Raw genomic sequence first — 144,179 nt, forward strand, 5'->3', positions numbered from 1 at the left:
CTGGTCATTCAGTCGTTCTGGTTGTTCCAGTCATTCCATCATTCCGGTCGCTTGGCTTTTATATACACTGAGTGGCCAGATTATTACGATTTCTGAATGCATAATAATCTGGCCACTCAGTGTATATCCTATATAATAAAAGGCTAATATGCAAATTGTCCCCTTGACCAGGAGTTCAACCAGCAGGCAGGCTGGCCAACTGCCCATGTCCCCTCCCCCTGCCCAGGCTGGCCAGATGCCACCCATACACGAATTCATGCACCGGGCCTCTTTACACACACACACACACACACACACACACACACACTGAGTGGCCAGATTATGTGTTCAGAGATCATAATAATCTGGCCAGTCAGTGTATATAGATAAGTGTTTCAAGCCCCTAAGTACAGTATTCTTTAAAAATTAGTGGAGAAGGCAAATAGCTATATAACAAAGACATAAGTTAAACAGAAATAAGATGATCCAGGGAAATTTCCAGGCAAATGCAACTTGGTCCTACATAAGGGCCACAATTGTTTTCACTAAGGTAGTTTAAAGAACAGCTGAAAAGGGCAGAAAGATTTAATGCTTTGGTATTTGCCACGAAGTCTGTGTCCATGCATGATGCAAAAGAAGTTGGTTATGTTGAGACTGAGTAATGGATATGTCATCCAATGTGTATTCCTTTTCTCTTCTGTGAAATGAGATCCTCAAAGCTGATATCCTAATTATTTTGTTGTGTTACTGCGATTAGTTAACAAATGGTTGCTACACATTTCAAGTTATGTTAATAATAACAACCAAAGAAGAGGACCTATGTTTTAAAGGGCATATTTCTTTAAATGTATAATTATAAACGCAAGTTAGCTGTTTTGAAAACCTTTTCCAATGCCTGTTAAAAGAAATGTTTTTGAATGAGCAAGGTGTTAGATTAAAGAAACAGAGTGTTCTCTCTGTCCCTGTGCTGAGCACACTGACAGCTTGATAACGATATGCTGGAACGGAATGCTGCTGCTGAGGACTTGACCAGCCGCCTATGAGGAGTATGTGGAAATGGACCATCAGAATGGTCATTTTCACTTTGTAAATTTTACTTGGGTTCAGAACTAAGGTTATTACTGGAATGGCATAAAGTTGGGTTAAATTGAGTTTAATTTTTTGAGCTACAGAAAAACATGGGGAATAATCTGGACCAAATACTTTTTCTCTCCTCAGAAATTAGTTTTGGGCACAGTACTGTCTCATAACTTCCCAATCAGCATTTCTGGGATAATGTCAGATTTTTGACAATTACAAAAAACCAGACACAAATATGTAAAGCAGATTTCGATTTCTTCTCCACTGACGTGAGATTTAAAACAGTAACAGGAACATTTCTAAGTCAGTGTCATTATGTAGTCGCAAATTACCAAAGTAAGGAACAAATTGGAGTGCATGGGTGTGCAATTTTGTGTTTTGGCACAGGAGAGACACTGAAATATCCACAATGCACAAGCCAAATCATAAAAATAAAAAGGGGCTATGATTCCATCATTCTGAAAGTGTAGGATTTAGTTCTGACATCTTGGAGATTTGTGATATCCTGACTTTTTTGCTTCAACAGTCCTAAATAATACAAACTTTAGGACACAAGTACAACTTTTTTTTTCTTTTCACAATGTTTGTAAGTGAAGCAATCCTGAGGAAAACTTAGTTTCAACAAGAGAAAAACCATCTTAGACGTATTTATAAACATGGAAAAACTAAAATTAAATGGGACAGACAGACAGACACACACACACACACACACACACACACACACACACACACACAAAATCGGCTCTTACGTTATTTATCAGGAATTAGACATTATGACCAATAGCTAATTCCAAATCATACATTTCTTTCTGCCTTAGTCTAAGTTAAACACACTTTACTAAGAACAAAGTTTACTAAGGGAAAAGAATATCATTACACCATTTAAAGAATTGTACACAGTAGTGTTTAACAACAAAGCCGAAACTGGAAAATGGTTGCAATATCCTATATGTAAGACTTTTTTTTTTAAAATATATTTTATTGATTTTTTACAGAGAGGAAGAGAGAGGGACAGAGAGCTAGAAACATCGATGAGAGAGGGACATCTATCAGCTGCCTCCTGCACGCCCCCTACTGGGGATGTGCCCGCAACCCAGGTACATGCCCTTGACCGGAATCGAACCTGGGACCCTTCAGTCCGCAGGCCGACGCTCTATCCACTGAGCCAAACCGGTTAGGGCAGACTTTTTTTCTTCTTTAAAAAAAAGGTTACAGTTCTGTCCTTAGTAGGTAAAATGTATACCACTTCTGGAAACTGGCGGTAAAGGCATTCCTCTCATTTCTCACAGCACCATATTAATTTACAAATGGAACACTGCCTGCCTCTCTTTGACATAACTGTATTTACACGACCACTATGACTTATCTTTCCCCTAGCAATGAGTAGTCCTAACTGGAAATTTCATCAGACAATGTTTATATTTGGGTAAGCCTTATTCTGAAGAATCCATATCCCAGACACCAGGCCCAACATACTCACTCACCTCTCTAATCTCCATCCCTAAACATAACCCACTCAATTTCTAAGTCACCTTTTCTAAGTATAAGACAATTTTCAACTACACTGGCCCCATTTATTATTTCAGGATGTATTCCTTATTTTTGTTTAATATTCTGAAATGACAAATTCTTACAAAATTTTTGGCCTATCCTGATGCTTTTAAGTCTCTCGGTCCCATCACAGAGACTGTTAATGGGAATCATGTTAAATTCACTGCCATTTTTCTTTGTAAGTTCAAAAGTTGCTCATAAGGGACAAAGAAAACTATATCTATTATTTGGTAGTAATATTTTACTGTATTAAATAACTGACATGGAAATTGATATGCTATGTAATTTTTCATCTGTACTTTAAAGCATGTAACAGTTCATATAAAACATCTTTATGATTACAAAACTGTATTGAAAATTTTAAAATACCTGTAACATTTCCCTATCCTATCTAATAAAAGAGTAATATGCAAATTAACGATCACTTCGTTACACCGACCAGTCACGCCCACCAGCCAATCAGGAACGAGTATGCAAATTAACCCAACCAAGATGGCTGCGGCCACAGAGAGAGCAGGAGGGAGGCTTGGATTTCCCCTGCGATAGAGGAAGTCAAGCTTTCCGCACACTCTGGCCGGCCCAGGCCTCCACTCCAGGGTACAAAGTTTCAATTATAGAAGATAAATAAATCCCAACAAAAATGGTGGCAGCTACGGAGCTGGAGAGAGCAGGAGGCTAGGGTTGCCCCCGGCAATGGAGGAAGCCAAGCTTCCGCAGCCCTGGCCTGCCTTGGCCTCCACTCAAGGCTACAAAGTTTCAATTATAGAAGATAAATAAATCCCAACAAAAATGGCTGCCGCCATGGAGTGAGCAGAAGGCTTCGCTCCGCTCCAGGCTACAAAGTTTCAATTATAGAAGATAAATAAATCCCAGATACCAGGGCCTCTGCTTGGGTCGCCGGCCTGCAAACCACCACAGGCCCCTCGACCAGGCCTCCCCATGCCCCAAGGAAACCCCCACCCTGATCCGGGACACCCTTCAGGGCAAACCAGCTGGCCCCCCCACCCGTGCACCAGGCCTCTATGCTATCTAATAAAAGAGTAATATGCAGATTGACCATCACTCCAACACACAAGATGGCTGCCCCCATGTGGTCAAAGATCCTGCCCCCATGTGGACACAGATGGCCACCACAAGATGGCCAGCAGGGGAGGGCAGTTGGGAGGGACTAGGCCTGCAAGGGAGGGCAGTTGTGGGCGATTAGGCCAGCAGGGGAGGGCAGTTGGGGGTGATCAAGCCTGCAGGGGAGGGCAGTTAGGGGTGACCAGGCCAGCAGAGGAGGGAAGTTGGGGGTGACCAGGCCTGCAGGGAAGGGCCGTTAGGGGGGACCCAGGCCTGCAGGGGAGAGCAGTTAGGGGTGACCAGGCCTGCAAGGGAGGGCAGTTGGGGGTGATCAAGCCTGCAGGGGAGGGCAGTTAGGGGTGACCAGGCCGGCAGAGGAGGGAAGTTGGGGGTGACCAGGCCTGCAGGGAAGGGCCATTAGGGAGGACCCAGGCCTGCAGGGGAGAGCAGTTGGGGGGGGACCAGGCCTGCAGGGGAGGGCAGTTAGGGGAAAACAGGCTGGCAGGGGAGCAGTTAGGCATCAATCAGGCTGGCAGGGGAGTGGTTAGGGGGTGATCAGGCTGGCAGGCAGAAGCGGTTAGGGGCAATTAGGAAGGCAGGCAGGCGAGCAGTTGGGAGCCAGCAGTCCTGGATTGTGAGAGGGATGTCCCAGTGGGATCGGGCCTAAATGGGCAGTCGGACATCCTTCAAGGGGTCCCAGATTGGAGAAGGTGCAGGCTGGGCTGAGGGACACCCCACCCCCACGCACGAATTTCATGCACCAGGCCTCTAGTCAAAAGATAATTATCATGATTCCATAAGATACTTACTATAAGAAATCATATAAATAGAGAACTTGAGTAAAAATATTTATTAGCATTATTAATTAAAATAAACTTAATTCCTCAAAAATGAGAACTATACATCTCTGAAATTAATTATTATCTGTTAAGTATTTTTATTCACCTTTACTCAATCCTCACAGTAACTTCATGAGATACTGATTCCTGTCTCTATTTTATAGGATGAAATGTATCTTCAACTTACAGGTATGCAGAGTTTGTAAGAATTTGTTTAATTCATTATGACGGAAGGCCAAACCCCAAGCTTACACTCTTCTGATTACATCATAGTAGGTCACAAAAACATGGTGACTGCCTTACATAATACTGACTTCAATGAATTTTGATCTTTTGCCACTAGATGTCATCTCTAAAACATTTAAAAAAACTATAAGAATGGTGAAAATTCATAAAAGGCAAAAGCTGTTAAAAATGATGTTATTTTTCAAGGTAAGCTTTATCCTATATACCAGATGTTCTAAGAATGTGGAGATGTATAGTCAAAAGCAATTTGCATATACTAAACAGTTAAGTAACACAATTGGTCACATTTTTAAGAAATTAATCATCTTTTTAATATTAAATTAAATAATAACCTTTAATAATTCCTGAAAAAGTCCTAAGATCCCTACATATAACAAATTGCTAAGCAAATAAGCGTGCTCACGCACGCACACAGACACACACACACACACACACACACACTCTCTCTCTCTCTCTCTCTCTCTCTCTCAACAGCTTCTAGAGTAACACTGAAAGGAGATCCTTTTATAAATATTTGTCCCTGAGAATTAGAAAAGTAGCATATATTTAAAGTATAGAGGATAGGATATACTTTGGATAATCCTGTGATAAAATCAAAAGCATTATGTTTCCCTAGTCATTTCTTTTCTGGAACTTCTGAATCAATTATATTCTTAAGATTTGATTAAAACACATACAAAGACACACACAAACACACACACAGAACAAAGTAGAAAAAATTTTTTTCAAACCATTAACATTTTATTTAACAAAACAACTGGGATATTACTAGAGCGTACAGTATATTTAATATAAAAATAAGGAATTCTCTAAAAATGCAAAACTTATGGATCCAAGCTAGACAAAAATTTATTTCACATTTCAGTTACCCAAAACAACAGCTTGTGGTCGCCTCCAACTGCACATAGTGGAAGAGTTCTATGCCAGGAAAGGCCAGATCCAATGACTACTGAACCAAGGAGGATGGGCTATAAAATAAGTGAAGAATTAAAGAAGCTTCCTAAATCATCAAAGTAAGTAAAAACTACCCTTCAGAAATAAAAAATACATTAATATATTGCCTTTATTTATAGCAAAATTAAAAAAGATGCTTCCTCACAGGTGAAATATGAATTATTTGCTTGCAACTGGCTGGAAGGAAGGATACAAATAATCTATGAATTACTGGTGCAACCCAGAGACAAATATTTTTGCAGCCTAAACAAACCATCAAGCACAATTATTATATTTAAATGAAGGACAGCCATGGCCAGTGTGACTCAGTACTTAAGAGTGTCAGGTTCAATTCCCAGTCAAGGGTACACACCTGGGTTGCAGGTTCGATCCTCAGCCCCATTTGGGGCATGTACAGGAAGCAACGGATCAATATGTCTCTCTCACATCGACAGATTGACGTTTCTCTCTCTCTCTTTCTCTCTCCCCCCCCATCACCTTCTCTCCCTTCCACTCTCTCTAAAAATCAATGAAAAAAGTATCCTCAGGTGAGGATTAAAAAAATAAATCAAGGATAAAATATAACAGAAGAAATAAAATGCTTCTTATATGCATATAGACAAAACATTTATTACCACTAGTGATTTATACATCAAAAAATGCCTTCTCTTTCCAATTTAAGCAGATGACATTCATAAATATCTTTAGATACACATTACAATTTTGGGGGCTATAAATGGAAAAGTAAAAAACAAATTAAAAACCCATATGCCACAAAACATCTCCACATTACCTGAGGGTGTCCTAAATGATGAATTTGAAACTGGCTTGCCATTTTGCCAGGATAACCAGTGGTTGCAAACAAATTTTCATTAATTGTGGACCACCTAAGGAAAGAAAGGGTACAAATAATTTCAGTATTTTTCAGATAACCATAAACTTTTCTAAAACAGGTTATTTTTGTTGTTGCACAAAACAATAATTTTATAACCCTGAATTTGTTAGTGGGGCTTTAAAATTAGACTAGAAATTACAAGGAAGTTACCTATATGTTCTCATTCTGTAAATATTTATTAAGTGCTTACTGTGTTCCACTTCGTTACATTCCAAAGTTACACAAGGTTAGCAGTTCCTTTTTTATAACCAAAGGGCTAACAGTATGGTAGGGGATATCAACAAGGTATCAGACAGATATAAAATATAAAATATTTCACAAAAACACATTTAATGTTCTTATTGATAATTGTTATGAAATAGTGATAAACTCACAAGTTTAAATTCCCGGGGATGATACAAACGCCTAGAATATTTAGATATTTAAATATTTAAGATTTAAGACATCCTACACATTGGAATATAATGAATCAATGAATCAACAAATGTTAATGGAGCTCCAGCAACATGCCCAATACTTTAATAAGTAAAGAAGATATGAGAAAAAAAGAAAAGATTCTCTGACCAAAAAAACAAACAAAAATTTGTGGCAGACACTGGCTGCTTGTCCAACAGCCCTTCTGACCTTTTTCCAGGCTAACTGAATTCCAACTATCTTCTGGCAGTGTGTCCAACCCCAAGGGATGAGACACAACTGGTTTCAGGCAAAGATAGCTATTCCCAATGAAAAGGGAGTGCTCTTCCTCTCCCCTTACTTTGGCCAATGATGAGGCTATGATGCCTGGAATAATGGAGGTCATCTTGTGACTGTGAAGCACAAGTCCAAAGCCTCCAACTGCACATAGTGGAAGAGTTCTATGAAGAGTGGCAGAGGGAAAGGTCTGAACTCTTGATGACATTGCTGAGCTACTAAACCAATCCTGACACTGCCTTCTTCAGACTTCTTGTTAAGTACTATATACTATTTGCTTACATCTCTGAACTCAGGATGCATCTCACAATCTATGACATTCTTACATTTAGTTGACTATCATCTTAGATTTGATGTCATATACATAAAATACATGTTCTATTGGTTTTAGTCTCAGTAAATTTTCCTATTACTTGAAAATGAAAGAGCCATAAAGACTGTACTATACAATGGAATATTACGCAAAAAGGAATGAAAAACAAGGTAGACGTGAATGTTAATTTAAGCAAAAAAAAAAAAAAAAAAAAAAAAAGAGAGAGAGAGCAAGTTGCAGATGTCTAGCATTTTCTCATTTAGCACCAAAAATAAGTTTATATGCAAAAATATGGTTCCACCTACATTTTATAGCTTGATCAGTACAAAAAATAAGGAAGCATATGCTCCAGATTGTGGGGGTGGTATTCATACAGTGGAAATGTGTCTTATAAAATTAAAAAACAACAACATTGAAAAATCACTCCCTCGCCTAACCCAAAAGACAAGAGCAAAAATTTAGTTAAGAAAGCAAAATAGCCATTTATAAAATTATCAGAGAAAAGAAGACAACCCCCAAACAAGGAAACATAAACCCAGAGCAAAGAAGAGGATTGGGAAAGTATTCCAGATGGTGACACTGCATGAACAAAGTAACCAGACTCAAAAAATAAAATTGTAAACTTTAACAAAAGTGGTATACTACCTAAATATGCAGGCTCGATCCATGTGGACAGGTCTCTTCACTTGAGGGTAACTAAAAGACAGTATTTTGGATTTTATGAATTATGTACTGGTCTTAAGTAGAACTTAAATTACAGTTTAAAAGGTATTTTCTTTAAAAAATATATTTCTATTGATTTCAGAGAAGTAGGGAGAGGAAGAAATAGAAACATCAATGATGAGAGAGATTCATAGATCGGTTGCCTCCTGCAGGCCCCCCACTGGGGTTTCAGCCCACAACATAGGCAGGTGTGCTGATCCGGAATCAAACCATGACCTCCTGGTTCATAGGTCAATGCTCAACCATTGAGCCACACTGGCCAGGAGGTATATTCTTTTTTACAAAACACAATGGCCAAGCCCTAGCTGGTGGCCAAGCCCTAGCTGGTTTGGCTAAGTGGTTAGAGCATAGGTCTGTGGACTGAAGGGTCCCGGGTTTGATTCTGGTCAAGGGCACATACCTTGGTTGCAAGCTCCTCCCTGGCCAGGCCCTGGTCGGGACTCATGCAGGAGGCAACCAATCGATGTGTTTCTCTCACATTGATGTTTCTCTCTGTCTTTCTGTCTCTCTTCCACTCTCCCTAAAAATCAATGGAAAAATATCCTCAGTTAAGGATTAACAACAACAAAAATAATAATAATAAAAGGTAACTTGTTTAAAAACAAAACAAAATACCACAATGGCCAATATACTTAAACTGTGACAAAATTCCAAATAAACATCGGATTGAAATAGATGAAATATGATAAAGACATAAGCATGATGCAGAACCATTATAAAACACGATCATTCAACAGGGTCAATGTTTGTTTTTTCAACATAAGTAAACAATGCTCAAAGATTTCCTCCTTCACATTGATCTTTCTGGGTTGTGCTCAAAGTGAATCTGCAAAGCACCGATGCCCATCTTTGTTATCTAAACCCATAGCTCTGGCCCTTTCAAAATAGACTTGCCTTAGCTCAACAGTGAGGGCCAGCAATATAAAAATGGCTCAGTGGATCATTAACAACAGTGACTGACTTTTTAGTAAGCAATATATGTACTAAGAAAGTACCTGGATCGAGTAATATCCCAAATTAACCAATCATTCCCTGCAACAGCTCCAACTTTGAAGGTGTTTTTTAAACACCAGTGTGCTGACATTAATGGTATCTGTTCTGATTCAAGAGATAAAATAGCCTGTTGGGACATAAGATCATAAAATCGGATTGTTCCATTCTTCTCTGCAACCATCAGCTGTAAGACAGAAAAATAAAGAAAATTCAACAACTTCATTCACCAAATTTGAGAAGTAGGCAGAGATTCAATTCATATAGTGAAATTTAAATATTTGCATATACGTATTATAAATGGAAGATCAAATGCAAAGGATGCTTAAGGAACTGTCATCGGCTCTAAACATCTGAAGGATTAATTTTAAGAAGATGAATGTTGTAGCTTCTTAGATTCTAGGGAACAATAAAACAGAGTAATGCCCAAGAGAAGATACTGGCAAATGAGAGAACTCTTGTTGAATGGCTCCCATTTTCTCAATGAAGAGTTAAGGCCAAATGATACCTTTAGGATTTTAGAAAGCTCTATTTTGAATAGGTATTGATTATCACTGCAGTTAGATCAGATACTTTCTGTTTATACACTATGGCTCACAAGCATGGATTTAACTTTTGTTTTTAAACAAATATTGCTACTAGGCAACCTGGGCATCGGTTTTTAGACTGTAATTTGCCAAAGATTAGGAAAAGTGTCTTCTGAATGAATGCCATTTAGAGATGATGGCTGTCAAATAAAAACTTAATTATACAGAACTTTTAAGGTATAGCTTTGTAGAGTAAATGTATTTGTGACAAACACATTTGTGACAAATACATTTGTCTCAGAGGTGGAAAAAAGTCATTGATTTTTCTCCTCTATGTGTGCAAGTATTACACATGTATATGTCTTTTCACCTTGATAAAAGAAAACTAAGTTATAAATAACAACCTTAAAAGATTCCTCAGGATGCCAGCACACACTCATTCCAGGGGAATTAAGAGCAAAATGAGATGTCTGTATTCCCTCCAAGTTCCAAATCCTAAGAAAAGAAAAAGAGTATAACTTTAAATATTTTTGATACATCACTACTAAAAAAATACAATTTCCATGAATTTATTCAAAGCCATTAACTAAAGATTACAAGGTAGACATTTGTACTTAAAGTATATCTTTCAAGGAAAATGATATTTTAGAAATTTGTGGAAGCAGTATGAAGAATTTAACTTTTACCATACTGAATCATAGAAAAACAGTCACATACATTTTCTCATTAATTAATTTAACACCATAACACCTGTAACCAAATTATTCGTATACTCCTTATTTTGTGGACAAAATCTTAAACTAATCAGGTTGCATTCCTGCATCAGTAGGCATTTCTCAAAGGTGGCCTTGATTGATAGCTACATTAAAGGTGAGTTGAAGGAAAAAACACCTGGTTCCTCCCACTCTCTAATTTTTCCAAATCCATACTAACAAGAACCAAACTAATCACTGACATGGCTTTCTATTTCAATTTCTTTCCTATCCTGAGTGGAGATCAAAACTCAGAAATCTCACTTTGTTGTGAGAAGTGCTATCCCCAACCCAGACTGATAAGTTTTCCTGCTCATTCTTCACACTCAGCCACTATTATGTCTCACTGGTACAGAGTGTGGCATAGAGTTTGCATGGCAGGAGACAGAAATTGGTGGGTGGTTGGCAAAGTGCCCACAGAATTCTGGTCCTTAAGAATTGAACTCACTCATTAGAATGTCTTGGACTTTTCCTTCTAGGTTTTAGAGTTCATACTTCATTAGGAACCATAAATAATTTCAACAAATTTAAAGAATGTATCTTTAAAGTCTAGGCAAAAGTGTATTTCAATGAAAGAAGACATATTTATTAAACAATGTAAATATTCTGTACCAAACCACTTTTCTTCCTCGGAGAAATTATAGGGTCTCCAATCTTGAAATATTATAGTAACATATAAACTAATATAAATATTTTTCAAAATGATTATTTACTTGATTAGATAATTTAGAAGCATACTCTTTTCTCTTGCCAAATCAACACTTTATATCTGTATGTACTATATAAGGGAGAGAATTATAATTTAATTAAAGAGGTGAATCACATTTACTAAGGGTTTCTGCAATTGTGTTTCACTCCCCTCAATGAAGAAGATAATTAATATGGCAACTGAATATTTTTTCTCCTCCATTGCCTTTTGTATAATAAAGTACTGGGCTGGCATGTATTTTTATCATGATTGAAATAGTAGGAGTCTGTCTTGCAAATTCAGTGAGTCCCATGAGAAAATGATTTAAAGTCTCCATTCCTTTGATCTTATTCTAATATGTATTTGATTCTTGTTTGCAATTATATAAATTGAATACATAGCAGAATATTTTCATGATTTTTTCCCTTTCAAATGAAGGAAACCAAAGAGACAGAAAATATGGATAAAGATATTTGATAAAAACAGGTCAATTAATGAAGTGTATTCTTGTACTAGAAATCAAATATTTTCACAGTACTTTGTCCTGAACAGAACCTGACACTTTTTAAATAAAAACTGACTTAAAAATGAGGAGGATGATCCAGATTACTTTATAGGACTAGGATAAAATGATTTATGGTTTATAATTATATGCCTATTAAATAATTGTCAGTGTTTGGATACTCCAAGTACCAAATATGCACAATACAACGAATTGGGATGAAATGAGTTATCATAACCAAATTAGCTGCAGATGGTACACTTTAGGTTGTTAAGTCTTGTTTCCCTTTTTGATAGATTCCATAATTAAGTTCTTCTCCAATTCTTTTGTGGAGCTCAACACATTTTTCAGTGTATTTACTACATGGCTCATCTAGTTAGTAACAGTTCCATCATATAAAGTCAATTTCCTTTGTTTAAAATATTTTTACAGTACAGCATCCTATCTAATAAAAGAGTAATATGCAAATTAACCTTCACCCTGCTACACCCACAAGCCATGCCCACCAGCCAATCAGGAGCGAGTATGCAAATTAACCCAACCAAGATGGCTGTAGCCACAGAGCAAGCAGGAGGCTTGGGTTTCCCTGGCAATGGAGGAAGCCAAGCTTTCCGCACACTCTGGCCAGCCTAGGGCTCCACTTGAGGCTACAAGGTTTCAATTATAGAAGATAAACAAATCCCAACAAAAATGGCGGTAGCCACGGAGCTGGAGAGAGCAGGAGGCTTGAGTTGCCCCTGGCGATGGAGGAAGCCAAACTTCCACAGCCCTGGCCTGCCTTGGCCTCCACTCAAGGCTACAAAGTTTCAATTATAGAAGATAAATAAATCCCAACAAAAATGGCTATGGCCACAGAGCAAGCAGGAGGCTTGGCTCTGCTCAAGGCTACAAAGTTTCAATTATAGAAGATAAATAAATCCCAGATACCAGGGCCTCCACTTGGGTCGCTGGGGGGCGTGGCTGAGCTGCAAACCACCACAGGCCCCTTGCCCAGGCCGCCCCACGCCTCAAGGGAACCCCCACCCTGATCCAGGACATCCTTCAGGGCAAACCAGCCGGCACCCCCACCAGTGCACCAGGCCTCTATCCTATCTAATAAAAGAATAATATGCAAATTGACCATCACTCCAACACACAAGATGGCTGCCCCCATGTGGACACAAGATGGCCACCACAAGATGGCCAGCAGGGGAGGGCAGTTGGGAGGGACCAGGCCTGCAAGGGAGGGCAGTTATGGGCGATCAGGCCTGCAGGGGAGGGCAGTTGGGGGGGACCAGGTCTGCGGGGGAGAGCAGTTGGGGGGGACCAGGCCTGCAGGGGAGGGCAGTTAGGGGCAAACAGGCTGGCAGGGGAGCAGTTAGGCATCAATCAGGCTGGCAGGGGAGTGGTTAGGGGGTGATCAGGCTGGCAGGCAGAAGCGGTTAGGGGCAATCAGGAAGGCAGGCAGGCGAGCAGTTGGGAGACAGCAGTCCTGGATTGTGAGAGGGATGTCCGACTGCCCATTTAGGCCCGATCTCATTGGGGTCCCAGATTGGAGAGGGTGCAAGCTGGGCTGAGGGACACACACCCCCGTGCACGAATTTCGTGTACTGGGCCTCTAGTACATAATAAAAATACACAAATCTTAAGCATAAAATTCAAAGAACACACTCAAAGAAAACAGTACCCAACTTAAGAAACCGAGTATCTTCAGAACTCCAAGTCATCTTGCGCTTCCTTCCAGTCATATTTTCTTGCCCTCACCGAGGTATCACTATCCCGACTTTTAACACTATAGCTTACTTTTGCCTCTTTCGAAGATCATAAAAATGGAATCCTATGGTATGGATTTTCTTGGTCTGATATCTTTCTTTCAACATTAGATTTTGTGATATTTACCCACAGTGCTGCAGGTTGTACTTTGTTCATTCTCAGTGCTGTATGTACTACTTCATTAACTAAATAATCTGCAATGTACTTATTCATACTACTATTGATAAACATTTGTTCCCAATTTGGCTCATTATCAATAATGCTGCTATAAACCTTCTTGTACATCTTTTAGTGAAGACAGACACCTCTCTCCCCCTTTACAAACAAAACACACACACCAACCCACTTTCTGGGTACATGCTCAGGCATGGAATTGCTGGGTAATAGCTTACAAATATGTTCAACTTTAGCAGGTATTGTCAAATAGGTTTCCAAACTGTCTTACCTTTTTTTCCTCTTTCACATTTCTTTATTAATGACCAACTGAAAAGGTCTACATTTTCTCTAACATATTTTCTGACAAAAATAACCTGAAAACAATCATTTGTTGAATGACAAAAGGCACAACTTTTTAGTTGGTCTTATTTGTAAGGTACATTTCTCAAAACACCCCTTTTTTCTTGCATTTTATGTTATTTTCATATATCTATGTATGGATAGATTTGCATCCATTTAAAAATGTAGTGAACACAATTTATACTGTAGGAGCTCTCTTAATTGAGCTCCTTCTGATACTCTTCCTTTGTCCCTCTGTAGAACTGAAGAGGAAAAGAGGCAATTTTCTTCTAATATTCTTGCACATGCATTTTGTAGGCTGACCAAGAGGGACTATGGGTGCATTGCTAGCAAACCAGTTTGTAAGTGATGTGAACCCATGTTTATTAATGTGATTAAGTAATATTATATAAGCTGACAGAATATGAATGTGAAAGAGCTATTTCAATGAAACTAAGTTGATGACAACTAATGGTATCTAAATTTAAAAAGCATTCATAAATTAGGCATGTATGACAGTCACAGAAGATTAAGCAATAAATATTATAAAAATCTAGATATATTTGAATTAAGACTGCTTAGCAAGTGTTTTCATTGTAGGCACTGTATCATGGGTGTGGATTATGTAAAAAAAGGTCGCTAACACTAGTCAATGGTCTCATAACTTAAGGAAAGAGAAAGCCTTGCCCTCCTGTCAAAAGGTTGGCAAAGTTGACAAATTTTCATATGTATGTTGTATAAGAAAATAAGGTAGGTAGACAGTCCTTTAAAATGATTTCCTGAAAAAAAGGAGGACCTATGTAATACCTTCAACAATAAAGATTAAAAAGAAAAAAAAAGATTTCCTGAGTTTACTGACTCTTTTTATCTAAGGAACAACAGATTTAGACCATGTCAGATAAGAGTTTCTAGTGTAATGGGGAAAAAAAATCCGTAACTTTGGAAATTAATATTTTAATATTTCCAAACATATTGTGAACACATACTATCTAATAAAAGAGTAATGTGCAAATTAACCATCACTCCATCACAAAGATGGTGGCACCTATAGCCACAAGATGGCAGCGCCCAGTCCTCTCAGCCCTGCCGGAGTCCCCAATCCTGGGGGCGGTGGCGGCTGCTGAGAGCGGGTTGTGTGAGCAGCCTGGCGAATGCTTGCTTCATTGCCGCGCCTGGCCCCCTGGAGCCGGAGTGGACATGGACAGGGACTAGCCCGCAGCCTCCATGGCCGAAAGCAGACCCGGAGAGGAGATGGTGGGCCCACCTCTCACGGAATCGGCGCGGCTCCCTCCTGCCTCCTGAGGAATTGGAGCGGCTCCCTCCCGGCTCCGAGGAAGCGGCTCGGCTCCCGCGGAAGCAGCGCGGCTCCCGGCGGTGCACTGCGGTTTCCGCCAGCTCCTGCGGAAGCGGCGGGCGGCCTACTGCACGTGATATAGTTTATGTATAATAAATAACATTACCTAAAAGTTAATTATCACCACAGAAACGTAATTTTAAGAAAAGTGGTACATTACAGAAGGAGAAAAGCTTTAAGGGTTCATAGCCTTAATACACACAATCAAATGCATGGAAAGACAACAGATCATTTATAAAAGTATAAAAATATAACATTACCAAGTTAAACTACCTTGATAAAAAAATCAGGAGCAATATGAAGGATATATATGTACCTACTTAAATGTGTGCAAGGGCAATTTCAAAGTAAAAGCTTTCAAGATAAAGTTAATCTGCTGACATATTGATAAGCCAATAATATAAACGGAATCAAAGGGCATCACTCTTCAAGTAAAATAAAATGACACTTTTGAACCAATTTGACTATAACAAACATTTCCAACCCCTCACCACTCTGTAGTCCTAAGTAGAACTCTTAGATTTAGCTGTAAAATGTATGGATAAAGAGCTAAGATTATGAATTATAATTACTTTACTTTTTGGTAGTTGATTGTTAAAATTATTTGGTAGTTTATTATTAAATCATTTCAGGTTAAGCACTTTTCAGCAGAACATTACATATTCCTACCATATATTATTTAAATGTAGTTGTCCCATTTAATTAATAAAAAGATCCCAAAAATTGGCTGTTGCCATATTGAGGATATCCTAGATATTCTCCAGGGCCTTTTAAATTGAAAATTAGTAGAGGGAGATGTTCCCTCTGAGCATTCAAAGGGAAACTTCCTGGGTAATACTCTGTTCTTTTTATTTGTTCTCTATTTTTAATTGGCAGCTCATTGCCTGTTAGGAAATTCATTGTATAAGGAAATTTCTGCTACCAAATGTGTATGACTAAGAACATAGACAAAAAAGGAAGGGATGACATTAAATGACACATCTGTATCCATTTGGCCTTCTGTAACTGATAAAACAAAAAATACAAACCACAATCTAAAAGACATGGCTGGATCACATGAACCTCTGCATTAATTAAATATGAAAGTAAGAACAAAAGTAATACCGAGATGTAATTATAAGGATGAGAAGGCACTTTACAATGTTAATGGGTGTAGGAAAAGAATCTCCGATACTGATAGACAAAAAACATTTTTTACTAAATTTGTGGTAGCAAAATGAAGATTTCCCCCTCTCATTTCCAAGTAATTAATCTCTAAGTTACTCATCATGCTATGGATGATTCAAAAAAGGAAAAGATATGGTGTGCTTTCTTAATCAGTGAACATACAATTAGAAAAATATACAAATTACAAAATAATTTGGTGTTAAAATATCTGGCTTTAAGTGCAAAAGGAATTCAGAGGTGGGGGACCATATAATTGAAAGCAAAAATCTAGACTAAATAAATGTCATTCTGTGGCTTAGACTATGGAAAACTTTGGTATCTAGGCAAAAAGCTTTACCACTGGAGGCAACAAAATGGCACAACTGTATGAAATAAGAATTTTGTAAAGAGTGCTTCAGTATGTCAGTGTTTGAAATATATTCAGAAATAAGAGTAGACTACCAGTAATTCTGCTTTTTTTTTTAATACTCCAGACTACTAACCAAGTAGTATTAATGTACTAGTAGTATTCATGATAAAGAAAATGGATTACCAGAAATTTTACTGATTTAAGATTAAGAAGATTTGTAAGGGAGAAAATGAGAAATAACTGTATATATATTACCCTTCAATAATTAAAAATGAGTCAATGATAGAGTCCATAATCAAAGGCTGTTTATGTTCTGGAGGGGAGAGGAAGTGCCCTGATTCAAACATATGCTAATAAACAAACTTTACTATACAAAAAATAATTGACTACTGTATATCTTCTTGAAGCCTTGGAGAGCTTAAAAAAAACTTATAGCTTAAATGTTGTTGCTTCATTTGTTTTCTTGAAATTGTAAAAAAATTCAGCAGCAACTATTACAAGCTTATCACAGAGGTGAGAAACTACCTGAGGCCACCCCAGAGGAGAATTAACATCTTATTTAACTTACAGATAAACAGATTTTTAAAAATTTTATTTTTTAATTATGGTTTACATTTAATATTATTCTGTGTATAGCACAGTAGCTAACGATATACTTTACAAAGTGCTGATATTTCTAGTACCCACCTGGCACCATACATACTTATAATATTGACTATATTTCCTAAGCTGTACTTTACATCCTGTGACTATTTTGTAAATACCAATCTGTACTTCTTGATCTCTTCACCTTTTTCACCTGGTCTCCCAGCTCCCCTCCCCTCTGGCAACCATTAGACCTCTGTATCTATGAGTTGAAAAGATTTTTGAAGGATAGGAATTGTGGAAAATTTTGTCACATTTAAAAATAAACCTCAACATTACACTCTCAACTGCAAAAAATACCATATGGTAGTTTTCAAACAGATATTATGTAATGATTTCATCTTCAAGAAATTCAGAGTAAAAGGACTTTTAACTAACATAAACTTTAATACAAATACCAGTAATACTATCCAGGAAAATTAGCATTTCATTATTTCTAAGAAAAATTTTGATATATTTTACAACTTAAAATGTGACTTATCAGTCACATAAATGGATTTTCAAAATAACCCTAAAAAATGTTTATGGATATTATTCTCATGTATATGAGTCACTTACTGCAACCACATGAGGGCCCCATAAAGCAGGCTTAAATTACTGCAATCACTGATATGGTAATACTCTAAGAAGTACTGGTTTCGTATTTCATCTACACAGGCACATGAGGGAGAACAAAGAGTTGAATACAAGAGAATGGTGTTTCAAGTACACCATTAGATAACATTTCAGAAAATTCTTTCATCACTTTATTACTTTTACTGTAGTATAATCTTTCACTAACATATGATTTCACTTCATAGAATTAATATGTCTGCAAATGTGATCAACAGGTTTTAGTATAAATTTTGGATAGTTCTTATAAAGACATGGAATCCTTATGTTCCATTCACTGGAGGTAAATAATTACCAAACTCAACACAAACTATTTGATCTCATTCTTAAAGTTCTTAGAACTATGCAATAATTTTTAAAATGTTACAAAAATTAGAGGGAATTTTAGAAGACAGGCAGAGAACTTTATTTCTGGAATTATTTAACCATAACATTTAATGAATAATATAAATTCTCCTGATTTCACTTTGTACCTAGAATTATTTAGGCACGGTTCACTTGCTTCTAAATGGGGATTAACCTCCAAAGGTATGCTTCATTGGCCTATCTTCAGAAGGCTTTCAATCTCCCTCATTCTGTTTCCCACAAGTACTATTTTTAAGTAAATCACATATTTTGTGATCCCAACTGGGGTGAGGGTGGGGAAAGAACATTCCATCTTAATTATGGATCTTGAAGACTCTTCAAATATACATGAACAGAGGTAATGTGTAAAGCATTAGGTGCACAGAGACAGTTGATAAACATTTTTTCCTCTTATAAAATTTTCAAAACCTGTTACTATTGGCTTAGTGAATATCTTAGGTAACTAAGCATTCCCTTATCTAGTGACTTGGTTATAGTCCTAAAAAATAATCTTACTCTTTAATTTTTATATCCCACTCCGCCCATTCTTTTTAAAAACGATGACAGCTAGAATATGACAACTACTAATATCCCATGTTTCATAGTCAAAGTGAATGGCACATTACCTGCCTCTATTATTTTCATCTTAAACTAAGAATTCCTTAGTTTCTACTAGCCAATTTTCCTTCACCATAAATTTTATGTAATATTTTAAAAGATTATTGGTGGGGAGGAGTAGGAAAGGATTTACTTCTGACATTCTTTGTAGTTACAGTCAGTACTGGGTCTTCTATTTCTTTTGTATACCCAGAGTACTAAATGTTGGCTATTAAACATGTTTAATAATTACTTGTTGATCTGAATTGCTCTTACAGAATGGTACTGTTTTTAACATACAAAAACATCTGCTATTTGGCACTGACTGGGAATGAGATGTTCTCTATTAGTGAGTTTTTAAAATAATAAGTTTAACCCAATAAGTACTTAAAGCACCATTTTTACCTTCTTTGTAGGTAAGGGATAAATTTTTCTACATGAATATGCATATATTTGCTTTTCAAATATCATAACAACTTTAACTTTCTTTTTTATGATGCTAGGTCTTAATTATAAACACTAGTAGTTACATTTTCCTGTGCATATGCATACACATAAACAAATATTTATGTAGATATCTGTACACATATGAATGCATATATTCGTATTTGCATATGGTGGACATGATAAGGAACCATAAAAGAAATGGTGTAGAACCTGTGGTTGAATCGCTAGCAACTCCAACCTGTGACTTACTTGGAATTTTTTTCCAAACACACCTCCTGTCAGGTGCTTTGTTTGGTAACAGCATCCTTTTCCTAAAGACCTGGTAACAGACACAGAGCTGTATTCATTCCTTCACCCACTCACCGGTTCCTACAAGAGCACTCTTCTAGGTGCTGTGATGACCCTAAGGTAGTAGAGCATGCCAACTACCTTCTTCTTAGTGAAAAGACTAGAGCAGTCTACTCTAGAAAAACTTTCCTCATCCTCGAGAAAAGTTTGTTTCTCTTTACTCTTCTTCCTCACCTGAGAACTGAATTAATGAAGTATGAAGAAGGAACATGATGCCTTCATTTCAAGAATTGGTACTAGAGTGTTTCAAAAATTATAAATTCTTCACAAGTAGAAGGTCATACTTTGTAGACATGACTCTAAGGACAATTCTATCAATCTTATTAAGCCCTACATGACGTTTGATTTTGATTAGAACACACAGGTAATATGAACATCTGCTTTTTCAGTAAAAGAAAAAGACTAAAGCTTCTTAAAGAACCTTCAAGGAGAAATAGTATAGTATGATATTTCAGAACCAGACTGCCCGGGATCTTCATCTGTAAAAATAACGAGAACCTACCATATAAGGTTTTTGAGGATTAATTTAATTCATATAAAACACTTGGAATAGTGCTTGGTCACTACTACTATCTAAATCAATGATTCTCAACAGATGGTGGTTACAACATGTACAGGGCATTTATTATTGTTCTAATAATTGGGATGCTACAGGCATTTAGTGGAGAAACAGGGATGCTAGACATGCTACATGACTTTTGAATGTCCCAGTGAAATTTAGAAATAGCTCAAAAGGTGGGCAAATTTCAAGATAGGAGGTATGTTTTTTGCAATCTTTGTTAGTACTCCATCCTATGGCATAATGGTGAATTTTGATAATATCTACTAGTATATGAACACTGGCTGATTTGTAGAGTACTATCCTTCCTATAATTTGTTTTGTCATGTCATCTCTATTTTGATTAACATTATTTCCCTTTTTCACTTACCACATTTAGGTTTTTTTAAATGTTTTTATTAATTTTTAGAGAGAAAGGGAGAAGGGGAGACAGAAACACTGATGAGAGGAACATCATTGATTGGCTGCCTCCTGCACGTTCCGCATTGGGGATCGAGCCTGCAACCTGGGCATGTGCCCCGACTGGGAATTGAACCAGTGACCTACTGGTTTCTGGGTCCACGCTCAACTGCTGAGCCACACCGGCTGGGCACCAAATTTAGTTTTTTTTTTTGTTACTATGGACATGACTTTTTATCTTAATAACAAGGTCTACTCAGGGCTATGACACTGCAGAACTCCAGATGGCACTATTTACATTGTGCTCTATGCAAACCATAGCCCTGGAATTAATGCGACTTGGCAGCCTTGCTTCTGCCTTACATTTTTCTGTTATCTTATTTTTAGGATATTCAAATTTATTCATTGTAAAACAGGACAAAGACTGTCTCACTATGCCTTATGTCTTCTTAGATATTTGAGTGTATATACACTGAGTGGCCAGATTATTTTGATCTCTGAATGCATAATAATCTGGCCACTCAGTGTACTTATGTATAAGGGAAAGCTTGCAAATCTTGATATGTCAAGGGACCAGGAGATAGTGGCCCGCAACCTCTGGCTAGTAAGTCCTCTGCTTCTTTCTAATTACCCACAATGCAGTTCTTATACATGGAAAAACCTTATTTTAAAATCCCAACTCTGTGGTCAGTCTATACTGAGTGGCCAGATTATTATGCGTTCAGAGATCATAATAATCTGGCCACTCAGTGTATAATATAGCTTAGTATTTAAGAAATTTTATTCACTTATTTTACTCATTTATCTTACCATTTAAGCCATTTTAAAATATGTAATTTAGGGACTCTTAACTTAGTTCCAGAACATCTTTATTATCCCCAAAGAAAACACCGTACCCACTTGGCAGTCACGCCTATTTTCTCCTCCCCCCTGTTCCTGGCACCATTATCTGTTTTGTCGCTATGGATTTGCTTATTCTGCAAATTTTATATAAATGGAATCATAGAATATTTTATGTCTAGCTTCTTTAATGTTTTTAAGTTTTACCCATGTTGTAATAGATATGCATATATATATATATATATATGCACTCTTTAATCATTTTTATAGCTGAATAATATTTCAATGACATACCACATTTTGTTTATCCAGTTATTCACTGATGGACATTTGGGTATTTCTACCTTTTGGCTATTGTGAATAGTACTGCTAAAAACATTCCTTTACAAGCTTTTGTTTGAACATCTGTTTTTAATTCTTTTGGGTATGTACCTAGACCTAGGAGTGGAATTGGTGGGCCACATGCTTAGGTTTTTGAGGAACTGCCAAACTGTTTACCACAGTGGCTACTTCCTGACCTTCAGTCTAGTTATTCTATTTAGCATGTCTTTTTTAAGCATTGTATCACCTGCATATAGAACTACTTCCAAGATGACACAGGTTCTGACTATGATTGGGTAAGGTTTTCTCCACTAACATGCAGACTGAGACTGTAGGAGACATTACTTTTATTTTGTTGTTGTTTTTGTTAATCCTCACCAGAGGATTTTTCCATTGATTTTTAGGGGGAGAGACAGAGAAACATCAATGTGAGAGAGACACATTGATTGGTTGCCTCCTACATGTGCCCGATTGGGGCCAGGGATCAAGCCTGCAACCCTGGTATGTGCTCTTGACCGGACCAAACCCGGGACCCTGCACTCTGCAGGCTGACACACCAACCACTGAGTCAAACCAGCTAGGGCAGGAGGCTTTACTTTAGTGCAGTGATAGGAATGATTCCTGGGATGAAAATGGCTATTTCCTCTGCCCAAATTGCATAGTTGCCATTTGGCTGGTGTTCTTTACTTGTAACTTGGCAATTCTATACTTTGAGTTAATGTAGATATTTGTACTGAAAATATTTTCTATTGTAGTTTGTCCCGTCAGAATACTTTCTTTCCTTTGTTACTGTCAGAGTATATGATACTTCTCTTCCTTACTTTAAACTTCTTGACTTACTTGTATCTTCTATTTCTTTTAAAAATCTTAACTATATTGCTTACCTTTTGGCCCAAGAAGTTTGACTTTAATAGCCAATCAGGACTGTCCTTTACTTCTAGTTGGCAAACTAAGTTAATGAATTCTAAATTTAGCTCCCTGGCTACTGATAAAATGATGTTATCAACCACCAAATCTTAGTGGCTTACAAAAACAAGCATACATTTCTTGCTCCTGGATCTGTGAAAAACTTTATTTCATAATACCAGAGGGGTCCATATCTGCTCCATGTGTTTCTCTTCTAGGGCCAGTAGCTACCTAGGACATACTCATCTTATAGCAAAGAGAGAGGACAGAAGGTCAAGACAAACCAAATAAAACATCTCAAGTGTCTGCTTGTGTCAGACCTGCCAATATTACATTGGCCTAAACAAGTCACGTGGGTAAACCCAATAGAATGGGAAAAATCTCCTTCCATGGAGGCGGGGAAAAGGAGAGCAAGTATTTGCTGAACAATTACACCATAAACCACAGCCCAGCAAAATAAGACAATTAGGGGCAACATAGTGAGTTTTCAAAAAGTTAAATTTATTAAGTTTAACTTCACTTTGAAGTAAAGCCCTTTGTCCTTTTTAAAGTAATAATGTTCTTTCTTTCATAAAATTATGGTAATTGAAGGCAGTAAAACTTTAAAAATTCTTATCACTTAACAAAATAAAACGTTGGAAACCCTGTGTCAGTCCCCCAAAATTTTAGGACAATTTTACTAGTCCAAAAAAAATCTCAAAGTCTGCAAGAAAAAAAAAAATTCACAGACCACTGAATGTAATCCCAGGTCTGTCTGGCTCTTATTCACTACTCAGAGGCTACTCCTTGGCCTGCAAAGACACTCATTTTCTCTCTTCTCAGGTATCATTACTCCAAATGCTTGTGATTAGGAAAGTCTAGTTTTAGAGAACTAAAATGTCACTACTTATTTCTAGTGATCTTTTATCTTAAAAATAGTTCTATTTACTCTTCAGGTCTATATATAAACTTGGTTTTGTAATACTTGGGGTCATGTACTAGTAAATCTTCCATTATCTCTGACGTGAAAATTTTAACAGGCAGAACATAAAGAATAATGGCCTATGACTCTAATTTCAAAAAGTTAAGCTATTACAAAGATTAAAATTTAAAAAGTAGATAGTGGCTTTACTTGCAATGTGAAAGGACACATATTTAATAGTTTTGCCTGTGTACAGGTATTTATAAATACTATTGATTTTGTCACTGCCTGATCAAATATTAAAACTATGCAAAACTGCAGTGCAGTGTGTTTTTCTTTTTCTCACAGCGCTGTTGAAAGAATGAAGCAATTGGCACTCCTGTAATGACTGATTCACTCATTTCACTCCTGCCTCCACAGCCTGTTTCCACCTCCTACTCTGGCTCTTGGTCTTGTTTTTTAACTTGTGGTATTCTCCAGCTTTAGGCATTATTAAAATGCTATAGCTACCTCATCTGTTCCAAACTGGAGTGGGATGGGAAGAATGTGAAGCTGAAATGTGCTATATATACAGAAAAGCTTATAGAGAGACTTTCAAATTTGCCAAACACTAATTTCCAATGAGTCTTGCTTTAGTGAATGAAATTCGCATTAAACAATGACTTACCAGACAGGATCTATGAAATAATGTCCCAATATGACAACTGCCTTTTATTATCCTATTGATCTTGTCCATAATTGGAGAATTTGATACTATATATTTAGATTTCATAAATGGTCAGATATAAAATAAGAGGGAGAGAGGCACCCATGAATCAGTAAGGGAAGTTTCCAAAACTGGGATGAGAACTTAACTCACCAGTTTTGAAACTCACATTTGTGTTATACTTACAATTTATTTAAATGAAGTATCTGTTTCTGGAGTATCTATAGAAGTTATATTTTCTCTAATTTTTAAAATGTAATTCTTATTAAAGTAAAAATTTTAAAATGTGCTTGTATCATATGCAACATACCTGCAGGTATGATCATCACTCACACTTGCAATTCCGTGGCCTTCTTTGGGGTCAAACACCAAACCATTAATGAAATCTGAATGGCCCTCTAAAACCTGACATAAGGGGAAAAATTAATAAGAACACAGGAAAAAAATCTACACTATTCCTACCTAATATTTTTACTGCACTGCCTTAAAAAGCTTTCACTGCATGCTTCTCTTTTCCATAAATATTTCTTAGCAATCTGCTATTTTTAAAGCATGATTTATACACCCACTTTTCTGAAGGTTTTTCTTGGAAAGAAGCTGATTATTCAACACACTGCTATTAGCTTAATCTTTCTTTTCTAGTATGCATTTCTTACAAAAACACCACTTTTTTTTTAACTGTACCTGTCCTCATATCACCTCCTTTTTCACTTATTACATAAAGTTTAAATAGAAATTAAAGCTGGAACTTTCTAAGGGCACTGAGTTAAGAGACCCCCTCAACTATTTACTTCATACCTACTCCTCTGCACACCTGCTGCTGCCTAATAAACACATAGTATGAACTTCACCTTCTAAGGTCTTTATTCACTTGTTCAATGTGACTGCCAGCACTGGAGATAGCCATATTACCAGCCCACAATCACAACAACCCACAAATTTGTTTCTGGCTACAGAAAGAACAAAGGGGAAGGTGCAAGGTGTAGGACTATGTGAGCCAATAAGTTTCAGTATTTTAATGACTATTGTTCTTCCTCCATTCATTTCAAAAGCTCAAATTTGATCTTAGTTGGAAGATTAATAGAGTGCTTCTATTTTGAACTGCTATTTAGAAATATATCATGAAGAAAAAATTTTGATTTAAATATTCTTGTGTAACTTTAACAAACTCAAATCCTCTAAACATTCTTCAAAGCTTATGCCACAGTGTACAAAACAAATTAAATTAATATTAAATTTTAATGTCTATTAATCCTAGTACATTAACTTTTTTTTAATCCTCACCTCACCTGATGTTTTTATTGATTTTTGAGAGAGGCAGAGAGAGAGAAAGAGAGCCAGAGAGAGAGAGAAACATCTATGCGAGAGAGAAACATCGATCGGTTGCCTCCCATATGTACCCTGACAGGGATCGATCCCAAAAGCCAGGAAGCTCCAATCAACTGGGCCATACCGGCCAGGGCCCACTTTTGTTTCGTGGTGAGAACATTTAAGGTCTACCCTTAACAACTTTCAAGTATATAATACAGAATTGTTAACTATACTCACCATGATATACACTAGTCCCCAGAACTTATTCATCTTATGATTTTCTAGTCCCCAGAAGTTATTCAGCTTACAATTTGAAGTTTGTACCTTTTTGCCATCATGTCCACATTTCCCCTACTCCCCAGCCTGACCTTTACTGCCATTCTATCCTCTGTTTCTATGAGTTAAGTTTTTTAAAATTCCACATTTATGTGAGATCATGCAGTACAGTTGACCCCTGAACAAGGTGGAGGTTAGGAGTGCTAACCCCCTGAGCAGTCAAAAATCTTGACTCGCCCAAAACTTAACTACCCTCAGTATCTGTTGGGGGTTGGTTCCAGGACCTGCTGTGGATACAAAACCTGAAATGCTTAAGTCCTCTATATAAAATGGTATAGGTCAATGCAAATAGTTGGCCCTCCACATCAGTGCACCCCCAACTGTGGATTGAAAATAATACAGGTATTTATTGAAAAAAAGCCACATATAAGTGGATCTGTGAAGTTCAAACCTCTATGGTTCAAGAGTCAACTGTATTTGTCTTTCTCTGTCTGACTTATTTTAGAGAACTATTTCTTATAACAATAGAAAACACACATATAGGGCTTACAGTGTACAAAGCAGTGTTCTAAGTGTTTTATACGAATTAGCCCATAATTCTATGAAGCAGATGCTATGATTATCCCTATTTTACAGATAAGGAAATAAGCACAGAGGCTGGGAAGGTGACCAAAGTCATACTGTTATTAAAGTGGTAGAGTTGGGCTTCAAACTCAGGCGGTTTGGCCCTGTGTCTGTGCTCTTAACAAATTTGTAACCCTGCCTTGCACTATGCTGTAATGACTGTTTCTTTAAAGTTTGACTGGTACTCTATGTGTGTTCATGTCCATTATACTCCTACTATATACCAACTGTGAATTTTGAATTCTCCCTCATTTGCTGTGCCAACCTAATATTTTAATTTAATAAGTGATATCAGATTAATATATTCTGCAGTCCTTACTAAGAACCTAGAACTTAGCCTAAAATAGAGTAAACGAGACCCTAAATCACATACTTTAAAGATGACCATAAAAAGTCATCTTAAATTAGGATAAATCCAATTTAAAAAAGCAAGAAATGTTTTAAAATAAGCTATAAATTTAGAAATTATACTTGTCAAGCATACCTTGTATTCGTTTTTATCTTGAAGATCTGACGTAAACAATCTAATTTTCATATCAGCAGCTGAAGTACAAAATCTGGAAGCAAAAGAAAAAACCAACAAACCCACTTTTAGCCTCTGTAAATGCAAGTTCTCATCTGTACTTTCCAAATTCCCTCCAGTCACCAAAGCTATTTTCATGCTTTCTTTTGGGCAGAAGGGGTATGTTGTGACTTTGTTATAAAAAATGTTATACAGCCATTACTGAAAGCAGAAGGTACTTAAATTTAAGAAAACACAAAGTTTAGTATATTCTTGATTTGTCTTTTCAAAAACAAAAGTGTACAATTTTATTATAAATCAACATATCAATTTAACTTTTAACTTTTTCTTAAGAGAATAAAAAGATGTGATTTAAAAAGTATCCTCATTTTAGCTAGGTCACAATTAGACATTAAAAACATCAGTCTTTAACTTCTTCAGTTATCGATAAGCCTTCTTACTTTTTCTAGTCCTCTAAATAAATTAAATCAGATAAAAGAAGATAAAAGCTGGAGTATTATTTATACTGATGCTACACTAAGATTTTTTTTAGTAGTTCATCAATGCACAGTACACTAAAAAACAAAATCTAAGCAATAACTATTTTTTAAACTAGTTTGCCTTTAACCCTAAAATATTAGATTCTCAGCATGTCAGATTATGGCTGGGGGAAAAATAAAAATTTTACTTATATATTTAAAAAAAGTTCATTTCTAATTGTTTTAGATGAATGAGTATCAAACAGACCTAAATTTCTTTAGTTCTGACTACATTAGAGTTAAGCATTTTTTTTCTCAGCTAATAAACTTATTCAACAACATTTAAATAAAATAAAAGCAAGGCTCCTAATGTGTTGATACATCTGTGACCATCTCTTCTCAGTGATTGGGGAGGGGCATATAGAGGACCTCAGTTATATGCAGGGTGGAACAAAAGTAAGTTTACAGTTGTGAGTATAAGAAACACAATTTATTCTTGTGTTTTTATTTATTAATTATTGTATTGTTTTCCATCCAAAGAACTATAAACCTACTTTTGCCCCACCCTGCATATATCTCTTTTTGGCATGGATGCTATATTTCATATATAAAATAGAAGGTAAGAAAAACTAAAAAACAAAACTTAATCTACCTAATTGTCCTTTTTTGAATTTGTCCCATTATTATTTCAGGTATTCCTTATTTCCCACAAAGAGAAAACTCTAGAACTAATGTGCTATAACATTACTAATGTGAGGGTCTCTCCTAAAGCAGGTTTTTTCATAGTTATGGCATAAAGAAATCACTGAAAAGTCTGTTCAAAATCTCATCTCTAAAACAGATAAAGGCTATTTCAGAAGGTTTTAAAAAGAAATATCTCAAGCAAAACTGTTTGTAAAAAAGGTATGCATATGAGGCCAACCTCAGTAAAAACATGAGAAAAAGAAGTTATAGGAGTCAAAGTATCTTTACTTAATCCTATCTAATAAAAGGATAATATGCAAATTAACCATCACTCTGTCACAAAGATGGCAGCGCTCATAACCACAAGATGGTGGCGCCAAGTCCTCTCAGCCCTGCCGGAGTCCCCCAGTCCCGGGGGGGCAGCCGCTGAGAGCGGGATGCATGAGCGGCCTGGCGGAATGCTTGCTTCATCGCCATGACAACGAGGCAAGTGTTCCGCGCCCAGCTGCGGATGAACCTCTGGCCAGGCCGGGGCGCAGATGGGCCTCTGTACAGCGGGTGAAGAGTGGCCAGGCCCCGCAGAGAGCTATTGGCGCATGGATTCGTGCACAGGGCTACTAGTAAAAAATAAAGAAATAAAATAAACAAATCACAAAACTTTATGGTCAACTTTGTGTTGTTCCACTTTCCTCTAAATCTTTGCTGCTTTACTTTAAACATGTTAGGGCAATTATATTATTCTTTAAACCAGAAAACCTCAGAGAACTGAAGATGAACAGTTTACTATCCATCAAGCGGGTATGGAAAAAGAGAAAACGGAGGGATGGAGGGAGAGAACAGAATTTAAGGCAACTAAATGCTAAAGTTAAATATAAAATATTATGAAGAGATTCTAACAGTAGAATAAAAGTTAATGATGATAAGAGAAATATAAGTTATACCTCAGTCATCTTGATAGACTACTATTCAGTCAGGAAAAAAGACTACATATTGTGAAATGCCATGAAACAAATGTAAAGGAAAATAAGAAGTATAAAAACTTATATATACAGTTTAATCAGAATTGTATAAATTTACCAACAAAAATGGCAAGAGTATTAAGGTGTGTAGCTGGCATCTAAAAAATTTTTTATATGTTCTAAACTTGATATAGTATGTATTATTTTTATAATAAAAATACATAATTTATTTGAAAACAACAAAACTGTACTGTCAGCTTGCTCTAACAATATTGTTTTTAAAATTAATAGCTGGTTAATATTTTGAATTTATAATTTATATTGGTACATTTCCAAAGTAGCTTTGAGGCAGCTAATAAAAAAGCAACAACAACAAAAAAGATGAAACAATACAGCAAATCCATTAAAAAAAGTACAGGAGAGCAGGTACCAAATAAAACCACCATGAGAAGAAGACGGTTTCTATAGCTTTCAAAATCTCCTACCGAATGCAAAGAGACTGCAGACTTTTTTTTAGCTCCAGGCTCTGAACAATGAACAGCACACTGGCTATTAACAATGACATATGTATGTTGACAAGAACTGTTATGTAGATTATTCAAAATTCAGGCAGCTAACACCTGTAAAAGCTTCTCGAACAAATCATAGAACATGTTTACAATTCTGTTGTAGGTGAAGATTCTGAAGGCAGGAAATAGAATGCACACTAAAAAGTGCTCAACATCATTAGTCATCAGGAAATGTCATTGTGGTACCAACCAGAATGTTAAAATTAAAGATTGCCAACAATAAATGCTGGAGAGTAGGTAGAGCAATTGAACATCCTTAGATTACTGGTGGGAACATAAAATGATAGAACCATTATGGAAACTGGTACTTTCTTAAAATGTTAAATACACATCTCCCCTCTGAGTCAATAATTCTACCCCTTAGAGAAATGAAGCCATTTATACAATAAAATCTGTATACGGAGATACTCATAGCAGTTCTTGTCATAATAGCTAAAACTGAAAACTGTCTGATTTCCACTTATAGGAGAATTCATATAAATTGCAGAATATTTATATAATGTAAATGGAATACTCCTCAAAAATAAAAAAGAAATGAACCATTGGTATACACACTATGGACGAATCTCAAAAAAATTAAGCCAGACACAAAAAATATATTCTGAATGATTTCATTTATATGAAGTTCTAGAACAGACAGAACTAATCTCTGTTAATAGAAATTGGATCAATGGTTGCGTTGGCAGGGAATGGGGTGCAGAATTGACTGGGAAGGAGCACAAAGAATCTTTTGGGGTGGCAGAAATGCTAAGTCAGTGGGTTATATAAGTGTCTGCATTTGTCAACACTGAAGAAACTGTATCCTTAAGAGTTGAGTTGTATGTACATTATCCCTTAATTTTAAAAAATTAGGTTAGCTCAGTAAACGTTAACTTGTGGATGGCTAAATACTGTTTACTAAAAGAAGGCATATCTTTTAGACGTGGTATTTGTGGAAGCAAGATTAGTGTTTTGTATCAAATCTTAAATGCTTTTGACATATTATGGCCCTTATGAAGAAGGTCTTAGTAGGCAGTGTTATGGTTTTTCTCAAAAAGCAATCTTTTTTTTTCAAATGCCTTCACAAAAACTGAAGTGCAAAGATTAGATTAATTTTATGTATCGTTAAACATAAAAATGTGACCTTGGGCTATGTATAGGGCAGTAAGGTTGATTAATGACTCAATTAAATTTAGTTCTTTTAACGGACTTATACTTTCAATAAGTGGTAAACTTTGTGAAGAAGCTGTGAAGACAAAATGATTCAGATGAATCTCAAGTAGAGAGTTTTATTGTAGGCCCAGCCATGTACTCAAGCCATCATTGCCACGACTACATATTTAAACCACAAATTCAGACAATAAGCCTAAATTATGAAATAACAGCAAATGTTAAAATAGCTACTATCTAGAGCTGGAGAAAATGGAAATAGAGGAAAAAAGTCCTCAATGATCAAAGGCTTCAGATCACTTAACACAAAGGACATTAGTAAATATTGCATTTAATAATAATTTTAAACTTACTTGATTACTGGAGGAAGTGAATCAAGTCTAGTCTCTGGGCTCCAAGCTATGCCACCAACCCTGATTCCATGGTGAATCGTTTGTAGTGTTTTATACTGAAGGCCTTCAATGTCTGCTTCTTCCTCCTAAGCAAACACAGTCCATGTTATAATAAGTTATGAGAACAAACATTATAATACTCCATTTTGTGATAATAAAGAATTTACCAGGAGACTATGTACAGTGAGTCCTCACTTAATGTAATGGATAGGTTCTTGACTTTGGGCAAAATGATGTATAACAAAACCAGGTTTTTTTTAGAGGCTAGTTAATATAAACAAGAGTTAAGTTTCTATGGCATATTTCTGGTCACAAAAACATCACCAAACTTCTAAATAAAGAACCAAACAACTTCTAATATTAAACACTGAACTGTGAACTATACCTAATTGTAAGAGCCTAAAGTATTTACTATCTGGTTCTTTACAAAAAGTTTATTAATAAACTCTTTCCTGTAGTAAAATATGTGCTTTAGAGTGAAGAAAAATGACCCCAGAAGGAAGGCCTCAGATGTAAGGAACAGTGAGTAAAAAAAAATAAAAAGCAAACAGGTAAGTAAATTAAATAAATGTTAGCCACATAAAACAACATCAAATTTGTGGGTTAAATAAAAATAAAAATGATAGAGAGCTCAAATATGACAACAGTAGAAGTCTGGAGGGGGTGATAACAGTTCATGTGTCAAAGGTCCTTGTTTTGTTTTTTTTTAAATATATTTTTATTGATTTCAGAGAGGAAGGAGAGGGAAAGAGAGATAGAAACATCAATAATGAGAGAGAATCACTGATTGGCTGTCTCCTGCATGCCCCCCACTGGGGATCAGAATTGGGCCCACAACCCAGGCATGTGCCCCCAACCGGAATCGAACCTAGAACCCGTCAGTCTGCAGGCCGATGCCCTATCCACTGAGCCAAACCAGCCAGGGCAAAGGTCCTTGTTTTGTTCATAAAGTTAAAGATATTAATTTTGACTTTGTTTAATTAAGTATGCATGTTAAAGTGTCTTTGGTAACCATTAAAAGAAGAAAAATGGCATGTAAAACATGAAGTATTAAGGAGAAAAAAATGAAAGGAGAGGGGAACAAAACAGACAGAAGACAAAAACCCCCCACACATTCCAATGTTTTCAATAGTAAAAAACCAAATATCCAATAGAGAATAGATAACTGTAGTATATTCATATTATAAAACACCATACAACAGTGAAAATAAATGAAGTAAAAAATGGAGGAATCTAACAAATATATCAATAGCAACAAACTGGAGAACATAATACAGAATAATTTCATTGATATAGTTTAAAACATGAAAAAAATATTGATTTGCAACACCTATGGTAACTCTACAGAGAAAAATTCTGACATGGTTCTTAGGGGTGAGAAGGGCAATAAGGGCAGAATACCCAAGGGGCTTCAAAAGAATTGCTAATATTCCATTTCCTAAGCTAGATATATAGGAATCTATTTTATTATTATTCTCTATACCATATATTGATATTATATATTTAAAAACACATTTTATAAGCTTAAAACATTGTGATTTTAAAAATAAATAAACCATGGTTTTATTATTTAAATCAATACCCTAACTGTGTCTGAAGACAAAAGCAGAATGTTTCTTTTTTTTCCTTTTCCTTTTTATATATATTTTTCTATTGGTTTTTAGAGAGGGAAAGAGAGAAACACTAATGTGAGACTGAAACATGGATCGACTATCTCCTTCACACCCCCTACCAGGGATCAAGCCCACAACCCAGGCATGTTCCCTGACCAGAAATTAAACCAGCAACCTTCTGATGCACGGGACAATGCCAAACCGAGCCACAATGGCCAGGGCAAAAGCAAAAATTTTCATGACAAAATTTTCCAAAGGAATCTTCTATGTTAAGTGACTAGTTATTTTTTTATAAAAATTTATAGGATTATAAAATAGCAGGAAAAAATCTAGAACAGGTGAAACTTGATATTTAATGGAATACATGTATCTATACGGAAGGGAATTATCTGAAGGCTTGTTCTAAGAATTCTATTCATCCTGAATTTAAATGCAAAGTTTTATAATGTGTACTTTAATTGAATCCCAGTGGATGTGTTGATTTTCCCAGGATAGCCTTTGAGATCTTAACAAAGTCATTTCACAAATACATTACACATCTCTTTCTCTACATAATTCAGATGTCCCTTGAAAATAAATTTAAATTTCAGATGAACTTAAGAGTTAACAGCAAAATGTTCTTCCATAAATGAAAAAAAAGGGATTAAAATGTATTTATCAAGGAAAGAAAAACACTGTCAAATTTTATTACTTTGTAATTTGTGTATATAACTGTATGGCTAACAGCCAGATATATCAAGGCAGCAACCACTAAGCAATTTTAAAATAAAGTTAGCAGCCTAATCATAGCTGACTTCATAGTTTGGGTTACATCTATTTTTCTACACTCGACAAATCAATCTTCTAAAAATGAAGTTTTTACCATCAAAACAGACATTATTCTGCTACTGTAACAATAGTGCTGACAATTAGGTCTTGTAATTTGTTATCCAAAGTATATATGGAATTATTTGGTGGTCATAGGGATAAAGAAATCCCAGGAACTGTACAGTCTGAGCTTTATGTATTACCAGTGAAACCTTTTTTTCCTGGCAGCAATGTCTGCCATTGAGCCAACTAAAAGGCCAGAGTGTACGTGTGGTATAGGCAGAGACAAATGCTATTTTGGGTGTAGGCAGTATTGTATAGGCAGGAAATTAAGATACTTTGTGGAAAACTTGCCATAATACATATCATTATACAAGGCTCCAGCATATTTGAGGTTGGAGCCAAGCCAGGTTGAGGAAAGGGCTATTCTAAGGATTTGAAATGGGCAGGCTTTCCTATCACACCCATTTAAGGCCAAGTATAGAATTTTAGTTAGAGGAGACTGTAAAGTTTACCTACTCTGCTTCTTTCATTGAATGCTTGACTCTCTAGTACATCATCTGAAAACATGAGTTTGCACAACCCTTTTCTGAACACTTTCAGTGAGAGGGAACTAGCTACTTCTTGGGGGGAGATTATTCCATTTAGGATAAATATAATTATTAGAAGAGTTTTCTTTAACATGAAACCAAAATCTTTTTACATGTAAATTCTACTCATGACTCCAAATTCTGCTTTCTGGAACTACACAGAGTAATAAATCTAATTCAGTGATGGCAAATATTTGGCCATAGCTGATTTTCCCTAAGAGGTACAGACTCAGAGAAGTCTTGGCATCACTCTTAAATAGAATTGACAAATAACACAAAATACATTTACCATTCAGAGTCTAATCCCTCTTTTATGCAGTTTTAAATATTTGAATACCACTCTGAAATTTGTCTTTAAGTACATTATCTCCTTTAAATCTCAACACACTGCTGAGAACTGAAATAAACATTACTGCCACTTTATAGAGAATATAGAGATATGCATCCAATATAGTAGCTATTAGCCACATGGGGCTTTTAAGCACTTGATATATGTATAGTTCAAGCTGAGACGTGTACACTTTATAGAGTGCAAAATCCACACCAGACTTCAGAGTTAGTATAGAATATAAAATATCTCAATAATATTTCATATTGGTTGTACATAAAATATTTTGGATATGCTAGGTAAAAAATTAATTTCATCTGCTTTTCACTTTCCATAATGTGGTTATTACATTTAAATTTATGTTTGTGGCTCACATTATATTTCTATTGGACAGCACTGAATTAGCTCTCTTTGGCAGTTTAACCATTGCACTGATTCATGGTGAACATCCAGGTGATTAAAAACTGGAAGTCATAATTCTCCCTTTTAGCTCTAGTAATCTATCATATTAAGATTTTATATTCATCTTTATTAAATTTTAGCTTGTTCAACTTGACCCATTAAGTACATATATTATATAATATTTGGATTCTGAGCAGAGTCTGACATACAGTATGTGCACAGACAGTATGTTAAATGAACTCTGCCATCCAAAACATTAGCTTCATGTTCTTGCCTGAGTCAAGTGTTCTTATCCAAGTCCCAGTAGAGGCCTTAATTCATTATTGATGACCCTTTGAATAGACTTAGAACCTTTCATGCTCCCTCTTCTGTCTACAAATAGGACTTTTATAGTTTTCTTATTACACTGGTTTACATTTAAACATCTCGTTGAGGGCAGGGTCCTTGCTTTTTTAAACATGTATCACCAGTTTCCATAACAGATCTGCACTTCATAAATATCTGACATCAATCAATACTATCTTCAGCTTAAATTTCCATCTTTCAAAAGAACACTTTCAGATTCTGAAAAATGCTTTGCTGAAATTCAAATTCACGATATTGATAGTGTTTTTTTTCACCATTGTTAGAATAAGACTGCCTTTCTGATAGGAATGAGGAAATCTTTCAGTTTGATTTACCTTAGTTTTCTCTCAAGACAAGAAGGAGGCATGAAATTAGGTAGTATGGAACTTGAAGCTTCTAACATGAGAGCTAAGAACAATGTTTAATAGTGTTTAACTACATAAAAAAACATAACTTCAAAGGGAAGCAATATACTTTCAAAGTTTAGCAAAAGTTTACCAACATTTGCATAAGCTTTGTTATCAGTGAAATATCTTCAGTGTCATTCACTGTAGTTTCACACACTAACCTGAAATGTACATGTGCCAATGACCACGTAATTATTGCCGCCATATGCAATTAGGTTTCCCGAATCCCCACTGTCAAAGGGATTAAATTCTACCACATGCACATAATCTTCACAATCCACGGTGTAGGCCGCATTCCTTGTGGCATCTTGCTTCATCTTGTATGTCAAAGCTTGAGCAGTTGTAACAATAAAGTAGCCTTCTACTGGACAAGGTCATGAAACTGTGAACTATAGCATAGACACAGTTAGACAGAAATGGTCAAAAATATTAATCACTTTCAGCAAATGATCAAAATAAGAATGGAGTATTGCAAATGCCACAGACAGCAAAAAAAATAAAAATGTTAAAGTACTTATTTAAATACTTTGTGAATGATACCAAGCAGCATGGGTCACCATAATTTTGTTTACCTTATCTAAAAAATATAATATTTGAAGAGGAAATCACCTTAGTAAATATATTTATAACAAATTAAAAATAGTTAACATTTACCCAGCACCTTTTTGCAGGTGCCATGTTAACCATTTTACTGACAATATAGCATCAAATATTCCTATAAACCTTAGAGGGAGGTACTGCCCATGGTTCCCATTTTACTGATGAGGAAATCAAGACTTTAGGACTTTATAATTAGCTTGCCAAGGTCATAAGTTGAGCCAGAATTTGAAAACATTACTACGTGTTGGACACCAGTGCTAGAGAAGAAAAACACAGTTCTGGGCCTCGAAGGAGCTCACAAGCTGGGACAGTTATGGTTCAGTGTGAAAAGTGCTGCACTATAAACAGATACAAAATACAGGATATGGAGGGAGTGACAAAATGTGTGTTATAAAAATAATATTCACAGAACCTGCACAAAAACTTCAGCTAAGCTGTCGTGGTCTGGTATGCACTCTGGATGTAGCATTCCCAAAAGAGACATGGATTCTGTAGGATTTTTGTGGGTTTTTTTTTGTTTGTTTGTTTGTTTTTATTGGACGCAGGAGTTGCCCTGAAAACAGTTGGGCTCGATTACAAGCATATGAAATACCCGATGAGGACTTACTGAGAATCAGATGAGTCCCACCTCAGAAAGCCAATAAACTAGTAACCTTACAAGTGGGCATCTGGGGTTGGGCATTTAGCTTAAGGTGAGGCACAGAGGTGTGGGGAGGCAAAAGACTCGCGGTTAGGACACTCGGTCTAATGCAGTGTCCGGTCTCACTACATTATCGGGGTCTCACAGTGCACGGGGGAGGGGGGGCTGGACATGTGCCTGTAAAACTAGCACTCCGGGGAGGGAATAAGATGCCTCCCCCTGTCCCAGACAGATCGCTCAAGACCCCGCTACCGCCCCCCCGAGCCCGAGGTCTGAGGGAAGAGGGGTGGAGAACCGCCTGGGGACAGCAGGGCGGTCGGTAGCAAAGCAGCGCGGCCCCCTGGGCACCGTGGTACGCACCGGAGGGAACTGGGAATCGCCAGAGAAGAGTAGGTATTCGCGGCGGGCAGGAGAGACTCGCGTCGATTCTGCTTCCGGGTCAGAGGGCGGCAGCGGCGATTGGCTCTCAGACCCTCCCGCGAGATTTAAAAAAGTAACCCGCGACGACTCAAACAGCAGAGAGACTTTGCCTCTGGGAAGGTCCTTACTGCAGCTGGACCTGCACCTCCTGAGTCTCCCCTGAGCCAGGTGAGTCTGACCTCTTCTCCATCCACATGTCACATGTTAAGTGGTGATTCAAGCCGCGGGTTTTTCGGTGACAGAAAAGCTCCGTGTGATCGTTTAAGTTATTTGTGCGGTGGCTTCGTTCTGGAGCCAGGTTGGGTCTGGATGTATTGAACAGAGTTCACAGGATCTAGTAGTGGGTGGGGCTGGAAGTCTGAGGCCCTTTGAGGGCTACTTAGGTTCGGCGAGAAACCAGGGTTCTAGTCCCCAAACGTACGCAGACTCCAGTTCTGCTGCGTTCGCCCTGTCCCTGTTATATCCACCCGAGGAACTTTTTGGACCTGCATTCTGACAGTGATTGCAGCAACGACTGCCATTTTTTATTGAGCACCTACTAAGTGCCGGGCACCAGGTGGAGTATTTACTTGTCTCTCTAATGTCTCATAATCTTACGGGATAAGAGATATCCTCCCCCTTTTACAGATGAAGAAATATATGCTCATCAGATATTTTAAATACCGAAGGGCATACAGCTAATAAATGGGAGAGTCTGGATGTGGACCCTGATCTCTCTGACTCAAAAGTAGAGTTTTTTTAATCATCTCACATTGCTTCCCAGTAACAGTTTCCTGTCTCACAGTGTTTGCTTCAGTGCGGCTTGGAATCCAGTTTTGTTTTTTTAAAACAAATGTTTATGATCTCTGCCACCTTCTACTACTGGTTTTGTGTAGTGCAGACTGACATTCAGAGTGCTTGCATATTTGTTGTCTCACTGACTCCTCATAACTGGCTGGAAAACATTATTCCTGTTATCTATTTGATATACCTCTACCTAGGCAGTCAGGTTAAAAGCCTTCTAGGCTCACACAGCCAGTTAGCTCCTGGGAGAGTTGAGACTAGATCAGGGTTGGCAAACGCATGGCACTGCCTGTTTTAGTGCATCCAGTTCCCAAGCAAAGAATGGATTTTACGTGTTTAAATGGTTGCGGCGGGGGAGAGAGGGAGGAATCATTAGAAGAATGTGTGAAAATTATATGAAATTCAAATTTCAGTTTTTATTAAGTTTTATATTTTCGCATGGCAAGGTCAGGTTGAGTAGTTGTGACAGAGACTGTATGGCTTGCACTCCTCAAATATTTGCTATTTGGCCCTTTCCATAAAGTATGCTGACCCCTAGATAAGATTGTTGGCTCTTATATGTGCCAGGCACTGTTCTAAAAGCTTCATTTATATTTATCATTTACTTTTTACAAAACTTTATGAGATAATAACTGTTATTATTTTCATTTTTCAGTGCTACAAAGCTGAGGCTGGGAGAAGTGACATAACTTGGCAAAGATCTCACAGCTAGCAAGTGGTGAAGCCAGGATTCAGAACAGTGTAATTCCAGATTCATCTTCATTCTAGCAATCTGAACTCAGTACCTTTAAATAACACTAGTAAGTAATTTACTATTAAAGATTTCTTTCAGGCAAACTGATCATTACAGAAGCGTTACTTCTTCACTTTATTTTTTATTTCTTACTAGAGGCCCGGTGCACGAATTCGTGCACAGGTGGGGTCCCTCGGCCTGGCTGATGATCGGGGTCCAATTTGGGCGGGGCTGGCTGGCCTGGCGGAGGGACCATGGGAGGTTGGTCGGCCACAGGAGGTTGGCTGTGAGAGTGCACCGACCACCAGGGGGCAGCTCCTGCGTTGAGCATCTGCCCCCTGGTGGTCAGGGTGCATCATAGCAACTGGTCGGTTGTTAGGTCATTTAGGCTTTTATATATATAGATAAGACATGAGGGTGATATTTTTAAGAGAAATATAATTCTTAGCTATTTACTAGGATTTGTATTTAAGTAGATACTTTACAGTCGTATACCTGTAAATTTAAGTTGCGCCACTGATTTTGTCTTTAAGTTATTATTTTGCAAATGGCATATGCCCATTTTCTTGATCATAGAAACCCAAGATACATAGTAAACATCTGAGATTTTGTCCCAAAATTCTAAACTCAGAAGGAACCTAGTGTTCAGCATAAACTATACTGTTGTACAAACAGTTTAAGCACAGTGAACCACTCTTACTAGAAACCCTCCTGAAATCTATGTTCCCAGATGCCAGTCAAGGGCCAACCTTGTAAGCAGGGCTTCCAAAGGATAGTAATCAGGCCTGCTGTATTAACTCTTTTACTGTACTGGCCTTTTGAGGTCTAGTCTTGGAACTCCCACAGTGCCATTCTTGCTACATTCTATTGGTTAAATCAAGTCACAAGGCCAACCGAGATTCAAACGGGTGGAAAAATAGACCATCTCTTTTGGGATAATATAATGATGGGAAGAAATTGGCTACCTTCCTCCCCAATCTACCACAGATATTACCATCTATCTTAAAACAAAATTTTTAAACAGTTTTAATTAGCTAGGTGTCTGTAATTATAAGTTTGCAGAATTGGTGTATCTATTTTGTATGAATTTTCAAATTGAAGGTTGTATTTTGTTATTTCAAACGATTTGGCTTAAGAAAGCTAAAGGAGAGGAAAATACGATTGGGGAGAAATGGTTTTATTCTGTTTTCCTAAATTTAATGAAAAGCAATCTTTGTAAACATGAGATGACATCTTGTTCATTCCTTATTTTTCTCTAACTCTTGCTTGCCTTATACATGTTAAATATTAATTTCCAATTAAAATAAAGCTTTTTAATATTGAGAGAACTACAATATAAAAGTCCTACTTTAGGAGGATGGCTGTGCTTCATCAGAAGTCTGTCTTGGATATGATTAAAGAGTTCAGAAGGAATTGGCACACTCTTTGTGACTCTGAGAGAACTACTGTATGTGGTGCAGACTCCATGATCTTGGCATTGCAGCTTTCCATGGCAGAGAACAACAAACAGGTTAGTAGGCTATATTTAGGTACGCTTTTTTTTTAACAGTGAATTTTGGTTGCTGCTATTTGAATAAACTTCATTACATTAATTTCTTTGCAATAGATGACCTCCTATGATAATATCAATATACTGTTTCCACAAATGCCTCTGCATACCTATGTCAGAAATTACTATTGGATTTTAAATTACTCGTTTCAAAATTAAGGCCTTCATATGTATAATTCAACATAGGATATGCACATTTGATGTTTAATTTGAAGTTTTAAGTTAAACATGCAACTGTTAGGATTATTATGGTTAAAATTATTTTAATTTTATAAGACTTTCTTCCCTAAAAAGATCTGGAAGGCACACATAGATAATGTTTATTTAAATATAACCAAAGTATTTTATGACTAATTTAAGATTTTATAGTATAGATTAATTTTTCCTAGACCACTCTATGGATCAGAATCATTTGGGAGGACTTTTGAAATATATTGACTCCTGGGCCCCAATCTTGAAATTCTACTCTCTCAATCTGCACTGAGACCCTGAAAATTGTTGTTGTTTTTTTTAAATCACCCTGAAGTGATTACTACATAGTTGGCTTGGGCCAAACTACTGTTTAACATGAGCTCTACCTAGAGGGCTAGAGGTGCTCAGATGAGAGGTGAATGAATGTAGGCTGGAGTGGTAAAGCATTTTAGATAATATACTTAAAGCAGAGGAAATCTTTGGATGGGAAGGTTTTAAAGAAGGGATGAAGTAAGGGGAAAGTTCAGAAGAAGCATCCACGGGGAATCAAAATCATGAAAATGGTAAGGAGACTGTCTTGACTAGAGAAGAAGGTTTTTGAAGGATAAAGCTGATTTCCATTGGTCTGTTGGGCTATCAGCCGTGGGCAGACTACGGCCCGTGGGCCGGATCCGGCCCGTTCGGCTGTTCTATCCGGCCCGCGGAGCCGAAAGAGCGGAGGGTTCTCTTGCTCTCCCCTCCGCTCCTTTACTTTGAATTTATATTAGTTCACACAAACACTCCATCCATGCTTTTGTTCCGGCCCTCCGGTCCAGTTTAAGAACCCATTGTGGCCCTCAAGTCAAAAAGTTTGCCCACCCCTGGCTAGATAGTGGAATGACGTTCTGATGAATTATTTTAATCCTGTATGGCCGTAGATCCCAGAATTTTAGATTTCATAAACCAGCAAAATTTCTAAAAGAATTAGACATTGACAGATTTGAACATTTCTCATGTTGGCAAATAAGGCCAGTAAGGAAAAATAATTAATAGAGCTATCATTTTGAAAAAGGAAGACTATTTTAACACCTAAAAATTAGAAATTGTATGATCTTAAAATAAGAGGTAGTCTTTCCTCTGCTTGAATAGTTGGCAGTTTTGCATGTTTAAAGCAATGCACTTTAAGATAAATTTTGAACAAAATATTTTTAAATATTTTTTATTGATTTCGGAGAGGAAGGGAGAGGGAGAGAGAGATAGAAACATCAATGATGAGAGAGAATCATTGATCGGCTGCCTCCTGCACACCACTCACTGGGGACCGAGCCTGCAACCCAGGCATGTGCCCTTTACTGGAATAGAACCTGGGACCCTTCAGTCCTCAGGCTAACACTGTATCCACTGAGCTAAACCTGGGGCTTAATCACAAGGAACAACAACAGCCTGTAATTATTGGAATCGAGAGTTTAGGTCAGTGGTCAGCAAACTCATTAGTCAACAGAGCCGCAAACCGTGGCTCGTGAGCCGCAGTTTGCCGACCACTGCGCTAGGGCGAACATAAAATATTTTTGACAAAATTCTATCTTATGTAGATATTCTTTCAACAAATACTGAGTTTTTGCTATGTGCTAGACCAGTGGTCGGCAAACTGCGGCGAACCGTAGCTCGTGAGCCGCAGTTTGCTGCTCTGTTGACTAATGAGTTTGCCGACCACTGTGCTAGACATTATTCTGAGCATTAGGAATATAATATTGAAGGAAATCCCTGCGCTTATAGAAATAATTTTCTAGTCAGGAGAGATAACATTTTAATAAATAAGATATTTAGTGCTTTAAGTCATAATAAATGCTACAGAAAAGAACAAAACAGAGTTCCACATAAAGAGTGTATAGAGTTTGTGGTGGAGGAGTTCTTGCAATCTGAATTAGAGTGGTCCAAGGAGGCCTCATTCAGAAGTTGCCATTTGAGCCAAGATTTGAATGAGTGAAAGGAGGAGTTATGTCATGGGATTTAGGTGGGGTGGGACTACCAGACAGAGGGAACAGCTGATGCAAGGGCCCTGAGGTAGGAATATGTTTGGCGTGTTCAAGGAACCACAGGGAGGCCGATTGCAGCTGTTTATATAAATGTTCATTTCTTCCCTCTCTTCCTCCCTTCCACAGATTCCCTCCTTCTTCCCTCCCTCCCTCCTTCCCTTCCTTTAAAATGCTTTAACCATTTAGATGTTCTTTTCTTAAACTGTGTTTATATCCTTAGCTTATTTTACTGTTGAGTTGCTTTGATCACTTTCTTACTCTTTGAAAGAGTTCTGCATATATTTTAGATACACTTTGTTGCTATCTTCCAATGTGCTCGATTTTACCCACTTTAGTTGTTTCAGCAGTATTCTTATGCCAGACCTCTCTACTAAGTCGTGCTTTGGTATGGTCAATACTCATTGGACATTTTACCTTGATGTCCCATTACTGTCTCCACATCAGTTTTTTAAAAAGAAACCACATTGTTTGCTCCCTCAGCTTACCTTAATATTCATATTCTTAGTCTCAGTGTTTGTATTATTACTCACTCAGTCACTGAAACTAGATGCCTAAGGGTCATCATAGAGTCTCTTTGCTTCCCATTGCAGTCCATATTAAGTCTTGCTTGAGCATTTAAAAAAAAAAGTCCTTTATAAAATTTCTTTATTGTTTAAAGTATTACATAGGTCTCCTTTTTCCCCGATTGACCTCTCCCCGGCCACCCCCACCCCCCAACACATGCCCTCACCCCCTTAGTGTCTTGTGTCCATTGGTTATGCTCATATGCATGCATACAAGTCCTTTGGCTGATCTCTTACCTCCTCACCCCCTGGCCTTCCCTCTGAAGTTTGGCAGTCTGTTCGATGCTTCTCTGTCTCTGGATCTATTTTTGTTCATCAGGTTATGTTGTTGATTATATTCCACAAATGAGTGAGATCATTGATATTTATCTTTCTCCAACTGGCTTATTTTGCTTAGCATAATGCTCTCCATGTCCCTCCATGCTGTTGCAAATGGTAAGAGTTCTTTCCTTTTTACAGCAGCGTAGTATTCCATTGTGTAGATGTACCACAGTTTTTTAATCCACTCATCTGCTGATTGGCACTTAGGCTGTTTCCAAATCTTAGCTATTATAAATTGTGCTGCTCTGAACATAGGGCCGCATATGTTCTCTCTGATTGGTGTTTCTAATTTCTTGGGATATATTCCTAGAAGTGGGATTACTGGGTCAAATGGAAGTTCCATTTTTAATTTTTTGAGGAAACTCCAAACTTTCCACAGTGGCTGCATTCCCACCAGCAGGGCACGAGGGTTCCTTTTTCTCTGCATCTTCGACAGCACTTGTCATTTGTTGATTTGTTGATGATAGCCATTCTCACAGGTGTGAGATGGTACCGCATTGTCGTTTTGATTTGCATTGTCCTTCTTTTATAATCTGAAGAAGTTATTTTAAGATGGATAATAGATTCTGAGGATATTGTATACATGGAATGGGCTAGCTGATGGTTAAACCTTGGTGACCATACACTGGGAAATGAAGCGAGAGAGAAATTGAGACAATTATTAGGAATAGCTGTTTAGTGATTGAGAGTTGTTGTTCTGGAATCAAACAGAGTATACAGAGCATGTTCAAATCACCTCCTATTGTTTGTTTGCTTGTGTATAAATAATTGAGAAATAGATATATCAACAAGTTAAATAAAATGTAGCCTGAAAAAATTTTAGTTCTCATTGTAAAAATTTTGACATATTAAAATATTCAATCCAAGACACTTTTTCTTCAGGACTTGTCTGTGTAGCATTCACTGGGTTTTTTTTCCTACTTGCTAATGTCCTACCTGCTAATTCACTTTATTACCTGTGAAAGTTCAGACTCTGGGTGGGAAAAGGGGGAGTGGTGAATTGCAACTGAGCTTTTCACAGTTTGTGTAGATATGCATACATGTGGAGATGGTGGTTGCAGTTCTGTTTTACTTTAACTCTCTATGTGGAGACTTAGCTTAGGCATTCCTCACTGTGCTCAGACTTCCAAGGCACCCATTATGAAACAACACACACACATGCCTGCAGGTGCATTGGTAAGTAGCTTACAGTAATAAAAGGGTGGAGTTGGTTGTATATATCCTTCAACTCTTTTTCACCCGGTGGTTGTGGTCTACTTATGGTTTTTAATTCTCTGAAGTTTGAGTCCCTGAAGTATAATCCTTATAACTGAATTTGACTGCAGTAGAACTTTTGAATACCTAGCAGAATTGTTAGTCTGCCGATGGCCATGTTTGTTTTCTTAACTGCTTTAGTGGGGAAAAAGAAAAGGTATATTAAAATAATCTTTGAGTGTTAGGTTTTTGGCATGTTTTTAGAGGAGCAAGATTTTTTTTAGCTTAAATCATGTAATACCTCTCTAGTAGTTTTATACTGCTAATGATTTACCTGTTTTAGATTCATTCACTATTGACTTCATTATGTGACAAATATATGACTTCATTAGGTTGCAAATAATATTTTAGCCTTTACTGTCTTTGGAATTGGCCTCATAGTTTGATTCTGTCATGCAATTACATTATAAAGGCTCTTTTTCACCTTAAAAAGCTTTCAGAACATTACAAATGTTCTATTGGATGAAACAGACAAAGATATTAATTTATAACCTCGTGGAAAGCCACCACAGCACCTGTGGTTGACTGACAGATTTGAAAATGACCTAACAGAGACATAACAAGGAGAAACAGAATTTAAAATCCTATATAATAAGTGTCCGGTCATCCAGTCGTCTGTTCAACCAATCAATAGCATAATAATATGCTAATGATATGTTAAGGCTGCTCAACCACTCGCTATGACCTGCATTGACCACCAAGGGGCAGATAGTCGACTGGTTGACCAGTTGCAATGACGTGCACTGACCACTAAGGGGCAGACACTCAACGCAGGAGCTGCCTCCTGGTGGTCAGTGCACTCCCACAGGGGGAGCGCTGTTCAGCCAGAAGCCAGGCTCACACCTGGCAAGCTCAATAGCAGTGGCGGGAGCCTCTCCCGCCTCCGCAGCAACGCTAAGGATGTCCGACTGCTGGCATAGGCCCACTCCCTGAGGGCTCCCAGGCTGTGAGAGGGCGCAGGCCGGGCTGAGGGAAACCCCCACCCCAGTGCATGAATTTTGTGCACTGGACCTCTAGTTGAATTATAATTATCTTCTACTCCTCCCCCAGCAAACAAACTGACAATTATTTTACCTGATAAAAAGAGAAGGGCAACTGCCATTTTTGATTACCTACCATTTATAAAGTGTTATTTAATCTGTACAATCTCATTTTATAACCAAGGAAATTGACTCAGTATCTTACCCAAGTTCACACAGCAAAGAAGGGAGAGAAGGGAGAGATAAAAACATCAATGATGAGAGAGAATCATTGATCGGCTGCCTACTGCGAGCCCCCAACTGGGGATCAAGCCCCCAACTGCACATGTGCCCTGACCGCGAATCGAACCATGACCTCCTCTTTCATAGGTCGAAGCTCAACCACTGAGCCACCATGCCGGCTGGGCACCAATTAATGCTCTTAAGTAGACCTGCTATCTTTACTCTTTTGATAATAAGAATTCCAGCTAGTTAAAAATGTGAAGTTTATTTAAAATTTTGAATAATAAATAACTTTGATAAAATATACAAAGTACAAGGTCTCTGAAAAAGTGTAACTCTTGCTTTTTCTCATTTTATTCTTGTGAAATATAATCCTTCAGCTGTCCATCAAAGCATTGAACATTTTGAACTTCCTTCAAATAGTAGCCAGTTGGCATGTTTTCCTAGCAAAACATTTTCTGATTTGACCACAGACTCTCTCTCAATCAGTTGTTACTTGTTTGAAAAATAGAATATCCTGTCATGGTGGGCACCTGATCCTGAAAACTGATATCTGGAGTGCAATTTTATTTGGATTTAAAATGTTTTTACAATCTCAGTATAAACACTTAATCTAGTCAGAGCCTTTTCTCAGAAGATCAAGAGTTTGCATAGTTTTCCTTTAGTTACAGTCAACAGAATGAGAATAAATTACATATTTACATTAAAGCAAACACTTAATTTATTTTTACCGTGAAGGACGTTATGCCAAAATAGTTTTAAGAATTTTTAAGATAAAACAATTTAGTTTTAAACTAAATAAATGGATTTATTTAATTTAAATACCATTTGGAGATTTAATAATATATAACTTTTGTAGGGTTTGGGAGTAAAGTATACAATTTTTTATTCAATGTTTGGATTATGGATCTATGGTTTGAGAAAAATGATCTTTTTGTTTGTTCATTGAACTGATTTCATGAGATATAATTAATTTTCATAACTATGATATAACAGGTCCCTACTCTAAGGACAATTAGGATAAATTTCTTAATTGCTTTCATATGGATGAGTAGAGCGTTAATTATTTTAAGGGAGGTTGTACACTTTGTCTTAAATTTGGATAGTAATTGGAAAATGTGATGGATTTTTATAAAACATATAAAGATAGATATTTGAAAGAGTCAGATATTTAGAAATAGTACTACATCATATGATTCTGTTTGATTTCTTTCTGTTATTCTTCATTGGCTAAATATGATGTTACAATTTAGTTCCAGTAAATTTTAAGTTCTATTTAAATATCCATCCATCTTAAAATGCAATTAATGGAAAAATCTAGTTGTTAGCAGAAACTGCTAATATATTAATGGAGCTAAACTGTAGAAGACAGCAACATTGATACGTTTCACAAAACCACATAGGGATGCTTATAAATATTTCTTATTCATGAAGCATTGAAAAGGAGCAGTTAGAATTTTTTACTGAATTGGAGTTGGCATTTTGTGGAGGACACCATTATTAATATTGGAGGTATAAAGTGGGAGCAGAACGCAATCAATTGAAAAAAACACACCTTCAATATGCCCAAATTTGAACAATTTTGTTTGATAAGTAACATCTGACAGCTTAGAGAAAGAAACCTGACTGACTTTTTAGCACTCATTTGCCTACAGTTTAGTGTGTCCCTATGTAGGGAAGAATAAAAACCTTCTTTGACCCAAAGTTTTAGCACTGGTGTTTTGTTTTCTCTACAAGAATAATGAAATGAAACATAGTTTTAAAAAATTTAACTTTTCTGATCATATTTTAAGATTAACACTTGGAATAATGTGTGTGGTATATGGGAATTCACTATGACATTGACAGTTTTTAAATAAGAGATTAAAAATATATTAACTAAAAGAATGAATAGGAACCAAATATTAACAGAATCGAATATTTCCCCAATCAGTAGTACTTAGCTACAGCTCACTGCCCTCCTATCGCCCCACTTTGAGTAGAAATTTAGTGAAGCTCAGGTAATAGACAATGTCTTTATACTGTATTTGCCAGTTTTGTCACGTGAGAACTTGCCATAGTTGTTCATATTTTATAAAATCATAAAAATCTTTTAATATCTGGTTTTAAAATGATTTCATAGGTCAACTTAGATGTTCTCTTCAATTTCACAAGAATTTAATACAAAATTCAACCAACTTTATCTTCATTTTTGGCATTATCTTTTTCAGCGCAGTGGAGAATTTACAGTTTCTCTCAGTGATGTCTTATTGACCTGGAAACACTTACTACAGGAGAAATTGAACTTACCAGTTGAAAATATGGAAGTGATTGGCCATTATGAGGACATTAGGAGGACTTACGATAATTTCTTAAAGAATAGTAATATGTTAGATCTGATCGATGTTTATAAAAAATGTAGTGCTTTGACTTCTGACGGTGAAAATAATGCCAACATATCCCCCGTAAGTATTTTTCAAAGCAGTTCTAGCCTAATCAAATTAAAATTTGACTAGGTTTATTTTTAATTCTGGTATTAGCATTTATAGAAACTTGATAATGCTTTTGCTTTTTGGGTCATATTAAAAATGGAGAATTTAGCTACCTGAAACCTAGCTAGTCACTACTTGGAAGAAAGGTTTTGGTGGTAAACTTTGTTGAACTTGGGTTATTATTATTTGGTTTAAATGTAAGAATAGCTTCTTATTAGAGAAGGAAAATTTTAATAAAGAAATCAGTCCCAAATGCATGATTTCTTTTTTATTGATTGATTGATTAATTTGAGAGAGAGAAAGAAAGGGAAAGAGAGAAACAAGGCTTTTCTTTCTTTTAAATTTTCTTCCATAAAAAATAAAATAGTAAGATTAAATTTCCAAGGTCATCTTTTAACTCTGAACTGGAAAGTAATGGAAGCATTTTCTTTGAAAGAGTAATTCCATGTCTGCATATTGTTGACTGCCAACAAAGGTTAGGTAAAATGCTGTATGCTAGAACATCAGTGACGCTGGGTAGACCTAGGTGTGAAATTTTTTTTATAGTTGGCATATCATTTTATTAGTAATGTCTTGTATTTCCTACAGAGTCAACTACGGGATTTTCTGTCTGGCAGACAGTCCGCAGTAGATGATGAAACTGGTCTTTCTGTACCGACATCACCAATGAGTAAAGACAACCAGGATAATGAAAAGGTACTGATAAATTGTGAGTAAATTAAAGCAGGATATGATCCCCTTCAAATCACTATGAATTTGATTATATGTACAGTTACTATTTTTTTTAAAGTTTTATTTTAAGTAATACTGTTTGCAAAGAGTAATACATTGAAGACTGGTGAAAGCATAACAATCAGTTATTTCATGGTTTTGGGCCAACGTAACAGGCACTGTACAAAAATAGGTATCACTCTTAAGTATCAGAAAAATGGTTGAAGATCCAGATTGCTAGATTTCATTGAATCTTTATATAGTGTCTCTTGGTCACTGTGGGGGATTGGTTCCGGGACTCCCCTTGGACACCAAAATCCACGGATGCTTAATCTCTTATATAGAATAATGTATGTAGTATTTGCAAATAACCTACACACATCCTCCTATATACCTTAAGTCATCTCTAGATTACTTTAATCCCCAATACAATGTAAATGCTATGTAAATAGTTGTTATAATGTGTTGTTTAGGGAAGAAAGACAAGAAAAAAATCCATATACATTCAGTCAGATGCAGTCATCATAGGCCTCATAGCAACAATATTTTTTTTTTTTTTAAATTTCAACTATTTTCCATCTGTAGTTGGTTGAATCCACAGATGTGGAACCTGTGGCTACCTAGAGCTGACTGTATTTGGTAAACGCCACATTACTGTTTTGTTCGGAAACAGTATTGTTGCTTCTTGGGAAGAAACGTAAAACGGGGAAATCTGTTCTGCACCCTTTGCAGTAGAATAACTGCTGCATCATGAGTTCTGATAGGAGGGTTTGTTATGCAAACACTTCACAGGAAAGTAGTGCAAAGTACAGGTTTGGTTTAATATAATTAAACCTGTTACCTTGGCCTAACTTAACTATATGAAAGGTAAGTTGCTGATATCATGACACGTAATCCCTAAATATCTTCAGCATATTATTTCCTGAAAATAAGGGGTTAACCACAATATTATTACCATATGTAAGAAAACTTAAGTATTCCCTGATATCATTTGGTATCTTCTCTATTCTCATTTCTCTATTTGTCCCCTAAATGGGTTTTATGTTTCTTTAGATTCTTAACCTAGAAGAATTCCCCCCAGTCTTTTTTTTTTTTACTTCTCATTTAACTGATTAACTCCTACTGGTATTATTTTACTTGTTTCTCTATTTCCAATAAACTGGAAGTTACGCCTGAAAGCTTACTTAGATTGAGGTTTAACATTTCTTAACAAATACTTTATAACTGATGCTGAATATTTCATTTTGTATCATATCAGGAGACACAAACTCATGTTGTCTTGAAATGTCCAGTCTGTCCAGTATAAATAAGTGGTTTTCCCTTTGCTGTCAGCAAAGATCTGTGGGGTGATACTTAGACACTGTGTAATATTCTATTTCCCAATAAGCTTTCACCTGAATGGTTTTACGTATGCATTGATCGTGCTTGTCTAAGTCAATTATTTCTTTAGAGTTTGTAGAATGGTGGGTTTCTTAGTCTAGCATGTCTTTACATTAATTAGCTGCCATTTCTCAATAAAGAAGAACTTTATCTTACCAACTGGGTTGAAGTTCAGTTCCCTAAAAATGGCAGGGTCACTATTTCTTTCTTTCTCTTTAATTTCAAGTTTAGGAGTTGGTGTAATAATTACATGTAATATAGGAGGCAAATTAGATATTTTTTCTATGTATCTTTCTCCTGTTTTATTTGTGTATATATTCTAAGGATTCATGGAGTTTTATTTATTTGGAGTTAAAAATTAATTACAGCCCTTAATCTTTGATGCAAAAGTAGAGAGATCCCCTTCAAGCTGCCTTCTGTACTTTTTTACATGCTCTTTTAAACTCTTGAGCACTTACCCTTTTTGGTACAAGAAAATATCCCAAGTCCACCTTTGAATGTTTTCTGCTAAGATTTGTGATTTTTTTTAAAAGGGGATTTTTAATTTTTATTATTTATTTATTTATTTATTTTTATTTACTTTTTTTTTTTTATTGTCTAAAGTTTTACATATGTCTCCTTTTTCCCCAATTGATTCCCACCCCCCACCCCAAGCCATTCCCACCCCAGGCAAGTCCCCACCGCCCCAGTGTCTGTGTCCATTGCTTATGCTAATATGCATGTATACAAGTCCTTTGGTTGCTTTCTAACCCCCCCTCGCCTACCATTTCTCTCTAGATCTATTCTAGTTCATCAAATTATGTTGATCATTATATCCCACATATGAGTGAGATCATGTGATATTTATCTTTGTCCCACTGGATTATTTCGCTTAGCATAATGCTCTCCAGTTCCATCTATGCTGTTGCAAATGGTAAAAGTTCCTTCTTTTTTATAGCGACATAGTATTTCATTGTGTAGATGTACCACAGTTTTTTAATCCACTCATCTGCTCATGGGCACTTAGGCTGTTTCCAAATCTTAGCTATTGTAAATTGTGCTGCTATGAACATAGGGGTGCATATATCCTTTCTGATTGGTGTTTCTGGTTTCTTGGGATACATTCCTAGAAGTGGGATTACTGGTTCAAATGGGGGTTCTTTTTTAACTTTTTGAGGAAACTCCATACTGTCTTCTACAGTGGCTGCACCAGTCTGCATTCCCACCAGCAGTGCAGGAGAGTTCTTTTTTCTCCACATCCTCACCAGCACTTGTCATTTGTTGATTTGTTGATGATAGCCATTCTGACAGGTGTGAGATGGCATCTCATTGTTTTGATTTGCATCTCTTGGATGATTAGTTACTTTGAGCATGTTTTTATATATCTCTTGGTCTTCTGTATGTTCTCTTTCGAAAAGTGTCTATTTAGGTCCTTTGCCCATTTTTTGATTGGATCATTTATCTTCCTTTTGTTAAGTTGAATGAGTTCTCTGTAAATTTTGGAGATTAAACCCTTATCAGAAATATCATTGGCAAATATGTTCTCCCATGCAGTGGGCTTTCTTGTTTTGTTGATGATTTCTTTTGCTGTGCAGAAGCTTTTTATTTTGATGTAGTCCCATTTGTTTACTTTCTCCTTAGTCTCCATTGCCCTACGTCAATGGTCGGCAAACTCATAAATCAACAGAGTGGCAAACCACGGCTCACGAGCCGCATGTGGCTCGCGAGCCACGGTTTGCCGACCACTGCCCTAGGTGCTGTGTCTGTAAAGATATTGCTACGACATATGTCTGCTATTTTGCTGCCTATGGAGTCTTGTAGGATTTTTATGGTTTCCTGTCTTACATTCAAGTCCTTTAGCCATTTTGATTTTGTTTTTGTGTATGGTGTAAGTTGGTGATCTAGTTTCATTTTTTTGCATGTATCTGACCAAATTTGCCAGCACCATTTATTGAAGAGACTGTCTTGAATCCATTGTATGCTCTTTCCTCCTTTGTCAAATATTAATTGAGTGTAATGGCTTGGGTCGATTTCTGGGTTCTCTGTTCATTCTGTTTCATTGGTCTATATGTCTCTTCTTGTGCCAGTACCAGCAGTTTTGAGAACCATGGCTTGGTAATACAGCTTGATAGCTGGTAATGTGATACCTCCAACTTTGTTCTTCTTTCTCAGGATTGCTGTGGCTATTCGGGGTCTTTTTTATTTCAGATGAATTTTTGGAGAGTTTGTTCTAAATCTTTGAAATATGCCGTTGGTATTTTAATGGGGATTGCATTGAATCTGTAGATTGCTTTGGGTAGTATGGACATTTTAATGATGTTCAGTCTACCAATCCATGAACATGGTATGTTCTTCCATTTGTTTGTCTTCCTCTATCTCTTTTGTCAATGTTCTGTAGTTTTCAGAGTACAAATCTTAGTTAAGATATCTTAATTTCCTAGGTATCTTAATTTTTTTGGTTCAATGGAAAATGGGATTTTTTTCCTGATTCCCCTTCTGTGAGTTCATTATTGGTGTATAAAAAGGCCATAGATTTCTGGGTGTTAATATTGTATCTTGCTACATTGCCAAATTCATTTATTAGGTCTTGTAGTTTTTTGACGGAGTCATTGGAGTTTTCTATGTATAGTATCATGTCATCTGCGAATAAGGACAGTTTTACTTCTTCTTTTCCAATTTGGATGCCTTTTGTTTCTTCTTCTTGTCTGATCGCTATGGCTAGCACTTCCAGAACTATATTGAGCAGGACTGGTGAAAGTAGGCATCCCTGTCTTGTTCCTGTTCTTAGGGAAAATGCGTTTCGTTTTGTCCATTGAGTATGATGTTGGCTGTAGGTTTGTCATATATGGCTTTTATTATGTTGAGGTATGATCCCTCTATTCCCACTTTGCTGAGAGTTTTTATCAAGAAAGGGTGTTGGATTTTGTCAAATGCTTTTTCTGCATCGATTAATATGATTATGTGATTTTTGTCTCTCAGTTTGTTTATGTGATATATCACATTTATTGATTTGCGGATATTGTACCATCCTTGCATCCCCATAATAAATCCCACTTGGTCATGGTGTATGATCTTTCTAATGTTATGCTGAATCTGATTTGCTAGAATTTTGTTGAGGATTTTAGTATCTATGTTCATCAAGAATATTGGCCTGTAGTTCTCTTTTTATGTGGTTTCTTTATCTGGTTTTGGGATTAGGGTGATGCTGACTTCATAGAAAGAGCTTGGAAGTGTGCCTCTCTCTTGAATTTTTTGGAATAGTCTGAGGTGGATAGGATTTAGTTCTTCTTTGAATGCTTGGTAGAACTCCCCTGCAAAACCGTCTGGACCAGGGCTTTTCTTTGCTGGAAGATTTTTGATTGCTGCTTCAATTTCTTCGGTAGTTATCAGTGTATTCGTGTTTTTTTATTCTTCATGATTGAGTTTTAGAAGCCTGTATTTTTCTAAGAATATGTCCATTTCATCTAGGTCACTGGTTGGCAAACTCATTAGTCAACAGAGTGGCAAACCGTGGATCGCGAGCTGCATGTAGCTCGTGAGCCGCAGTTTGCTGACCACTGATCTAGGTTGTCCATTTTGTTGGAATAGACTTGTTCATAGTATTTTTTTTCATAATCGATTGTATTTCTGTGGATTGGTTGTTACTTCACCTCTTTCATTTCTGATTTTGTTTATTTGGGTCCTCCTCTCTCTTTGCTTCTTGGTGAGCCTGGCTAGAGGTTTATCAATCTTGTTTATCCTTTCAAAGAACCAGCTCTTGGTTTTGTTGATCTTTTGTATGCTTTTTTTTTTCTTGTCTCTATGTCGTTTATATCCGCTCTGATCTTTATTATTTCCTTCCTTCTGCTTATGCTAGGCTTTTCTTGTTGCTCTCTTTCTAACTCTTTGAATTGTAGGGTTAGATAATTTATTACCATTTTTTCTTGTTTTTTGAGATAGGCCTGTAGAGCTATGAACTTCCCTCTCAAGACTGCTTTTACTGTGTCCCATAGATTTTGGATTGTTGGTTTTCATTGTCATTTGTTGCCATTATGCTTTTTATTTCTTCTTTGATCTGTTTGGTAACCCAATCATTGTTTAACAGCATGCTATTTAGTCTCCAGGTGTTTGGTTTTTTTATTGTTTTTATTTTAGTTGATTTCCAGTTTTATGCCGTTGTGATCTGAGAAGATGCTTGATATGATTTCTATCTTTTTGAATTTGAAGAGACTTTGCCTGTGTCCCAATATGTGGTCTATCTTTGAAAATGACCCATGTGCACTTGAGAAGAATATATATTCTGTGGCTTTGGGGTGAAATGTTCTGAAGATGTCAATTAATTCCATCTGGTCTAGTGAGTCATTTAGGATCGATGTTTCTTTGCTGATTTTTTGGTTAGAGGATTTGTCCAGTGGTGTTAGTGGGGTATTAAAGTCCCCTACTATGACTGCATTGCTGTCAATCTCTCCCTTGATATCCTCCAGAAGTTTTTTTTTTTTTTTTTTTTTTTTGTATTTAGGTGCTCCTGTATTTGGTGCATATATGTTTACCAGAGTTATATCTTCTTGTTGAATTGCTCCGTTTAGTATTATGAAGTGGCCTTCCTTATCTCTTATTATGGCCTTCACTTTGAGTTCTAATTTATCAGATATAAGTATTGCTACCCCAGCTTTTTTTCATTTCCATTCGCCTGAAAAACCTTATTCCATCCCTTCACCATCAGGCTGTGTGAGTCCTTTGTTTGAGGTGGGTTTTCTGTAGACAGTAGATATATGGGTCATGTTTTCTTATCCACTCAGCTACCCTATGTCTTTTGATTTGGGCATTTAATCCATTTACATTTAAAGTTTTTATTGATAGGTACTTGTTTGTAGTCATTTTTATTCTTAATACCTGAGTTCCTTCTTCCCTTTCTATTTATTCTTTTTACAACAGACCCTTAGCATATCTTGCATTGCTGATTTGTTGGTCATAAACTCCCTTAGTCCTTTTTTGTCTGTGAAGCTCCTGATTTCACCCTCAATTTTGATTGATAACCTTTCTGGGTACAGTATTCTTGGATTCAGACCCTTCCTTTGCATGACTTTGTATATTTCATTCCATTCCCTTCTGGCCTGATGTGTTTCTGTTGAGAAATCAGTTGCTAGTCTGATGGGGGATCCTCTGTAGGTAACTTTTCATGTCTCTTTGACAGCCTTTAAAATTCTTACTTTGTCGTTGGTGTTTGCCAATTTAATTATAATTAAATTGGCGTTGGTCTTGTTTGGGACTCTGTGAGCTTCTTGGACTTGTGTGAGCTGTTTCTTCCCTATATTAGGAAGTTTTCTGTCATATTTGTTGAAACAGGTTTTCTATTCCTTGCTCAGTTCCCTCTACTTCTGGCACCCCTGTTATTCCAATGTTGTTTCATTTTGTTTTATTCCAAAGTTCCCTTAGGCTCTCCTGTTTTTTAAGTTTTTTTTCTAGATGCTGCTCTGCTTGGGTATTTTTTCCTACCTTGTCTTCTAGCTCACTGTTGCGGTCCTCCACTTCTTCTAGTCTACTGTTGATGCTTTCTATTGAGTTCTTTATTGCAGCAATGTCATTTTTCATTTCCTCTTGGTTCTTACACATATTGTTGACTTAGTCTTCCATCCTTTTCAGCGACCTTATGACCATTACTCTGAATTCTTTCTCTGACATATTGCTTGCCTCCATTTCATTTACTTCCTTTTATGATGATTCCTCTTTTCCTTTCTTATGCAAGCTGTTTCTTTGACGCCCCCATGATCACTCCTCTCTGGGTGTCTGCTTATGTAGCTCTCTCCTGCATTGACTTAAAGGCACAAAATACAACCCAACAAGACACAACACACAAGGCACCAAACAGAAATGTATTCACAATATTAATAACCCCAAATAAAGGTGACCACCAGAACCAAGAGAATTAGGGGATAGAAAAGAGTGGAAAAATGACATTGAGAAAATGAAAAAATATGAGAGAAAAGAAAGAGAAGGAAAAAGAAAGGGGGAAATAATATATGTATATGTGGAGAAAACTCCAATAAAACAACAACTAATCCAAAAAATGCAAACAACATACACCCAGAGATGAATGCAAACTACAAACAACAACAAATCCAAAATATGTAAACTACAAACCCCCAAACAACAAGCACACAGATGGATCTGAGGAAGTAGAGCTTATTTCCAGAAGGTAAGGTCAAGGAATTGAATGAACGGGGAAATAGCTACAATTCAGTATAGAGGAGATAGAAAAAAAAATGAGTAAATAAGAAGAAAAGTAAAAAACAAAATACAAAAATAGAAAAAAATCTATATATTAAAGTATATTAAAAAAATTATATATATATATATATATATATATATATATATATATATATATATATATAATTCTTTCCCTTCTTTGTCTGTATATTTGCTTACTATTGGAAAAGGAGAATAGAGAATAAATCGGCTTGAGTTGGTGATTGGGATTAGTTAAGCTATTAGTAGAAAAAGAGAACAAGCGAAGTGAGGAAAAACAGAAGCAAAAAAAAGAAAACAAAACAAAAAGAAACAAAAACATAAATAAAAAAACAAATTAACAATCAAACAAATAACAACAACAAGACAGAAAGAAAGCAAAAGGCTAAAAAAAAGAAAAAGAAAATTTGGATAGTGAAGAAAGAGAAGAGAGAAATGTGTATGGACTTGGAGCAGGGTAGCAGAAATTAGATATATGAGTAAGAAATTTTTAACAGGGAGTAAAAAGAAAGGGTAGAGAAAAACTAAAGCAGGAACAGGGTAAAAGAAACAGAACAAGGAAAGAGGGAAAGTGAGGAAGAGAGTATTGGCATAAAGGAAAAATTGAGATAGAGTAAAATAGTGCTAAAGGAAAAATAAAAATAGAATGTAGAACACTAATCCCAAAATAAAATAAAGAAAAAAAATAAAATAAAACTTTTAAAAAAGGTAAAATAATAGTAGTAATAATAATTAAAAAATAAAAATATAATAAAAAAGGTAAAATCAGCCCTTGCCGGTTTGGCTCAGTGGATAGAGCGTCGGCCTGCGGACTGAAGGGTCCGAGGTTCGATTCTGGCTGGGGCCACATGGCTAGATTGCAGGCTCGATCCCCAGTGGGGGCTGTGCAGGAGGCAGCCGATCGGTGGTTCTCTCTTATCGTTGATGTTTCCATCTCTCTAGCCCTCTCCTTTCCTCTCTGAAGTCAATAAAAATGTGTTGTTGTTTTTTTAAAAAAAGGTAAATCAAGTGAGAAAAAAATTAGTTTCTTAAGTAAAAGATAAAAAAATAAAAATGTGAAATAGTGAAGGTTATTCACTTCCTCTACTGTTCTGCTTGGCAGGTCTGTTTCCTGTCAGGTAATCAGCACAGTATTGAAGTTCCCTGCCATCCACTGCTCCTCTGTGTCATAAGCCACAACCCTGTTTTCAAGCAGGCAGGATGTCTTTGTTTCTCAGCCTGCCTTTAGTTGTAGTTACACAAGAGTCAATTTCTGATACAACCCCTGGGTGGAAGTGTTTCTGTATTAATATCCAGGGCTAAAAGGCCCCTCTACCCAGTGTTTAGATTGCTTACCCTGCAGCACTTAATACTGGGTTGGAGGGACAGATTGCCCCAGAGCTGTTTTTCTGTTCGTCTCTCCCCTACTCTGATCCCCAGATTCCACAAAAACAACATTCCCCTGCAGTCTCAGTGAGTGATTTTAATTGGAACATCCTATGTACTGGACTTTGCAATGAAAAGCAAGGATTTAAAAGAAAATAAAGAGCCAGAGGAAACGTGCAGACTTGCATCTTTTTTTTCTCTGGCACTGCGCAGCCAGTATACTGATAGAAGTTCAGGCTGCCTTTCTGGGCCCAACCCTGCTGTGGGTTAATTTCTAGAGTCCCCTTCTGCCATCAGCCCTGTGAACCCCCTTCCACATTCGAGGGCTACACTGACCCCAACAGCCACAGATTTTGTGGGGCGCAGTTTTCCTCTGAGCCTTGAATTCCCGCTGCACACGTTTCGCGTGCATTTCTCCCTCTAGCCTGGATCCCAGATCTCACCTTTCTCTAGGCGATATCTGACCTTTCTGTCCACAGATTGCCTCACCAGCTGTGTTTAATTATTTGCCAATTCTGGGTGGATGTTATTCGATTCAGCTGTTCCTTCTATCTGCTCTGTGAGGAGGTGCAGGGCTTGTCCACATATTCGTGCCACTTTGTCTCCCCTTGGACAGACTTTTTAGGCTCCCACAGTTGGGGAGGCTGGAGTCCTGGTGTTCCTGGGTTCACAGCTGAGGCAGCTGGTCCCTGGGTGTTGTGGTTGTAGGGTGCCGGGAGGTATCCGAGGTCTCCCTGGTTGAAGGTAAGGCTGGGCTTCAGATAACAGCCACTCTCTCCTTCAAGATGGCATGGTCTCTGTGGCAGAGCTGTCTGCTCCAGGAGAGATTTCAGCAGCAGTAATGGCTGCCCGAACATGGGAGCCCAGTCCGCCAGTCCCCAACAGTCCCTTGGAATATAGTTGTCCCTTACTCACAAACTGACACTCCCCGAAGGTTGCCGCACTCTCATTTCATTCTCTCACTCACACGCTATCTTGCAGCCTGCTGTCCCGTCGGCTGCCATCTTGGATCCAATTTGTGATTCCTTTTAGTGATTTGTAACTATTTTCTCTTGCTTGAAATTAATGTTTAACTTATATCCTGCTTGGTTTTTTTTTTTTTTCTCTTGCTCTAAATCGTGACAAAACACTTACTAAATTACCTGGTTTTTTTCTCAGTGGTACTTATGGAGTACATTCATACATCAAGAGGGTAAATTGATTACAGATGTGTTCTTTTTGATCTATCTTACAAGTTCTACAGGGCGGAAACAATAATTGTTATTGTGCCTTTTAATTAAAAGGAATGAACTAATTTGTACATGTAAAATGACCTAAGATAGGAGTTTTGGCTTACAGATATAAAACATTATCTTAAAGGTATACCTATGAAAAAGGCTCTTAGTTTATAGAAATCAGTGGATCTTTGTTATAAGTATATAGTTTTCTCATTTAAAGAGCAATGATAGTTACACTGTGTTAATCCTCTACTTTTTATTTTTTGTCTCCTTGGCTTGTATTTTCCAGGAGAATTTTATCTACTCGTTAGCTGATGGATTAGATTTTATGAAGACTATTAAAGTAGCAGCCATCCTCTAAGCCATTTTTCTGTTCCTTGCAAACTTCTAATTTTTCTTTTTTACCAAGTATTTTTGGAAGGCAATATATTTCTTTTAAAATTCCAAAGTAACTTTTCGGGCTGCAGTCTTGCAAAGATTTATTTTTATCACCAAATATGCTTACTAATACCACACAAGAGTCCTCGAATAGATGAATGAAACGAATTTGAGAAACAATGTTTTTGTTTCATTATTTTATTTTACTTCATTTTATTTTTTTAAGATACTAAGCTATTGCTTTAGAAATTATAAAGTAATGAGGGAAAAATACAATAAAGGCCCCAAAAGAAATAATCAATTAAATAAAAATTTTTACCAGTATATTAGCTTAAGTCCACTTTTTGTGTGTGTGTGTTTCATTATATGTGATTGATATTTGGCGAAGAAAGCAAAAAACAAACAAACAAACAAACAAACCCCTGTATAAATTGTTAATCTTAATTTAGAAGAACTGACTTCAAATTGAGATTCAATATCTGCACTTCAGTAATAATTAAGGGATGGGAAAAGGAACTTGGAATTTTTAGAAAGCTTAAAATTGTTCAACTTCTAAACAAACATTGCAAAATACTTTGTGGTATGGATAGAATCAGTTTATTAAACAAATAAACTGAACAGTATCTTTATTTTCAGTGTCTTGGTAAAAGCTTCAATCTTGTGGATTTTTTCAATTTAGGCCCTTGCTTCTGGACATCATAACTGCATTTATGTGGAATGCTTTTTCAGACAGCCTCTTTAAAACACACTTGCAAATACAAGAGTAGGGAAACCATAACTGCCATGTTATCTGACCATAATGATAGGGACAGATTTCTAATTACATCCGTGAGTTAAAAGAAACACTCTAACTGTGAGGATGCCAAGATGTTTTCTCCTGATGTTTGCCTAGCATCAGAAGGACAAAATTTGCTAGACTTAAAGAGCAAGCTGTAGATGTGACAATTTAAGACCTGGTTTTGTACCCACTGAGGAATAGATATATACATACTGGTAAGTCCCCATTATTTTAGCACAGTAGAAGCACAGTAGAATTGAATTGAAGTTTTACAAAATTAAAAGTGGGAAAAGTAAAAAAGTTTCTGACTACAATGTGAATATCACTGTTTTCTCTGCCTTGATTTTTGCCAAATGTGTTCCTCTTCCCAATGTCAAATGGATAAAGAAGATATACTGTATATTTTAGACATACTGTTGCACTGTGAAGTTAAATAGAAATTTTTGTATTATAGATTCACATGAAGTAATGTGATTTTCTATGAAAGTAAAGATGTCCTTTGAAATATAAGCAGAAAACTTTTATGCCTTAGTTTATAAAACTTTATGACAGATCTTAAAGATTATCTTAATTTAATTGTGCTTACAAAGAACTTTTCTTTTTAAGGCAATGCAATAAAAACATATGAGCACTTATTTGATTCCACAGAAGTTTTTATCCATAGTTTCAATTCTGAATTATCTAAAAGGGCCAAATACATGTAATAATTTTTCTTTAATCATTGAACAAAAACTTACTAAGAACCTATTAACAAAAATGCATTAATTTCCTAATATAATGTCAATCATTCTTTTATATCATTTGCTCTCATGGAACTCATAAAGTAGTAGAAATATTAAGAAAATAAAGTGTCAGAAAGTATTAAGATCTTGCAGATAATTATATAATTGACTGATATGCAGAGTTATAACAGGGTGGTAAGGAATATGTGAATGGCTGGCTACTTTATCTTGGGAAATTAGGGAGTGTCTCTTTAAAGGTAATGAATATGCTAGTATCTTTAATATTTAAGAAAAAAGTCTTATAGAGTTAATAGCCTGTTTTTAAAAATCAGTTTTGCTTAAATTATATTTTAAGTCCATATTTAAAGTAATCTTATCCTGTCTGATGAGATTTTTAAACCTCACTGCCTCCCATGTTTCAAGAATTGTTTTTCACATGAAATTTAAATAATTCAAAAGGGTGCTATTTTTAAAAGTACTTTTAAGATGCATATGAACTTGAGACGTCCGTAATAATTATCTAAGAGACTTCCTAACAATTTGTAATTTTTTATTGCTACCTCTTTAACTCTCTTTATGCCCTATTTTATCATTTGACTGTGAAGAACAAGTACAGTATATATGAAAGAAATTATGCCCATACCTAGTGCTCTCAAATATTATGTATCTTGTGCTTGAATGTACTAGACTCTATAGCTTTGTTTTGGCCAGTTTACATCAACATCAACTATTTGCTATTATTTGCTTAGCATTTGGTTGAATCTTTTCATTTTAATACTTATTTGTTGATCTGGTATTGTCTAAATCAGTATCTTAATAATTCTCCAAAAGCTTAACCATATAATTCCAGCCCTTATATCTAGCCCTGAAAAGTACATAGGACCAAATAGTGCCAGTTGATCCATGCCCTAGGCCAGTGGTCGGCAAACTGGGGCTCTCGAGCCACCTGTGGCTCGTGAGCCGCGGTTTGCTGCTCTGTTGACTAATGAGTTTGCCGACTACTGCCCTAGGCTACAGGAGGCTTCATTATTGGATATTGTATAGTGGCAAATATATGTGGGGGAATGAGATCAGGTCTCATCAGAAATGCTGATTTTTGGGCTATATCTTATATATAATTTTCTAACACCCATTTTCCAATAATTATGATAGTTGGTATTTACTCATAGCTTTTCATTGCAGCAAGTTGGTTTTATGAGCAAAGATATGTTAATTGTCCAACACAAACTTTCAGTTTATTTGGCAATTCTTTTTCCCAAAGATCTGAGTGAGATATTGTCATTGATCATACGTATTTTTACTACATATAAAAATTTATGGATTTAAAACAGCTTCAATAAAGAAAAATACTATTTTATTGTGTAGGCGAAGTTACTGGCAAAGAAAATTATCTACTCGTATTTGAATCTGCTAGTGAATTCAAAGAATGACCTGGCTCTGGCTCATATTCTCAATATTCCTGATAGAGGACTTGGAAGAGAAGCCTTCACTGATTTGAAACATGCTGCTCGAGAGAAACAAATGTCTATCTTTTTGGTAAGGATATGTTCCATTTTCAGGCTTTTTAAAATAAAGACTCTTTGAACAGTGGATCCATGTACCTTGATGTATAATTCTTGTAATTGTGATAAAATAACTTTTAAATTGTTACTTTATGTCCTACCTCGGGGTGTTTTTGAAAATCCATAGTGTTTTTATGTTTTTGTCATATCTTTCCAATTTGGCAAGGAGAGTTTCTCTAGAAGGTGTTTTCCTACATGTATTCTTCAGAGTGCTAGCCAAAGGCAGAACACCCCTGTTTCATGCTTTTTAAATTAATGTTTTCAAGAGCAAACCATTTGGAAATAGTATATGTCTTTATTGGATATACATAAATTCATGTTTGTATTTAAAAGTCTTTGGGAAGTCCTGCCATAAAGAAATTTTCAGTTAACCTTGTTATTTAATCTGTTGTTTTCCAAGTTATTTTACTGTGGGACTTTTCCTCAGATTATTGAAATTTCATAGAATTTGTCTTTCTACGGGAACACTCTGGAAAATACTGCTTTATAATATTGTTTTGGCAGCAATGCTTTTATGTTTAGTCATCATGTGTGTATATTATTGTAAAGGCAAAGCCTTTTGAACTACACATGATCAAATAATCCTAGGATGTGAAATTAGATGGGACTTAATGATTATCTAGTCTAAATCTTTATTTTGCATATCCAGAAGCTACAGCTTGGAAGAGTTGAATTAATTGCCCAATCAACATTGTTGACACTGAAAACCCCTTTGTTCTGTGCAACAATTCCAGTAGCCAGTAGTCAGTTTATATAACAACATATTCATAAACCAATTATTTATAGTCAATGATACACTCTTATGAACATACTTAATTTGTCCCCTAACCTTTGCTGGCGTGAATTCTGCATGGCACCTGTTTCTTTGATTACTTACTTCTGAATTACTGTGTGGTATGAGTCACAAAAGCGCTTCACTTGTATAACCAGAATTATGTAAATATACCCAGCTTCATAGAGTAAATTGTTTTAACTTACTAACCATTAAACATAACAATAATTTGTTTTAATTCATAGGTGGCCACATCATTTATTAGAACAATGGAGCTTGGAGGGAAAGGATATGCACCATCATCTTCTGATCCTTTAAGAACACATGTGAAAGGATTGTCTAATTTTATTAATTTCATTGACAAATTAGATGAGATTCTTGGAGAAATAGCAAATCCAAGGTAATGATTTTTATAAATTATAAATGTGTGTTATTATTCCATCTTTAAAACTTCACAGAATCAGAGGTAGAGCTATTGAAATGATCAATCATCAGACCAAACAGTAGGGAGAAGAATAAATATTTAGATGAGTAAAATATAATCATGTGACCTTTCTCCCTAAAATTTTGCTTCTCTGTGATTACAAAATTTTTGCCAAAGTCAAAAGAAATGTTTAAATTAAATTTGTTTAGAGAAGAGTGTTTACCATTTGTCTTTATCTGAAAGAAACAGATTTTTGAGGCCTGGGGAAAAAACTAATAGGTATTTTTTTTCAAAATTTCTTTTAAAAATAAATATATATTTTTATTGATTTCAGAGAAAGAAGGGAGAGGGAGAGAGATAGAAACATCAGTGACGAGAGAGAATCGTTGATTGGCTGCCTCCTGCACGCCCACCCACTGAGGATTGAGCTCACAACCTGGGCATGTGCCCTGACTGGGAATCGAACCGTGTTCACAGGTCGATGCTCAACCTCTGAGCCAAGCCAGCCAGGCTCAACTTTTAATTTAGCAATAAAGGAATCCCTTTATCAAGAATGAATAAGAAAATTCATGAAAAGATATGAATTCTCTATTCTGTTTTCCGTTAGGTTTTTTTTTTTCATAAATTTTTTATTCATCTGAAATTTGTGTTTTTGTGATATTGGAAGTGAGAGATTATTTTTATAACCTTTTAGATTCATTTATAGATGTATTGGATGGTGAGTAATTTTTAGATTAATTTGGGGGAGGCAGAGGTGAATTGTTTATGCTAGCAATTGTGGTACTTCACTGTCAATTTGGTTGTTATGCCATTGCATAGTACTAATAGAAATAGCTGGTATTTATTGAATACTAGGAGCCCAGCGTGCAATTCGAAATCGCGCAGCGCCGCCCACCCTCGAGTCGCTGGTCCGGCCCTGCCTCCCTCTCCGGCCCTTGAAGCAGCCGCGGCCACTGCTGATCAGGCCCTCCCCCCGCACAGGCGCGCGGAGGCCCCTGCTGCCCCTCCCCCAACTCTGCGTGCGCAACCTTCTCCTGTCTGCTGGTCGACCCGTTATGGTGTCCCAGTTAATTAGTGTATTTCTCTATTTTATCCTATATAATAAAAGGCTAATATGCAAATTGACCGAATGATAAAACAACTGGTTGCTGTGATGTACACTGACCATCGGGGAAGATGCTCAATGCAGGAGCTGCCACCTGGTGCTCAGTGTGTTCCCACAAGGGGAGCACCACTCAGCCAGGAGCCCTGAGTAGGGCTCACAGCTGGCGAGCGCAATGGCAGTGGCGGCAGTCAGATATCGCCCAAGGGGTCCTGGACTGTGAGAGGGCGCAGGCTGGGCTGAAGGAAACCCCCCCAAGTGCATGAATTTTGTGCACCGGGCCTCTATCTAATTATGTGTTAGACATTGTACTGAGTTCTTCATGGGGATTATCATTTGATTACTACAACAACTTTCTATGATAGATACTATATAGGTACCCAATTTAGAGAGGAAAAAACGGAAACACTGGGATTAAGTAATTTACCCTAATCACATGGTTATCAAGTAGCTGAACTGGGATCTGAACTTAGCCAGGTTTGACTCTGGAACCATTCTCTTAATCACTATATTTTATTCCAGAAAACTTCTTTCCAGTTCAAGATTCTAGGAAGAATTGTTTTTTATGATTTTATTCTTAATTGCATCCTTTTCTCTTTTTATATGGCTATCCATTACAAGGAAGTAAATTTTTGGAAGAGGCTTTTGATATGACTTTCAGTCAATATCAGTGACATCATCTGAACTCCCAGATAATGTATGGCTGATCATTTCTTCTGAGTTAGCAGATAATTTTAAAAAATATTTTATTTTAAGCAAAGCAATATATGTATATTATAGTAAAGTCAGATAATACTACAGACTTGTAAACATCCAATTTTTTTTGTGTGTGTGTCTTATATTTATTAATTTAAATGACATGTTAATGCAGCTGTTTTTGATTTTTCAGTTTAGACGTTATGTATTAACTTTCTATCCTGGAAAATAAGAATTTGCAACCCACTCACCAACTTCCCAGCGCTCCTTCCCACCAGACACAGACACACACACACACACTTTGCTTCCTTCCTCCTTCAAGTTATCGTAATCTTTGGTCTCTTTTGAGTCCTCAAATTTGATCATTTTCTCTCTCTTTTCCCCATCTAAATCTATATTTCAGTGAAATTCAAACCTCTTTCCTGAAATTCAAAAATATGTCTTTACTTATATATGGGTTGTTACCTCAAAGGCAAGTCAAATTTAACATGTTCCAGCTTAAATCTTCATCTTTCCTTGAAAACCTGCTTCTCCTTCTGGCTTGATGAAGCCTCTCTCGCTCCCGTCATCCAAGCAGAAACCTGAAACATGTCTTAAACTCCTTTTTCTCCTTTCTCTTTCCCTTCAGTCACCAAGATCCATCAATGCTTCTTTTTTTTTTTTTCTTAATGCTTCTTAATTAACATTTTTTAATGTTCTTTCTGTAGCTACTACCTTAATTACATTGTTTATACTGCCTGTTTTCAGATTTTCATTCTTTCTTGCTTGGATTTTTTTTTCCCCTTATTTCTGACTTATTCATTCTACCTCCAATCTTGAGTTGCCCTATCCTGGTGTCCTTACTGCTGCCAGTGATCTTTCTGAAATAGCAAATGCTACTTCTATGATTAAAACCCTTTAAAGATTCCAAATGAGGATAAAACTCCAGAAACATCAGTATGGTATACAAATTCTGTGCACTCTAACTCCTGCCTGCATATCACTCTTTGTCTCAATGTTAAAACTTAGAGATAAAAGTGTATTTAACTCTTGTAACCGAGGTTAAGTTTGTACTACTTGTCTTATAATAGGGTTGTGGTGATAGGGAATCACAATAATCTTTGAGTCCAAAGCATGATGGGGAATAGGCTGACAGGGAAGAAATCCAAGAATCCATTCTCACACTTACCTCCCCACTGCCAGATTTTCATTTGGCCATGTTGGCTATAGTTTGGCTGCATTTCTGCCCTTTGCCAGTAGGTGCCACCATAAAATGCATACTGTAAAAAAGAGGTTTCAGGTTTCATAGTTCAAATGTTTAAAATAGTAGTTCAAATGTTTAAAACTCCCTATTTCAAGTTTATTACACAATAAATCTTCAATGGCACACCTGAGTTATATATATTGGACTAAATGTTATGCATTAATAGAATATTAAATCTGGTTTAAATTTTCCAGTTCAGAATTTCATTTAAATATATTTTGGAAGCATTTTGATACATTTTATGTAGCACCTTTAATTATATTTAACTAGAGGCCCGGCACACAAAATTTGTGCACGCGGGGCGGGGGGGGGGGCGGTCCTCAGCCTGGCCTGCACCCTCTCACAGTCTGGGAGCCCTTTGGGGAATGTCTGACTGATGGCTTAGGCCTGCTCCCTGGGAGGAGCAGGCCTAAGCCATCAGTTGGACATCCTTAGCGCTGTCATGGAGGCAGGAGAGGCACCCAACACTGCCGTTGCACTCGCCAGCCGTGACCCCAGCTTCTGGCTGAGCGGTCCTCCCCCTGTGAAAGCACACTGACCACCAGGAGGTAGCTCCTGCATTGAGCATCTGCCCCCTGGTGGTTAGTGCACGTCATAGTGACTGGTCATTTCACTGTTCGGTCGATTTGCTATTAGCCTTTTATAATATAGGACTAGAGGACCAGTGCATGAAATTTGTCCGTGGGTGGCGGGGGAGGGGGGCGTTCCCTCAGCCCTGCCTGCACCCTCTCCAATCCATTCCTCTTCCAATTCGGGACCGCTGGCTCCTAACCGCTCGCCTGTTTGCCTGCCTGATAGCCCCTAACCACCTCTGCCTGCCAGCCTGATTCCTCTAACTGCTCCTCTGCCAGCCTTATCGCCCCTAACCGCCTCTGCCTGCCAACCTGATTGCCCCTAACCGCCTCTGTCTGCTGTCCTGATCGCCCCCTAACTGCTCCCCTGCTGGCCTGATCACCTCTAACCGCCTCTGCCTGCCAACCTGATTGCCCCTAACTGTCTCTGCCTGGCGACCTGATCGCCTCTAACTGCCTCTGCCTGCTGGCCTGATTGCCCCCTAACTGCCCTCCCCTGCCAGCCTGATTGCCCCTAACCACCTCTGGCTACTGACCTGATTGCCACTAACTGCCTCTGCCTACCAACCTGATCGCCCCTAACCGCCTCTGCCTACTGGCCTGATCGCCCCCTAACTGCTCCCCTGCCGGCCTGATTGCTCCTAACTGCCCTCCCCTGCAGGCCTGATCTCCCCCTAACTGCCCTCCCTTGCTGACCTGATCGCCCCTAACAGCCCCCGCCCTGCTGACCTGATTGCCCCCTAACTGGCCCCCCCTGATGGCCTGATCACCCCCTAACTGCTCCCCCCTGCCAGCCTGATCACCCCTAACTGCTCTTCCCTGCCAGCCTGATCGCCCCTAACCACCTATGCCTCAGCCCCTGCCACCTTGGCTTTGTCTGGAAAGATGTCCAGAAGATGTCTGGTCTAATTAGCATATTACCCTTTTATTAGTATAGATTGTTACAGATATTTTTTTTAAGTTCACACCCCAGGATATGTTTTTATTGATTTTGGAGAGAGAGGAAGGTAGAAAGAGAATCTTCTATGTGAGAGAAACATTGATTGGATGAAACCCCCCAACCTTGTTATGTGCCCTGACTGGGATTCCAACCCTCAACCTTGTGGTTTATGGGACGATGCTTCAACCAACTGAGCCACCTGGCCAGGGCTGGAGATATAATTTATTTTAGCAAATAGTTACCAGATTCATGAAGATGGTGAGGAAAAGCCAATCACTCTCTATGGTAGAGAGTTGGCAATTACCTTAAAGTATTACCTGCCAATCATTTGTCTTTATTTTTGCTTACTGTTCTCCTTCAGTCACTATGTTTTGATACAAGCTTGGGGTTTAATGTATTTTTCCTCACTAGCTTCATTTTTTTTCTCTTTCTGCTCCAGGGATTTGATGTAATGCATTTGGTAGTCAGGAGCTGCAGTTTACCTTTCTCACCTAAATTCTATTAATGTTTATTCAGCATAGTCATAATGTGTCTTCTGGGAAGCCTTCCTGAATACCTCCTTGTTCTCTGCCCTTCTCACTCAAACTCTCTATTCCTTTAGTATCTTGTATCGTGTGATCAATTTTGACCTTTTAAAGAGAAAGGTTTTATTCATTTTGTATTTCTAGTGCCTAACACAATTGTCCTGATGTCACTTGAGTTAAAACTTCAGGAGTTTCTAGGCTTTAGAAGTAAGTGTTTGCACTAATAAGCCTCTGTGCTATTGAGCAGATATTTGAAGAGTTAATGGTTGGCTAGTGCATAGTGAATGCATAGCAACAGACTAGTCATGACACTGGTGCTTGTTTTTTTTTTGCCAGGGATCAAAATATTGACTTTGACAAGTATCTTAAATACAGGTCTTATAATTTTTTTTCTAAATAAAATACAATCAGTGAATTATATTTTAAAATTTAGCATATTTGTTCTTGTGGAAAGAACGAGAAAAGGGAGACAAAGGTGACTTTACCTAGTATTTTAAGCTTTGTTTTTTTGGTGTGGTGTCTTTTTGTTGTTGTTCTTATAATTGACTAAGACAATCTTTCATATTTTATTATCCTTTTGAATCTTTTCCAAAACGTTTCCATTAGAGATTACTTCCCAGAAAAAGCACAGAATGTTAATTGTGTATTCATTTTGGCTACATTTCATCCAGTTACTTCCATGCTTTTGATTGAAAAGTAAGAAAACATTAGCTGAAAAAGAAAGTGCCGGTATGTTTAAAAGAATTCCTAGAGTCTACTGATTATGGTTGTATGGCAGACTAGGTTGGCTGATTGACCCTTCCTTTCACAGTAATTAATAATGCTGGATAACATATTTTTTAAATGCTTCTCAAATACATTGATGAGCAGGCAAATGCAATGAAAATGCAGACAAAAACTAGGGGAAGGAAGAAAGCCAGAAAGGAAGTCAAGAAGGGAACCAGCTTTTATTTTGAGACTATTTGGTGATTTGGAGAGTCTGTTCTTATAGCTACCAACGTCTGCAGGGACAAATGACAAAGTCAAAGGACTTCCCAAGGTGAGGAGCATCTTAGGACATACTCATCCTTCATGGCTACCCCTTCAGTGTAAAATGAATTAAGAGTAAGGGTTTTAACTTGATAAAGGGTTTCTGTGAACACCTACTTGATGGTAAAATATTTTAGCATTATATTTAAGATTTAGAACAAGAGTTCTTGCTCTCATAATTTCTTTTTAAAATAGTAGTAGATGCCCAATTTACTAGAGTAAGGCAAGAAAAAGAAAAAGGAGATATAACAATTGAGAAGGAAGAAGTAAAACTCTAATTGATTATATGATTATATATGTAGGAAACTCCAAGAATCAAGAAAAATGATTAAAATTAATAGAATTTATCAGTGTTTCTGGGCACAAGGTTATTAAACAAGTAGCAATCTTTCATATTTTATATCTTATACCACCACCAAATAAAAAATGTTAAAAAGTAGCATCAAAGAGCCCTAGCCAGTTTGGCTCAGTGGACAGAGTGTCGGCCTGCAGACTGAAGGGTCCCAGGTTTGATTCTGGTCAAGGGCATGGACCGCGGTTGCAGGCTCAATGTGTGTGCGAAGGCAACCGATTGATCTGTCTCTTTCACATCAATGTTTCTCATTTCCACTCTAAAAATCAATGGAAAAATACCCTTAGGTGAGGATTAACAACAACAACAAAAAAGTAGCATCAAAGATATAAAGTACATAGAATCTATAATAATAAAAGGGTAATATGCTAATTAGACCAGACTTCTTCTGGACATCCTTCCTGACAAAGTTGGGGCCGGAAGAAAACCAGCCCAGGTCCTGGGTGCCTGCAGGCAGCCTGAGGAAAGTCAGCCCGGGTCCCAGGTGCCTGGGGGTGGCCGGAGGAGGGAAGCAGCCCAGGTCCCGGGTGCCTGCTGGTGACTGGAGGAGGGAAGCAGCCTGGGTCCCAGGTGCCTGCCGGCGACTGGAGGAGGGAAACCCAGGTCCCAGATGCCGGAAGGAAGCTAGTGCTGGCAGCCATGGGAAGGAAGGCTTACTCTTGCACAAATTTTCGTGCATCGGGCCTCTAGTAGATCAAATAAAAGCCATACTAGCTTCTTCCCCCTTGGAAGGTTCAGGCACAATCTAAAAGTCAAACAGGGCTTTGTGACCTGACCTTGGTACTACTAGAGATTTTTGTCCTTAGAAAAACCCCATGCATTCTGCTTGCTTACCACTCATAGCATCCAAGTTTCCACTCCAACTCTTATTTTTTCCTTTTTGGGGTGAGAGATTGGGTGGTATTTAGAGATTTCCTCCTATTCCTGCCAAGCTCAGTAATATGTTCCCCCAGAGTGTCTAGAATCTGGTAGATGGCCCATAAGTGCTTTTATATTGCAAATAATAATATGGATCATAGTACAATATATATTTTTTATCTTAAGTATTAAAAACTTAAAATTGTTGTATGTCATAGTGGTCAATTTATTCAACAAACATATCAGTCATCTTCTATGTGCCAGGAGTAAACTGGTAATATGAAGATTAGTAAAATACAGTTCCTTTTGCCCTGGCCAGGTGGCTCAATTGGTTAGAGCATCATCTCATACACCAAAAGGTGTGGGTTCGATTCCTGGTTGTGAGTCCGGTCTGGACGCATACGGGAAGTAACCCATCGATGTTTCCTTCTCACATGGGTATTTCTTTCTCTCCCCCACCCCCTTTCTCTCTAAAATCAATAAAAATCCTTGGGTGAGGATTAAAAAAAATACAGTTCCTTTCTCAAGGAGCTAATTTTTTCATAAAATGTTTCCCAAGCTTGTCATAAGAATCACTTGTGGTACTTTTAAAACAATGCAACTATTTAAGTCCTTCTTCTTTAGAGTGTGATTCAATAGGGTGGGATCTGGAATTGATCTTTTAAACTAATGCTGAGTATTTTTCCTTTTTTGGGGGGCGGGGAGAGTGGGTGATAACTTGGAGATTTGGGGGAACTGCAACCCAAATTTATTCAGGTTCAGGCTTAGTATAAAGAAACAATTAAGTTCAGGTTTTTTAAAACACTTATTTGTTGGACATAGTTGGTCGAGTCTCTGGTTTGCTTTAGATGACCAGGCAAGTTTGGGAGACACTGGTCTAATGTACTATTGCATATTAAGTCTCTGTAATTTTTTTCTAACTTCCTTTTTCTACTTGGACCAGCTATTTAAATATGAACAATTATATTTCCAATGATCGTTAGGGAACCTGGCTTGTTTCTAAAAGTCTGGCAGTGAGGCGGTGAGGATGAAAACTTTAATTCATAATTTCCTTTCTGGCACTATAAAATTCACGGAGAGGTTAAACAGCTTACTCAAGATAGAAAGTGAGGGAGCTGCGATTTGTGCTCAGGTAGTCTGACTCCACACTCAGACCACATCCCCTTCTCAGCTGGCACAGCGCAGCCTTTCCAGCCGAGATGGAGATCTCCCAGCCTCAAAAAAAGCCCCCTTCTGTTGTTGACACCTGTAATTTTTTTCTTGTAATGGACCCAAATCCTTCCCTCTATACATTTCTCACATTGGTTTTAGGTCTACTTTCTAGAGCAGAACTGCAACCCACATTTATTCTGGTTCAGGCTTAGTATAATGAAACCTGGGTTTAGGTCATTTTATGAAACACTTATCTGTGGGCTGTAGTTGGTTTATTCTCTGGTTTGCTTTAGGTCCGTACTAACTAGCTTGCTTTCCTCTTTCATGTAATCACCCTTCTTGTACTATAGTGCAGTATTATGTGTTCCAGGTCAGTCTCCTTCCCCACCACCTCCATCCTAGCCCAGAACAGTGCGAATTCTTGGGTAAGCTACTTAACCAATTTGAGACCCAATTTTCTCATTTGTGATTTAAGGGTAATAATGCTTACTGAATTGGTGTTAAAATTAAAGTGAGGTAGAATTCTAGGTATTCAGTGAAAGGCAGCTTTTGTTACTTTAGTTGTGTCGAAAGGTACATATTTTAAGTATATTGTGTATATATAACTGCATTGGAATATATGTAACTAAATTATTTTCCTTTAGCTTTCAAATAAAGAAGTAACTTACCTTGTTGAAATGACTTTTTAATTTTGCTTCTAATGGTTCTCATCCTTTTCTCAAATGTGTTACTGTTTGATTTTTAAGAACAAAGCCATAATCTTTGAAAAGTGTCGATTAACTCTGATAACTATATTGTCAAGCTTATACGCACATTGTCATTTCTAATACTAATATAAAGGCAATCTTATTCCCATTTTCAGCATTGCAGGGAGTCGGATACTCTCCGTGATAAAGATGCAGGTGACTAAAGGCCAGAACAACAGGGATCCTTTTTGTAAAGCAGTAGAGGAGGTTGCTCAGGATTTGGATTTGAGGATTAAAAATATTATCAATTCTCAAGAAGGAGACTTAGCAGTTAGCACCACTGACATCAGTCCTGCACGGGTAATGAGCTTTTTATATTTTATTATCCTTCTGTATAAAACATCTCCTCTTCTATTTGTTGTAAAAATGGTTTGCTATTGCTACTTAAGTCAGAAGAATGTGTTTCCTGTATTATGTTGTTGAAAATCTAAGTTCTCAATAGGATTATGTAGGATTATGTTGGAGTTGGGTAAATCATAATATCTTTGGACCAAATTGACTGTGTTTGTTAAAGGAGGGCATTCAGTATCCCTTGGAGCACTAGCAATTTATAATTCTTGATGGATACTAAGGTGTTCTGTCATATTTTTTAATAATTATTCTTTGAAGCAATTATTTTCCCTTTGGTTTCTCTGGTTCTGACCTCAGCACTAGGCACTTAATAGAAGAGCAACAAAAATGGCTTCTATTCAGTAGTTTATTTTTCTATTTCTGTTTCTTATTTTCTACCTCCATTGCAGCATACTGTGAACATTCAGAATTTCTCCTATACTTAGAAATCTTTTAACTATATATTCCTAGGACATTCACCTCTCTCTCTTTTTTTTTTTCTCCTAGATTTTTGAACATTATGCAGTATTATAAGTTTGGTATTATAGGAAAAATTTTCTACCTTGCTTTTAGCTCTAAAACACAGTATGTGTTAAAATCCATTTGTTACAGTTTAATTATTCAAGTAACAAATGCCCCTTTTCATTAGTTGTGATGTGACAGCTAGTGTATGAAGAAGGACTTTTGCTTATTTTTTATTACTTATTTTATTCACATCCCCTGGGGACCATTTTTAGATATTTCTCAATAACTGAATGTTTTTAGATTAATTTGATGAGGGAGATTCTGAGTTGTTCTCTATATAGCCCATGTATATAAACAATTCCTGTAACTGGCTTGGCTCAAATGACAGCCAGGTTATTACTATTAGTATAAATCAGGAATTGTCACAACTCAGATAATTAAGAGCATCAATCTCTCCCATTTCTAGGCACAAGAAATAAAAATGCAACAACCTGGTTCTTAATTGTATGTTTTTCACCAAATCAGAAATCTTTGAAAAATGTGATTCAGTAATTCTCCGTGAAGTTAATATTAAACAATATTGACTTATCTGGTGCTGATGAAAAATATATTTAAGCACTAGGTTGTGATAGATAATTGGTTAAAATTCCAGTGTAGGTGTGTATTGTAGCTCACCAAATCCTGAGCCTGAGTCAGCCAAGTAGAGAAAGGAAGCCAAGACCATGTTGGTAAAAGCTGAGGAGTGTCCCAGAAAGGCAGCTTTGATAGCGAGGTATAATGTCCAGCAACACCATTGGTTAGGCACTCTAAATACCCGTGTTTTACCAGTGATTTAACTGGAGCACATTAAGGTTCAGCAACTGTCCCAGACTTATACAGCACATACAACTAGTAAGTTGGTATCAAAATCAGATGGAAATGCCTTCAGAGTCTGTGCTTACATGTATTTATGTATAATATTTTATCATATATTTTTGCTTATTCTTCTATCTGGTCATCAAGTTTTTCCAGCTCTCCTCTCTTAATCTGCTTTTTTTAAATCTCCACTGCTACTATCTTCTTCAACTCTAAGCTGGACTATTGCAGTCTCTTAATTTGTTCTGTCCTCAGATTTAATAACATTCTTACCCTGGAATATGTTTTACACATTACCATCATTCTTCTAAAATCTAAATAGTATTATTTTACTTCCTTGCTTAATAAACCAAGATATTTTTAACAGACTGACTTATAACCTCTTTGCCTGATACACAAAGCTTTCCCAGGCTCATGTCAGGTAACTTCCTCTCTGTTACCCTGTTCTTCAGCCATATCATACTCCCCGGTCCCTAAAAATACCTTGCTCTCTCCTGTGCCTTTGTGTCTCCTTCTCTATGAAGCCATTCTTGATTCCAGCATAAATTGATCACTACCTTTTGTGTGCTCCCAATGCACCATGTGTACCTTATGTTAGAAATAGCACTGAGCACTGTGAATGTAATTATTGCTTATTTTATTAAGGAGAATGTGGGTTCCTAGTGGCAATGGTTTTTACCTTGGTAGAAATAGCTTCAAACACCTTGCTTGGGTCTTAGTATGTACTGATCAAAGATTACTGAATGAATGACAACTAGTTTTTCATTTTTGCATTTGAGTAGATCTTTCTAGCCATCTGTGGGGTTGGTATTTAGATCACCAGAACCCCATCTCGCTTCGGTATAAGAGAAAAATACTGAGAAGTTAAATCCTGAGGGAGGTCGCATAGGAAGGTAGTAGCTAAATTTTCTGACTTAAAAGCCTAATGTTATTTTGACTGGAACCTGTCTTCCTTTTTGATGATACTATTTTTTGTATCCTTTTGTGCTTCTGGAAGTTGATAAGATTGATTTTAGTATGGCTTGAGGGAGAAATATTCTCATGCCTGAAAGCCACTTCTTATGGAGGATCTTTTATTAAACAACAGAGCAGGAAGGAGAACTGTGGCGCATGAAATGGAAAAGTGACTGATCGACCCAGCCGGGATGATTATAATGTTTACTTAAAATTATTTTTTGTTCAAGCCAAAATCTTATGCCATAAACCATGGCACTGCATACTGTGGCAGAGATACCGTGAAACTTTTACTGGTTCTTTTGGATGAAGAAGCAGCTAGAGTTCCTACCAAAAACAAAGCAGAGCTTTTATATGACGATGAATACACCATTGATCACAATGGAACTTCTATTCTTACACTTTTCAGGTAAGTCATGTGGAAGCTGTATGTACGTGAATGTTAACTCCAAGGAGTTTTTGAAAAAACACCGCATTGATTATAAAACAAATGCATGCTATGGTAGGAAACTTGGAGACTATAGATAAGTATGATTAGAGAAAACTGAAGTTAGTTAAAAGGAGATTGAACACTTGAATGTGAAAGAGTTATATACACTAGTGAAAAGATATATTTTGTAAGAGTATGACAGGTGTTCTTTTATGTTTTTGTTTTTTGCTTTGGAAATATTTATTTGCTTTGCTATGTGTGTCAAGCACTTTGCTAAATGTTTTCATTTATATTATCTCAGCCCTCATAACAACCTCTTTCAATAATATCCTCACTTTTTAAGTGAAGAATTAGAGGCTTGAGAGGTATGTTAAGTCATTTGCCCAAGAGAGCTAAGTTAGCAAGCAGCAAAGATGTCTTTCTCTGAAGCCTGGGTTCTCTGCTCCAAGGACTATGCTATCCTGCCTAAGAAAGAGAGAGAGCATAGCACCAAACTCCCATTGGAGTTGACATTTACTGGTTCTTCCTCACATTGTGAAGAAAAATACTAAATTAGTGTTGGTATTTCATGCAAGTCATTGATACTATCCAATTTTGACAACAGTTAGGTCAAAATCCAGTAGGTTGATATTTTTAATTAATGCATGTTCATTTATAGAAACATTAAAAATTTTAGAACAACCATTTTAAATTGTATTTAGTCACTACATTTTAGTGCATTGTGGAGAATTTTTACAATGTCATCCTATTATTTGATCTTTTCTATTTTCTGTTTGAGCTACTTTTTAGAAATCTAATTTTAGTCTAAAATTGTTCATACATATCCATGCATGATTGCTTCATGCAATCTCTCTCCTGTGCCTCACTGTCTTTTGTCTTTGAATAGAAAGGTTAATGATCTATAATTCAGTTTTGTCCTATAACTCTTTTAAATGTTGTCTTCTTCACCAGCTTCCCATGATTATTCTTTACTATTGGGCATAATATAATTCTTTCACATTCTACCTTAGAAATGCCCAAATATTTTCCTAACAGTGGAAATTTATTTTATCCTTGATTTGCTTTTACCCTGTGTTAGAATCCCAGAAATGAGTATAAAGAAAATGAATCTTTGTTTTTTTCTCTCCTTTTACCTTCTGTTTAACAAGGTTTACTTTTTAGGTAGAAATATAAATGATTTAAATTTTCTCTCATTCTACCATTTTCTATTTTGTGTTAATAGAATATTTTAAAACAATATTAATCCCACATCCATTTTGGAGAAGTATTTTTATGTATTGAATCATGTAGCCAAACACATTTTAATTGTTTGCAGTTACCTTGGCACTGCCGTTGTCCTTGTGTGGACAGGTACCCTCCATGGTAAAGTAAAATTTTAATGGTCTCCATTGAAATGATAAAATTAAGGACAATGTGTATGAATATAAAGTCAATATAAGGTTATAAACTAGACTTTCTTAGAATAAACTATCCTTTAGTCTTACATAATGGGGTTTTTAGTCACAGGGGTTATGTCTCTGGCTCTGTGGAGCCAAACAGGAACTTATTGGGGAATCCAGGTTTTTCTGGCTCCAAAGCTCCAGTATCTATTTTTCCATTGCGCCTTCTCTAACCCTTCTATTTATAAACTATGCTTTTCTCTTTTGAATTCCTCTGCCATGACACTTAGCCTTTTTCATTTGAATTTTAGTTAGGTGGGTGCCTTTTTTTTTTTTTTTACTTAGACTTCATGAGTCCTGAATTCAGGGCCAATGAATGAATAAACTTTCTATTCACAGGATGTTATACAGTGGCTTACATATAGTAGAAGCTCAAATATCTAGCGACTGAATTAAGCAAATTATTAATATTTAGAACTGTCAGAATAGGGATACTGATATTTTTATATAGTATTATAAACACTAGATTGAGTAGTCTTTTAGTATGTAACTGCTTTTGGGTAGGAGAGGGTGAAAACTACATTTTAAAAAGCTATTTTGGTTTATAAAATTTTGCTTTATTTGGACATAGATCTCCCATACAAGTGAATAATTCATTGGCAAAACCACTAAGAGAGCGCATCCATAAGTCAATGGAAGAGAAAAAAATTAAGGTACAATTTAATGTATTATCATGAAAATGATAGAAATTGTTTTATTTTTAGAAGAAATATATGAAGTTGAACTGGGTGTAGTCAATATACATTGTGCATGCAGCAATAGGAATTAAGTGGAAAATGAGTTATGACAGTTTATATATAGAAACATTTCTTTTATACAGTCTTGGCTAATCTGTCTCTGGCTTAATCATTTCATGGACTTAAAAAGGAAAGGAATAAGTAATGGCTACCGTTGAGTGTTTAAGAAATATCTGCTCAGTGAGTGAAGGGGAAAATAAAAGAATATGTTTTCTCATTTACATTTCTATATCTTAAACTGAATCCTGAGGCTGCATGATTTCAGTCTAAAGACATAATGGCAGAATATAATTAATTGTAGATTGTGACAAAGAGAACATTTGACATGGTATATTGACTAGAGCTGTTCTTTATATTTTCATTTGGTTTTCCCATTCTCATTTGAAACATTTGTACCTATAAGTAGTCAATAATGTGTTTTCAAGAGTTTAAAAATTATTTTGGTCTTATTTTTCAAAATGAGACTCAATATTAACTCATTCATTTGTTTATTCAACATACATTTATTGAATATCTACTATGTGCCAGGTAATCTTCTATGGTAGGGAATTCATTCATTTGTTTAACAAATTTTTCATGTAAAAGTTATAGTTATCCTTAAACTGTCAAATAATTATTCATCTTGATACAACTTTGAGAACTCTAAATTGTATGTTCTTTATATTCCCATTTAGAAAGTTAGTTCCAATTAGCAAAGCTTTTAGTTTTCATCTATTTCATTTATATATCCCAACCCCATCTAGTTTATTTATACATATTAATAAGTCTTATATTTCCATTGATTATTAGTAGTTGCTAATAACTAATACTTGTGGAATGCATCATTGAGTTTTATACAATGTTTCTGTGAATAAAATTTGTCAACTCTTTGTAATATTAACTGTAAGTAATGTAGTTAAGGCATGAGATTTTAAAAAACACACATTTATTCTTTGGACTTGATTAGAAATGTAACATATAAATTCTTTAACTTTTTCCCTGCTATGGATACTGACAGACTTTAATATTTTCATTTAAAGATCATTGAGATATTTTGTTAGAACTAATAAAATCAAAATGAAAATATTTATCTGAAAAATGGAAAGGGTTTGTTTTTTGTTATAGAAATTGGTAAGTCAACTAATTACTATAAAATGCATAGATAAATTTAATTTATAGAGAAATTTAGGAAATTTTGGGAGTAGAAGAGAGATTGTCTAATCCAGTCTCATTTACAAACGAGGAGACCAAAATCCTGAGAAAGGACCTTATTCCAGATCTTATAACTACCAGGATATATTCTATGCCAGTGTACAAAACCATGGTTAAATACTAATGAGATTATAATTACATTGCTTTTGTAACTTAGTAGTGAAGCTGGCTTAGTCTACATAGCTCTAAATCTAAATGGCAATAGAGAATTGAAGGAATTGGGTTTGTAATTATATTTGACAGTACAGTATTCTTTATAAAAGCAAAGTGTGAAAATAATTGATTTAGCCAGGTGTACAGCTGAACCATGGCCAGGTAGAGTACTTGTTGGAATAATAAAAAAAAATGTTGCTAATATTTACTACTAAGTAACTATGGAAAAGTAGTTTGACAGCTAATTACCTTATTATCCTGTTACTTTTGCTCTTTTGGCATACAATTTTTTTTTTTTAGTCATGGAAAGAATATATAATTTACCCTTGAAAAACTGTCTTGGAAAGAGCACTCACTGCAAAGGTAGAAAATATTAGAGAACTTAGAATGTGGCTGTTGTAGATGATACTTAATTGTGAAATATCCATGTCATTATAATGGAACAAATTAACTTCTTTAATATTTTTGTTTCCTCATTCAAAAATAGAAATAGATACTCCTCTGAACATAAAATCCTATTAAATCCATTATGGAAAATATTTATTAATATACTAATTTTAAGTCTTCAAGTCTTATTTTTTATTGTAGCTTATTAGGAAACTTATCTAGTATGGGCAAACTAATTTTTCTATGAAGGAAATCAGAAGCTTCTTCCAGAACCTTTATGGTTTGGGTAGGAACCATTAGAGAATGTTTTCTCCCCATTCCCATGCAATTTATATGAGTACCCTTAAACTTTTTTAAAAAATTAAATTTATTGGGTTGACATTGGTCAACATGAACATATAGGTTGCAGGTGTGGGTTTCTGTGTTACAAGATCTGTATATTGCACTGTGTGCCCATCACCCAAAGTCAGATCTTCTCTTGTCACCAAATATTAGGACCTCCTTCTCCCTCCACCCCCTATACCTTTTCATTAAAAAAATTTTCAAGAAGATACTTACCTCCTTATATCTCTGTAAACAAATTTGTTTCATTCCTTCCAGCTTGATGTAGCAGTATTTTCAACATCAGGCACAACTGAAAGGTCATATTTATGGGCCTTTTCCTTATTCCCCTAAATTATATGTATGTCAGAATTATCATCATTGTTAACTTAAGTGAGCTGATCAGGAAAATGCTGGATTTTTAAAACATGGAGTAATTGAGACAGTGGAAATTTGTACTTAGGTAGTGTGAAAAAAATTGACTGCTATAATGGTACTTTTGTAAGCTGCCAGGCAGTCCAATACTCATGATGTTAGGAAATTCTTAATCAAATATCCAGGTTTAACCTTTAGGGTATTAGAAAACTCACTGTATGTTTAAATTAAAATGGACTTAGTTCAACTCATAGAATTTCCCTCCTCTTAAAATGAGTACAGAATAGTAAAAACTAGCAAAAATATTCACCAAAAGCAAACAATATAGAATAATGTAATTAGATATAATAAACTTCAAAAATGATGGCCAAGGACAGAAATGCTATGGCCAAGGACAGAAACGGAAGATTTCAGAATGAAGAGGCACAGCATGACTTAATGACTTAATCTACTCTAATATCCAAATATCATACTACTGAGTTGACAAAATCCTGAGAATTATTATAATACTAGAGGCCCGGTGCATGAAATTTGTGCATGGAAGCGGGGGGGGGGGGGTCCCCCCTCAGCCCAGCCTGCACCCTCTCCAATCCGGGACATCACTCTCACAATCTGGGACCGCTTGCTCCTAACTGCTCACCTGCCTACCTGCCTGATCTCCCCTAACTGCCCCTCCCCCGCCAGCCTGATCACCCCTAACCACCTCTGCCTGCCGGCCTGATCACCCCTAACTGCACCCCCTCCCCGCCACCAGCCTGATCACCCCTAACTGCCTCTGCCTGCCAGCCTGATCACCCCCAACTGCCGCCCCCTGCCAGCCTGGTCACCCCATGCAACCTGCTGTTCATTCGTTTGGTTGTCCCTCACTAACCCCCCTGCCGGCCTGGTCGCCCCAACACAGCCTGCTATTCAGTTGTTTGGTTGTCCCTCACTAACCCCTCTGCCGGCCTTGTTGTCCCATGCAGTCTGCTGTTCAGTTGTCCGTCTGGTTGTTTCGGTCGTGACGGCCCCTGGCTTTTTATGTATTAGGATTTCCAGAACTGAGGAGCCAACTAAATGTGTGTGTTCTTGTTTCTGTTTGTTTGTTTTTTTCCTTTCTTGCCAGAGAAATAGTAGAAGTGGCAACTGCAATGTAATATGGAAAAGAACCCTGGGTCTTACACACTTACTCTATTGCGACATACTGAATTGGGGGAAATGATGCAAATAATCTCCTTCTATTTGAATGAGAAACAGTCCTTGAGCAGGGGTAGTGAACCTTCTTAGAGTATATATAATATGTAATAAACTTTTAGAAGAGAGTGCAGAACCCAGAAATTTTTTTCAAATTGCACATCTTCTCAGCTGAACCTTACTTCTGCCTCTGCCATTGCTCTGGCTACAGAAAAATGAGGGATAATAAAGTATGCAGCCTTCAAAATGTAACTGAAGAGAAAATAAAATGCTCTCGAATAAGGAGGGAACAGAATCAAGAAATCACTCCCAGACTTGGATGTTTCTGTTTCTAACTAGGATATAGTAGGTCATAGCAGAATGCCATTTCTACTGTAAAACAAAATAAAAGGCAGAAAAAATGGGGGAAATATATCTTAAAGACATAGACAAGCTATGTAACCAAAGCAGTTTAAATAAACTAAAAATTCTGAGGTGAGCCAGCCATTATCAGCTGATTCTTCCCTGGGATTATTTGCCAGTGTGGGGAGTGACCCGAGGAATGGTATTGGCCCATATAAAGGAACTCTAGAGGAAGAGAGGAACCAACAAAGATCTTGGGTGTCTTGAGAGCTTGGCAACAATTCGGAAACTTCAGGAGCCCTGAAGTTTATTTTTACCTAGCACACATGCCAAATTTCCGGAGCTGAGAGTAAGTCTAAGGAGCCTCAATCCAGTACACTGACATCAGCTGTGATCTTGAGGTAGCTGGGAGACAGCACTGTGCTTGAGGAGCGGGACCTGCCTGAAACACATGGCCGTCTCCTCCGCAAGATATTCGCCACATTCGGACATGAAGTGAGATGGAAGGCCCAAGAGCACAGTGTAAAACTCTGAAGGACAGAGGCCCTAGACATACACAAGGCTCTCAGCTGAAAGCCTCAGAGGGCCATTCCTGAAGATAAAGAGCCAGAAATTGAATATGCATTATGACTTCTGCAACCCAGCTCTGACCCAGCTCAGTCCCTGACTATGTTCACATGTCTGCCTACCAGATGCAAGGGGAACCCTTCATCTGGAGCCTATGCAGTTCCTTTACACACAATATCCAGCATTAAATAAAATATTTTGGAAATGAAAAGAGGAAGAAAGATTTGTCTTTTAGTCAAGAGAAAAAACTAACAAATGATCCAGATATTAGAATTAGCAGACAAGTAATTAAAAACTTTTTAATATGTAAAAGATGGACAAAATGATGAGAAATTGGAAAATTTCAACAGAGAATTAAAATCTATAAAGCAGCCAAATTGTCATTTCAGAAGTGTAAAAATATTGTCTTAAGAACTCATTAGATAAGTTTAATAAATTGGACATAGCATTGTAGCACAAGTGGACTTAAAGATAAGTCACTAGAAAAATCTCCAAACGGAAGCAAAGGGAGAACACAGAATAAAAAAAGGAAAGGAGAAGAGAAGGACACAGAGAAAAAGTTTAACATTTCCCTCTTTGGAGCACCAGAACAAGAGGAGAAAGTAAGATGGGAACAATATTAGAAGATATAGTGATTGTAGTTTTAACCAAAGCTTAATTGATTTCACATCAGGTGGTTGTTAGTAACAAGACCTGGGGAACACATGTAAGGTTTCCTTTACTAATACAGAGTTGCATTTGGGTTCTAATATTATGGACCCAGCAAGCACAAATATCCCAGAGTGCCTTGAGAATCCATTTGTAGCACACGAAAGTGCCACAGGACATGAATTGTGAAGTTTTTTCCTAGAGCAGGGCTTTTCACTAGAACTTTCTATGGAAATGTTCTGTATTTATGCTAACTCTGTAGATGGTAGCCACATTTGGGTACTGAGCACTAGAAACGTGGCTACTGCAACTGAGCAACTGGATATTTTAATTTTACTTAATTTAAATTAATTAGCTGCATGTAGCCAGCATATTAAACAACTGCAGTTCTGGCAGGTTAGAGATACCCACAAGTGCAATAATTAGAAACCCATAATAAGTAGAGGGAACGGTGTGCTAACCATGATAAATTATAATAAATAGGATTTAAATAGGCAGAGAGGATGGAAGAGAGCATTTTAGGCCGAGCAAACAACCTGATGAAAGTATTAGATTGCTTTACGGTAAAAGACTGTGTATTGGGCAGTTGTACAAAATACGTGAATAAATAATGTGGGACATGGTTAAGGAAAGTGTAGCTTTTCTGGTTTTAAGGAACAGTTATTTTTTGTAGGGCTTATTGTAAGGATATGTGCATGAGAACCAGAGAAAGGCAGAATATTTAAGAACTTGAAGGAACAGTTGATGCAATGGAGCTTACGGACTTCCACTGCACAGTTCTCTGTGCTTCTATGTGATTTAGCTTTTCTCTGCATGTATCCTCCTCTCTCGTCTCCATACCAGTGATTTCATTACTTTACTGAACAGAATAGAGTTTACTCTGTACAGATTTTTCTGTAAAAAGCTTTTGTCCTCAGGGTGATTTAGCTATTCTTTTTTTAAAATTTATCTTTATTGATGGAAGAATTATAGATATTCCCTATTAAGCTCTTTGCCAGTCTACTTCTCTCATTTCTCTATATGTGGTTTCCTTCCTCTCTTTTAAAGAGTAGAATCTATTCTGTACATCTTTTTGTACCTCCACACTTTTGCTTACTCATGTGTCTGTTTCCTCATATCTTTCACTTGCGTACACCAGTTAGTTAGAAGTCTGTTTTAATTTTACTTAATTCATTTAACAAACATGCATTAAATTCTTCTCGAATACCAGGCTCCGTCCTAGACATTGGAGAAACATCAGTGAACAAAACAGACAAAAGCCCCTTATGGACAATTCTTCCCCAAATATTTGTGGGGCTGGGGTACAAGAATCTAAACGGAAGCCCCTGACCTACTCCTACACCCCTTCAACCCTGGTTCTGTTCCATACTCTTAGGGACACTCCCTCAAGAGGTGTACATAGCTCACTCCCCGTTGCCCTTGCCATGAACAGTCAGCCCACGGGCCTAGAGGAAGAGGCTAGTGCCAATCCAGTGCCTAGGACAGTTTGAGCAGAGAATTCTGGGCCCCAGGTACTTGCAACAGGATCTGAAAGCAAGGAAGAATGTATTGACTACAGCAAAAACACATTTAGGACAGTGAAACAAGGAAGGGCATAGAAGAAGCAACAGCAGAGCCTAGACTGGGCTGCTTTGGCTCACTGGGAAGTCAGAGAAAAGGGGGCCTTTGGAGACAGGTTTGGGGGTTAGCCCTGGATGAGCTGCTGCTGACCATTGCTCCCTTGCTTGCAAGTCTCGGGTCCCTTGGAGTTGAGGAGGTACGTGTCTTTGGGAGAAGGAGAGGGGAAGGGATGGGGGGCGTGCTCCCTGGAGGCAGAGCTCTGAGAGTGTGTTTCTTTGTCTATGTTTTGGTTTTAAATAGGATGGTCAGTTGGGGTCTCTTTGAGAAGCATAGACTTTCAGGGAGTGAGCAGCATTTTTCATTAGAATGAAGATGGGATTTTTGTATTAGACTGAAATAGAAATTCAATTAGGAATTGAATTTGTTTTGGTTGACGTAATGAGTACCTACTAAGTGTCAAGTGTACTAGACATTTTATATCCTTCATCCTAATGAATCCTTGCTCAACTCTAGAAAGTATCATTTTCCAGACTCTACAGCTAGGAAGTAACAAAGGTTTGTGTTCAGATGTAAGACTTCAGAGTTTATGCTATTTCTAAAGGGTAAATAGAGGCAGAGTAATTATAATGAGGACTCATACAAAGATAATGCTACTACTTAGGTAAAAAAATTATCTTTCTGCTATTTAGCAAAGTAAATGAAATTTCACTGAAGAATAAATGGATCATTTGATGTATTTATAAATTCATACAAGGGTTGCCACAAGGGTAGCAAATCTCTATTCTTTTAAAAATGTGATAATATAAGAACAAAAAGATAAATTCAGAGTATTTATTTTTAGTTACATGTTTAAGAGGTTGGTTAGGAATAATTTTCTTCTCCAAACTTGTTGATGTATTTATCAGGATAACGGCTTAGAACTTTCCTTTTCTTAGTAATATTCTGAGAGTGTCTGCAACTTTTCAATATTTTGACTCACTTTAATTGGAGTCAGGCTTTCCTATGTGAAGTACTATTTTCCTCAAACTGGGAACCTACTAATAATTTCAATTTAAAAAGAGCTTGTGGCAAAAGGACTTTTCCAATTCTTGGCAAGTTTGAAGTTCATTGCAATTTTACTGTGGATAGAAAGCTTTCCAAAGAGGGGAAATCACTCTACAAAGGAAAACTTTCAATCCTTTTCTCTCATGTGACTGGAACATAAAATGATTTTAACAGCCATGTATGAATCTGGACATTATTCTTAGTTGTTTAGGACTTCAAAAGCACTTTCAAGAGGGAATTGTTTTGCTTATTTGTGATTCCAAATCAAATACACAGAGAGATTTGGAAGATTGGCAACAGGAAGTAATCTCAGTTCTATGTAGCCACTAATGTTGTGCACAAAAATTCAACTTTTATGAACAAAGGAAAAACATTCTCTTTTAAGTTATAAATACAAGCCAATGTAGCTTATATTGTTTTAATAACTAAAATGAAGACGCTTATTGTAAGCTCATTTTTTGAGCTGCATTTCAAGAATCATTTTAGAGTTGGCCTAATTCAATGAATTTCTCACTCTACTGTCTTCATATATGTTGTTACATTAATAACTGCATAGTCTCAACATAGATCTCTAATGTTTACATAGCCCTTTCATATATTTAACCATTTAATCCTGGCCATTTTGTGAGGTAAATTTTATTCCCACTTATGTGTGGGTAAGTGAGAAGTTCAGAGCTTTGCTGAGCATCATCTAGTTAATAAGTGAGAGAGCCAGTGTTAGAGGCCAGGTGTTTTGACAGCAAATCTGGTGCTTTTCCCTTCACATCATTGCTTTGTGTGTGGATTTCTTAGCTGGACATTACATTGTTGGCTCCAATCAAGTTTGTGATAAATTAAAATCTCTAGATCTTTTTTGTATGTTGTTTTTAAGTTAGGCTCTCCTCATCCTGTACATCTGTAATTGATATTTTGAACTTAAATACAGGACTTTGTTTATCCTCATTCGTTTTCATCTTATTATTTTCTACTTATGTTTCTAGCCATCTGAGATATTTTCAATCTTGATTTTGTTATCCAACTTATTTATTATTCCTTCCAGCTGTGTGTCAGCAGCAACTTTGATAAGTAGAATGTCTGATTATAGAAGCCATCCTAATCCTCTCTTTAATACACTATGTGCCTATCACCAGTTGGAACTTAGTAAGTAGTAACTAATTACAAAAGTTTTTTTGTGTAGGCTAAGGAAAAGAAAACCTATATATAATCTTTTGTACCTAAGTATTTCAAGACTATTGTAGAACTATTGTGGTTCTCTCTTATGTTTTTTTTTTTTGTTTTTTTTAAAGATAATCTTTTTTTTAAAAAATATATTTTATTGATTTTTCACAGAGAGGAAGGGAGAGGGATAGAGAGTTAGAAACATCGATGAGAGAGAAACATCGACCAGCTGCCTCCTGCACACCTCCCACTGGGGATGTGCCCGCAACCAAGGCACATGCCCTTGACCGGAATCGAACCTGGGACCCCCCAGTCCGCAGGCTGACACTCTATCCACTGAGCCAAACCGGTTTTGGCTCTCTCTTATGTTTTGATATGTTTATAATATTTTTCATGGTAAAAACAAAACAGTTGTTAAATATTTTTCTTTCATACCTGAATCCAGTCTCAGGATTTTAAGAAGCTATTGCCTTGTAACTCTACTTTTCTGAAATTGCCCTGATGTCACTAAGGTTCAAAAATTTCCTGAGGAGAGGAAATCTAGTTATAATAAGGAGGGCTGTATTTACATAGCAAAGAAAGGTGTTTTGTTTTTTTTCTTAGATATATGTTAAAAAGTAATAAAAATAAAAATAGCACAGTTTTCTAAAGAAATTTTTATTTGTGCTAAACATGAGATTGAGAAAACATTGATTATACTAAATGATATAGTTACTGTATTTTTACTTAGAGTATTTTATGGGTGCTGCTGACTTTGTGGTGGGAGGTTAAAGTCCCCCCAAGCCGCCCATCACTATCTGCGTACTATGGGAGTGACCCTACCCAGCCACTTAGCACTCGTTTGCCTTCCTGCGCTTACCATACTCTGTAACTCTCCATAAGCAATACATTTATAATTCTCTATAAGCAATAACTCTGGTAAAATGAAAGAAAAGTTATATAAAACAATAATGTCAACAGTTACTACTGGTTTTACAGATGGAAATTTTTAGATAACGTTATTATAATAATGATCTGATATAATATAAAGTTTATTTTATTAGCAAAATTCACTTAATAGCCTTGTCAATTGCTTTAATTCTGTACTTATGGGATTAATAAAGTCCAGAAAGGGCTAGTTAAAACCTTCAGTTATATTTTTGGGCATCTCATGGTGGAAACTATGTAACAGTAGTTGCATTCATGTGGATTCATGAAGCTATGGGATTGTAGTTTCATTATTGAGCCAACTCTATTTAACTTTAAAAAAATAGTTTTGGTCTTTTGCATTTTTACATTTAAAAATTTTTTGTATATTTTTGTGCTCAAATGGAAGGTACATTCGAATGTTCTAATTCTTAATTAGATATAATTTTTAGTGATCTAGGAAGTGGTGGTTAGAAAGATATAAAATTTGTCATGCTGAGAAAACTTGATTTTATGAAGCAACTGTACTGGAGACTATTCTGATTTCTTCTAATTAAACCATAGTCAATGGATTTAACTGCCATTATCTTTGCAAACATCTCAGAGGGTTAATTCAGTGTTCTCTGAATATAAAAGCATAATCTAGAACTACTGAATATACAATATAAAGTTGTGCTGTTTTAGACTTTATGAACTATATCAATAAATTTCCAAAAGTAATCTTCAGCATAATGTGATTATGCTTTAAAGTGTTAAAGTTCTCTTTCTTAAATCATTTATTTGAAATTTAATCTTTGTCTATTTCTGGAAAGGATTTGGGATGAATTTGGATTTGGAGCAGTCTCCTCATAATAACTGAGTGTCATTACACATTAGATGTGAAATTTGTCGAAATTTGCTTTATCTGTATGAATTACTTTGTTCTGCAATTAATTTCTATCCCTAAAACAGCCACTGGTTTTATGTTTGCAGAATATATTTCCAAAACTACTCCCTTGGCATCCTTTTCAGTGGTTAAGAATTAAATTTAGCTTTCTAATTTTCTCCTACTTGTAACATTTGAAGATAAATGTAAGAGTGTATTTTGAATATTCAACCATTAAGTCACTTGGTCAGATTTTTCTAGAATGACATATTTGAATCATCTTTCTTATTTTCTTAAATGTTCAAGAAATAATGCCTCTCAGTCACCATTTTGTTTTCTTTCAGTTTATTTCTTTGTTCGATTTCTATTTTTGTTTCTTTCATTCTTTCTTAGTTATCTTTTTATCTGAGCATCTCCCTTTCTTAATTTCTTGAGTTACATATAATGATGTTTGTTTTTCCTGAAAGAGTTGTACTCTGTGTAATACTTAGGATGAAGAACTTGTATTTATTTAGGATTATGTATATTATTATTAAATTTATCATAAAACTTTCTTTCCAAAGCAGCTCAGACACAGGAATATGTAAGAAAGGCCTCTGAAGAGTCTAAAATTGATCTTTCTAAAATGTTACAAAAGATATGAAATATATATATATATGTATGTATATATACATATAACTGGTATTACTAAAATGCATAAAAATGCTAGTTGTAACAATGAATGAATTTGTAAACTAAGAAATATCAGGGGTTAAAAGTTCTCAATGAATAATGGAATTTCTATGTGAAATTTTTATGATACCTTGATTACTATAGAGTGTATTTCTACCTAGAGGAAAAATAAATAAAAATAAGAATAAATTGTATATTTTCCTCTTTCTTCCCATTACCAGATGAAGCAAACCTTAATTAGATCCCAGTTTTCTTGTACTTATAAAGATGACTGCCTGATAAGCAGGAATACATGGAATAATGTTGATTCAGCATCAAAGCCATTGAATGTTCTTCACATGGAAAATGACCTTTCTGGTAACTGACCTTATATGAGCAATTAAATAGCAGTTTAATTCCAGTATAGGGTTTTAACTTAAGTAAAACTAGATTTTTCCCCTCACAAAGTATAAAATGTGAAATATAAAGATGTCTATTTTTAAAGACTTGGGTTTATTTAAAAAGTTAAATCTAAGTACAAATTTATAGACAGGAATAGGACACAGTTTGATTTAACTAAATGTATTTAAGAAATAACTCTTACATTTAAGGATTTAGTGTCATGCATTTAAACAAAGCAAATATGTTTGTAGGGATGAAAGTGATATGGTAAATTGAAAAATAATCTATAATAATAAAAGCATAATATTTTAATTGGACCAGACGTCCTTCCGGATGACCTTCCAGATGAAGCTGCAGCGGGGAGGGGTGGGGGCTGAGGCAGAGGTGGGAGCAGAGTCCCTTGCACGAATTTCGTGCATCAGGCCTCTAGGCGTAACTTACAGCATCATTTGATTACAAATCATACATTTTTAATAATCTAGCCATTTTTAAAGTTTATTGTAAAATTCTCATGTGTAATAATACTAAATGTTATATAATTCCTTTCCTCTTTTCATCTTGTATAACAAAAGGTGTAAATTCATCTGTTGGAAGACCAACAATTGGAACAAATTCTGGAAATGTTCATCTGGACAGAAGTAAAAATGAAAAAGTAGAAAGAAAATCAACTAGTCAGACAGGAAATAAAAGCTCAAAAAGGAAACAGGTGCATTTAGATGATGAAAACATTCTCTGTGATAATGGAAATGAACTACCCCAATGTAAAAATGTTAAGATACCTAAGACATCAAATGATATGCAGAATAAATTGGATGGCAAACTAGCCAGAATAGCAAAAAGCAACAAGTGTGCTGCCAAGGACAAATTGATTACTGGCCAGACAAAGTTAACTCAGTTTTTTAGATTATGAGTTTATCTTTTATGTACTTTAGATTCATGTATGTATAAAGCCATTCACCAAAGGTATATACTTAATTTTTAAGAGATCAGGTGTAAATTATGATGCTTTATTATTTTTTTAAAATTTTTTATTGTTTAAAGTATTACATTTGTCTCCTTTTCCCCCCATTGACCTCTCCCCAGACACTCCCACCCCCTAGCACATGCCCTCACCCCGCTAGTGTCTATGTCCATTGGTTATGCTTATATGCATGCATACAAGTCCTTTGGATGATCTCCTACCCCCTTCCACCTCCCCTGCTTTCTCTCTGAGGTTTGACGGTCGGTCTGTTCGTGATGCTTTATTATTTTGGTGTAGAGTGTATGTAAGGTTAGTGTGTTAAGCATTGTTTAAAAAATACAACTAAGTCATAATTTTGCAGAATATTCACAAAGTTTAATGTACAAATAAAGTGTATCATTTAGGTTAATGATATCTCTTTATACTGCTTTCTTTTACAACAGACATTTAAAATAATATAAGTCATAGTAACATTAAGGGCTCTTCCCCCCACAGACAATTAAATGATTTTGTTTTCTTCTGAAAAGATCATGTGGGCCAACAGGTATCAGACTTGCCAACACGGTCGATAGACTCTTCCCAGCATACACCTGATCACTGAAAGAATAAAAAAGGTTTAAATTGTTTAAAGGATTATCACACAAAATTTATTAGAAATGAAAACAGTGGATCTAATATAGCTAATTTGGAGTAAATAAAAATTATAATAACTAATTAAATGCTTTTTAATTCCACATATTTGGCAGGGGTCACTTAATAGAAAAAAGTGTGATTGAACCATGGTCTTATTTCATTTTGTTATCATTGGATCCAAATTCAGTTAAACTCAGAGTTCTATTTTACAGTACTAAGACTTAAAGAATTGAATTTTAAAGGACTACTCACTGTCAAAATCTCTCCTTCCTATAGGAAATTTAGCTGAGTTTTCTTCATCCCCAGTTTCTCTCTTTTCTTGTGTTGATTCAATATTCTGAACTCCATTCTCAGCTGGAAAAACTACAGATCCTTTTGGTGCAAGATCAGGTTTTATAGCCAGATTCAGTGGCAGACCATGATTCAAGAAATTATGTTTGGAGCCTGCGTTCTGTAAAGAAAAGATTGATTTGCATTTTTGCTGTCTTATTTGGAATGGTAATATAATACATTTGCCTAATATTCTTATTGATTAATTCAAAGATGACTGTTTCAACTTTTTAAAAATATCTCAGATATTTTTAAATGATGAGTTGTTGTCCAGGATGGAAGAACAACCTGGTATGTATAAAATTTCATCAGTTGATCTAATGCATATTGTGGCTATTTGCATATACTTCTGTAAAAATCATTCAAATAGCCATTGCAATAAAGGACAAGTCAGATTGCCACTTACCCTTGAATTTTTGTTTTCCTCATCATCCATGAAACCGCTCTCATCATTTTTATATTGTGGCAGGGAAGGAGCAATGACTGATTTCTCTGCAGTGTCTTCCTTCTGAAAGGCTTTCCCCAGCCTAAATGTGTTAAATACCATGTCATCTTCTAAATTTCTTATGGACTTGGATGCTGAAAGTAAAATGGCTTGAGAAAGCAAAGAAAAAGTTAGTATTAATGTGTAGGAAGAGAGATTCATTTTTGCCATTCTTAGTTCGATGTTTGCTTTGAGTCAAAGATGTGTAAAATGGAGAAAATTTTCTCCACCTGCTTCGTAAATGATTCCTACCTTTATATATTTTCCGTCCTGAATGGAAAGCACTTCAAAGACAGACTTTCATCACTTCAGAAATGACTCATCAGGTAGAGCTAACCTTTTGTTTAGCTGCTAATACCTACATTGTCTGGGTTTTAGTGGCATATTGTTTTGTTTTGAGTGGGAATTTTCTCAGAATCTGATTAAGATCCTTGGTAGAATGTTTTCTGTTGAGCAGATTATGGTCTCTTGAAAATGGGTGGTAATTAAGGAAGACCACAGGACATCAGGCTCTCCATATTCTTAGTGTTTTCTTCTGAATATTTTCTGATTAAGATATTAAAACCAAAGTTATTTCACTCAATGATGATAAGAATAAAAGTTTTATTTACTTTTAATCCTGATTAAGTTGAAATAATCTTCAAAAAGGATTTTTTTTCATAAATGCTTGATATAGTAGTCTTTGTTGATTAAAGTGTATATACCTCTCAGTATGAACAAAATCATTCATGCTATACCTAAAATTGACCTGTCAGTTGTGTTTTATCTCTGCATTTACAAAAGGATATTACTGGTATTTACTAATGAATTTAGCAATTAAAGAATAAGCAGTTCATGAAGAGAATATTTATGTGTTTCTTAAATATTAATGTTGGATGATGAATGTATTGTACGATTTTTAATTAAACATTTCAGAGTTAATTTCTAATTTTGACCAAAATGTGGTAGAGAATATATTCTTGAATATGTCTTCTGGCACATATTAGCAAGCGTTTTTCTAGGGTGTATTTCCAGGCATTAAATTGCCAGGTCATGGAGCACGTGCATGTCCAGCTTTACTGATGCCAAAGTGTTTACAGAAGAGTAGCAACCAATTTAAGCCTCCACCAGCAGGCTATGCGAGTTCCCATCACTCCATGTCCTCGCCAATATTTGGGTATCTTATTTTGCTTTTAATTTGTATTTTCCTAATTACTAAAAAGTTGAATATTTTTTTGTATGTTCATGAGCCATTTATTTTTTCTCTTACATAAAATGCATTTTGGAAAAAGAATACTTGTCTATTTTCTGTTGAGTGCTTTGTCTTTTTCTTATTGATTCATGGGAGTTCTTTATGTAGGTATCCTGGATATTAATTCTTTGTTAGTTACATGTACCCTGATATCTTTAACATATTTCTATATATTCTAAAAGTTTAACTGCTTTTACTTTCACATTTAAATTCTTAATTTATCTGGAATTTTGTGTCTGACACAGGATATATAATTTTATTTTTTCTAAAAGTCCTTATACGTTTCTTGAATAATTTGTCCTGTTCCCGCTAATCTATAATGTCAGCTCTGCAGTATATCAGGCTTTTATATACGATTGGGTCTCTTTCAGAGCTCTTTATTCCACTGCCAAATCTAGTCTTAATAATTAAAACTTTAAAATAGTTTTCAATATCTGGTAGGGCAAGTTTCTAAGCTCCCTACTCACTCATCAGTTTTTCTTCTACAGCAGTTCTTTGGCTATTGTCCATTTCTTTTCCATATAAATCTTCATATCAGCTTTTCAAGTTCTGTGAGAAACCTTGATGGGATTATGAAAGGAATTGCATTGGTTCTGTAAATTGATTTCAGAGGGGAATTAATACCCTTAAGATAATTTTCTTATCCATGAACATGGTACTTTTCCATATTTATTTAGATCTTCATTAACCTTTTAATAAGATTTTTCTTTGTAAAGGTTGTATTATATATCTTTTGTTGAAAGAATTACAATTCTTTTTTTAAATACATTTTTATTGATTTCAGAGAGGGAGAGAGATAGAAACATCAATGATAATAGAGAATCATTGATCGGCTGCCTCCTGCACACCCCTGAGAGATAGAAACATCAATGATAATAGAGAATCATTGATTGGCTGCCTCCTGCACACCCGCAACCCAGGCATGTGCCCTTGACTTGACTCAAACCCGCGACTCTTCAGTCCACAGGCCGACACTCTATCCACTTAGTCAAACCGGCTAGGGCAAATTCTAATTCTTTATAATTTAGTTATAATTGAGCTTTTTGTTTTCAGTTATTATAAGTGGTATCTTGAAAAAGTTTACCTTTTCTAACATAATTGCTGATCTGTACACACGTAATTGATTTTTGTGTAGTGCTCTCCTTTTTATTAGTCTGTACAAGTTTGTTCTAATAAAATATTGACTACTTGTTATAATAAATTACCAAGATTTTCATTGCAACAGTATTTTTCCACACACATCAAAATTTAAAAGCAATATGTCTTTCTCAAATTGTCATTGAGTGTTTTGTATCCCAACCCTCAAAACACAGACATAGGTTTTTGAATATCAACAAGCCATTTATAGAAGTCATAAGATACAGCTATTAATAAACATTACACAGGGTACAATGGAGGTATCTGGGCAAACACCACCAACATTTAATGGAAAAGGTGTCGGTTTAAAAGTAGAATTACTAAGATGAGCCACATAAACACACTATTTATGTCTTTCCAAAACCAAAATGGGGAAAACATTATTGCCATTCTGCCAAACACAACATAACTAAAAAGGCTGCATTAAGGGTCATGAATCCAACGTATATGTCACAGAATTAAAACTCCAGTAAAGCAACTGAGCTACTCATTGAAGTAAATTAAAAAGTAAGATCAAACTTCTTTAGCATATCAATGCTATTTTAGAAGCATCATCAGAACAGAGATTTAATTATAAATTGGCCTGGACTACATCTTATAAAGAGAATTTTGCTTAGTACCAAAAGAGAATCTATCAGCAAACATCCTAGGAAAGCTGTGGAATTATGTTCTTTGTTATTCTTGAAACTCACCAGGTTGGAGCTCTGTAATCTCCCAGGGGTTCTAGGAGCTCTACATACCAATTAATTAAGAAATTGATAGTATTTAAGCAAAAAGAAGACCAAAAGTAGACCTTGTCCTCACATATATTAGATAGGTGGATTCTTAAAAATCACATGATAAATGTAAATCATAAAGCCAATTTTATGTTACATAAAAAACTAGACTGCAAACTGCATGCTTACCATAATATTTTATACTAGAGGCCCAGTGCACAAAATTCGTGCAAGGGGGAGGGGGGGTGTCCCTCAGCCCAGCCTGTACCCTCTCCAATCTGGGACCCCTTGAGGGATGTCCGACCTCCCGTTTAAATGAGCAGTTGGACATCCTTCTCACAATCCAGGACTGCTGGCTCCCAACTGCTCGCCTGCCTCTGCCTGATTGCCCCTAACCGCTTCTGCCTGCCAGCCTGATCACCCCCTAACCACTTCCCTGCCAGCCTGATTGACGCCTAACTGCTCCCCGGCCGGGCCAATTGCCCATAACTGCCCTTCACTACCGTCCTGGTCACCCCTAACTGCCCTCCACTGCTGGCCCGGTTGCCTCTAATTGCCATCCCTTGCCATTCTGGTCCCTACCAACTGCCCTCCCCTGCAGGCCTGGTCACCCCCAACTGCCCTCCCCTGCAGGCCTGTACACCCCCAACTGCCTCTCCTCCAGGCCTGGTTCCCCCCAACTGCCCTCCACTGTAGGCCTGGGTCCCCCCCCCCCCAACTACCCTCCACTGCAGGCCTGCCCCCCCCAACTGCCCTCCCCTGCAGGCCTGCCCCCCCCCAACTCCCCTCCCCTGCAGGCCTGGTCTCCCCCAACTACCCTCCACTGTAGGCCTGGGTCCCCCCCCCCCCAACTGTCCTCCTCTGCAGGCCTGGCCCCCCAACTGCCTTTCCCTGCAGGCCTGGTCCCCCCAACTGCCCTTCCCTACAGGCTTGGTTCCCCCACAACTGTCCTCCCCTGCAGGCCTGGTCCCCCCACAACTACCCCCCACTGCAGGCCTGGTCCCCCCAACTGCCCTCCCCTGCAGTCCTGCCCCCCCCCCCAACTTCCCCCATCTGCCAGCCCAGACACCCCTAACTACCCTCCTTGTTGGCCTGGTCCCCCACAACTTCCCTCACCTGCAGGCTTGGGTCCCCCCAAACTGTCCTCCCCTGCAGGCCTGGCCCCCCCAACTGCTCTCCCCTGCAGGCCTGGCCCCCCAATTGCCCTCCCCTGCAGGCCTGGGTCCTCCCCCAACTGTCCTCCCCTGCAGGCCTGGTCTCCCCCAACTGCCCTCCCCTATAGACTTGGGTCCCCCCCAACTGTCCTCCCCTGCAGGCCTGGTACCCCCCCCCAACTGCCCCCCACTGCAGGCCTGGTCCCGCCAACTGCCCTCCTCTGCCAGCCTGGTCACCCCCAACTGCCCTCCCCTATAGACTTGGGTCCCCCCCAACTGCCTCCCCCACTGCAGGCCTGATCCCGGTCACCCCTAACTGCCCACACTGCCCTCCCCTGCAGGCCATCTTGTGGCAGCCATCTTGTGTCCACATGGGGGCAGCCATCTTTGACCATATGGGGCAGCTATCTTGTGACTTGGAGTGATAGTCAATTTGCATATTACTCTTTTATTAGATAGGATAGGAAAGTCTATGAGAGATTTCTTGTTAATATTTATGCCATGATACAAAACAAATATGTGCAAACTGCAAGTTCCCTAAAATAGCAGTTACAGAGTTTATATACAGAAAGATGTCACTATCTGATCAAATGTGGCATTTCCTAGAGTTTATGACACAGAACAATAGCCTCCACAGGCTCATCCTTCATGGCCTTCTTCCTTGTGTGACAGTTTGACTCCCTTATTCTGGTTCTCACTTTCCCACAGTCGAGTTTATCAGTTTTGTTAGCCTTTCTAACAACTAACTTTTGGCTTTGTTGTTCTTCACTATATAAGTTTTCTATTTCACTAATTTTTGCTTTGTATTATTTCTTTAATATTTTGAGGTTTATTTTGCTCTTTTTCTAACTAAAATTGCAGAGATAGCTCATTAATATTTAGACTTTGAAAAATTAGCATTTAAGGCGATAGGCTTCTATTTATGCATCATTTTTGCTAGTTCCCACAATTTTGATAGGTAGAATAGTCACTGTTTAGTTCTGAGTTTTATAATTTTCACTAGAGGCCCGGTGCACGAAATTCGTGCACTGGAGGGGGGTCCCCTCAGCCCAGACTGCGCCCTCTCGCAGTCCGGGAGCCCTTGGGGGATGTCTGACTGCCTGCTTGGACATCCCTCTCACAGTCTTGGAGCTCTGGCTCCTTACCGCCCACCTGCTTGTTTCTCCTTATTGCTCATCTCACTGCTCCTTAGCGCTGCCGCAGATGTGGGAGAGGCTCCCGCCACTGCTGCTGTGCTCGCCAACCATGAGCCCGGCTTCTGGCTGAGCAGTGCTCCCCCTGTGGGAGCACACTGACCACCTGAGGGCAGCTCCTGCATTGAGCATCTGCCACCTGGTGGTCAGTGCGCATCATAGCAACCAGTCATTCTGGTCATTCCGCCATAATGGTTGCTTAGGCTTTTATTATATAGATTATTATTTTCTCTTTGACCCATCAAATACTTAATCTTTTATATTTTTTATTTTTAAAAGTTCTCATTGGTTCTCTTTCAGATCTGTCTGATCAATTATAGTTTTCTATGTTTTCATTCAACACATTTTCAATCTTTTAAATCTGTAAGATATTTATTTTTAAACATTTATTTTATATTTGTATCTAATTGTTCAGTATCTGCTGATTTTGCCTATCTGATTCTGCAGTTTGTTATTTCTGCTGATCTCAGCTCATGGTATCTTCATCATGTGTTCAGCAAATTTTTATTTTGTATGTATATTTAGTAAACTGTATCTAAAGGAATTCTGGAAATTCCTGTGTTTGCTTCTGCAAGGCATTGGGAGCAAGATCACTCCAGGGCTACTTTAAATTAAAATTAGAACTTGAGGCTTTTCAGGCCACAGTCAGTGCATGCAAATACCAAACTTGGTGAGGATGCCTTTGTCATTAGGAATTCTCAGGACAATATATACCTTTTCCTCCCCACTTGCCCTCTTCTTTCCAGAGCCATTCATTCCAACATGGGCATGTTTCCTTCGACTTGCTGGATTTTTTCTAGTTTACTTCCTTGTGGGGATTCCCAGCATTATGTGAGAGTTTCTGATCTGATCTCTCATTTCACATGCTTTACCTTTGTCCCAGTATATGTGGGTCATTAAAAGTAGACACTAGGTCACCAGGAATTCATAAAATCTTTCAGAGCACATGCTGGTTCTAACCCTTGTTAACCCCTGTGAAATATCCTATTTTCTCTTTTCTAGCCTCCAACGGTTTTCTTTATTTTACCACCAATTCAGCCATACTCTCTATAAAACATGTTTTCATCTAACATTTTAAAGTGTTGTTTACTGAGAGGTGTTCTCTGTACAACTAGTCAGCCATGTTGCTGGAAATGGATATTTTAATTCATTCTTTAGGGAAAATTCTCTCTGTAAGGGAATTTGGATCCATTTGCACAAAATATATCTGTATTGCATATTAAATTATTTCCTTTAAAAATTATATAGGGCTAATTTTTAAGTTCTGAAATGGCAGGTTAATACTCTGAAAGAATTCTTCAGAGAGGGGTGTAGTTAGCAGTTGAGTCTCTTGGGGACTGTTTAAATCTTACTTGGCATATGTTTTCTGTGATTGTACTTATAAGACTTTGAAATTCTCTGACATTTTTGTTCTTTGGGCTTTTTAAAATCATTTTAATGTTAGTTGTGCCCTGGTTTTTTTTCCCAGGGTTTCAACCTGTTTTGGAGGTGGCCTTCTAATCTACAAAAGTCCTTGTCAGTGGCGACTTTTTTTCTTAGCTGCTGGTCTGAAACTATAATAAATATAAATAATTGTGTTATTTTATCTTAAATTTCTACTGGGTGAATTGTTTTGGCTGATCTTCAACCAAAATTTGGACCAAATCCAAATCATTTTGACAGTTTAGAAAAGTTGGTTAACGTTTTCTTTTATTTTGCTTAAATTGTCATAGACTCTGAATATTATGAGGTTTTCCCATAATCATTTAATTATGGAGATAGTTTCCAGTTTTTTTTAATGATACTTTTTAAAAAAATTTTGGTTACTCTGATGTGCAATGGAGCATAGATTTATTTTTCATTGAAGCTGAAAATTGTGTCCCCAAGTGGTAGAAAGGAACTTTGAAGAAGAAAAACTATTGCCAGATGGGCTTGGGTGGTTCAGAAAAGGCAAAAGGTTTATATGAAATGTAACTTCCATTTTCTGAAGACCTACCGCTAACATCTTATATTTGTAAATAACTTGTTTGAAATTATCTTTCCTCCAATTAACATATCTTTGGCCATGTGATACCAGTAAATTTGTGCAAATCAAATACTATTGGTCATTGTTTTCCTGAGAACACTGAACTTTAACCCATTGTCCACCATGAGCGTCTGTAGACACAGGCAGCAGACCTTCTCTATACACCATTTGCGTCTATAAAAAAAATGTTTTCCCTAAGTGGCAGCCCTGACCAACTTTAAAATCATTTTTCTGCGAATTTTCAGCTGAAAATATTCAAGAGCATCTGTATTGTGAGTAATAGACTTATTTTTATAATATTCATTGCAAATTGATTTTTTTAAATTAAATTCAAAATATCATGGTGTGTGGGGATGGCTTTCATTTCAGACTCATGGCAGTTTGCTGGGGCTGACTGGCAGACCCTGAACGATGGATGAATGATTACTCCGACACATGTTTCTGTGAAAGAGTAGCGAAGGGGCTAGTTGGCATAAGGAGCCAAAAAAGCCCAGATTGCCTGCCTCCTTAGGTTTTTATTGTAACAACAGCATGAACTAAAATGAACCTCTAGATACAATCAGCAGAGTAAGCAGCCTTGAGAAAGCACATGCATCCTTTAAGCAAAACTAAACATAAAGATTCTAATAAATTTCTTTTTCCAAATTACTTTTGTGCTTGTTTATTTTGTAGCAACTTATTACAGCACATGTTTCTCGATTTCAGCATTTATGGCATGAATAAAAATTGATGATCCATGAAAAAAAAAGATTCTAGTAAAACACCTGGGGGTTCAGACTTGTTTGGAAAAGTCAAGGTAGGGGCTGCCGCCTTCGGCAAGGTTCTCCCAGAGGCCCCCGACCTTTTGGAGAATCCCCCTTAGAGACATTCCATCCAAGTCCTATGCTTCCCCACAGCAGTTAACTGGATAAATGGCTAATTTTATGAGCCTAAAAGCCAAGATTGCTCACTTATATTATCAAAAGACGTAAGAAAATTTAGAATTTTTTCCCAAATGTATGCAGCGAGTAATCCATATACCTTCACCTAGATTCTACCTTTCATATTTTTTCTACCCTTGTTTTTATTATCTATCATTCTGTCCCTTAATCATCATATTCTTTTAATGCATTTCAAAATATATGACATATATCAGAATACTTTCCACTAAATACTTTAATATGTATATAATTAACCAGAATTTAATATGTTTATATTTTTTTTCTTTTAAGGTAAAACAAAAAAATAAAATGTATAAATCATAAATGTACATGTGCTGAGTTTTGACAAATGTCTACCTCTGTGATTCCTTTCAAGGTAAGACATTGCCATCACCCCAGAAAGTTATCTTTTGCCACTTCATAGTTAGTTGCCATCACTTCCCCAAGAAGTAATAGGAAATCTAAACATTCCTTTATCTATTAAAGAAATTAAATCTGTAAGTTAAAACTTTTTGTCAGAAAGAAAACTCTAGGCCCAAATGGCCTCATTGGTAATTTCCAAGGAGTAATACCAATCCTACAAAAACTTAGAAAATAGAAAAAAGAGGAAACAGTTTCTGTAGTAGCACTGTAATGTAGCAAGTTGCCTAGGCTGAATTACATTTTCCAAAATTACCTTCTCTTTATCTGTATGTTTCTCTCTCATTCCTGGGGTAGGTGTGTGGGTATAGTTCTCTGATGAAGGGAATTAGCTGTCCCTTCAGATATGAGTTTGTCTGCCCTCATTGATTTCAACCTGTGCTTGTCCTTGCTCTTCCCTACTTTACGTCCATCTTTCCTTCCCAGCTCCCTGCCTTGTGGACTCCAGCATCAGATGGAACAATCTTAGGGAGACTGATTACTTGGTTTACGCAATTGCCTGTGATCAAATCCCATGACAAACAGTGTATATGTTTGTCTGTGTATGTATGTGAGTGCTTCTGCTTCTCTGATGGCATTTTAGAAAAAGATTTTTTACTGACTTTTTAGAGAGAGAGAAACATTGATGTGAATGAAACACTGATTGGCTACATCTCGCATGCCTCCTACTGGGGAGGGAGCCCCCAATCCAGGCGCATGTGCCCTGACCGGGAATTAAACCAGCAACTTTTTGGTGCATGGGACAATACCCAATCAACAGCCACACCAGCCAGGGCTCTGCCCCATGGACTCCCTGCTGACCCCAGAAGCACAAGCTATAGCATGAATGTTGTGTGTGTGTGTGTGTGTGTGTGTGTGTGTGTGTGTGTGTGTGTGTTACACAGCATTATTGTAGCAGTAGATAACTGATACAAATGTCCTACATGCCTGTACCTCCCTCTTCACACTTCAGCCTTTCTGTTCCTGCAATATGCTGAGGTTATTTTTGGCTCCAGATCTTTGCCTTGTCCCTCTGTCAGGAGCATCTTCCTGTTACTTGTATGGAGCTCAGATGTCATGATTTCTGACTGTGCTTTTTGATCGCACTGCCTAAAGAGCCCCCTTCCCAGTTATCCCCTAATCCATTTCACTCTTACTTTTCTTCACTGTGCTTTTTCTAAAATTCTTTTATTTGCATACATTTATTGTCCATCTTCCCCAATATCCATAATGGTAGGGACTTTGCTTCCCTTTTTATCTCCGGCATCAAGAACAGAGTCTGGCACATAGTAGACTTTCAATACATAGGAGATAAGTGTATGGATAATTTCTTGTTAATCAAGAGGACAGCACAAGGGATGATAGGTTCCAAAATATGATAATAGAGCATTGTATTAATTTCCCGGGGCTGCTGTAACAGATTACTATAAACTCAATGGCATAAAATAACAGAAATGTATTTCTCACACTTCTGGAGGCCAGAAGCCTGAAATCCAGCCGTAGACAGGGCCACACATCCTTCAGAGTCCTGAGGAGAATTGTGGCGCATTCTCTCTCTCTCTCCTCCCCACCCCTTTGTCTTCACATAGTCTTTCCTGAGTCTATCCTCTGTGTGTGTCCCTTATATCTCTGCCCCACCAGGATAACACAGAATACCCTCTTCATGGCAAGATCTGCCATTTAGTCACATCTGCAAATAAGGTATCACTCACAGGTTACAGAGATTTGATGTGGATTCTCGCAGGAGGGCAGGGGGGCTATTTGTTGGCCTGGCGCAAGCACAGATATCATCAGCTCTAGCACGTGGGAGGCAGAATAGCATAGTTCAGGAGCCTGTGCTGTGGAGCCCATGTCTGGGTTTGAATTGCTGTTTTGCCTCTTATGGTGTGCACGTGGCCATGTTACTTAACTCTGTGCTTCTCTTCTCTCCTACAAAATGCAGAAAACAATAGTAGTTATTTCAAAAGGTTGTTGTAAGAGTGGGTATGTAAGCCCTCAGGAGTTCCTAGGACATAGTAAGTGTTCAATAAATACCATTACACTTGTCAAGCGACACTGACTGAGCAGTCCTATGTGCCAGGTTTTGTCCTAAGTACATTTCCTGCCTTAGCTGGTTTCATCCTCACAACAACCCTGTGATAGAGACTAAGCCACTTGTTGAAGGTCATACAGCTAACAAATGCTGGAGGTGAGGTTCAAACCCAGACATGCCATTTCAGGAGTCTGTACTCTCATACACTTCATATCCAGCCTCTCTGCATGTTGCTGCTATTGTTTTAAAATAATTTCTGTGAGATTTCTGTTGGCATTTCCTGAAAAACCACAGGTTTCTGGGTCACATGTGGACCACACAGCACAAACCATGAATCTTTATAGCTTTGATTTAATTTGACCTCCTTTTGATAATAGTTGATTAGTTGAGACCTGTTTGTGAAACCTTTTTACTGGGATAGAATGTGGAGACACCCACCCCTCTTTACAGGTTTAAGTATGTGGAATCAATTAGTTAGCCTCTTCTTGTTTCTCATCTTGCTCAATGCAGAATATACTTGACCTGTCTCCACTAGGCACACCTGCTTATCGATTGTTTGTTGTTCCGGCACGGAACCCATGAGACCAGCTTTTGACAAGTTGTATATCTATACTAATAATAGAGAAATATGCAAATTATCCGTGACAGCGTCACGTCATGACCGGATCAGCAGGCTGTGTCCCCGCCCTCTGCTCGGGCAGCTGCAAGGCCCAGGGTGGGATAGGATACAATAGGAGGGGATAAGAAAGGAGAGGGAGGGGAAGGCAGGCCTGAATACAGGCAGGCCGAGAGGAGAAACAAAAATACTTGTGCTGTCCACTTGCCCCAAGAAAAAGACGCAGGAATGGAAAAGGGAAGGAAACACGGGGCTGCATGCGGGAGGGGGTGGTGACCGTGCGGGGGAGGGGAGGGTGCGCCCGGAGAGGGGCGGGGCAGGAGCCCCACCCAGATGTGGGAGGAGGGTGGTGGCCCCCGGGGTGGGCTGTTGTCGGGGAGGTGCCCATGGGTCCAGGATGGAGTGGTGGACGGTCCAAGGCCTTCTGGGCAGAGGTGCTCCTGCTTTGCGGCAGCAGCAGCAGCACCCGGGCCACAGGGGCCTTGGCCACCCTCGCTGGGCCAGGCATCCCGGGCAGGCAATGGGAGCAGGATGGCAGCGGGGAGGCCGGGGAAGGGGGACGGTGAACACCTGGCCGGGGCTGAGCCCTGGGCTGGGCGTTAACGTCCCCCCACCCTCCGAATGGAAGCTTTAAGAAGGGAGGGAGGGAGAGAAGAACTTTATAAAGGAGTCAGTAGAGAGCAGAGTTAAAGAAGGAAAGAGGAAGTATGAGTGAACTGTAGGAGCTATAATGAAAATCAAGTATAGTTGTGTACTGGGGACAGATTTTACAAAAGTAGGAGTCAGAAGAGAAAAAAGACAAATGATAGTGAATAATTAGGCAGGTAGATAGATAGATATTAAAACAGTGGAAGTAAGTAGAGAAGAATGTATGGGAAAGGTAGGATGAGAGAGAAAGAGGGAGGGAAGAAAAGTTTTAAAGGGGAGCCAGTAGAGCTTAAAAGGAGAATGGGAAGAAGGAAGAAATGGGGGAGGGAGCAAAGCAGGTCTGAGGGAGGAAGTAAAGAAAAAAATTAAGGTGGGAAGGAAGGAAAAGGGGAGGTAGGTCAGGGGTAAAGATAAAGGAAAGAAGGAATGTGGGGAGGAAGGGAGGGTAGGAGAAAGATGGAAAGAAGGATGATGGAACAGAGTAGGAAATAAGGAGGAAAGAAAAGTTTATAAATGATGAGTCAGTAGGAAAAAGTGTTACATAAAGGAGAGAGAAAAATTGTGTGAGAGAGAGAAGCCAATAAGGAAATCAAATACAATTGTGTGTGAAGGGGATAAGATTAAAAAAAAAAAGTTGATAGGGGTGACCAGGCCAGCAGGGGAGGGCAGTTAGGGGTGACCAGGCAGGCAGGCAGAGTGGTTAGGGCAGGCAGGCAGGTGAGCAGTTAGGAGCCAGAGGTCCTGGATTGTGAGAGGGCTGTCCAACTGCCAATTTAGGCCTGATCCCACAGGGCTCCTGGATTGGAGAGGGTGCAGGTTGGCCTGAGGGACTCCCCCCACCCGTGCATGAATTTCATGCACTGGGCCTCTAGTATTATATAATTGAATAACTGATTTTTTTTAAGTCCTTTGTAAGATTGAGAAGTACCTGCTTCTAGTTGTTAGAATGTAAGCTAATTGAGAGCAGGGGATTTTGTCTGTTTTGTTCTTAATCGCCTCCCACTTGCCCCAACCAGCCCCCCTTCCCCCCCAAGTCCCTTTTAATATAGTATCCAGAGTAGACCTTTCAAAATGAAAGATCTTTCCCTTGTTGATTCAGATGCTCCAAAGGTTTCCAGTTATTCCTACTTCAGGTCCTTAGTGAGAGTGGTTCTCAAGGCTCTCCTTGACTTCCTGACCTCTTCTGTGCTCCTGAACTTGTCTCTCAGCTCCAGGCACATTGGCCTATTTTCTGTTCCTTGAACCTGTTGTTTCCTTGCCTGAAACTCTCTTTCCTTAGAGACCTGCCGGCTTGCTCCAAGGCTTGTCTCAAATGTCATCTTTTCAGTAAGGTCTTCCCTAGCCAGCCCTTTCCCTGTATGCCCTGCCCCTCTTCCCTGCTTTCTTTTTTCCTCCATAGAACTTAGGACCACTGGACATGCTATATAGTTTACTTATTTCTTTGTTGACTGGCTGTCTCTATCTACCAAACTATAGACTCCGTGAGGACAGGGATTATATCAGTCTGTTCAATATTGTATCCCTAGTGCTTTATATAGTGTTTGGCACACAGAAAGCACTCAGTAAATGTATATTGAGTAGCTGAATGAATGTTCTGCAATATGACAGTCCAGTTAGCCACCAGCACTGCTTGGGCTGGGATAGAGTCTGCCTATCACTCTTTTGGAGATATTGTTCCTATGGATTTATTTGAATTCTGAATGTTTGAATTTATAATCTTAACTTTTAATATTGTGTCCTTGAAATACCTTTAGTTCTCTCTATAGTTAAAGATGGCTAAACTCTCTCCTACTTTTTTTCCCCCAACTACAACATGGTAAAGTGGAATTCCCAGGCAAACAACCTAGTAACCATCTTTCTTGGATTTCTTTTAGTTGTGTATATTTTTTTGGGCAGTGGAAGTGAGGGAAAGGAATACTTTAATGGAAAACCTTCAGTTAGGATTCCCCATTTCTTACTTCAAACTCCAAGAAATTCTGAACTGAAATTTTAATAGAAACCAAATGAGGCTACATAGCATAAGATGAGGGTAGGATAATATAGCATGGTTGCACTGGCAACAGTTTAAATGCTCAGTTGCCACATCCAGCTAGTAGCTAGCACGTTGGACAGTCAGTTAGAACATTTGCATCATTGCAGAAAATCCTACTGGTTAGCATTGCCCTAGACAGTGGGGTCTGTGAAGGTCATCTAGACAATGAGATATAATTATTTTATGTTTTGTCACCCAAGTGGGGGAAATGTAAGTATTGTGTCTTGTAACTCTCTTGTACCTTCAGTCATTCAACAAATATTCATTGTACATCTAATAATATATGCCAGGCACTGTGCTAGGCACTGGGATTTGGTCATGGACAAGGTAGCCTCAGGCCCTTCTATATGAAGCTTATATTCTAACTAGAGGCTCAGTGCACAGATTCGTGCACCAATGGTGTCCCTCAGCCTGGCCTGTGCCCTCTCACAATCCGGGGACCCTCTGGGGATGTCGGACTGCCTGTTTCGCCCAATCCCCACAGGCCAGGCTGGGGAGGGGCCTGAGCCCCAGCTGGGCTCCGCGCCGCTCCTGCTCATCCCAGCCCCACTGTGCCTGCCTCTGCCACCGCTCCATAGCGCTGCGGCAGAGGCGGGAGAGGCTCGCGCTGCCGCTGTGCTCACCAGTTGTGAGCCCAGCATCTGGTGCCTGTCAGTCAGCTGAGCGGCACTCCTGCTGTGGGAGCACACTGACCACCAGGGGCAGCTCCTGGGTTGAGTCTGCCCCCTGGTGGTCAGTGTGCTTCATAGCGACTGGTCAAACGATTGACTGGTCCAACGGTTGACTGGTCACTTAGGGTTTTATATATATAGATTATATATATAGATGGGAGAGATAGTCATTAAATAGACAATCATACCCATAATCTGTATGTTGCTGGGTTTATAGTAGTTGTTTATTCTTCTTATTTATTTTTTTAAATAACTCTTCAAAAATATTTCTATTGATTTCAGAGAGGATGGGAGAGGGAGAGAGAGATAGAAACATCAATGATGAGAATCTTTGATTGGCTGCCTCCTGTACGCCCCCTACTGGGGATGGAGCCTGCAACCCTGGCATGTGCCCTTGACCAGAATTGAACCAGTGACGCTTCAGTTCATAGGCCAATGCTCTATCCACTGAGTCAAACCAGCTAGGGCTACAGTAGCTGTTTAAATGACTATTGATGAACTGTGTATTGTCCCACCAGCTCCTTAGATCCTGACAAATTGGAGGCACAAATAGCCACCTAGTAATTCATAGTTCAGGTCTATGGACAACATCAAAAGTTACATTGCAGTCAATACATTTAGTAATTATTCAGGCTATTTTCTGTATTTTTCTTATTTCTGATATAGAGCCAAGATTATATCAGTTGCCCTGTGGTTTAAAGCCACAGTTATTCTGGGAGTACACATTTGCCATTATTGAACAGTAGCTGATCCAAAAGAATTCCAGCCAAGGTCTTGCCAGTGATGGAAAGAAATGATGTGTCCTGGCAGTTGCCAAAAGTATATTTTTTCTTGTTGATGGCAATCATTGTGTCTTTGAAGCTCTTCATATGTTGTGACATGTGCATATATGATTCTTCCCTAGGGAGCAGAGGTCTTGCTGTCTAACTCAAACAGTACTTACCTCTGTATCATTGGCAGTTACTTAGTTGCCTACCTAATAAATGTTTTTGCTGCTGCTATTGCCAATTACATTCTATAAAAAGTTCTAGAAGATAAGCCATGAAGATTGGCACTTAACCATTGCTTAGTATTTTAATTTCATTTTCCCCTTCAAATCATCAAATCCTGCTTATGCTGTTAAGCCCTAGCAACTTTTTACTTTAATACGGAAGTGGATATGAAGTGTAATTTCCACTTCTGAGAATTTTTTTTCTTTTTAATTTTTGCAACTTCATTTCAACTTCTCTAAGGTGACAGTGTGTGTTCTTTATTGTTGGACACTGACACGGTAGATGCACATGATAATCAGAGAGATTATTGCAGTGGTTAGTAATTAGCTGAGTAACAGAGATTCACAATAGAGACACTTACATAAATGGGAGGGTTTAGTTTTTCTATACAAAGAGGAGTTTGGGAATAATCAGATCAGGGCCAGTGTGGTGGCTCCACAGTGTCACCATAAACTGGGTTCTTTCTTTCTTCTTGGCCAAGCTTAGTACTAGATTTCATCCCCAAGGTCACCACGATAGTTGTTGCAACTCCAGTCATCACATCTGTATTCTGGGCTGGAAGGAGGTGGAGGTAAGAAAGGCAATATGGCACATGTCAGTTAAAAGCTTCAAAAGGCATGTCTATTGCCCTAGCTAGTTTGGGTCAGTCAGCCTGTGGACTGAAGGGTCCCAGATTCGATTCCGGCACATGCCCAGGTTGCAGGTTCGATCCCCTGTGGGGGTCATGCAGGTGGCAGCTGATTAATGATTCTCTCTCATCATTAATGTTTCTATCTCTCCCTCCCTCTCGCTTCTTTTCTGAAATCAATAAAAATATTTTTAAAAAAGGTATGTCTATTTACTCTCACACAATCACTCGTTATTACAAGGGAAGCTAGGAAGTAATTATTAGTTAGTGTCAGTTGGCACCTAAATAGTATTGAAATTCTATTAGTAAGGAACAAGGAGTATGGATAGCGTGTTGGAAACTTCAAGTCTTGCCCACTGCCTAGCAACTATTATTATTGGTGAACAGTGGGCAAGTGGAAAAACTGCTGTTTGAAGAGTGTGAAGCTGCTGCTGAGCCAGCTTTCATGAATGTGACTTCAATGTGGCTATATGAAAATCTAAGAAAATACACTTTCTATTTTTATAACGGAAAAACTGATTAATATAATGAAATATTTTTGGTAAATTTTGTTTGACTATAGCTAGTTATTTTTGTTGTTGTTGTTAATCTGCACCTGAGGCTATTTTTCTCCAATGATTTTTTTAGAGAGTGGAAGGGAGGAAGGGAGAGGGAGAGAGAGAGAGAAACATTGATGTGGGAAAGAAACACCAATTGGTTGCTTCCTGCACATGCCCCAAACACAGCTGGAATCTGGAACCCAGGTCCATGTCCTTGACTGGGAATTGAACCCACGACCCCTTGGTGCACGGGCCAACCCTCTAACCACTGACCATGGCTATTTAAATAAGTCCGGTGACCTGAAGTATTCACTCAAGAAAGAAAAATTAAGCACATAGTAGGCTCCCAATAAATCTTATTAAAATGAATCATATTGACCTAACTTTCTTTAGTAGAAGTCCTTCATGTGGTTTCCTTATTAATACAGGATAATGTTATGTTAGCATGAATGATTTTGTTTTTTATTTCAGAGAGGAAGGGAGAGGGAGAGAGAGATAGAAACATCAATGATGAAAGAGAATCACTGATTGGTTGCTTCCTGCATGCCCCCTACTGGAGATCGAGCACACAATCTGGACATGTGCCCTGACAGGGAATCGTACTGTGACCTCCTGGTTCATATGTTGACACTCAACTACTGAGCCACTGGGCCGGGCCCAAAATATGTACCTTTAACCATGTAAATCCAAATTGAGAAATCCTTTCTAAGGAAATAATCGGAAAAAATGCTAAGATACATACACAATGTTGTGTTTTGTTTTTTTTTAATTGGCATTTTTCTTTTTTTAAATATATTTTTATTGATTTCAGAGAGGAATGGAGTGTGGATTGATTGGCTGCTTCCTGCATGCCCCCCACTGAGGATTGAGCCCGCAACCTGGGCATGTGCCCTTGACTGGAATCAAACCCAGGACCCTTCAGTCCACAGGCTGATGCTCTACCCACTGAGCCAAACTGGTTCAGCCAGCACAATGTTTTTGAATTAGAAACTGTTTAAATGACCATAAATACAGAATTGGCTAAACAAGTTATAGTACAGCCATACTATGTGGCACTAAGAATGATGATGTATATTTGTGTACATAGAAATACATATTTAATAAAAAAAGTTACAAAACCATTTTAGGATACCTTTTAAAAACACTAAGCATATATGTTCATTTGTAGGTATGTGTGTGGGTGTGTCTCGGAGATTACACACCAAAATATCAACAGTGTTATTTCTGTGTGGTAGGATTATAGGTAGTTAAAATGCACGTATTATTATTCTTTGTGCTTATCTGTAGTCTGAATTTTCTCTATTAAACCGTGTTATGGAAAAATGACGAAATAAGAACAAACCAATTCACTCCTACTGCTTTAATTATATCAGGATTCCTATGGGGGAATAGCCTTTAAAAATGATTTATAACTTACATAGTTTATTTAACCCCTGGCCATCCTGCTACTGATGCTCACTGATTCCATAGCTTCAGACTGAGACTACCTCCTGCTCCAATGCAGATTTTTATCTACTTCCTTGATTTTCAACATTTTTGTTTTATCTGTGACTAGCAGTTTCCTTTTTGCCATGACCCGAGCACTCCCCATGCCTGATGATTGTCCCGTGGTCAGTGTTTGCACATGTTCTCCTTCAGAGAGTTGTTAGGGGTAGTTATGACTGTTCAAGATATTACTGACAAAGATTTAAGTCTTGGTGGTGGGAGGGAGATTAAGAACCTGAATCCCATGTATCAGTCTTGCCTTACTTAATCTCTTTAGGTAAATATTCAGATTATGCTTGGTCATGGGGTTATGGGGGGGGTTCCCTTTGGAGAAGTAGCAAGCCTAGGTACCAATACTTCCAAGATAAGAATGTTCAGCAGAGCTTGTGGCGAATCACATTCAGAATTTGGCTTGCTTGCAAATGTTTCCTTTTACATTTCCTAAGAGACAGGCTTTGGCTGGGTCAATATGGTGTTTGTTTATTAAGCAAAAGTTTATGCCAGGCAACTTCAGATTGCATTTGACTTTGCATTTAACCACACTGGGATTTTGTATGAGCCACTTACCCATCACACTGATGAAAAATGAGACAGTATTAGTGATGTGGTTGCATTTGCCCCTTTTTCATCATTGATTTTGCTGGTCAATCTTTCCTGAAACTCCCTCTTTACTGGGACCATCAATTCAGAACTCTGAAGCTCTCTGTGATGGAGTTGGTCTCTGAGCTGGCATCCATCCAACTAGGAATAGACTGCAGTACGCTCATTAAGAATGACACAGTTCTTGATCCTATGTCTGGTCCATGGCTTAGGTTGTCTTCACGCACACCAAATGGCTCTGCCATGAAATTTTCTTTCTCCTTCGTTCTTTGCTTCTTGTACTTCTTTTCCTCATACAGTTCCACTCTGTTTTCATGGATCTGTAGAATTCAACGAATCTTCTAAGCCCAAAGGCTAAAATCTGAACATCCCTCTCTCTTCCCTCCAGTTCCTTTTCCACGATGGCATTGAGGATGTTGCCATGTTTGTTTAATTCTACTTACTTATTATTGTGATGATAGGAAACAGCTATTTTATTTCAATTCTTAACTAAAATTGCTGGGTTACTTTTTTCATTATGCTATGCTGTTTAGGAATACCGCACTCCAGTTTTGCCACTGGATGTTTTAATTAAGTGATAGGAGTTAGGATACTAGGATGTAGAAAAGCCTTTAGAGAATTTTAGAAAACAGTTCCAGAGTCCACCCTCTCAGAGTGTTCCTCTCGAGGCCCATCTTCTCTCCGTGTGGTCAGCTACCATGCTTGGAGGGCTGCTTCTCACACTGGCACCAAAGAGGTCAGTTTTTCCACTCTCTCTCCCAGAAAAGATCAGGAAGTGCAATAAAGTCCATGAAAATGTAAGCTTGAAGTTTAGAGAACTCAAAACAACCCAAACCCTCAAACATTCAGTTTGGTTTGAATCTTGGACAAAGGTTTGCTATGCAGCTAGTGGAGTCATTCCAGTTGAAGGACTGTAGTAACTTCATTTCAGGGCTGGTGACGGGGAAATTATGAAACCATAACTTGGATCTCATTTGAACAAAACCAAGAAACAAAAACACTTACTGGGGAATCTGCTTGGGAAAGGGGGCCTACCTAGCCCCAATTGCTGCTATTTTACTGTGGCAGCTCCTCTTACTGTAGGAATTATGAAACCATTCTTTCCAATTCCTTTGTAGAGAGCTGACTTTTGAAAGTGATTGAGTTGCCTGCATCCAATTTATAAGCCTCCTGATGTGCACAACAGGGAAAGATCTTTCATAGGTGATTAAATCCAACAGGGTTGAGGCCTGTCATAGTGATCTCCCTTGTGGTCAGCTTTCATTTCAGAAGTCATCCCAGGAGAACAACTGTAGCTCTTTACCTAGTTGACTTCTGAAACAAATTTTCCACTTCAAAGAGAGCCCAATAATTTAGACCCTATCCTTCTTGGATACCATTTATTTGTTCCTGGGATAAGAATTCAATTTAATGACTATTTCTTGAGTGCCTTCATTATATCTGGCACAGGAGAATATATTCCAGGCAAGGGTATACTACACACACACACACACACACACACACACACACACACACACACACACACACAAATTCCTCAAAGCTCTTATGGACTATTCTACAAGCAACAACAAAATGTCATAGAACAAAAACAAACACAAAAAAGTCTCATTCTGAAATAATTTAGAAAATGTTAGTTAATTTCTATACATGCCCAATAGAGTCTCATCTCATTTACAGCTGTGCACTTATCAAATACTACAGAGCAAAGTAGGGTCAAGCCTCAGGCTCTGCAGATGTGGAGGTAGTCTGGAGGGGGTAAAGAATCATAGGCCTGCTGAAGTTCTAAAGCAGATGGTCTCAAAGGATTTTCAAAAGATTTGGGGCCTCACAGCACTTGGAGATACTGAAAATTTAATAAAGTATGCATTTGCTTATGTAGGTGGAGACTTTGGTTTTCTCCATAATAAAAGTGACTAAAATGACAATATTCCAGGTTATCAAATAGCATAAATGTTCCCCCAAAGTGTCCATATTCTTATCAAACTGGTTGGTTCTATTAATTGGGGATACTTTTAGCTAATGTTTTAAGTTTGATTACATCAAACATTCATCATTCTTTTACGTGATTATTTCTGCTACTGCATGGAGTCGTGTTACTGTGAAATTTGAACAAATGCACATGAAATCTGATATGAGTCATAAGCCAATGAACTGTGGTTATTGATATTTGTTGTAACTTAATTTTTTTTGCAATTTTTGTTAAATATTGTTCTAAATATGTCTTAAGACACTATCTAACTCCTTCCCTTCTTTATGCTTGTACTTTAGAACTACAGTTAACAGATGTGTGTGTTTTTTTAGAATATAAATCCAATTAACTTTCCAAAAATTGGAGATTTCCTACTATTTTTTGAACTAATTGATGTCCTAATACTTGCAGTTAATAGTAGAACTATAGGAATATCACATTCTTTAGTAACTTAGAATTTAAAACTTTGATTCTGAATATTTATTAGTTATTAATGGGCAACCTGTAAATAACTGTGTAGAGTCCTATACTTAAAGATTGAGCCAATGGTTGAAGGCCTATTAAGCAGCAGGAATAATCAGTTCTGAACAAGGAAATAATCATTTCCAGATGGAGATGGTCAGAGGTTTGTGGGGTATGTGAGAGGTGTGTTGGCCTCTGAAGGGTATACGAATTTGGAGAAGGGTGAGAAAGTTGTTTCAGATGTGAGGGATCAATGCATCAGAGACTGGAGAATACAAAAATTGTACAGGGGACAGAGAGTTAATGTAGGAGAGTAGTGGAAACTGGAGCTTGAAAGGCAGGATGAAACCAGACTTTGGAAGACTAAGCCAAGGAGTCTGGGCTTTCTCCTGTAGTTATAAGGAGCTGTTCTAAGTTTTTGAGATGGGGAATGAAGTGGTGAAGTAATGGTTTAGGAAGATAATACTGGTAGAGGCAAAGGGGAGTGTTTGAAGGCAGAACAATTGATTAGAAAACTTTTTCACCTCCCTAAAAAAGATGATGAAAGTCTAGTGTACAGTAGTGACTACAGTAATGGAAAGGAGAAAAAAAAAACAGGAAGAGAAAGAGGAATTAATATAACCTTGAGATTACTAGATATGGGAAGTGAGGGGCATCTTAAGTTAACATCTTTTGGGTGATGTATGATTTTGGACATGAGTGTGAGGGGAAATGGTTGCATAGCATTATCATAAAGGTGAAATCTGGACACTCAGGTTGGGGTTGGAGGAAAATAGTTCTATTTTAGATGAATTATCGTATCATTTAAGAAGCAGTTGGAAATGCAGTACTCAATTTTATAAGAGAAGGAAAGGGAGACAGGAAGGGAGTGAGAGAAAAAGTCAGGACTAATAATAAAGAGTTTGGGGTCATTTGTATGTAAGTAATCATTTAAGAGTTCAAATTGGGGAAATCAATAAGGTCACCAACGAGCTTAGGAATGGAAGACAAATATCTGAGATATGAGCTGTGAGGCACACTCACACCTAGGCGATAAAAGATGAAGAGAAGACAGTGAAGGAGACAGAAAAGAAAGCAGAGAAGAGAATGAGAATATGGTAGAATGACAGTAGTAAAAAAAGTAGAGCATTATAAGAATGGTAGTGATTAGCAATATCTCATATTTCAGAGAGGCTATGGAGAACAGGAAATGGAAAAGCCATTGATTTTGACAATCAGGCTGGCAGGGGAGGGCAGTTAGGGGGTGGCAGTCTTTGGAGCCAATTCCGAATAATTTTCATAAGGCAGGAAGAGAAGAATCAAATTATACTATATAATAAAGAGGTAATATACAAATTGACCATCACTCCAACACACAAGATGGCCACCCTCATGTCAAAGATGGCCGCCCCCATGTGGACACAAGATGGCCACCACAAGATGGCTGGCAGGGGAGGGCAGTTGTGGGTGATCAGGCCCGCAGGGGAGGGCAGTTGGGAGGGACCAGGCCTGCAAGGGAGGGCAGTTGGGGGCAATCAGGCCTGCAGGTGAGGACAGTTAGGGGTGACCAGGCTGGCAGGGGAGGGCAGTTAGGAGTGACCAAGCCTACAGGGGAAGACAGTTAGGGGCAATTGGGCCAGCAGGGGAAGGCAGTTAGGGAACGGCCAGGCTGGCAAGGGAGGGAAGTTAGGGGTGACCGGGCCAGCAGGGGAGGGCAGTTTGGGGCAACCAGGCCTGCAGGGGAGGGCAGTTAGGGGTGACCAGGCTGGTAAGGGAAGGCAGTTAGGGGTGACTGGGCCATCAGGGAGGGCAGTTGGGGGTGACCAGGACTGCAGGGGAGGACAGTTAGAGGTGACCAGGCCAGCAGGGGAGGGAAGTTACGGGCAATCGGGCTGGCAGGGGAGCAGTTACATGTCAATCAGGCTGGCAAGGGAGTGGTTAGGGGGTGATCAGGCTGGCAGGCAGGCAAGCAGTTGGGAGCCAGCAATCCTGGATTGTGAGAGGGATGTCCAACTGCCCGTTTAGGCTCGATCCCACCAGGGGTCCCAGATTGGAGAGGGTGCACGCTGAGGGACACACCCCCGACCCCACCCCCCCAGGAAGGAATTTTGTGCACCGGGCCTCTAGTGTGAGTAATAAGGAAGTAGTGGTACTAATAGAGGCAGCAGGTATATATTACCCCTATAAATAGTTTGACTTGGGAAGAAAGGAGAAAAAACAACAGTAGCAAGATGAGTCCCAGGCCCTTCCCTTTTCTCACTCCATGTGCTCTCCCAAGGCAGATCAATCTCGCTCATGAAGAATTACCATTTATATGTCAGTGCCTTTTAGAATTATATCTCAAATCTTGACCTTGCTTCCTAACTCCCTTATATTAATAACTCTATCTGGGTATGAAATAGGCACTTCAACTTTGACATCTAAAATTAAACTCATGATCTAGATCTACCTCACTTCCACCACTACAAAAACAAAGCAGAATATAAGTAAACATGAGTAAACAATAGCCACATTTTCCAGTATTCTCAATTTCAGTAAATGATATGGCACACTACTCAGTTGCTCAGGCTAGAAAACTTGGGGCCATTTTTGATACTTCTCTTTATTCTTCTCATCTAATCCATCACCAACTCTTGTGGACATCTTTCTCTCTACAGCTATTGTCCACCCTAGCTGAAGCCACTGTAACCTCTGATGTCACTACCTGGACTACCTCAATAACTTTCCAAGTGGTCCCTTTGCATCTGCTCTTGCTCCCCATAGCAACTAGGATGATCCTTTAAATCTGCAAATCAGATTACTGTCACCCTCTAGTTGAACACCTTCCAATGGCCTTCTGTTTCCTTTAAGCCAAACATTTTTGTTAGAATAGAATAACATACTCTGAATGGAATGGAGGAATTGGGGAAAGTTTTGCTAAGACATGGGCCTATGAACTTATGGGCCATAAGAGTTTGCAGGTAAAGAATAGTATGTTAGGGTGGAGTAAGGGGTGAAGGTGAAAGAGGGTAATTTTGGTTTGGGGAATATGTGCCAAGGTAGGAAGTGAGTGTTCAGAAAAGGGTGACAACATTCAGAGTGGTTATTCTTAGATGTCAGAGGGTGAAGGGTAGAGTCAAACCAGATTGAAAATGCCCTTTTGTGTTTGTATTTTATGGAGGTTTTAAAGAAAGGTGTGATGTAAAGATCCAGGCTTTTTATCGGATGAATTTATGGCAGAGAGAAAGTGGACTGGAAAACTTGAGTGTTTGAGTGCAGGGATAGCAGTTTAGAGCCAGATGCAGTGACCCAAGAATGGTGACAGAGGCCTGCACAAAGTTCCTGGTGTTGGAGAGAAGAGGGGTTCAAGAAGTATTTTAGGGTAGAATCAGCACAAATGTCACACCATTTCAAGATATGTCTCCTAGAGGACAGTCATTGTGAGTAGGGTTATGTGCAGAGCCCACCATTTGCAGATCCTGGATTGACATGTCATTCCCTAATATCAAACTCTGCAGAATGCACTATTTTTGCCATATATAAAATGTCCTAGAGATAAACAATGAGTTTGTGTCCTGGTCAAGTATAAATTAAAAAACTCAGCCCAATAACAATGTTTTAAAGAATTTAGATGCCTGGGTTCTCCATGTTTCTGATTCTGATAAGTTTGCTGAACTTGGTCAAGTCATATGGCTAGTCTGAAGCTTGAATTCCTCATTTGTAAAATGAGGGTGTTGAACTAGAATGATTAGATGATTTTTAAGGTCCCTTCCAGTTTCTGATCATGTCAGCTTCCATGGCATTTCTCTAATTTAGATGATTGACTTGAGTCTTACCAGCAGGGAGAAGACTGCTCCACAGTTTCTTGAGGACATAGCTATCTTCTTGGAGGACTAAGGAGATAGAGGGTGTTCCAAGTAGCATTTCTAGGTCCACCTTATCTTGGAAAATGGATATTTACAGTCCTTTTGGAGGACGTTTCCAATCTTCTATAGTTGGTATCAAGGAAAAAAGTCTTTGAGTTCATGAAAGCTGTTTGGGATGAATTAATTACAGTTCCAAATGGCACATTCTCTTCTCTGCCCAAGGCTTCTCTATCAGGAGGAGCTTAAAAGCAGATTCATCATCAAATTTTGTAGACCTTTGATTTTAAGAGCTTTGTAGACTAATGAGATGTGTGTGTGTGTGTGTGTGTGTGTGTGTGTGTGTGTGTGTGTGTTTTGGAAGTACAATAAACTTGTGGAAGGTTGGAGACATATAATGTGATTTAAGAAATTTTATGTTTCTACAAGGTATGAAGCATTATGGAGAAGAAGAATGGCTCAAGGAATGTACCAAAATGAATAAGGTACAATTTCTGTCTTCAAGGAAGTATATAGCTCAGTAGGAGAGCCTGGAATGTGAACAAATAATCCACCTGAGCCCATTAAAAGAGTAGTACAATAGAGGGAAGTATAGGATGAGTAAAATTCTGGCCTCAGATTACATCTATAATAATAAAAGCGTAATATGCTAATTAGACAGGGCAGCCAAAAGACCTTCTGGATTCCTTCTGGACATCCTTCCAGATGACCTTCCAGATGAAGCCAGGACTGCAAGGGCCAAGGCAAGCCACTGCGGCTGTGAGGGCCAAACCCCTTGCACGAATTTCGTGCACTGGGCCTCTAGTAATGTAATAACTGTCTTCTGGTATATGCTATTCCTAACTTCTGCCTGAACAGGTGGATATTAGTGTCATTTGAGTCTTGGATCTAAAGTAATTGATTGATTTGTCTTTGGCAAATATATCTCATTCATAACACTAATCAAATTTAGATTAAAGTATATTTGTTCATGCAAGAGATGCTAAAAGGACTGGCTCCCTGAAAAATGGTTCATTGGTTATAAATAGACACCGTCTAGATTTTTGGCAAAATTGAGATGAAAACTTTTATGAAGTTATGCGATTGTAGCAACATATTGTCAACTGTTACACTAGTTGTCAAGTCATTAGAAAGTCACATCAACATTGTCAGTCTATCACTTAGCAGACAGGCATGCTGGCATAAACAAGTCACCAAGCTGTAGACTAAACCAGTGGTCGGCAAACTCATTAGTCAACAGAGCCAAATATCAACAGTACAACGATCGAAATTTCTTTTGAGAGCCAAAAACCGACTCCTGCACATGGGCCACGAAGTTTCAATCGCACTGTACGTGCGCGCCCGCACGTGGTATTTTGTGGAAGAGCCACACTCAAGGGGCCAAAGAGCCTCATGTGGCTCGCAAGCTGAGGTTTCCCGACCATTGGACTAAACTGAAGACCTATGAAAGAATGAATCTTTACAGCACATTCTATGGGTATTATTACACTTGTTATGTATATCATATCTGACTTTGGATGATTGTCATTTCCTGTGTTGAATTTATTCTAAAGGTGGCAAGATTAGATTTCTAAATATAGGGCAGTTACATCATTCAAAGTGCTTGCTAACATATTCTTGTTCTTTAATGTCACTCATTTGAAAAATAAGTGTTTTCTGGTGGTGAAAAGGTGTTCTTTCCTGTTTTGTCTTTGTACATTTTTTTCAACTTAACACATCAAAATAGAAATTAGAATACCGAGGATAAACAGTCCTAGGTACTTTGAATAAACTTTCAGGTTTAAAGAGTGTAAGAAAGCTAATAAGCCACGAAGGTTATTTTTTGGTGGGTGTGGGGTGGGTTATCAACTTCAGCTGATTATGAACACCTTTGAAACATTTAATTACCTCATGTAGAGATAAATCTGTCTAAACTGTGATAGAAGTTATCCCCAATTTGTGTCACCAGTGTTTGAGTAGGAGCAATGCTGCAAAGAACTTTCAAGATGTGTAGCTTGAATGAGAGCCTCGAAAAGTCTGAGCCACCCATGAGGTATGTTTCCATTGGCTCTAAGCCCCCAAACCTGGCCTAGCCCCAGCGACTCTTTGTAGCCTAAGGCTTTGTGTTTAAAGAACCAATATTAAAATGAAGTAAATTATCTGGCAGGAGTACACATTAATATATTAGCTAACATTCAAGTGCTTAATTTGTGCCTGGCATTATGCTAAGCATGCTATATTGATTATCTTAGCTAATACTGAGAATAACCTTATTAGGTTGATACTATTGTATTTAATTGCTTTTAAGATACACCTTTTTTTCCCCACATTTTAAAAAATATATATTTTTATTGATTTCAGAGAGGAAGGGAGAGGGAGAGAGAGGTAAAAACATCAATGATGAGAGAGAATCATCGATCGGCTGCCTCCTGTACAACCCCATTGAGGACAGAGCCCACAACCCGGGCATGCAACCTTGAATGGAATCAAACCTGGGACCTTTCAGTCTGCAGTCCAATGCCCCATCCACTGAGCCAAACCAGCCAGGGCTCTCCCACATTTTAACACTCTGAAATTGGGATGTACCTTACAATCAATAGTGTTTTACAAGCATAATTTAGAACATTCTTTTCTTTCTTGGGGGGCTTGTGAAATCATGTTGAACTGTAAAAGGCATCACAGGTTAGATGAAATACAAGATTAGACACCATCCCTTTATCCAGTCCTACCTAAAAGGAACTGAGACATGAAGTTAAGAAAGCTATGCAAGATCACAGAACCGGTAAGTATTTGAGCCAGGATTTCACACAATTGTCTAACACAATCCAGGACCCATACAACCAGCACTCCGTGCTGCCTGCCGGTAATCTTACAGGTTTGGTGTGTCTGAATAGCCACCCTCAGGAGTGGCATGCCTTGGAAAGTGCAGCTGGGAAGAAAGGGAATTTGCAAGGACCTCAGTGGACTGTTGAGTGAAGGGGCCCACCAGAAGATACTTGGCAGCCAGGATACTCGTGAGCAAACTGAACTCTGAAAAGAGAAAAGCTATAGAAATATTGCGAAGCCCTGAAGGTGAAGGCCACCCACTTTACTGTGTGTCCAGAGCTAGACTGGCATGTGCAAAACTTCTAATTGGGATGAAGAAAGAAAATCCTTATGTAGTAGGGAGAATTATTATCTATACCTCTCCTCCTCTCTATCTATCATCTATCTGTCTATCTAGCTTCTATCTATCATCTATCTATCTATCTATCTATCTATCTATCTATCTATCTATCTGTGTATCTATGTATCCATCCAGGTATAGACATATTGAAAGAGATTTGTATCATGCTTTTTTAAAAGGGAACATTACATTATTAACATTTTTTATCCTACATTTAGATTTTAAAACTTTGTGCGCCTTGCTTTATTTTTTTCATTTGCTTATTTTACTTTTTACAATGTCTAGCACAGTTTCATGTAAATGGAAGATTAACCATGTATTGAATAAATGAATAATAACTTTCTGTATTTACCACAAATCCTACACAGAATCTTGGAAGCAAACTGAGGTTTAGAAGAAGGAAGCTTTAAGTGTGTCGGGGGAGGGCCTCTTAAAGAGTTTATCGGCTGCAGGAATAACAAAGAGCATTGAAACTTCTACTCCTGCTTGTCAAGAAATGAGGTGGGCAAAGTAAAGTCAGTCAGGATCTGACACCGCTGCCCTGACTCCAACCGCACAGATGAGCCAAGGAAAAGAGAAGCCAGTGGAAACTCTGTCATTGCTCCCTGTCAGCCCCAGTGACCATTCACACAAGCACGACACCGACCAACACGCACGCACACACACGTATATAAATTTTTCTATTTTCTTTCGCCTGTGTGTCTAGTCAGCTCAAATGGGTCGACTCGTGTTTTGGCTCAGATAGCCAAACCAGACTCTTTGGCTCAGCTCTACCTGCAAACTTTCTGGCCTGCTCGGGTATAGTGAAGTGGTTTGAGTTTCTCAGAACAAATAATTAGGCTCCAGAAGAAGGCCAAGGTTATACAAAACCTATTCGTTTCTGCCTCTGTGGGTTCCGTGACCCTGTGAAAAGGAAAACAAAGTTAGATAAGGACAGTGCTCAGTTCCGTGGGCTCCATGAAACTCTTCCTTTCAGTGGTATCAGAGCTTTTATTTAATTATTGTTCTATATTTGATAAGCTTAGGGATTAATATTTTTTTAAATCAACCACAGATGATATCTTGGAATCAGAATTAGTGTTGGTGTTGGTGTGGACCAGAAAGCTGACCTTGTCTTTTTTATTTATTCTTACCCTTTGGGCTTCCAAGTTAATAACGTTTTATTTACTTATTTATAATTTTTATTTCATTGATTTTTAGAGAGAGAAACATTGATTTGTTATTCCACTTATTTATGCGTTCATTGGTTGATTCTTGTCTGTGCCTTGACCAGGGATCGAATCCACAACCTTGGCGTCTCGGGACGATGTTCGAACCAACTGAGCTACCCGGCCAGAGTTAAGCTTTAAACTAGACATTTGAACATCATCTGTTCAAAGAGGCTGTGAATAGGATATTTACTTATTTTATTAAACTTACTCCATTTTTCTACATCTTTTATGTGTGTTTTTTAAAACATTATTATTCCATCAAAATATCAGATTCTTTGGCTCAGCTCTACCTGCAAACTTTCTGCCTTGCTTGGATATAGTGAAGTGGTTTGAGTTTCTCAGAACAAATAATTAGGGTGATTGCTCAGCTACAATATAGACTAACTGAAGCACTGACCCTATAAAGTGAGTTTTGGTGAACTGGGGGCAAGAATTGGGCCAAAAATAAGCATTTAAACCAATTTTTAAATGGTTTTGGTTTGTTTTATTAATCCTCACCCAATAATATTTTCCCACTAATTTTTAGAGAGAGAGGAGGGAGGGTGACAGACACATAGAGAGAAACATCGATGTGAGAGAAACACATAAATTGGTTGCCTCCTGCATGAGCCCCAAGACAGCAACTGAGGTACATGCCCTTGACCAGAATTGAGCCCAGGACTCTCCAGTTCTTAGGCTGATGCTCCACTGAGGGAAACCAGCTAGGGCAATTTTTAAATGGTTTTAAATGTAGCAGAACATAAATCTCACATTGTAGGCATTTTTCCTTTATCAGGGACATAACATCCAGAAATTCTTTTCTATTAATCATATTTAGGCCTTTTTCCAAATTATGAATAACCTTATTATAATTACTTACTAATGTGCACCCACTCGAATTACTTTCAATGAACTGCTTGCATGTCCATGTACCCAGAAGCAACCACTAACATGATTTTTATAGAAATGACAGATATTTAACTTCATAACAGAAGCACAGGCTTGTCTGAAGCTTGAGGGAGGTGGGGAAGAAGGTAGGGAGCACCTTTGTCACACCCAAGCTCAGAACTCATGTCTACAGGAAAGAAAACAGAATGAACTTCTGCAAATTTGGAGCTTTTCATTTCCTATGGGGCTTAATCACAAGGAACAACAACAGCCTTTAATTATTGGAATCGAAAGTTAAGGGGACCAGAGGAAGGGAGTGGTGAGACCAATCTCTTTTATCAGATGGTATTTTAGGATTCAGGGATTTCGGTATCACCCTATGAGTTATTAATAGAAATGAAAGTTAGTTTGACCACTGAGGTAGAAGAGCGGTGATAATAGGAATAACTGCTCTATTATGGAATAAGCAGATGAGCTCTCAGGAGAGTAAAAATGATCCAAGGGTTATGTAAAAGTTAACTAGATAGCCATCATTCCTCTCCTACCCCAAATAAGTTTTTTTGTAGGATAATCATAATTCTTTAAATATGGTGGGAAATTGGTTTAAAACCAATTCTTAGGTTTTAGGTAGAAGAACTGGATAGATATGTTTATGTTTCATATCCTTTTCAAGCTACACATAAACGCTCCATCACCCCGTTGAGGTTCTGTTTATCCTACTAATTTGAATCTCGCCCTATTCTTTTAGTTTTGAAGATGTTAATTCCATTTTAATCTAACATATTCCGGAGGTCGGAACTGAGAATGAAGAGAAAGAAGGTAACAAAATGTCAGATTTAAAATGTTTGGAAGTGGACACTGGACATATTTTTTCATGGTACAAGGCATGTAATAACTCTTAAATGGTGATTTAGTAAGTGTTGAATTTTTTATTTTTATTTTCTTCTGACTTTTTTCTTTTAATGCCAGTGTTGTTTTCTTTACTGTTTAAGGAATTTTTATTAAAGCAAGAATTTTATAATCCAAATTACATTTCCTTGCTCAGTTATCAATTCTGTTATTTAAAACAGAAGTGACATTCTGAGCTATTACACAGTAAAGAGTTACACAATTAAAGAAAGGAATGCTTTAAATTTTTTGTACTTTGCTGAAAAATCTTTTTCTCAGGATCTATAAAGCATTAATTTGTTTTTATATTTTACTATTTTTTGTGTTTTGTTTTTGTTTTTAAATCAATAAGTAATCTAGGACTAGCATTATTTTTGCTAGACCTGGCATTTGCTCAGTACATACGGCCCAAAGTTTACTTTTCTTTTTTTTTTTTTTATTAAATAAATCTTTATTCAGATTATTACAATTATTTCTCCTTTTTTCCCCCATAGCTCCCCTCCACCCATTTCCCACCCCACCTTCTGCCCTTACCTACCCCCCACTGTCCTGATCCATAGGTGTATGATTTTTGTCCAGTCTCTTTATGAACCCCCCCATACCCCTTTCCCCCTGAGAATTATCAGTCCACTCCCTTTCTATGCCCCTGATTCTATTATATTCACCAGATTATTCTGTTCCTCAGGTTTTTAATTTACTTGATTTTTAGGTTCACTTGTTGTTAGATATGTCTTTGTTGTTCATAATTTTTATCTTTCCTTTTTTCTTCTTCCTCTTCTTTAAGAATACCTTTCAGCATTTCATATAATACTGGTTTGGTGGTGATGAACTCCTTCAGCTTTTTCTTATCTGTGAAGCTCTTTATCTGCCCTTCAATTCTGAATGATAGCTTTGCTGGGTAGAGTAATCTTGGTTGTAGGTTCTTGCTACTCATCACATTGAAAATTTCTTGCCACTCCCGTCTGGCCTGCATAGTTTCTGTTGAAAAGTCAGCTGACAGTCGTATGGGTGCTCCCTTGTAGGTAACTAACTGTTTTTCTCTTGCTGCTTTTAATATTCTCTCTTTGTCTTTTGCTCTTGGCATTTTAATTATGATGTGTCTTGGTGTAGTCCTCTTTGGATTCCTTTTGTTTGGGGTTCTGTGGGCTTCCTGGACTTGTAAGTCTATTTCTTTCACCAGGTGGGGGAAGTTTTCGGTCATTATTTCTTCAAATAGGTTTTCAGTATCTTGCTCTCTCTCTTCTTCTGGCACCCCCATAATTCTGATGTTGGTACGCTTGAAGTTGTCCCAGAGTCTTCTTACATTATCTTCAACTTTTTGGATTTTTTTTTTTGCTTTTTGCTTTTTCGGTTGAGTGTTTTTTGCTTCTTTGTATTTCAATTCTTTGACTTGATTTTTGTGTTCCTCTTGTCTGTTTTTGGGTCTCTGTATAATATTTTTTATTTCAGTCAGTGTATGTTTAATTTCTAGTTGGTCCTTTTTCATCTCTTCGAGGGTCTCGTTATATTTATCGGCCTTTTCTAGGATATTCTTAAAAAGCCTTATAACCGTGGTTTTGAATTCTATGTCCTGTCGTTTGTTTTCCTCCATTTCTTTTGTTTGTGATCTGATTCTTAGACGCCGCATTTTCACTGCTTCCCTGAGTTGGTAGATTTGTGTGCTAGGTTTCCAATTTGGCCTAGTGGGTCTGCCTCCCCAGTTAACCTGAGGTGGACACTCTTGGTGCACCCCTTTGTGGACTGTGTGTACAGCCTTGTTGTAATTAAGTCTTGATTGTTGTTGGTGTCACTGGGAAGAATTGACCTCCAGGCCAGTTGGCTGTAAGGATCAGCTGTGTCTATGCTGGGAGAAGTCCGGTGCTGGAGACAGCCTTATAGGATTAGACTTGCCAAATTGCAATAGCCTCTGTGCTCAGCTTGGGTGGGGTGGAGTCTCAGTCTTGGCTTCCCGTCAGCCTTGCCCTTGCGCGCACGTGTGTGCCTTCAGTCCTCTGCCTTCCCGGCTCCCGATTCTCCGCCCGAGAGTCCAGACTCCCCCCACAAGAGCGTGGGTTCCCAGGGGCTCGCCTGGAACTGGGGTTCACTGCAGTCAGAACTGGGGCTCACTTCAGTCAGAACTGAGGTTCAGTGCCGTCAGGAGCCTCTCACTCCCTTCCGCTAGGGAAAGCCTGTGGCAACCTTCGCAGCCTTTGTGCGCACTGGCGCGCGCGCGGACTTTCAGTCCTCCGCCTTCCCCGGCTCCTGAGTCTCCGCCCGAGAGTCCAGACTCCCCCCACAAGAGCGTGGGTCCCCAGGGGCTCGCCTGGAACTGGGGTTCACTGCAGTCAGAACTGGGGCTCACTTCAGTCAGAACTGAGGTTCAGTGCCGTCAGGAGCCTCTCACTCCCTTCCGCTAGGGAATGCCTGTGGCAGCCTCCGCAGCCTTCGTGCGCACTGGCGCGAGCGGACTTTCAGTCCTCCGCCTTCCCCGGCTCCTGAGTCTCCACCCGAGAGTCCAGACTCCCCCCACAAGAGCGTGGGTCCCCAGGGGCTCGCCCGGAACAGGGTTTCAGTGCAGTCAGAACCGGGGTTCAGTTCGGTCGGGGGCTCCCTTCCCCCTTCCGCCAGAGAAAGTCAGCCAGGCTCTCAGCCGCCCTTCCTCTCTGCGCGCACAAAGACCCTTTGCCGTACCTCCAATTCTCTGTGAGCTTTTCTCTATCCTTCTAGTTGTAGAATTTTCACTCAGTCAGCTTTCCTGCGGTTCTGGATGGTGTCCGTTCTGTCTTTTAGTTGTAGTTTTGAAATTGTTGTGCGAGGCAGCAGTTTAGGTGTTTACCTATGCCGCCATCTTGGTTTTTTCTACTTTTCTTTTTTTTACTTATTTTATATTTTGTAATTTTTTTCCCTGTAATATTGTTTTTCAATGTTGATATTTTTTCTTCGGTGAAGCATGAGTTTTTTTTTTGTGGTCCCTGATCAATTTTAAACAGTTGGAACACCGGTGGCACTGTTAACTACTTTCTGGGCAGCCTCTTTAGCTTCGTAAATGCCAGAGAGTTTTGCTTGCGTCCTTCAATAACCAACTTGGTCTGATTCCCATGCGACAATGCAGTCATCAATCTGGGATTTGTACTTTTCGTGGAACACTGAATTTTTGCAGTTTGGCCAATATCAGAAGGGCGATTCCATTGGAGCTGCAGCAACCTAGGTCATCAGCCTCATGAAGACAGCGTCATTTTCCACTAGAAATAGACAGCTGAGGAATCTGGAGATCCTGTCAATGAGTTCATTCTCCATAAATATAGACTAACTGAAGCACTTAAAATTATGAAAAGCTTCTGAAAGAGTTTGATTGCATGGCCTTCTTTCGACTTCTGTACAGCTTGGATGACTAAAGTTGTAGACCCTGAAGCTGATGGTGACAAAGAGGAGAGGCAGGATGACGTGAGAAGCCACTGTGGTGTTGCAGAAATCTCCAGGGAAAGCAGCCCTATCAGTGTGGGTAAAAGACAAACTCAGCTCTCTTCACATTGTGCCAGAAAATGAGATGGTATATTGTAGAGGAGGCTGCAGAGCTATTCCCAAGCAACACTTTCCTGTTTTCTCTTCCCCCATCACTGGGCAGGAAGGGTTGGGCCACAGAGGACAAAGAGGAGTTAGATGGAATTGAGTGGCCTCCAATGGCTCTACCATGGGCATTTTCAGCAAAGCCACGAGAGATAGGGGGAAATAAAATAAGCACGCTGTTGACTCTCCCAAGTCCCTCCACTCCCTCTGCTTTGTGCTTAGACTCTGTCTGCTAGTAATGTTTTGATATATGGCCTTCCAGACTTTCTCAATTATTTTATATGCTAACTTGAACGTTTCTTGTTTAATATTTCACTTAAAAAAAAATCCCTTCTGCCTTTGCATTTTTCCCCCCACTGAAAATGTTCTCTAATTGTTTTCTTTTGTCTCTCCTCCCCTGTCCTAATCCCATTCCCCTAAGGTAGCCTCTAGTAATGTTTTGATATAGAGCCTTCCAGACTTACTCAATTTTTTTCTATGTTAACTGGAATCACGGACTGTTTTCACTGGAAGGGATCTCGGAGATCATCTTTCCATCGCTCCCTACCCCCTCCCACTGTCCCCCCACTGCCAGCTTCCAGAAGATACATAGGCAGGCTAAATGCCCCACCTGAAATGGTACCTCAGCCAGTAATGGACAAAACAGGACTAGAACCCAGGTCTGTTCACTCCTAGTTAAATGACCTCTCTGCGGTACCTCGCAATTTTATTTTCTTAGTCTGTTTCATGCTCTAAAGAAGTAGTTTCTGTAAGAAGGACTTAAGTGATCTATGGCTAGATTTTGTTTCTGAGGTGACTATTCTGTTCCAGATGTACAACTAGCAAGCAAGCAAACAAACAAACTTCTAACCAAATAGACATGGCTATAATTCATGTATTTTTTTTTTCCTTTGGCCTCAGTGACTCTGGCCACAGGCCCAGTGCTCTGCTCCCCTTATACTAAGACTGTCATTAGATACATACAGTCAACATTTACCTCTCTTTTCTCTTATTGGTCACTTGCTTTGAGCATAGATGTAGCTCTTCCTGCTTTCTCTTCAAGTGCTTCTAAAAAGATGAACCTTAAACCAGCCAGGCCATTCGACTTTCTGATTTTCTGGGTGTTCTAGGTGTTCCCCATAAAAGTCGGAACTCTCTCACTAACTCATATACCTCAGTAAATTCCAAGCTTTCTTTAACTTCTAGTCTTGCCTTTTTCTTTCAATTTTTAAACAGACCCCTCTCTAGGCTTTCAAAGCTCAATTTGAGTACACACACATACATCCCATCTTATAGAAAGAAAGTGCACACTTTTACAAAATAACTCTAATCGAAACCTGAGGGTCTCATTCTACCTCCACTCTTTTTCCACCCCAACCACTCTCAGTTCATCTCACTCACCTGGCTCACCTGGAAGTCCTAGGATCACTGTTCTTCACATCAGGCCTACATCTTTGGTCTTTGTTTAAAGTCCATAATAGCATCTTAATTATAATAAACATGCTTAATTTAACTATAATCAGATCTCTGACAGATAGAATTTACCGTGATTTGGGGATATGGTATTTTTTTTTCTTTTCTTTCTTTTTTTTTTTTTTTGCCAAGGATATAAACTGAACACATTTCAGTTCTGAAGGCAGAACACGTGAAGGAGTGGATGCCAGAGAGGCCCACTTTGCAAATATATTGTGCAATGAGCAGAGTACAAGTGAGCTCTTCTGAAGTTGATGGCGATGATTATTGTTTGGGAAATCTCTTTCTTTCACATAAGCCTCTGCCTTTATTATTTCCCTTTGTGTGTGCTTGTGCCTGTGTTGTGGGGATGTTAAACAAGCATTGTTTTGTTTGATGTGACTGTACAATAATACTTTCATGTTTACCTTTCCTAACCACTTTAAGGATGGACTATGTTTTACAACTGGGGCTGCTGCTGTTACTGATTCTGTAGCATTGCCTTCAGTTTGGGCACATGCCTCTGAAACCTTAATCACTAACAGATGCTGTTCTGAATTAAGAATTCCCCTCTCTGGCTACACAGCCTGAGCAATGGGCTGCCTAACTTGGATCCTACCGGCTTCTTGAAAAACTCCACAGGCTCCTTGCTAGCACACGGGTAACATGTAGAAGATTGATATTTTCCAGGCCCAAACAGGACTTTGAAATAATACCTAGCAGTTGTAGAGAGCTATTTATTTCCCCTCCTCCCACAAGTGTTTTCACACACATGATCTCATTTTATCCTTCAAATAGTCCTTGGAGTTAAGTCGGGAGAGCAGTGTTTTCCCCTAGGAACCCGAGGGCCAGAGATGTTAAGTAACTTGCCCAAGGTCACACAATTAGCCTTGACTCCTTGTCTCCTGTTCTTTCCACCAAATGACACCAGTATTTCCTTTGTTCCGGGTTGAAGTTGTCCAAAGTCTTTCCATGTGCTGTATGAACCCAAACTATCATTCTTACAGCTTGGATTTAAATTAAATTTGTAATCGCTTTTAGTGTTTATTTTTTCTTCTAGTCTTTAAGTAGTAAGTCTAAGGCAGTGGTTATATGTGCCTAAAAATTATTTGGGGAGGTTGTTCAGTAAATCAAAGGTATAGCCCCAAATTCAGCATTAAAACAACAACAACAACCCACCCATGTGATTCTGAATCAGGTGGTCTGTGTAAACACTCTTCTAAAAGCTAAAATAAACAAGGCACTTAAAATCTCCAACCATCAGCTCCCTCATTAAAAAAAAAACAAACAACACTCAAAAAAACACAAGACTAGAATTAATCATTAAAACATCTCCGAAAATGAACATGGATTCTAATCTAAATTTAACAGCTTGTATCATAATTCCTCCTATGGGAGAAACAGCATTTGTCTGGAAAAATACCTTGGAGGTAGAGAGTGAACCTCCAGGGTCTGGGTTTTTGCAGAGGGAGAGGAGTAAGACTAGATGAGAGTTTCTGCAAAGACATGAAGTGAGTATGTTAAGGACCAGCGAAGGAATCCCCAGTGGTGAGATGTCCAGAAAGGACCCTGAAGAAGAATGGTTGATGAGGAGTTTTAAGATATCTGCTCTGTGGTTCAGGCTATGATCCTTCCCTGTGGTGCCTATATAGTCAGTACAATCTATATTTTGTGAGAATGGAGGTTTTTCTCCTGGATAACATAATGTAGAACTGAATGGATGAGATCATAAGAACATAGGTCTTGGAAATTGCAGAAATCTTGGGTAGAACTTCAGATTTCTACACTCTATAACTGGAGACCTAAACCCATTTCATTTAGCAACCCATGGGACAGATGTGATCAGGTGACATTGGGGTTAATATATGATAGTGAGCAGGAAGACATTACAGAAAACATTATTTCTGAAATACTCTCATGGCTTTAGAAGTCCTGGGTAGGATGTGATTAGAGATCTCATAAGAAAGGTGTGCATCAAGAAAGTGAATGTGAACTAGGATGTTTCCAAATAAAGTAGGTGAAAGATGAAGAGCTTTGAGGTGCAATTCCAGCTGTGGCCTAGTTTGCAGAATAAGTTCTAGTGCCTTGGTTCCCTTTCCTATGCAGTACATAATGGTAGTTCACATGGTCTGTTGATACTTTTATTTATTTAACTTTTAAAATTTTTAATCGTTATTGTTGAGATTATTACAGATATCCCTAATTTCCCCCCATTGCCCTCCTGCACCCAGTTCCCGCCCACCCCAGGCCTTCGCCACCCTATTGTCTGTGTCCATAGGTAATGCATATCTACATATATAAAACCCTAATATGCAAATAGACCGAACGATGGAACAACCGAACAATCAAACAACTGGTCGCTATGACGTGTGCTGATCACCAGGGGGTGCGCGCAGAACATGGTGGGTGCCGGCCGCAGTGGGATGGTGGAGCAGGTGAGCAGGGGTGCCAGACCAAGATGGGGTGCTGGTCGCTGTCATCGGGACAAGCCTCCGGTGGTTACTGAAAATTAGTTGCTCCTGCACAAGGTGGTCCCACCTGGCACTCACACCTGCTGCTGGCACTGGCCCCATTTGCACCTGCTGCCTGGCGCTGGCCCCAATTGCTTGGCACCATCAATGGGTGCAAGAGGCAACTGCTGGCCCCAATCACCCTCAGGGCTTCTCCACCTCCCCCTGCTCCTGAGGGGCGATGGGGGCTGGCAGCCGCCTCTTGCACCCGCTGCTGGTGATGGCTCCACTCGCACTTCCTGCTGGCTCCGGAGCCACCACTCACACCCACTGTCAGTGCTGGCCCTGCTTGCACCTGCAGCCAGCGCCAGAGCCACTGGTCGTATGTGCTGCTGGCGCCAGTCCCAGTCGCTTGGTGCTGTCAGTGGGTGTGAGCAGTGGCTGCTGACCCCGATTGCCTCTGAGGGCTTCTCCACCTCCCCCTGCTCCTGAGGGGTGATCTAGGCAGCAGCCACCACTTGCACCCACTGATAGTGCTGGCTCCGCTCGCACCTGCTGCTGGCGCTGGCCCTAATGGCTCCACGCTGTCAGCAGGTACAAACGGGGCCGGCACCCTCAGCGCATGGGAGCAGCAGTGGTGGGAGTGGGGCTGCGGGTAGACAGGGGACCGGTGGCTGTGGCAGGAGGGGCCAGATGGGGGTGCAGAGGATGGGCCAAGACCTGCCCCTGTGCCTACCGCAGCCTTGCAGCCCACAGTTCCTTTCAAGGTGCATGGATTTGTGCACTGGGCCCTTAGTATGCATATAAAATCTTTGTTTAATCTCTTCCTGTCCCCCTTACCCTCCTTCCCTCTGAGAATGGTCTGTTCCATCTCCATGCCTCTGATTCCATTTTATTCACTGGTTTATTCTGTTCATTAGATTTCTTATTCATTTATTTTGATTTTTAGATTCAATAGCTGATAAGTATGTATTTGTTGCCATTTTGTTGTTCATATTTTTGAACTTTTTCTTCTTCCTCTTCTTAAAGAATACTCTTCAGCATTTCATATAATACTGTTTTGGCACTGATGAACTCCTTTAGCTTTTTCTTGTCTGTGAAGCTCTTTATCTGACCTTCAATTCTAAATGATAGCTTTGCTGGGTAGAGTAATCATGGTTGTAGGTTCTTGCTATTCATCACTTTGAATATTTCTTCACTCCCCTCTGAGCTGCATAGTTTCTGTTGAGAAATCAGCTGACAGTCATATGGGTACTCCCTTGTAGATAACTAACTGCTTTTCTCTTGCCGCTTTTAAGATTCTTTCTTGGTCTTTAGCCCTTGGAATTTTAATTATGATGTGTCTTGGTGTGGTCCTCTTTGGATTCCTTTTGTTTGGGACTCTCTATGATTCCTGGACTTGTGAATCTATTTGTTTCACCAGGTAGGGAAAGTTTTCTGTCATTATTTCTTCAAATAGGTTTTCAATGTCTTGCTCTCTCTCTTCTTCTGGCACCCCCATAATGCTAATGTTGGTACACTTGAAGTTGTCCCAGAGGCTCCTTACACTATCTTCATATTTTTGGATTCTTTTTTCTTTTTGCTCTTCTGGTTGGGTGTTTTTTGATTCCTCATTTCATATTGCAGATTTGATTCTCAGAATTTTCTACTCTACTATTGAATCCCTCTTTATTTCAGTTAGTGTATGCTTAATTTTTGACTGGCACTTTTCCATTTTTTTGGAGGTTTCTAGAAGATTCTTGAGTAACCTTATAACTGTGGTTTTGAACTCTATATCCACTAATTTGCTTTCTTCCATTTCTTTTATTTGTGACACGTTTCTTTGTCTCCGCATTTTGGCTGCTTCCCTGTGTTTGTTTCTATGTATTGGGTAGAGCTGCTATGTCTTCTTGAGTTGGTAGAGTGGCCTTGTGTAGTAGGTATTCTATAAGGCCCAGTGGCTCAGCCTCCCCCATTACCTGAGCTGGGAGCTCTAGGTGCACCCTATTGTGGGCTGTGAGCACAGTCCTGTTGTAGTTGAGACATGATTGCTGTTGGTGTCACTGGGAGGAACTGACCTCTAGGCCAATTGGCTGCGAGGACCAGCTGTGTCTACAATGGAAGAACTGCTGTGCAAGAGACACCCCTATGGAGCAGGACTTGCTTCAGTGGGGTTTTGGTGCTCACTGAGTCTGCCCCTTGAGTGTGTCACTTATGGATGTGTAGAGTTGTAATCTGGTATGGTCTGACAATGACCATTGGGCACACTGGCTTTTGGGTCTCCAGGGAGGTGCAGAGTCAGCCACTGTCTGGGGCCACTGAGCAGGAGCTACAGAGAGATCTGAAGATTCCTCCCTTTTGTATTGGGTTTAGAAGTGCCCAAATGAGGCCCACCTGTGAATCAAGGCAGGCTGGTGCTGGTGCCAGGTCTTGGGCCTTTTCTTGGTAGGTTTGGGGCTCCCTGACCCAGCTGCAGCTTGTTTGAAAGCTTTTAGCCTGAGCAACAGGCCATTCATATGCAAAAACTGCTGCACACAGCTTGGGTGGGGCTGTAAATTGGATGAGGTGGAGTCTTAGGGAATCACCAGGGCAGAACAAACGGAAGTGGCTGCCAGTCAGCCCTGTGACCAGGGAGGTCCCAGCATAGGAGCAATGATCCCTACTAGCACCTCCATATGGGAGAAAGCTGCCCCAGAGTTCCTGCCCCGAAGCCAGACAATCCAGTTCTTCCTTGTCTGTGTTTCCCAGAGCCTTACCCTGGTGCTGGAGCTCAGAGGAAGCAGGACCTTGTAAGTTCAGTTTGTGGTGCAGGCCTTTTTTTTTTTTTTTAAAGTTTAAATTCTTTATTGTTTAAAGTATTACATATGGCTCCTTCTCCACTCTCCCCATCCCCCACTCCCCACCCCATTATGTGGTGCAGGCCTTTTAAGAGGAACAGCTGAGTCTCCAGCAGTCTCTGTTTCACTGAGCCCAAATCTGCACTGGTTTTTACAGCCCATAGTTCGTTCCTGCCCATAGGGACATTTTTTCCCAGCTCTGGGACCCTGGGGTGGGGGTCTGGTGTGGGGCTGGGACCCCTTGCTCCTCTGGATGGCCTCTGCAGAAAAGGTCTTCCTACTGATTAAAAAAAAGTGGCACATGTGGGTGCGGGACCAGCCCCTTCAGTGCCTCCACACCTATTACAAGTCTCAGTGTGCTTTCTTCTTTACTTTTCTAGTTGTAAGACTTCCATTCAACCACCTTTCCAGTGGTTCTGGATGATGGTTGTTCTGTATTTTAGTTGTAATTTTGATGTGGTTATGGGAGGTGGTAAATACAGGCCTTTACTTATGCTGCCATCTTCAAATCCCTGTGGATGCTTTTAAATCTAGCAACCAGAGCCAAAACATTGGAACTTTTTGTACATTTGGAAAAATTTACCTCAAGATCTTGAGAAAGAGTTCTTGGTTTCAAGAGTAGAGGATGGGGAAGTGCAAGGCAGAGGACAGACCCAGGCATTGCTTTTCAATTTAGCAAAGAATAGGCATTTTACATGAGTGCAGGGAACAACGATGTCCTCTTTTCACAGAAGTATGGACCAGGTGTATGTAGTGTTAATGATGAAGCTGTGTCCTTATCTATGGTATGGATCAGGCATCCTCAAACTACGGCCCGCGGGCCACATGTGGCCCGCCGAGGACATTTATCCGGCCTGCCGGGTGCCGCTGCCTGTCCTGCTTAGCAGCCGACTTGTCCCGGGCCCGCAGTGCGCATAGGAATTTGTTCATAGTTGTTTTTTTTTTTAAACTATAGTCCGGCCCTCCAACGGTCTGAGGGACAGTGAACTGGGCCCCTGTTTAAAAAGTTTGAGGACCCCTGGTATGGATCTTTGAGAGTCCCAATCTTCTTCACAGTTCAGGGGCTGAGATGATAGCAAGATTCAATGAGAACACTTGTGTTGAATGGTTTCAATTCTCTCAGTAAAGAAAGGGAATTAGCAACATCTGCTGAAAAATAAGAGTTGGGGTTACAGAAGTTTGTGGGATTTACAACAGAGGTCTGGACTAGTCCTGGGAGAATTAAGCTAGAGAGGTAATGATTAATTAATGGCAAGGCTGACTATGAGGGGAGAGGGCCAAAGAAACCCTACACAGTCTCATAAAAATTTCTCAAAAAGTCCACCTCCACCTCCTTCCTATCAGCAAAATTCAATTCCCTTTGAGAATACTGCTTAAGTGGGCTTTTCATGTTTCCCTTTCCTCAGCATCATGGAACCAGGAGGAGCAAGCAGAGAAAAGTCCATACTTTTCCAGCTTCCCTTTCATCATTTATTCTTGCCATCGACAAATAGTTGTTAAGCAACTTGCTAGTTTGGGTGCTCTGTTTTGCTGTTTCAGTATCCTGCCTCTTGTTCAATTCAGTCCTTTGCCAGAGTGATCTCTCCTACCTTTTCCACCTCTTCAGGAGCCTTATCCCATCCAATGCCGCCTCTTTATCCTTGACCTTGAACTCTCTCGACTGGCTCTTTCACCTTCGTCTACTCATTTGCTCAGTTTGTCTCTAAAAAAATCATCTTTAGACCTCCTACCTTGTTTTTCTTTGTAAATATCTTCATATACTGTATTTCTCTTATGATCTGCTTTCCCTGATCCTTCTCTCTTCTTTTCTACACTAAAACTAATGGGATCCTCTTTGGAGTTTTTTTATTTCCCTGGGATTGATGTCTCATATTTCAAGTTCAGAGAACCACCAGGTTGTGACCATCTCTCCTCCAGTAAAATACCAATGTGTGAGTAACAAAGTACCATGTTAGGATGTAAAATGATTAAAATTTTATGTGCTGAATATCAGGAAGTTCATATGGTTTTTAACAAGCAGTAAGCTTTAAATTCCATGTGGTGCCTCTCTTAGCTCCAACATTCTGAGATTCATATAACACTTTTTTGACACTTCCTGAGATTTTCAAACTTCTCCAATACTGAAAACCTTTCAGTTGTATTTGGAATACAAATCAAGACTTTTCCTGCTTATCATTTTGGTAAAAATGTATTGCATTTTTATGAAGCAAGTGTTACATGTTTCTATATAAACTTCGGGTAGAAAACATATTGAAATATTCACACAGCTATGAAGTTTGGTTATTAAAATATAAGAAATGTTTTATTAGGAACATTTAATAACTAGGGAGAGGTTCTGTAAAGCCACTTGGGTAGAGTAGACTCATTGTTTGCTAATTTTATGTGCATCTCTAATCGTTATAAATGTTGTTAATGGATAAGGTTGTACCAATTTATCTGCCTACTAAGAATGTATGAGAATGGTTGTTTCTCACACCTGCATGATGAGAGTGTTAGCAAACTTTCTCTTTGCCAATCTTAAAACTTAAAAAGTATTCCTGATTGCGGTTTAAATTTGTATTTTTTTAAAAATTATGAGTGTAGTTTAAGATATTTTCATGTTTATTTAATCTGAAAATTTCTGTCTTTACCTGGGATGTTCAGACAATTTATATTGAATGTGATATTGAAATGATTGCATTTGAATCTATGATTCTACTTTTGTAGTCTATGTGCTATCTATTTTTTCATGTTTTCCCTTTTCCTGCATTCTTTAGATTGAGTATTTTTTGAATTCCATTATATCTCCATTATTGGCTTATTAGCCAAACCTCTTTCATTTGAAACATGGAACTTTAACTTATAACAAGTCCACTTTCAAATGACAGTAAATATCATATATCTGTCTTGCAGCATTGAATATTGTTGTGAAGTGTGAGACCAGTCTAATTTTTCCCCTTTGTGTTAGGTATGGGAAAGATACTATACCAAAGTACAAGATACAATCCTATCTAATAAAAGAGTAATATGCAAATTAACCATCACTCCGCTACACCCACAAGCCATGCCCACAAGCCACGCCCACCAGCCAATCAGGAGCAAATATGTAAATAAACCCAACCAATATGGCTACAGTCATAGAGAGCAGGAGGGAGGCTTGGGTTTCCCCGGGGTTGGAGGAAGCCAAGCTTTCCACCTGCCCTTGCCGGCCTAGGCCTCCACTCAAGGCTACAGAGTTTCAATGATAGAAGATACATAAACCCAAACAGAAATGGCGGCAGCCACGGAGCTGGAAAGAGCAGGTGGCTAGGGTTGCCCGCGGCGATGGAGGAAGCCAAGCTTCTGCAGCCCTGGCCAGCCCAGGCCTCTGCTCCAGGTTACAAAGTTTCAATTGTAGAAGATAAATAAACCCCAGATACCAGGATCTCCGATTGGGTCGCCAGGGGGCATGGCCGACCTGCAAACCACCACAGGCTCCTCACCCAGGCCACCCCATGCCCCAAGGGAACCCCCACCCTGATCCGGGACACCCTTCATGGAAAACCAGCTGGCCCCCACCCGTGTACCAGGCCTCTATCCTATCTAATAAAAGAGTAATATGCAGATTGACCATCACTCCAACACACAAGATGGCTGCCCCATGTGGTCAAAGATCCTGCCCCCATGTGGACACAAGATGGCCACCACAAGATGGCCAGCAGGGGAGGGCTGTTGGGAGGGACCAGGCCTGCAAGGGAGGGCAGTTAGGGGTGACCAGGCCTGCAGGGGAGGGCAGTTGGGGGGACCCAGGCCTGCAGGGGAGAGCAGTTGGGGGGGACCAGGCCTGCAGGGGAGGGCAGTTAGGGGAAAACAGGCTAGCAGGGGAGCAGTTAGGCATCAATCAGGCTGGCAGGGGAGTGGTTAGGGGGTGATCAGACTGGCAGGCAGAAGCGGTTAGGGGCAATCAGGAAGGCAGGCAGGCAAGCAGTTGGGAGCTCGCAGTCCTGGATTGTGAGCTGGATGTCCGACTGCCCGTTTAGGCCCGATCCTTCCGGGATCAGGCTTAAACGGGCAGTCGGACATCCCTTGAGGGGTCCCAGATTGGAGAGGATGCAGGCTGGGCTGAGGGACACCCCCCCCCCCCCCCCCGTGCACAAATTTCGCACACCGGGCCTCTAGTCTATATATATAAAAAGCCAGCGACTAGAACGCCAGAATGACCAGTTGCTATGATGCCCACTGCGGCCGGCCAACCTCCTGCATCCTCTCCCCACCGCTGGCCTGGCCCCGATCAGCCCTCGTCGAGGTGGGCCGGCCAGACTCCACCTGTGCACAAATTTGTGCACTGGGCCTCTAGTGATTTAAATAAGATTGAACGTTATCTCTCTCTCATATATCAGTCTGGCCTGCCTAAGTTATCAGAGCAGCTGCTGCTTAATGTCACCAGGGAGCAATTTCTTCTGTCTGGCTGAGCCACCACCTCCTAGGACATTGTCCTCATCCCAGAATTGATGGTGGGATGCTAGCACATCTGCATTTCAGCTTGTGAAAGAGAAAAAGAGGCAAAACCCAGAGAAAGCAGTTTTTCTTTAAGTTGCAGATGACTTTCACTCTTCACTCTAGTGCATGTCCTGTTGTCCAGAACATATTCAGGTGGCCTCTCTAACTAACTGTAAAGAAAGCTGGGAACTGCAGTGTCTAGCTGGGTGGTTACACAAACAGAAATAAGAGAAAGTTTAGAGGAAACAAGTAGGGGTCTGCCTCAGACTTGTAAGACAGTTATCATTTTGCCTGAATGTCCCCAATTCTTTTGTCTTATTCATCTTTGAAGTCCAGTACCATAATTAGTATACATTTTAGTGTTGATCATATGGCATGAGCTTTTTTAATATGATTTTCTATTTTAAGTTCTAAACTTAAGTCTTTTAGTTTTTCAAAATTATGCCTTTAAATTATTTTTTTCTCCACTCTTTGTTTTGTGTTGATCATTTTTTTCTTTAAATCTATCATTTTTGCTTGCTTCTGTCCCTTGGTGTGATTTCAGTGATGGCTCTTTGTGATGGTGAATGTGGCCTTGATTTCTTAGATGGATTTATTTATTTTTCCTTCTATTTATTTCTTAAGTCTGCCAGCTCATGTTTCATCTCCTGTTCTTTGCTTTGAACTCTTTGATTCATTCGGTGCCTTGTATTCCTGACCATGTATTTGATCTTTATCTGAACAGTGGCCATATTTTTCTGGTGTGGGTTTATCACCTGACACTTGTTTTTCCCACATTTTTCTTCCTTTTCCTGAAAAGTAACTTTGCATAGATACTTGGCTGTTTTTTTTTTTTTTTTTTTTCTTATTATATTTGTGAGTGAGCTGAATCCTTCCAGTTATTTATGAGAGGTTCCTTCACAGGACAGACCAGAGCAGTGTTCCAGGCCAGAACTAACTTTTTTTGGCTCACAGCTAAGTTCCTTTATGGCTCAGCGATGTGTGTGCACATTCATTTTGCCCTCGTTCAAAGACATCATCAGCTTCTGGATTGTTCATAATAAGGGCGAAGAATCCATTTCCTTCACCTTCATCCATGGCATGTTGCTGCTGTCAAATATGTGTGTTTCCTTGTTCAGTCTCAGATCCACCTCCTTGCCTATTTTATGGGGCCTGGGGCAGCTCCCTCTGAAGACCCATGCATCCTGTTCCTATTGTTCCAGACAACATGTGGTTTTGCCCCTCGTTTTGCCCACATATTTTGAATAATTGTGCTCTGCCTGATTTGCGTGAGATCTGCAGCCAGGAATGTCTCTCTAGGCGTTTCCCGTATCCCTGAATGACCTTCCCTGCATTTGGCAGCTGTTCCTCAAAGATTATAGTTCAGGGTTACAAGTGTCTCCTAGCTTCATCAAAAATCATTTCTCTCTTTTTCCCCATTATTGTTTCTATTTGATTTGTTAGAGAAACCTGAATAGACCCATCTTTTTTTCTGGCTTTTCATAATCAGGTACTGTGAATGTCCATTTAGACAAATCCATCATTATTTTGTTAGGATTAATTCACTTAGGTGGTGTATTTATAACATTTTAAAGTATCAATCTATTTTTCAAAAATTTATAAATGTAGTCTTCTGTTAGTATGTGAAAGTTTCTATTTTCCTATACCCATGCTAATACATATATATAGACCTTCGCCTATTTGCCATTCTATCATAGTATACCTCTTAAGTTGCACTTTTAATTATTAGGTGACAAATAGTTATATCTTCTTTTGAGAATTTTCCATTATTGTCTGTTAGTGATTTTTGTTTTCTCTTGGTGCCTTTGTCAACTTTCTCTGGATTGATAGGAGCTTTTTCTTAAAGGTATATTGCATACATTTTTTCTCAGTATTGCACATTTTATTTTTAATGTCTTTTATCAAATAAAAATATTTTATAGCCAGTTTAATATATCCCCATATACCTTGGGTATCATTTTCTTTACTGCACCAAGATTCATGTATGTATCTCATTAGTGCTATAGATCTTATTTTTCTATTTAAATTATAATGTCTGGAATTTATTTTGAATATAGTATAAAGTATAATCTAGTTTATTTTTCCCATAATTTTAGTAATATGCTCCATCACCTTTTATGGACTAACTTATTTTTTCCATTGATTTAAGATGCCACTGTTAACACATTAATTGTATGCTTATCCAGAACTTGTTCTAAACTCCAACTTTTATTCTATTGTTTGCTTGTGCTTTTTTATGGCAGTGCTACATATTTTAATTATCACTTTATATACTAACTAGAGGCCCAGTGCACGAATTTGTGCACCAGTGGAATCCTTCGGCCTGGCCTGCGAGATCGGGCCGGAACCGGCTCTCTGACATCCCCTGAGGGTTCCAGGATTGTGAGAGGGCTCAGGCCAGGCTGAGGGACCCCACCAGTGTACGATCTGAGCTGGGAAGGGACGCAGGAGGTTGGCCAGCCAGGGAGGGGCTGCGAGAGGGCTCCAGGGCGTGTCCAGCCCATGTCTCACTCAGTCTTGATCAGCCAGACCCCAGCAGCAAGCTAACCTACTGGTCAAAGTGTCTGCTCCCTGGTGGTCAGTGCACGTCACAGAGAGTGGTTGAGCGGCCTTAGCATATCATTAGCATATTATGCTTTGATTGGTTTAAGAGCCGATCGGTCGACCGGACACTTAGTATATTAAGCTTTTATTAAATAGGATACATTGTATTTTCTAGTAAGTCAAAGAAGAATCATTACTATAATTTTCAAAATCCCTTAGTTTCATGTATTATTCTTCCAGATGAACTTTAGAATCATTTGTTGAGTTTCCAAAAATAAATCCTCAAACCCACTGGGATTGCACTGAGTTTATTTATTTACTTGGGAAGAATTGACATCTTGATAATATTAAGTCTCCTTAGCCAGTAACATGATATAGTTCTCCATTTAGACAATTTTTCTTTTATGTCTTTCAATAACAATATTGTGGTTTTCTTCACAGAGATTCTGCATATTTCTCATTTTAACTCTTAGGTGATATATTTCTTTTGCTCTGAGAATGTAATTATTTTCTTATTCATTATTGCTGAATGTAGAAAATACTGAGCTTTATTTACTTTGTAATGACTATTCTACTTATTTTTCTTATAAATCCTAGTTGCTTTTCAGATTATTCTCTTGAGTTTTATTTCTAAGCAATGAAGCCATCTACAAATAATGTTAGCTTTTCTTCCTCTTTTCCAATATTTGTACTTCTTACTTTGCTTTCTTACCCAATTGCATTGGCAAACTTTTCCAGAACAATGTTAATTATTATAGAGCTAGCAGGCATACTTTACTTGTTATTCATTATAATAGGAATGTATCTATAGTTTTGCTGTTAAAGTGGCTTTTTTTAATAGACCATGTATAGTTAGGTCAATTCAGTTTCTTCCTCCATATAACAATCATTGTCTTTTAATTGGTGTGTGGGTCATTAGCATTAAAATAACTATTGATGGTTACATTTAGCATTTAGGACTGTCTTTATATTATTTGTGTTTTTGCTTGTCATCTCTGGTTTTGTTCCTTTGTTTCTTTTTCCTACCTTTTTTTTTTTTTTTTTTTTTTTTTACTCTGTTAATTACTGAGGGTAATGTTAACATCTTAAGTTTTTCCTTTATTCATTTTGAAACTGCTATTGGCTGCACACACATTTTAGATTGTTATGTCTTCTTGGTGAAATCTACTGCATATGTTATAAACCTCACAAAACACTAATGTGTTTGCTTTAAATAATTTTTTAAACAGAATTGAGAGTCCAGAAATAAGCCCACACCTTTATGGTCAATTAATATTTGACAAAGGAGGCAAGAACATACAATGGGGTAAAGACAGTCTATTCAATAGATGGTATTGGAAAAATTGGACAGATATGTGCAAAAAAATGAAACAAAAATAAACTCAAAGTGGATTAAAGACTTAAATATAATTTTGGTTAGACTAGAAACCATAAAAATCCTAGAAGAGAACAGGCAATAAAATCTCATACATTTCTCATAACAATATTTTTTCTGATATATCTCCTCAAGGGAAACAAAAGAAAAAATAAACGAATGGGACCACATTAAACTAAAAGTTTTTGCATGGCAAAGGAAACCATCAACAAAGTGAAAAGACAGCCCTAGCTGGTTTGGCTCAGTGGCTACATCGTCAGCCTGCGGACTGAAGGGTCCAGGGTTCGATTCTGGTCAAGGGCACATGCCTGGGTTGTGGGCTTGATCCCCAGTAGGGGGTATGCAGGAGGCAACCAATCAATGGTTCTCTCTCACCATTTATGTTTCTATCTCTCCCTCTCCCTTTCTCTCTGAAATCAATAAAAATATATTTTAAAAAAATCAACCTACTGAATGGTAGAACATATTCGCCAATAATACATCTGATAAGGGATTAATTTCCAAAATTTACAAAGAACTTAAAAAACTCAACACCAAAAAACACACCAACAATCCAATTTAAAATATGGGCAAAGGACCTGAATAGACACTTCTCCAAAGAGGACATACAGATGGCCAATAGACATATGAAAAGATGTTCAACATTACTAATCATCAGAGAAATACAAATTAAAACCTTATGCTTGTCAGAATGTCTATCAATAAATTAACACAACCAGTGTTGGCGAGGATGTGGAGAAACGGGAATCCTCATGTACTGTTGGTGGGAGGGCAGATTGGTGCAGTCACTGTGAGAAGCAATATGGAGTTACCTCAAAAATTAAAAATGGAACTGCTTGATGACCCAGTGATTCCACTTCTGAGAATATACCCAAGGAAACCGAAACACTAATTCGAAAGAATACATGCACCCCTATGTTCATTGCAGCATTATTTACAATAGCCGAGATTTGGAAGTGGCCCAAGTGTCCATCAGTAGATGAGTGGATAAAAAGTGATGGTACCTTTACATAATGGAATACTACTCAAAAATAAAAACAGGAAATCTTACCCTTTGTGGCAGCATGGATGGACCGAGAGGGTATTATCTAAGTGAAATAAGCCAGTCAGAGAGAGACAAGTGCCATGTAATTTTACTTACTAGTATATGTGGAATCAAATAAACAAAACAAACGAACAAACAGAATAGAAACAGACTCATAGTTGCAGAGAACAGACTGACAGCTGTCAGAGGGAAAGGGAAATGGTGGGCTGGGTGGAAAGGTGAAGGGATTAAGGAAAAAAATCATAGACACAGACAACAGTATGGTAATTACCAGAGGGAAAGGGGGTGAGGGTGGGGTTATGGGGGTAAAGGGGGGGATAAATGGTGATGGAAGGAGATTTGACTTGGGGTGGTGAACACATAATACAATAT

General features: G+C 38.3%; 3 protein-coding genes across 26 annotated transcripts; 1 reads left to right on the plus strand and 2 right to left on the minus strand.

Annotated features, from left to right (window-relative positions):
* Positions 1-5,488: 5,488 nt before the first annotated feature.
* NUP37 (nucleoporin 37) lies at positions 5,489-37,625 on the minus strand. The gene is made up of 10 exons (XM_080658580.1): positions 37,551-37,625; positions 36,112-36,339; positions 31,420-31,544; positions 27,209-27,281; positions 24,824-24,918; positions 10,233-10,323; positions 9,307-9,488; positions 8,234-8,284; positions 6,484-6,577; positions 5,489-5,725 (listed from the first exon to the last, which is right to left on the minus strand). Exons 2-10 carry the CDS (start codon positions 36,265-36,267, stop codon positions 5,612-5,614), a joined length of 981 nt encoding a protein of 326 aa, XP_080514706.1. The 5' UTR covers positions 36,268-36,339; positions 37,551-37,625; the 3' UTR covers positions 5,489-5,611.
* A 2,858-nt stretch (positions 37,626-40,483) lies between these two features.
* Positions 40,484-91,283, plus strand: PARPBP (PARP1 binding protein; the record flags this gene model as incomplete). 24 transcript variants are annotated; one of them, XM_080661665.1, is made up of 10 exons in its annotated part: positions 40,484-40,636; positions 48,433-48,666; positions 49,282-49,389; positions 62,814-62,984; positions 64,028-64,182; positions 73,537-73,720; positions 76,255-76,433; positions 78,465-78,546; positions 90,214-90,349; positions 90,946-91,283. In XM_080661665.1, the coding sequence occupies 10 exons, from the start codon at positions 40,484-40,486 to the stop codon at positions 91,281-91,283; spliced, it is 1,740 nt and encodes a 579-aa protein (XP_080517791.1). The 24 variants fall into 24 exon arrangements, with proteins under 24 accessions (XP_080517791.1, XP_080517802.1, XP_080517809.1 ...); XM_080661676.1 differs by having other exon boundaries at positions 62,820-62,984; XM_080661683.1 differs by lacking the exon at positions 62,814-62,984.
* Positions 91,284-91,881: 598 nt separating this feature from the next.
* Positions 91,882-92,952, minus strand: PMCH (pro-melanin concentrating hormone; the record flags this gene model as incomplete). Its single annotated transcript, XM_080659663.1, has 3 exons — positions 91,882-91,931; positions 92,220-92,418; positions 92,704-92,952. 3 exons carry the CDS (start codon positions 92,950-92,952, stop codon positions 91,882-91,884), a joined length of 498 nt encoding a protein of 165 aa, XP_080515789.1.
* Between the last annotated feature and the right edge of the window lie 51,227 nt (positions 92,953-144,179).

Source organism: Plecotus auritus (assembly GCF_963455305.1).
Source record: "Plecotus auritus genome assembly, chromosome: 3".
NCBI classification, from domain to species: domain Eukaryota; kingdom Metazoa; phylum Chordata; class Mammalia; order Chiroptera; family Vespertilionidae; genus Plecotus; species Plecotus auritus.

Coding starts and splice junctions, on each gene's coding strand:
- NUP37 (XM_080658580.1), bottom strand. CDS start 36,267: ATGAAGCAAGATGCCACAAGGAATGCGGCCTACACCGTGGATTGTGAA. Junction 27,282..31,419: donor TCACTTCCTCCAGTAATCAA/GTAAGTTTAAAA, acceptor TTTTGCTTCCAG/ATTTTGTACTTCAGCTGCTG. Junction 6,578..8,233: donor GATCGAGCCTGCATATTTAG/GTAGTATACCAC, acceptor TTCTTTCCTTAG/GTGGTCCACAATTAATGAAA.